General features: G+C 45.9%; 4 protein-coding genes across 8 annotated transcripts in view; 2 read left to right on the top strand and 2 right to left on the bottom strand.

The window, feature by feature from the left end:
- The window catches only part of LOC137538216 (transmembrane protein 272-like), a 35,495-nt gene extending 23,325 nt beyond the window's left edge, over window positions 1-12,170 (bottom strand). The window contains exon 1 of one of the 2 annotated variants that reach the window (XM_068260258.1): window positions 12,143-12,170. The gene's annotated coding sequence lies outside the window, so the exon portion shown is untranslated. Of the gene's footprint in view, window positions 1-9,903; window positions 9,946-12,142 lie in introns of those variants that run through there. The other variant, XM_068260259.1, reaches the window with a different exon arrangement.
- A 28,481-nt stretch (window positions 12,171-40,651) lies between these two features.
- Window positions 40,652-83,297, top strand: SART1 (spliceosome associated factor 1, recruiter of U4/U6.U5 tri-snRNP). 2 transcript variants are annotated; one of them, XM_068260253.1, is made up of 21 exons: window positions 40,652-40,700; window positions 52,964-53,203; window positions 56,543-56,597; window positions 57,567-57,622; window positions 59,829-59,955; window positions 60,159-60,264; window positions 60,362-60,436; window positions 61,805-61,901; window positions 63,916-64,061; window positions 64,318-64,524; window positions 65,384-65,502; window positions 70,242-70,366; window positions 72,082-72,203; window positions 73,014-73,184; window positions 73,286-73,396; window positions 74,426-74,513; window positions 75,571-75,661; window positions 78,822-78,957; window positions 79,044-79,133; window positions 80,179-80,300; window positions 82,945-83,297. In XM_068260253.1, exons 2-21 carry the CDS (start codon window positions 52,966-52,968, stop codon window positions 82,961-82,963), a joined length of 2,301 nt encoding a protein of 766 aa, XP_068116354.1. In that variant the 5' UTR covers window positions 40,652-40,700; window positions 52,964-52,965; the 3' UTR covers window positions 82,964-83,297. The 2 variants fall into 2 exon arrangements, with proteins under 2 accessions (XP_068116354.1, XP_068116355.1); XM_068260254.1 differs by having other exon boundaries at window positions 40,685-40,774.
- Window positions 83,298-92,189: 8,892 nt separating this feature from the next.
- EIF1AD (eukaryotic translation initiation factor 1A domain containing) lies at window positions 92,190-122,797 on the bottom strand. Of its 3 annotated transcripts, XM_068260256.1 has the most exons (7): window positions 122,559-122,787; window positions 119,900-120,026; window positions 117,093-117,280; window positions 110,863-110,971; window positions 104,635-104,743; window positions 103,567-103,617; window positions 92,190-93,021 (listed from the first exon to the last, which is right to left on the bottom strand). In XM_068260256.1, the coding sequence occupies exons 3-7, from the start codon at window positions 117,177-117,179 to the stop codon at window positions 92,838-92,840; spliced, it is 540 nt and encodes a 179-aa protein (XP_068116357.1). In that variant the 5' UTR covers window positions 117,180-117,280; window positions 119,900-120,026; window positions 122,559-122,787; the 3' UTR covers window positions 92,190-92,837. The 3 variants fall into 3 exon arrangements, with proteins under 3 accessions (XP_068116357.1, XP_068116356.1, XP_068116358.1); XM_068260255.1 differs by lacking the exon at window positions 119,900-120,026 and having other exon boundaries at window positions 122,559-122,786; XM_068260257.1 differs by lacking the exons at window positions 103,567-103,617; window positions 119,900-120,026 and having other exon boundaries at window positions 122,559-122,797.
- LOC137538218 (barrier-to-autointegration factor B-like) lies at window positions 122,686-143,042 on the top strand. Its single transcript, XM_068260260.1, has 3 exons — window positions 122,686-122,800; window positions 131,221-131,366; window positions 142,534-143,042. The coding sequence occupies exons 1-3, from the start codon at window positions 122,701-122,703 to the stop codon at window positions 142,678-142,680; spliced, it is 393 nt and encodes a 130-aa protein (XP_068116361.1). The 5' UTR covers window positions 122,686-122,700; the 3' UTR covers window positions 142,681-143,042.
- Window positions 143,043-144,179: the final 1,137 nt, after the last annotated feature.

Below are 144,179 nucleotides of genomic sequence, written 5' to 3'. Positions count from 1 at the left end.
TCCTCATCCTCCTCCTCTGCCGCCTCATCCTCTCTCCACCCCCGCACCAACTCAGCTGCGCTGTGCTGATCCCCCTCATCAGCAGCAAGGTCAGGGACCTCCACCAAGTCCTCCTCCTCCTCCCCCTCAAGGGTGGACTGTGCAGCTGCTTGCCGCTCCTGCTGGTCCAAGGCTGCCGCTCCCAGTTCCAGCAAAGCATCGAGGGCCCTGTTCAGCAGACAAACCAGGGGCACCCACTCGCAGACCATAGCATGGTCCCTGCTCACCATGTTAGTGGCCTGCAGAAAGGGAGCCAGCACTAAGCACACCTGCTGCATGTGCCTCCAGTCATCATCGGGGACGATGGACGGGATGTTGCTGGTCTTGTCCCTTCTCTGAGCGGCGGAAACAGTGGCCTGGGCAAGGTACTGGTTGACAGTGTGCTTCTATTCAACCAGACGCTCCAACATCGCCAGGGTGGAGTTCCAGCGAGTCGGAACGTCAAGGATCAGCCGATGGCGTGGCAGCTCCAGCTCCTTTTGCACGTCTTCCAGGCTCGCACAGGCTGCAGCCGAGCGCCGGAAGTGACGCACAACGTTCCTTGCCGTTTCCAGCAGTTCGCCCATCCCCTGGTAGGTGCGCAAGAACTTCTGCACCACCAGGTTCAGCACGTGGGCAAGACAGGGGATGTAGGTCAGGTTTCCCCTGTCTATTGCGGCAACCAGATTGGCCCCATTGTCGGCCACCACCTCTCCGACTCTGAGGCCTCTGGGGGTCAGCCAAATCCTCTCCTGCTCCTGGAGTTTGGCCAACACATGGGTTGCCGTCAGCTTGGTCTTCCCAAGGCTGACCAAGTGCAGCAGCGCTTGGCAGTGGCAGGCCTTCACGCTGCTGCTGAGGCGGGGGGTTTGGCCAGGTGTGCTGGAGGATGGCAGAGGATCGGAGGAACCTGCTGCAGTTCCCCCGACCCTGCGGGGTGGCACCACCCACTGTGTTGCTGCTGCTGCTGTGCCCGCTGCTGCTCTCCCATCCTCACCCCCTTCCACCAAGCTGACCCAGTGGACAGTGAAGGACAGGTAGCGGCCTGTCCCGAAGCGGCTGCTCCAGGAGTCCATGGTGACGTGGACCCTTTCACCAACCGCGTGCTCCAGCCCTCGCTCCACATTGGCCATCACAAAGCGGTGCAGTGCAGGAATGGCCTTGCGGGCGAAGAAGTGTCTGCTGGGGAGCTGCCAGTCTGGGGCTGCGCAAGCAAGCAGCGCACGAATGTCGCTCCCCTCCTGCACGAGCGTGTACGGCAGGAGTTGGGAGCACATGGCCCGTGCCAGCAAGCCGTTCAGCTGCCGCACGCGACGGCTGCTGGGAGGCAGAGCCCTAACCACCCCCTGGAAGGACTCGCTCAAAAGGCTCTGGCGTGGCCTTTTGCTGGCACGGGAATCAGCAGACACAGCAGAGGAGGCCACTGAGGACTGGCTGCCAGAACAGGCCTCAGTGTCGGCGGCAGGAGTTGCAGAGGGGGGAGGAGCAGTGCGTTTCCGCACTCCTGCTGGTGCTGCTGGAGGAGCAGGAGGGCGGGTGGCTGCTGTTGCTGCTGCTGCTGCTGCTGCTGCTGCTGCTGAAGGCTGTGCAGTGATGGGTGTGGTGCCACTGCCAGCACCAGATGCCTTCAGCCTCTGGAACTCCTCATGCTGGTGGAAATGTTTCGCAGCAAGGTGGTTGATGAGCGAGCTGGTGCTGAACTTTAAGGGGTCTGCACCTCTGCTCAACTTCCGCTGACAGTGGTTGCAAGTGGCGTACTTACTGTACACTGTGGGCATGGTGAAAAAGCGCCAGATTGGTGACAAAAACAACCCCCTACGGCATGGAACCGCTGCTGCCTGTCTCCCTGTGGTGGTTGGGGGGGGGGGCTTGGGTGCGGCTGGTGGTGGTACTGGCAGATGCTGCTGCTGAGCCTGAGACACCAGCAGGCTGGGGGACCTGCCTACTGCTGCCAATGCTTGCAATGAGGCACCTCCTTGCAAGGCCCACAAGCGCATCCTCCTCCTCCTCCTCAGAGCTGCTGATGACAGAGCTGGTGGCACCCAGTCTCTGTCTGTCACCGTGTCATCATCATCCTCCCCCTCCTGAAACATGTCCTGCTGGGATGATGACCCCCCAAACTCCTCTCCTGATGCATTAATGGGCTGCTTGACTGTCGCCACAGTCTTGCTGTCCAATCCCTCATCCCCCAAAGTGCCCATCAGCATCTCCTCCTCCAAATCGCCAACAACAGCAGACAATTGACTCATCATGCCTGGGGTCAAAAGAGTGCTGAGTGACAGGTCGGCGACTGACGGTGAACTGGCCTCCTCCCCAGGCCCTGCTGGGCGGCTGCTGCGAACAGGGGTGGTGGTGGTGGTGGTGAGGGTGGAGGCCTCGGATGCAGAGCTGATGGCGGGCTGCTCATCCTCCGTCATCAGTTGCACCACAGTGTCTGCATCCTTTTCCTCAATGGGACGTTTCCGACCCGGCTGGAGGAAAATCGGAGCAGGTGCTACACGCTGCTGCTGCTGTGTCTCTGCAGCGTGAGTTGCAGATGCTCCTGCTGGGCGGCGCCCAAGGCGTCCACGGCCAGTGGCTATAGGAGGAATGTTAGCCACTGACGCTGCTGCTGCTGCTGCGGAACTGTGCATGGTGGCGCGGCCGCGCCCGCGGCTTGCCACAATGCTGCTCCCTCTCCTCCTGATTCCCTTGCTGCCCTTCCCCTTGCCCAAACCGCGGTGGCTGCCACTTTCAGACATCTTCGATGTTTTGGGCGTAAACACAAAAGTTTTTTAAAAGGGCGGGTGAAAAGTGGGGTACTTTAATGGAGTGGGTTGGTGGGCGAGGTGACTGAGTGAGTGTCTAGTACAGTAAGTAAGTAGTAACAGAGTCAGTAAGTACAACTAGAAGTTACAATAATCAGTAGTAATAATCACAAGGAAATAGAGTGTGTGTACACAGACAGTGAGTGAGTGCACGCACACGCAGGAGCTAGCCTATGAACAGTGACTGAGTGTCCCTACTAGTACAGTAAGTAGTAACAGTAAGTACAACCAGAAATTACAATAATCAATCAGTAATCAGAAGGAAATAGAGTGTGTGTACAGTACACAGACAGTGAGTGCACGCACACGCAGGAGCTAGTAGCCTATGAACAGTGACAGTGAGTGTCCTAGTACAGTTACACTATATAACTATTTAGAAGGAAATAGAGTGTGTGTACAGTACACAGACAGTGAGTGCACGCACACGCAGGAGCTAGTAGCCTATGAACAGTGACAGTGAGTGTCCTAGTACAGTTACAGTATATAACTATTCAGAAGGAAATAGAGTGTGTGTACACTACAGTACACAGACAGTGAGTGCACGCACACGCAGGAGCTAGTAGCCTATGAACAGTGTCAGTGAGTGAGTGTCCTAGTACAGTTACAGTATATAACTATTCAGAAGGAAATAGAGTGTGTGTACAGTACACAGACAGTGAGTGCACACACACGCAGGAGCTAGTAGCCGATGAACAGTGACAGTGAGTGTCCTAGTACAGTTACAGTATATAACTATTCAGAAGGAAATAGAGTGTGTGTACAGTACACAGACAGTGAGTGCACGCACACGCAGGAGCTAGTAGCCTATGAACAGTGACAGTGAGTGTCCTAGTACAGTTACAGTATATAACTATTCAGAAGGAAATAGAGTGTGTGTACAGTACACAGACAGTGAGTGCACGCACACGCAGGAGCTAGTAGCCTATGAACAGTGACAGTGAGTGTCCTAGTACAGTTACAGTATATAACTATTCAGAAGGAAATAGAGTGTGTGTACACTACAGTACACAGACAGTGAGTGCACGCACACGCAGGAGCTAGTAGCCTATGAACAGTGTCAGTGAGTGAGTGTCCTAGTACAGTTACAGTATATAACTATTCAGAAGGAAATAGAGTGTGTGTACAGTACACAGACAGTGAGTGCACGCACACGCAGGAGCTAGTAGCCTATGAACAGTGTCAGTGAGTGAGTGTCCTAGTACAGTTACAGTATATAACTATTCAGAAGGAAATAGAGTGTGTGTACAGTACACAGACAGTGAGTGCACGCACACGCAGGAGCTAGTAGCCTATGAACAGTGACAGTCAGTGAGTGTCCTAGTACAGTTACAGTATATAACTATTCAGAAGAAAAAAGAGTGTGTGTACAGTACACAGACAGTGAGTGCACGCACACGCAGGAGCTAGTAGCCTATGAACAGTGTCAGTGAGTGAGTGTCCTAGTACAGTTACAGTATATAACTATTCAGAAGGAAATAGAGTGTGTGTACACTACAGTACACAGACAGTGAGTGCACGCACACGCAGGAGCTAGTAGCCTATGAACAGTGTCAGTGAGTGAGTGTCCTAGTACAGTTACAGTATATAACTATTCAGAAGGAAATAGAGTGTGTGTACACTACAGTACACAGACAGTGAGTGCACGCACACGCAGGAGCTAGTAGCCTATGAACAGTGACAGTCAGTGAGTGTCCTAGTACAGTTACAGTATATAACTATTCAGAAGGAAAAAGAGTGTGTGTACAGTACACAGACAGTGAGTGCACGCACACGCAGGAGCTAGTAGCCTATGAACAGTGACTGAGTGAGTGTCCTAGTACAGTTACAGTATATAACTACAATACAAAATACAATCAATCAGTACTAAAGGACAGCAGAAATACTGGTATAGATGAGAAATAAACAGAGGACAGGAGAGAACAGCTGCCCACACAGGCAAGGCCCTGAGGCCTAAAGCTGTAAGCCTGCAGCAGCTGTCTGAGTCTCTCTCTATGTAACACAAAAGCTACTAACTAAAATACAATGTCTATCTAGCTAACAACAATATAGGTGTATATAGGAGGTGTATGTGAGCAAAAACGCTAGGTAAATGACCACAATAAAGCTCTTGCTAAGCCAACGCACAAAGGAGCAGATCTCTCTCTGTGCAAAGTCGGGCAAGGACGGAGAAACGGAACATGGCGGCCGCTATTTATAGGGTAGGGGCTGGCCAGGGTCCCCCTCAGTGATTGGCTGCCGTCAGAGGGCCTGGGAGCCCTCTGATTGGCTCTAAGGACATCAATCTGGGCTATGACGCTATTCGAGCTCGGTATTCGAGCTCGAATAGCGCTGTTAGCTCGAATAGCGCGAATAGTGAATGGGCTATTCGAGTTCACTAGAATAGCCCATTCGAATAGCTCCAGCTATTCGGAGCTCGAATACCGAGCTCGAATAGCTGAAAAAGAGCTCGAATATTCGAGCTACTCGAATATTCGAGCTCTGCTGAGCACCACTGCTAACAATGTACAGATTGTTATAGGAAATCAATGGGACTTGTAAAAAAAAAAATAGCAGTTTAAAAAAATACATAAACGGTTGCCTAAGGGACAATTTTTTTTTTAATATGTATGTCAAGAGGGTATATTATGGTTATTTTAGAAAAATTTAAGTAGGGTAAATATGTGTTATTTTGGTAAATAAGGTCTTGCAATTATTGACTGGACAAAAAAAGGAAAAAACACCTTTATTTTCAAATAATATATTGTCATCATACATTGTATATTTTACCAGCCGGGACTAATGGGCAAATAAAATGACTGGATTTTATTTATAGTAGCATTGCTTATTTTTCCCTATAATGCATAGAAAATAAAGTAATGACTGAAAACAAGTATCGCCCACAAAAAGCCTAATTTGTGTCGAAATAAACCAAAATGTAGATCATTCAGCTGTGAGAAGAAGTTATTAAGTTATGGCCAAATGAATGGGAGGAGCACTTACAGCTGAAAATGGCTCTTGGCCATAAGGGTAAAATGGCCTGCGGGCTGAAGTGGTTAAAGGACAACTGAAGTGAGAAGAATATGGAGGCTGCCATATTTCTTTCCTTTAAAACAATTAGGTAGATTGCCTGACAACCCTGTTGATCAATTTGGCTGCAGTAGTGTCTGAATAACACCAGAAACAAGCATGCAGCTAATCTTGTCAGATCTGACAATAATCTCAGAAACACCTGATCTGCTGCATGCTTGTTCAGTGTCTATAGTTAAAAGTATTAGAGGCAGAGGATCAGCAGGGCTGCCAGGCATAGTGATATTGTATAAAAGGAAATAAATACGGCAGCCTCCACATGCCTCTCGCTACAGTTGTCCTTTAAAGTAGATATTCAATTTTTTTTTTAAGTTTCACTTACCTGGGGCTACTACCGCCCACCTGCAGACGTCCTGTGCCTGCGCTGTTCCTCAACGATCCTCCGGTCCTCCGCCGCGGCTCACGGTCACTTCTGCCGTCTTACAAGTCGATGTCTGCGACTTGTAAGACGGCATGCGCAGGACGCTCCCAGCTACAGGAGTCCGAACGAGGACGCACGGGGCCAGGGCCGCAAAGGCGCAGTTGTCGTTGACTTGTAAGATGGCAGTAACAAAAGTGAGCCGCAGTGGGGGACCGGAGTACTAGCGCAGGCACAGGACGTCTGCAGGGAGGCGGTAGAAGCCCAGGTAAGTGAAACTTTAAAAAAACATTGAAGATCTACTTTAAAGAGAATCTGTATTGTTAAAATCGCACAAAAGTAAACATACCAGTGCGTTAGGGGACATCTCCTATTACCCTCTGTCACAATTTCGCCGCTCCTCGCCACATTAAAAGTGGTTAAAAACAGTTTTAAAAAGTTTGTTTATAAACAAACAAAATGGCCACCAAAACAGGAAGTAGGTTGATGTACAGTATGTCCACACATAGAAAATACATCCATACACAATCAGGCTGTATACACCCTTCCTTTGGAATCTCAAGAGATCATTTGTGTGTTTCTTTCCCCCTGTTCTCATGCACTGAAGTTTCAGGCTGCTTGTTTCTTCCTGCAAACAGCTTTGCCCTTGTCTGTAATTCTTCAGTATGTGAAAGCCCAGCCAGCTCAGAGAACGATTTATCCAGCTTGTAAAAGATAAGAGAGAAGAGAGAAGCTGCTCTAATCCTAAATAACACACAGGCAGTGTGCATAGAGGGGCCTGGAAGGGGGAGTTCATAGCAGAACCACAACACTGAAGAACTTGGCAGCCTTCCAGACACAGGCCGACAAGTCTGACAGGGGAAAGATACATTGATTTATTACAGAGACAGTGATAGTAGACAGTGCTGCAGTAAGCCAGAACACATTAGAATAGCTTTTTGAACTTGTAGGATGATAAAAAACAGGATGCAATTTTTGTTACGGAGTCTCTTTAAAGAGGAACTCCAGTGAAAATAATGTAATAAAATAAGTGCTTCATTTTTACAATAATTATGTATAAATGATTTAGTCAGTGTTTGCTCATTGTAAAATCTTTCCTCTCCCCGATTTACATTCTGACATGTATTACATAGTGACATTTTTACTGTGGGCAGGTTATGTAGCTGCTGCTAGCTGTTTTGGCTGTTAGAGACAGCTGTAAGCAGCTATTTTCTGTCTGTGAACATTGTTACATTGTGGCAGTTTGCCAGGAGCACCGCGGTCCTCAGAGCTTCTTGTGGGAGGGGTTTCACCACAATATCAGTCATACAGCACCCCTTGATGGTCTGTTTGTGAAAAGCAATATATTTCTCATGTAAAAGGGGGTATCAGCTACTGATTGGGATAAAGTTAAATTCTTGGTTGGAGTTCCTCTTTAAGAGGGAAAACTAGACCTGCTAGGAAGAAGTAATGGATTTTATGGCTTCTTTCTGATAAACACTACATTTGCTGTGGAAAACTCTGAATTGTTATACCTGACTACTGACAGAAACATTTATTTATTTTTTTAAGGCAAACTAAAATGTTAATGGGAAATTCCGCAGCATGCCTTTGTGCACATCCTTTCATATGAGGCACACATCTGGCACAGGCAAATCCATCACAAGTACAACAACCTTAATGTATGAACACATTGGGCTCGATTCACAAAGCGGTGCTAACCCAGTTAGAGACTTTAGGCATGATAACCATTGCACCACTCTGGTGAAAAGCCAGTTTAGGTGTGATAAGTTTAGGCATGATAAGTTTAGGTGTGATAAGTTTAGGCATGCTAAGTTTAGATAAGTGTAGATAGCGTGCAAAGTCCTGCACGCAAAGCAGTGCCATTAAACTTTATACGAAGTGCACCAGTCTTTGCTAGCGTAAAACTTTTGATCAGCTGTGCACTACGGTGCTAACCCAGTTGGCGCTTAAACTTATCATGCCTAAACTTATCACACCTAAACTTATCATGCCTAAACTTATCACACCTAAACTTATCATGCCTAAACTGAGTTTAGGCATGATAAAGGGCTTTTCACCAGGGTGCTAACTGTTAGCACCGCTTTGTGAATCAGGCCCATTGCAGTTGTACACCTTCATACCGCGGATTTCTGAACACATCAGAACAGAATATGCTCCTTTAAAACTCTTCAACACAAACTGCAATAATCAAATCTTGAGGTTGTGAGTTTCTGTTTCACAAAAGTTTCACAATAAGATTCACAAAACTCATCTCACAAACTAACCCTAATATTTTTCACCTAATCCATAAAATAACTTCTCTGCACTGTCCATGCAAAACAAATTACCCATAATAAGTTATTGCTCAGTAACCTAACTTTAATATGTCTTTTCTTCTTACTTTTAAGGTGGCCATAAACAGATGACTTGGTAGCCAATCAACCATCTGATTCGATAAGTATAATTGAACTGGATAAAAATCAGTGCTGCCAAAAGCATGCCCGATCGACAATACGACCAATTTCGGCCCAAAATTGGTAGCAGGTACCGATCAGAAATTTTGGAAAATCTCTAGACGACATGCCCGATCGGGTGCGTGGCGGTGATGGCGTGTGATAATCATGAACGATAGAAGCACCCGGCCGCTGTCCCCCTAATGAACATGTACACCCCCCCATTAAAGGAAACCGAAAGACTGGTTAAAAAAAGTGAAGGTGCAGTGGGTAGGGGGGTATAAGCAAATACTTACCGCACCTCCCGTTCCCCTCCGTCACTCGTTGCTCTCCTAGACTCAGTCCCATTATCCTCAGCGACTCCAAACCCGGACATTCTGCGCATGCGCTGCGTTCTGCTCCCGTGGCGGCAGTAATGCCACAAGGACAGGTACGCGCTAGTTCCTGCGTCCCGGCGTGCACGCTCCACTACAGTGAGCTAAATATGCCGAGTTGAGGCGCGGGGGGAACAAGCGCGCTCCTGTCCTGTGACATCACTCTGTGCGGCCATAGGGGTCTTTTAGCTCTGGTATCCTTTAATACTTTACCTGTCACCCACCGATGTGTCTGCTGACTCCTCTTCCGGATTCACGCCCCATATGTTTGCCGGCGCAATGCACGCAGGGCACGTGTGTGATGTCACGCACGTGCCCCACATGCAGTATGCTGCAACAGCAGTGACACCAAAGAGATAAAGTGTTAATGCAGGGGGCCCTGGGGGGTGTATATACACTAAACTGTGGCCAGGGGCAGCTAGGCGACTAGATGAGTCACAAGGCCGATTGCCAAAAGATTACATGCTGAAATTGATTGGCAATCAGCCTGCAGTTTATGGTGGCCAACAGATCTCTCTCCGATCAGATTCAATCAGAAAGAGATCTCTCTATTACCGCTCTATCTGTGGTTACCTTTATGTCTTTTTCTGCTTGATGGATGCCTGAAAAGATTTATATTGATAGGAGAAAAACAAATGAGAGATAATTAAAAGGAATCTGAAGAGATAATGATTTATATGTGTAGTACAGCTAAGAAATAAAACATTAGTAGCGCAGATATGAGTCTCGTATTGTTTCCAGTACAGGAAGAGTTAAGAAACTTCAGTTGTTATCTATGCAAAAGAGGTTCTCTGAGCTCCGACCCAACTTGGGTCAGCTACAGTGCTGTTTTCTGAAGCACTTACCTCAACCAGTCTCTCACTGTATCTTGATTGTTTAAGGTTTTACTGCCTGGAAGTTCAAAGAGTCATTAGCTCTTCTCTGTTTCATGGTTTTAAATACAGAGTGTAGTTTGTAAACTGCAAATATTAGAGAATCATGCAATGTTATAAAAAAAAAGCAAAAAAAAAAAAAAAAAGCTATATAACTGAAAATAAATAAATGAGACTAATTTATTTGCTACTAATGTTCTATTAATTATCCATCCTACACATACAATTCATTATATCATAAGTTGTTGTTTTTTTTACTTCAGTGTCACTTTACAGGAAACTTAGTGTAGAAAAAGAGAAAAAGTTATAAAGTCACTTCAGCAGAGGGAAGCCTTTGGATGATCCAGATCTGGATCCTCTTGCATCCCACCGCTGCTTGCTGGGAGCCTCATCTGCGCTCCTGTCCATGTATATGCGTGGATGCACTGTGCAAGCACAAGTACAGCCCATGTCTCTGCAGTAGCACAAAGCCAATTGTCCACGCGCAGGAGAACATAGTCAATAAAGCTTGTCAAATGGTACAGCGCGAGGTTTAGGGGGATGGAGGAAGCCTATGGACTAATCAGGGGTTCGCTTTTACTGAGGTAAGTATCTACCTCGCTACCTACTTTTTTCTCACCACAAGTACACTTAAAGGACCCCTATGGCAAAATTGTAGGCAGTTAAAATCTGACAGAACCAACAGGTTTTGGGCAAATCCATCTCCTCATGGGGGATTCTCAGGGTTTTCTTTGTTTTCAACAGCATTTCATGAACAGCAGTTGCAAAGTCTAACTGACAAAATAGTGCGCAAGTGATGAGGGAGGCTGGCTGGTATCTTACTATTTTGGAAGTTAAACTGCTGTTCAGGAAATGCTGTTGAAAACAAACTAACAGTCCTATAACACATATTTGTAAGTTATACACAGAAAAACAGAGGACATATGTTCCCTTCAGTGCTCATTTGTGCGCAGGGAGAAGCGGAGGGACAGCTCCCCACGTTCTAGGTAATGTAGGGGACTATAACAAATTTATTCTCCTACTGATTACCTATTTTACCCCTTTGGTTGCGTAATTCGTGGTCTGGCTTTTGCTGCCACACGAGTGACACTGTTTTTTGTGAAGTTCCCTCCAGCGCCACTATAGCCATAATTAACATTATGATCTAAGGCAGCACCCAAAGCAGGCACTACGTGACGCCAAACAGGAACTGAAACAACCTTTTGTCTCTGCTGTGAAAAAAGGTCACATTTCTGCCATTACTTTAAAGGACAACTGAAGTGAGAGGAATATGGAGGCTACCATATTCATTTCCTTTTAATCAGTACCAGTTGCCTGTCAGCCCTGTTGATCTATTTGGCTGCAGTAGTGTCTGAATAACACTAGAAACCGGCATGCAGCTAAACCTGTCAGATCTGACAATAATGTCAGAAACACCTGATCTGCATATGCTTGTTCAGGGTCTATGGCAGCACGGTGACGTAGTGATTAGCGCTCTCACCTTGCTGGGCTGGGTCCCCGGTTCGAATCCCAGGCAGGTCAAAATCTGCAAGGAGTATATATGACCTCCCCGTGTCTGCGTGGGTTTCCTCCGGGTACCCCGGTTTCCTCCCACATCCCAAAAACATACAGATAAGTTAATTGGCTTCTCCCTAAATTGTCCCTAGACTATAATACATGCACTACACGATAGATATAGACATATGACTATGGTAGGGACTAGATTGTGAGCTCCTCTGAGGGACAGTTAGTGACAAGACAAAATACTCTGTACAGCGCTGGGTAATATGTCGGCGCTATATAAATACTTAAATAAATAAATAAATAAATAAATAAATATGGTGAAAAAGTATTAGAGGCAAAGGATCAACAGGACTGCCAGGCAACTGGTATTGGTTAGGAAATAAATATGGCAGCCTCCATATCACTCTCGCTTCAGTTGTCTTTTAAACACACAAAGTACAGTAATAAACGGATGGAAATCTCTATCTGCAATATAATATACAGTAGAAATATTGTCATGGTTATGCAATAAATGCAGTATAAGAATTGGTGTGGAAAAAATAATCTCCAAATAGTTCTCTAATGAAAAATAATGCACTTTTAAAGAAAGACACAAAACAAGCATAAGCTAAGATTTAACCGAAACAGACCTAAGAGATTTGTTACAACACTTGCTGCACCACAGACTTTCCCAATAGCATGTAAGAGAAGTGGTAAGATCGGCACTAACCTCTCCCAGGCAGCTGCTCCGAAGTGTGACTTTGGTCAGGGATCTCGTATTTTACTGAACGAAAACTAGACAGGATATGATGAAATAAGTGTGGCAGGTGCTGCGCTTACTGATTTGATACTGACTTGCTTTACAGACTTAGGGCTCGTTCACATCTAGGGCAGTTTCGGCCTTTCAAGCGCAGGCAATTTTCTAAATCGCTCACAAAACGCTTGTGCAATCAATCTCTATGAAAAGGTTCATATCAGCGTGTTTTGTCCGCTTTGCGCTCCGCAAACCGGTGCCTGTACCACTTTTGAGGCGATTTTGCCTCAATGGAACGAGTGTGGAAAAACGCAAAACGCTCACAAAATTGATTTGTGCAGCGATTGCGTTTGCATTTTTTAAGAATAAATACATTGTAGTCTTCTCTTCCGGGTCAAAGAGTTCACTTCCTGACTTGCGTCAGGGAGTGAATTAAAAAAATCGCTCTGAAAAAGCGATTAGAATAACGCTTTAAAAAAACTGTGGCGCGCAGTGGAGCGCCAGGAGGTGCTTAAAAAAATCGCCCACAAAATCGCAAAACGCTTGTGATTTTGATTTTAGATGTGAACAAGGCCTCAAACCACACCTGAAAGAAAACCTGTAACAGAAAAAAGTGACCCTGGGGTAACTTAGGGACGGGACGGAGGAGGACTGAGGGAAGCCTCTGGATCTGAACGAGTCTTTCCCCGTCCTCCTCCGTCAAACGGGGGCAGCGCTGGGCCCCTCCAAACGGCGGCCATTTAAATATTTACCTTTCCGGTTCGACTTGCGCCTGCGCAGTAAAGCAGACCCAACTGGGATCGGATATTTCCGCCTGATCGCAAGCCGAGAGCGGCTACTGCACCTGCGCTGGAGCTGGGGAAGGTAAATATTGCAGGCGCTACTACGCATGCGCCACGGCTTGACAAATTGTCGGCTGTGGGACGGAGGAGTTCGGGGGAAGCCTCGATAGGATCCAGAGGCATCCCCCTCCTGAGGTAAGTACCCCCAGGAGTGCTTTGTTTTGTTACAGAGTCTATTGAAGTCAGAGGGATATGGAGGCTGCCATATGTATTTCCTTTTAAACAATACCAGTTGCCTGGCTATCCTGCTAATCTATTTGGTTGCAGAAGTATCAGTTTCAGGAGTGTGATTTAAGCATGTGGCTAATCCAGTCAGAAACATCTGATCTGCATGCTTGTTCAAGGCTTATGGCTAAAAGTATTAAAGGCAGAGGATCAGCAGGACAGCCTGGCAATCTGCATTGTTGAAAGTGTACCTGAGACAAAAACATAAAAGGTTTAATTCCCTGGGGCTTCTTCCAGCCCCCTGTAGTCTGTCTGCTCTGTTGCTGTCTTCTCAGTCCCCTCAGTAAGCCCTGTAGAGCCCACGACTCGGCCACACACCACCCAATCATGTAAGCATTCTGCGCATGCACAGCTCATAACAGTGACACTGAAGAGAAAAAAACGTATGATCTAATAAATTGTATGTGTACTACAGATAATTAATAGAAAAATAGTAGCAATGAAAAGAGTCTCATGTTTTTATTTTCTGGTATATAACTTTTTTCATAGCATTGCATCATTGCAATTTACAAACCACACTCTGTATTTTAAACTATGGAACAGAGCAGAGCTAATGACCCTTTGAACTTCCCTGCAGAAAAAACTTTTCTGAAGTTGTCTTTCACTGTTTCTTTAACCACTTAAGTACCAGCGGTCTCTGCCCCTTTAAAAGACTCACGAGGTGACATGTGACATAATGAGAGACGTGGGTATGTACAGTGCCTAGCACACAAATAACTAGGTTGTGTTCCTTTTTTTCTTTCTCTGCCTGAAAGAGGTATGTAAGTTGCAGTTCCTGTCCGGGTCAGGACCGGGTCAGACTATAGCATAACCCTCACTGATAAGGAATTGCAGCCATAAAACACTTCCGTGGCAGTAAATGGCTTCTAAGAGCAGGAAAGAGATAACAAGGGTCAATAATTCATTTATTTTAGCCCTGGCACACTTCAATTAATTTGTCATTGAGAAAAGGCCATGAAACCACAAAAGCTTAAAAAGTTGATTTAAATATAAAATAAAACTGTGGGATGACTTTAAAAGTCATTTTTAGAAGTAGGAGGACAGATACAATTGTTTATCTCAGTTTTTTTTTTTCGCCTCGGATGTCCTTTAAGGACCAGAGACTGCTGGCACAGGAATGTGGAATCCCAACGAAATACAGACAATCGCCGCACAGATCCGCCGCAACTGCTTTCATCGCCGTTCGCTGGTACCCCCAGGACATAGACTCTGCCGTCTCTATGACGGCAGAGCCATGTGAGCCGGTCAGGAGCCGCTTTCATTGGCTCCTGACCGTGTCTAACAATGTGAGCCAATGGGAGCGGCTTACATTGATAGACACGGCCAGGAGCCAATGAAATCGGCTTCTGACCAGCTCACTTGGCTCTGCCGTCATGGAGACAGGCAGAGCCTGTGAGATGCAGAGAGACTCGTCAGGTTTGAGGAGCGGCGGAAACAGCAGATGCGCGCAGCGGTGGCTAATTGAAATCTACGCCCTGCCAGCCAGGAGCCCACAAAAACAGGGTGTAGATTTCAATTAGCGCGGTCCTTAACCACCCTGGCGTTCTGATTAAATCGCCAGGGTGGCTGCGGGAGGGTTTTTTTTAAATAAAAAAAAAACTATTTCATGCAGCCAACTGAAAGTTGGCTGCATGAAAGCCCACTAGAGGGCGCTCCGGAGGCGTTCTTCCGATCGCCTCCGGCGCCCAGAATAAACAAGGAAGGCCGCAATGAGCGGCCTTCCTTGTTTTGCTTAGATCGTCGCCATAGCGACGAGCGGAGTGACGTCATCGACGTCAGCCGACGTCCTGACGTCAGCCGCCTCCGATCCAGCCCTTAGCGCTGGCCGGAACTTTTTGTTCCGGCTACGCTGGGCTCAGGCGGCTGGGGGGACCCTCTTTCGCCGCAGAGCGGCGGCGATCAGGCAGCACACGCGGCTGGCAAAGTGCCGGCTGCGTGTGCTGCTTTTTATTTTACGAAAATCGGCCCAGCAGGGCCTGAGCGGCAGCCTCTGGCGGTGTTGGACGAGCTGAGCTCGTCCAGACCGCTCAGCAGGTTAAATGGTTAATGTATAAGTGCATCGGAAAATAGCACTCTAGTAGACCAAGTTTGGTCGGAGAGCTCAGAGAAGTTTCTTAACTCTTCCTGGTCTGGTCTGGAAACAATTTGAGACTTGTTTCTGTGCTACTAATGTTCTATTTCTTAGCTGTACTACACATACTGTACAATTAATTATCTCATAAGTTTATTTTCACTTCAGACTGTAACTGCACCTGCACAGAACGCTCCCAGGTACGGCAGCCTGATTGAATATTGCACACGGCTGGGGCCAACCATGCACAGTAGCGCGAAACCGACCTGGATCAAGGGGCCTCACAAAGCCACAACGGAGAGGATTGGAAGGACATTGCGGGAATTGAAGGACTACAGGGGGTTGTAGTCCCGCCTTCTGATCTCAGGTTTCCTTTCATCTCAGGTTTCCTTTCAAATGAAATAATATGTCAGCTTTCATATACCTCTCAGTTCAGGTGTGCTTAAAGTGAACCTCCAGACTAAAAATCTACTCAGTAGATTTGAAAAGGCTTAGTGTTTCTTTAACAGTTTCACAGCATAAAAACCTTGTTTTTCTTACCCAAACCTCATTTTTAGCTGCACAGAGGAAAACTGCCCGGGCATTTTTCCCCTGATGCTGTGCAAAGCCGCAGTAAGGCCGACTCCAGCGGTCAGCTTGAATACCTATCACAGAGACAGGGACAGCGGCGGGGAGCGGAGTGGTTGGCGTTGGACAGACGGCTGCAAGGGGCTGGAGAAAGCCCCAGGTGAGTAAAGCTGGTTTTTCCCCTTTTTTGCCTGAAAACTCCTTTAATGACAGTATGTTTGTTTAGGCTGAAGTTCCCCTTTAAACATAAACTACATGAGTCCAGTTTGAAAGCATACACTGAAAATGAACTGCCAGCCATCATATAGAGGCCTTTCCCCATATTTTGATGCAAATATGTAAAAATGTCTGCATATTATGTTGTTTCTGAACTGGTTCCCATATTACTGTTGTCTATCAAACTGTCATGTCTCATAATGATGGACCAACCCTGGTGAGGTCGGAATCTCCAACAGAGGGGACCCCGGGACACCAGAGCTTGGAATTGGACTAATTGAAATCATTATCCACTGCATTTGACTGGTTCACTGTCAAGCTGCATATACGTATTTGCATAAAATTAGTATAAAATGTGCACAAACTCAAAAAAGCCTGGAAGCAGACTTTCCTGGGGTCATCTGCAGGGCCAGAGGCCCCAAATCTCGTGGTTTATGGTGAGTTTGAGCGGAGCTCTCTCTCACTTAAATGTTGCTATTTTTAAAGGGACCCTGAGCAGAGCTTTAAAATGAAAATCTGCACTTTCCTGGGGCTTCCTCTAGCCCCCCGTAGCTCGCAAAGTCCCTCGGTGTCTTCTAGATCCCCACCATGGTCCCGCTGGTGGCCATGTTAGTGCGGCAACATCGGACAAAGTCGTGTGCAACTGCACATGTGGGGCCCATCCGTGTACCTAGTCTGATAATGCGCGTGTCACTTTGAGACTTCTGCACATGCCCGGTTCTCGAAAGACTGAACTGCGCATGTGCAGAAGGCTTAAGGGCGGAGCACGCATGATCGAGCTGGGTGGGCCGAGCATTCGCAGTTGCCCATGACTTCGGCCAAAGTCGCCACACTTTCCAAACAAATACTGCTCTCTCATGTATTTCCTCCGCTCTCCGAGACAGTGTCACTCAAAAAAACATAGCATAATACTGTTTGACACAACTGTCTCTAATGCATAACACCCCAGTGCTAGAGAACCAGTCATGTGTCCAACCACCAAAATTCAGGGTATCACAGGTCCTCATCATGTTTTTGCTGCCAGGTCACAGACAGCAATAAAAGCCTTCCAACAAACACCGCTTTTGCCCATACTCAGGACGTGCACAGGGACACCTTTCAGTGCATGCGCCAGGGACAGGGTCTTATAGATTCTCACCGTATTTTCTGGCTTATTGATTGCTGTCCAGATGATAAGACAGCAACCACGCTTATGTTTATCCCAGGCAGTCTCTACAGCAGCACCTCAGCAGAATGAATCATTGAAAACAACTCTTCACAGATTCATATCTCATGCTTCAATCCTAGTGAATAAAGGAGCGCCTCATAGTGTAAAAACGTGCCGATTTTCATTTTTTTCCCCCTGCTGAGGGTCCCTTTAACGAGCAGATGGTTTTCTTGTTTATGCTGTAAAAGCTACAATTCTTTTCTACAAAACCTTTTTTATGAATAATTCATTTCAAAATGATGTTGTATTAAATGTGTTTAAAAAAACACTGTATAAAAAAACTGCCAAAACTCTAGCTAGGGTAGGAAACAGCATCTGTCTCGGGATCTAACAGTAAATTCATATGCATGGATCCACTATAGCAGGGGTGCCCACACTTTTTCGGCTCGTGAGCTACTTTAAAATTTGCCGAGGCCAGGAGATCTACCAACGTCTAAGCACGCCCCCCCCCCCCCCCCCCCCCCGTGTAGGTTAGCCAGGTGTATGTGCCTGCAGCATAGGTTACGTGCCCTCAGTGTAGGGTAGCCAGGTATATGGGCCCTCAGTGTAGGTTAGCCAGGTATATGGGCCCCCAGTGTAGGTTAGCCAGGTATATGGGCCCCCAGTGTAGGTTAGCCAGGTATATGGGCCCTCAGTGTAGGTTAGCCAGGTATATGGGCCCCCAGTGTAGGTTAGCCAGGTATATGGGCCCCCAGTGTAGGTTAGCCAGGTATATGGGCCCCCAGTGTAGGTTAGCCAGGTATATGGGCCCCCAGTGTAGGTTAGCCAGGTATATGGGCCCCCAGTGTAGGTTAGCCAGGTATATGGGCCCTCAGTGTAGGTTAGCCAGGTATATGGGCCCCCAGTGTAGGTTAGCCAGGTATATGGGCCCCCAGTGTAGGTTAGCCAGGTATATGGGCCCCCAGTGTAGGTTAGCCAGGTATATGGGCCCTCAGTGTAGGTTAGCCAGGTATATGGGCCCCCAGTGTAGGTTAGCCAGGTATATGGGCCCTCAGTGTAGGTTAGCCAGGTATATGGGCCCCCAGTGTAGGTTAGCCAGGTATATGGGCCCCCAGTGTAGGTTAGCCAGGTATATGGGCCCTCAGTGTAGGTTAGCCAGGTATATGGGCCCCCAGTGTAGGTTAGCCAGGTATATGGGCCCCCAGTGTAGGTTAGCCAGGTATATGGGCCCCCAGTGTAGGTTAGCCAGGTATATGGGCCCCCAGTGTAGGTTAGCCAGGTGTATGGGCCCCCAGTGTAGTTAGCCGGGTGTATGGGCCCTCAGTGTAGTTAGCCGGGTGTATGGGCCCTCAGTGTAGTTAGCCGGGTGTATGGGCCCTCAGTGTAGTTAGCCGGGTGTATGGGCCCTCAGTGTAGTTAGCCGGGTGTATGGGCCCCCAGTGTAGGCTAGCCAGGTATATGTACCTGCAGACAGTCAGAGGAGAAGAGGCGGCGAGGAGAGACTCTGGCAGGCCAATGGGATGCAGGGGAGAAGCAGCGGCGAAGAGAGAGGCGGCGCGGCCGCTACGTCATGGCTGGGGGCGGCGCCGGGTACGTTACAAGCACGCACGTTGCAGGCTGCCTGTCGCCGCCCCCAGCCATGACGTAGCGGCCGCGCCGCCACTCTCTCCTCCCTCTCTCCTCGCATGCATCCTTATTGGCCAGCAGCTAAACACGAGCTGCTGGCCGCAACAAATTTTACGAGGCGCGGCCCAGAGGCCGCAATCTACCAAGAAGGCGGTCGCGATCTACCGGTAGATCGCGATCGACCTATTGGGCAGCCCTGCACTATAGGGTAGGGCAGAATGGTGGTATAGTGCATAGTACTCTAGCACTGTTGCCCTGGCTAGAATTTCCCAGTTCGAATCCCAGCCAGGGCAACATCTGCATGGAGTTTGTATGTTCTCCCTGTGTCTGTGTGAGTTTCCTCCAGGCACTCCAGTTTCCTCCAACATCACAAAAACATACAGATTATTATTATTTTTCTTCCCCTAAGTTGGCCCTAGACTACGAAACATACACTACATGGTATAGATATATGAATATGGTAGGAATTAGATTGTGAGCCCCTCTCAGTGACAATTAAGTGGCAAGACAATATACTCTGTACTGCGAAGAGATGTTGACCCTATATTAATAGTAAATAAAATCATCATAATAGGTTAATAAACTATACACACATAGGAATCGGGTGGCCAACGATTGTTTGAAGCACCACTCAAAACTGAGGAGAGATCAAGGTGAAAACCGTACTCAAGTGACCACAAAAAAAACTTTAACTCTTCATGTGCTTATACCAAAAATTCTTTATTTAGCTGCATACAAAAAATCCCAGCAAGTGTGATGCTGAACCCTCCCCTTTAAAACCACTAAAAACAACTCTGGTCGGTACATAGACATATGTGGTAACTCATATATATTTCTCCTCACTGTCGCCGTGACGGTTACTGCCCAATAATGATTGCCCAGCGTAGCCTATGCAATCACATTGGTCCACCCATCACAGTCTGACATTTGTGGGCCCACCACCGACGCACACCATGAGGCCTCCTCTCACACTCTCCTAGATGGCCATCCACCCTGTAACCCGCCGCCCCGCTGATATCGGTAGTTCCTCAGCAACCACAACTGTTTTCTTATGGCTTGTATGCTATCAAAACAAAGTCCCAGCTATCCACAATGGGTGATATTTCAAGTAAATCTTCACCGGTTATAACAACCTTCGTGCTGGATACTCAATTCAGACCTGCACAATCAATAGGGGCTAAGTCCCACCGCTAACAGCAAAGCGGCAATCCAGTTATGCAGCCTATGGAGTGTGCGGCTGTATGGGGAACAGTCTCTCACTTACGCTACCGTTACCGGGATTCACCACTTATCTTCGCGGTTAGTGGTTTTAAAAGGGAGGGTTCAGCATCACACTTGCTGGGATTTTTTGTATGCAGCTAAATAAAGAATTTTTGGTATAAGCACATGAAGAGTGAAAGGTTTTTTTGTGGTCACTTGAGGTTAATAAACTAGTTTCATGCAAAACAAGGTGGTCACAAAAAATTTTGATACTTGTATGTCCTACGGCACTGTTGGGCTTAATCTCCTCTGTGGAACCTGGTAGTCCAGGGATGTCAAATTCAAAAAACAAATTGGGCTCAAATTGAACTCTGGTACCAAGTTGTGGGCCAACCTTAATGTCTAGTGGCCACCTTCCTCCCTTATAAAGTTCCCTGGTTTCCAATGGCCCTCCATCTCTCCTCTATACAGTTCCCTGGTGTCTAGTGCTTTCAACATCCCTCCCCCATATGGCTTCCCTGGTGATCTAGGGCTTCACCTCTAATATAGCTTCCCTGGTGGTCTAGTGGGCCAAACAATGTAAGTGGGGAAATCACTTGGGGGCTGTCACGGACGATTGCGGGGACGCAGGCGCGTCCTGGAACCGCCCGTGAAGAAAAGAACGATCGCACTCGATTCCTGCATCGATTGCGCTTCAGATCAATAGAACCAAGATTTGATGTGTAGTATCTCTCTGCCTAGGAACAGCTGGGGGATCTGTCTTAGCTGAAGTGACAGCCTGGGGGGAAGGTGTTAATTAGCTTGGACATATTCCCTGTGGAAGGCACAATTCCCCTTTTGGTTCTGGGAACCAGGTGACACTTAGCTGATCTCATGGAGATGTTAATTAACCAAAGGATGCCTAGGTACAGCCAGGCAGGCTACGAATCCACGGGAGGTCTTGACACTTTGCTCCCTAGTAAAGATCAAAAGAAAGTCAGCTGTTAGCAGCTAGAACACACCCTGAATAAACCTGAAGTCTCATGGCATAATCCATAACTTCCCAGATCTGTAATATTTCTGGGGTTCCTGAGATGGCAGCTTCACCAAACGTGGGGGAAGTGTAGCATGAGCCCCGGTGCTGGTTCTGAGGAAGTTTCAGAACATTCTGAGGTAAGGACTGCCAGTTAGGCAGTTTGAAAATGCCCTGATGATACCACAGGGGTCCCACCCCTCATGTCTGGTATCAGGGCGCTGGGTAAATCGAGACAGACCTGAAAATGTTAATAAATCTGCCCTGACCTGTACGGTTCTGTGAGATAGAGCCCATATATGGGTAGATATGATTTCTAGCCCCAGGATAAGGGGAGGGCTCATCTCATCTTCTAAGGGGGTGTATGGCTCCCCGCCCTCACTCCCTCCTACTGAAGCAGGGGCATAAGAATGGCAGAGGACCCAAACTCAGTGTCCTCCACACTGAAACATCTTGAATTCATCAGATGCCAGCTTGAGGATATGCTGGCATCCACCTGGTCTGAACTCTGAACTCAAATTGAAACCCAGAACTCTGTTTTCCCACAAAAAGGACATCTTTCCAGGAACTAAGTATTTTTCTCCCTTCTTTTATTTTTTATACTGGCTATTACTGTTTTAATAATTGTTGATTTTAATAATTGTCTGTATATATTAATTATTTATATTGCGTGAATAAACAACTTTCTCCAAGTCATTCACTGTCTGCTACCCTGCTTATCAGCACACACAGAACTGATCCCGGGTCTCTGAAGATACGCTACTGTTTGTTTGTGGTTGGCTAGACAGAATATCGTGTGTTTAACCGTTTTATTCGCAGGATTAGTCAGTTAATGGGCTCCACGGTCCCATGGTAACCGCGGTGGTGGCAGTACCCTGAACCAGTGGGTGAAGTTGTAATCACCCGTGTCTCACAGGCTCCCTTCTGAGTTGTCTGCGGCTAATTCTTAACGGTTCCTGCGCATTGACTGCGACCAGAGTCCGCACGATCTGTGCGCTGGCACCGTTTAGAAGGCTAAGTGCGGTCAGCCACTAGGGCTCCTGTGACAGGGGCCAAAGTCAATAGCCCTGCAGACCAGATTTGGCTCGCGGGCAAGAGTTTGGCATGTATTTGGCAGGTTATAGAAAGCTTAGAATAGATTAATAACAAAAGAGAGGAGCTCATATAAAGATCTCCACCCTATGGCCTCATTTCCAAAGATGGCTGAACTGCTTGTTTGTCAAGCTGCCTAGCTGCCGGTTACAAGTGTCATTCAGCTGCAATTGCACGCAGCTGGATGTCAGTGTTTGGTAACAAACAAATTTGACATAAAAAACCTTCTCATGTCACATCTGAACACCACAACTGTGTTGCTCAGAAGCAAATACATTGAGGAGGGGCGGGGGGGCATCTGCCCATCATTTGAAGGATGGGAGCAGCTGACGGGTGGTGAATTTGCTACCTTTAGCTGCTCATGAAAAAAAAAGCTCTTGCAGTATGGATCAGCCTTAATGTGTCACTGTGGCTAGGGCTTCCATTTGGACCTGAGGACCTCATATAGGATGAAGAACTTACTTTGTAAGCCTAAATGCTGTGCTGGTGCCCAATTCCAAAATTGCAGCTACAGCACTTTTTCTGCATTCATTCCAGTGATAGTGTAGACATGTTCTCACACTACAACAACCTTAGCTATAGTGGCCAAATTGATGTAAAATGTATCTAGCGATTTTGGAGGCTGATTGACCAATAGACAGATCTCCCTCTGATCTTTGCCATAAACTGCCGGACGATCCCTGACTGATATAAGCATGAAATCTTTTGACAATCAGCCTTGTGACGTCGCCTAATCACCCCCAGCCGCTGTCCCCCCCAAGGTGCATGTGACCACGCCCTCATACACCCCGTGACATGTGCAATTTTACTTTATTTGCCACTATCCGCTGCTGTGTCCACACTACTCTTCCCAAATTTGGGCCCCACATGGTTCGTGGCGCATTGCGCGCTGGCCGCATATGTGAAATCACACAAACGGACACGGAAGCGGATAGTGGCAAATAAAGTATAATTGCAGGAGGCATCGGGGAGAGGGGGGGGGGGGCAACGGCTGGGGGTCTCCGCTGTGTTCATCGTATGCGATTTTTGCACTACATTACCGCTGCACACCCGATAGAGCATGTTTACCTGAGATTTTCCAACATGTCCGATATATGCGACCAATTTCAGCTCTAAATTGGTCGCATCGTCGATCAGGCAAGCTTTTGGCGTCAACGATTTTTATCCAGTTCGATGATAATTATCGAATTGGATGGTCAATCGGCCACTAAATCTATAGATATATGGCCAACTTAAGTCTGTCAGGACACATGCCAAATGGTGTTAAGATTCATACGTAATCATGAACCCAGGGTTTCTGTTCAAACCTTTGTTTAGAGTGTGAAACATTTTCATGAACTTGTAATCAAATGACCGGCTTTCTTTCCCAGACTTGAAATTTCCCTTAAGAATGGTAAATTCCAGGTTCTTTACGCTGTGGGCACGTGTCCTAAAATGTAGTCCTATTAGGGTGTCCTTCCTTGTTTTACTGTGTGCTACACAACTTTGCCGAATTTTGCATGCGCACGCTTGCCTGCTGCGGAAGAACACGCATGCACTCACCTGCGAGTGTGAGCACACCTGTTTTAACCCCTCAATGGAGAGGTTTAAAGTGGTTAAAGTGCACCTGAACTGAAGTGGGGTCTGATGCACAACAGTGCGATAATGTTGCCGTGTGCAGCCAGGGAGTGCATAGCAATTTTACTAATTACTTATTACTAATGCTGGTGGGAGCACCACACGTTAACACTTTAGCACCATGGGCATTATTGCAGTAACCTGCATGTTGCTGTAGTAAGGTGTGTTACCATAGCAACGCATGCGTTAACCCGATGACGCCCATGGTGCTAAAGGGCAGTGCGGTGCTCCCCCCACATTAGTAATGGTAAAATTGTTGTGCGCTCCCTGCATATGGGAGTCTCAGGCCCATGTACTGCCCTTGTGGGACATGGTCTTGGGCTGTCCCCAATCCTGCTCTCCCTGTACATAAACAGCTGTACCTCATCTGCTGACTCTGTCAAGGTCATTACATTTGCAGATGATACCACCTTCCTTTGCCTCAAAAGCAAAAACTGCATACCGCAGTGAGATGGAGCGGATCTGCAAGAGGTGCAGATAATAAGCTTGTCCTAAACGCGGCTAAAACTGTTGAACTGACCATGGACTTTGTAGGGGTCGCTCATCCACACTCGATCTGGTCTCCATTAAAGGTCTCCAGCATTTGGTTCCTAGGCACTACCATTGCTAACCCTTTAGGATGGGGTACGAACACCATCATAACCCAAAAGAGTTGCTGACCAGTTTCTATACTGCCACCCTTGATTCTGTCCTTTGCTCCTCCATCATCGTCTGATACATAAGGGTAAATGCAAGGGTACAGGCACAAACTCCAGAGAGCAATCAGCGTTGATAAGAAAATCATTGGGTCACCGATTCCATCTCTAGACCCAATGATTTTCCAACATGTGAACGCACGACAGGTGAACGCACGACCCCAGGGCCAACAGGTGAACGCACGACCCCTCTCACCTCGGCAGTCCTTTCTTCAACCTCCTCACCTCAGGCCCACACTACAGGACCTGGATTCTCTTGCATCCCACCGCTGCTTGCTGGGAGCCTCATCTGCGCTCCTGTTAAAGTCAGGGCCGGTTTAAGCAACAATGGGGCCCCAGGGCAAAATAAACCTGGGGGGGCCCCCAACATATACCTCGGAACAAAAATCGGCATTAGGGGACCTTTTTTGCAGCTGGTATAGTCAGGGTGTGAAGCCCCAATCGGTCAGAGCTCCACATTCTGGCTATCCCAGCCTGCATGGGGGACAAGGGGTTAAAAAGTTTCAGGAGGGGGGACCCCACATATTTTTTTTTAATTCTCACACTCTAAACATAAAAAAATTTTGGGAAAATAGGAAAAAATGCCAGGGGTCTTCATACAGCCATATTGCGGCTGTATAGCGATCCCTGGCCAAAGCGCTGCGGCTGCGTATAGACCCCCTGGAAACTCCGTCAGGAAATGTATTGCTCTTTCTTTTGAAACATGTAAAATTACACTACCGTTGGGTTTGCTACTAAAAGTGACATTTACCGCATTTAAAAGTATACTTTTTTCCTTCTAAACTTTAAAATCGATTTTCTCAAAAACTATAGGGTCTTTTTGAAAAATTGTTTTTTCCTCTTATTCCCAATGATCTCCTTAACATATCCTGCAAATTTAGGGTTTCTAGCATTTAAGGTGGATTTGCTATTAACCGACAGGTTTTTAAATGTGTTTTTTTTTCTTTGAAACTTTAAAATCGATTTTCTCAAAAACTATAAGGCCGATTTGAAAAAAATTTTTTTCCTCTTGTAGCCACTGGGGGCCCCTACAAGCTCTGTGGCCCTGGGGCAGCTGCCTCCTTTGCCTTAATGGTAGCACCGGCCCTGGTTAATGTATATGCGTGGATGCACTGTGCAAGCGCACAAGTACAAGTGCAAGATAAGGTAAAGCACTACTTTGAAAATGGAGCCAAAGCTACATTGCATACACCCTCAGTGTGCGGTGGGGGTCACGCAGCACTACCAAATCAGAGGTGGTCCAGAGCTCAATTCTGATGTCATTACCAGCCTAAACAACTCAATTTAAAACTAAACTTAATTAAATAATATATTATGCAAGGAGAGAGAGGAACAAACAAATACCTCTGTATTTTCATTATATGCTAGAATATTTATAATGCATTCCCCTGCCTACTATCGGAGCCTATACGGGCAGAGAGTTCTCCCACAAAGACCTCTTCCTAATAAAATACGAGACAGGTATTCTCTAAGTAGTCTTTTCAGATATAACAGAAGAAGAAGCTTTCTTCTATTTAGAAGGTAGAAGTTTCCACTGCGTCAAAGCTGCATGTGAAATATCAGGCAGTCTTGGCACCCAATCTGGGACTTGAACTAATGGTATCTCCAGTGAAGTACAGAAGTCCTCCAACTCTTCTGGAAAACACAAGTGAACCTGTTTTCTATTTGTAATAATCATCAGTGCAAATGGTTAACTCAATCTAAAAGAGATATGTTAGGGTCTCTAGCAGAGGTTTCAAACAGCACCTCTGCGGCAATGTCTCTAGGGCCAGATCAGGAAAAATTGCTAACTTAGGTCTTAGCCCCATCAAATTCTAGGTCTGGAAGAGGTTGTGCTTTTGTAAATATTTCCTCCTGAAAATAATGCAACCTCATGGTCACATCACGCGATCTCGACTTTCTCCTATTCCGGGGCCCAAGGGAGCTCTATGCACCCTGTCCATGTTAATCAGCACGATTTCAGAGTAGTCCAAGATCCTATTAAAGATAACCTGTACCATTAAGGGCAGATCTGAATCGGCTGTAGATTCAGGGAGGTCTTTTAAATGGATATTATTCCTTTGGTTACAGTTCTCTTGGTCCTCTTTTTTGTATAAGACCTGCCTTATCTGTGCACCCCGAATCTGTATGGCAGTATTAATGTCTGTAATAACTTTATTATGAGCCAGCAGACCCTCCTCCATATGTTTAACGCTTTACACCAAGTGACTGATGTCAGACCTTAAAGGGACACTTAAGTCAAACAAAAAAAATGAGTTTTACTCACCTAGGGCTTCCAATAGCCCCCTGCAGCTGTCCGGTGCCCTCGCCGTCTCCCTTCGATCCTCCTGGCTCCGCCGGCAGCCACTTCCTGTTTCGGTGACAGGAGCTGACAGGCTGGGGACGCGAGTGATTCTTCGCGTTCCCAGACACATTAGCACCCTCTATGCTGCTATATGGCATATGATATATGCTATAGTAGCATAGATGGCGCTATTGTGGCCAGGAACGCGAAGAATCACTCGCGTCCCCAGCCTGTCAGCTCCTGTCACCGAAACAGGAAGTGACTGCCGGCGGGGCCAGGAGGATCGGAGGGAGACGGCGAGGGCACCGGACAGCTGCAGGGGGCTATTGTAAGCCCCAGGTGAGTAAAACTCATTTTTTTTGTTTGACTTAAGTGTCCCTTTAAGCCGAAAACTTCTGACCTTATAATAGACTCCATCCATCCTAGGAGCAATTCAGAGTCTATCTTTGTGGTTTGAACCCGCGGCCTTGATACTCTGAGTCCCGATCCTCCGAGTGAGGAGATGAAGATCCTGAGGCTGCTGATGAACTCAGCCAAAGCGTGGCTCACTCCCTGCCCCGCCATATTGGAGCTCATAATGGGCCTGTATCCCTTTTCGCTTGCCTATCCTGAAGGAACTGCTTCAGAATCTGAGTCTTTGGATCTGCTTTTTTTGTTGCTCCTCTTTTGGATATACTGGGCATAATTACTCGGCCTGCTCTCGTGCAGTCTCCTTCGTGGTCCTCGGTGCGTCTCACATAAACTCCCTGCTCAGGACTGTAGCATGGTTGGAGTTAGGTCTTGGTTAAGCGCTGCCCCAAACCCCTATATACACACACAAATTGGCAACCAATTGTGTGTGTATATAGTTAATGTTGTTATTGTTAATGTTATTGTAGCTAATAAATATATGGTTTTATGGAAAGCAAATAACCTTCTTTAACTCTTATGATAAATGAGCCCACATTAAAGTTCTATTAATCCGCCCTATTTTTTTCCACTCTGTTTAGTTATTTGAAAAATTAGCCTGTCAAACAGCTAATCCAACTGCAGTCCACTATTCTTTAAAAGTAAATAGAAAGAAAAACACTTTTACCTGGCTGCGAAAACACGCATGATAACCTACTAGTGCCAAAAAATTCAAAGAGTCATTGCTTCTGATTGATGTAAAATCTGCTTCATTCAGTTGCAAAACAGACTTGTCTTGGCTGCTGTATACAACAACAAAGACAAGTAACATTTATATAGCGCTTTTCTCCTGGCGGACTCAAAGCGCCAGAGCTGCATCCACTAGGATGCACTCTATAGGCAGTAGCAGTGTTAGGGAGTCTTGCCCAAGGTCCCTACTGCATAGGGAGCTGATATCCAAACCAGGTCTCCTGTGTCAGAGGCAGAGCCCTTAAAGGAATCATTAGGCTGCAATGACTTCCCCCCGATCTACTTACCATTGGCTTCCTCCAGCTCCTGCCCAGGAACATGTCCAATGACGCAGCTCCGCTCGCAGCCTGCGGGCCGGTATCCCCACCGGTACTGAAGCCGACCTCAGGGTCGGCCCCTTACTGCGCCTGCGCACGGCTACGTTGTCTGTACTGTGCAGGCACAGTAGTTCTGCACCTGCACAGTACAGTACGGACAACGTGGCCTTGATTGACAACACCGCTCGCGCAGGCGCAGTACGGGGCCAACCCTGAGGTCAGCCTCAGTACCGGCGGGGATACTGGCCCGCGGGCTGCGGGCAGAGCTGCGTCGTGGGGCATGTTGCCGGGCAGGAGCTGGAGGAAGTCAATGGTAAGTAGATTGGGGGGAAGTCGTTGCAGCCCAATGATTCCTTCAACTAGTACACTATCCAGCCATGACAACAAAACATTTGTACAGTGCTTTTCTCCCAGAGGACCCAAAGCGCATAAACTAATCTCACATCAGTACATAAAGATGTGTACAGGGGAAAAAGTTAAGTGATCCTAAATTCCAGACTAAACAGGTCGCTTTCAGTTTTGATTTAAACATCTCCATGGTAGGAGCTGTCTCGATTAAGTTTGGCAAGGCATTCCAGAGGGTAGGGACAGCATGACAGAAAGCTCTGGCTCCAAAGGTTTTTAGTTGGAATCTGGGTGTTGTCAAGTTATTGGATCCTTTTGATCTGAGGTTGTGGATGGTGTGATGCAGTTGCAACAGATCCTTCAGGTTTCTGGGGCCTAGTTTGTGTAGGGATTTAAATGTTAGTATGCCAATTTTTAAAAGGATTCTCCATTTTATGGGTAGCCAGTGTCGTGAGCAAAGGATTGGTGTTATGTGGCAGTGGCGGGGGTAGGCTTGTTAACAGTCTTGCAGCAGCATTCTGTACTAGCTGCAAGCGGTATAGGTCTTTGAAAGACCTGCATAGAGGGCATTGCAGCAGTCCAGCCATGATGTGATGAAGGCATGAACTAGGGCTGGAAGAATCCTCTGAAGGAATGAGGTGCTTAATTTTTGCAATATTCTTTAGATCAAAAAAGGAATGTTTCACAACAGCTGAAATTTGATTCCTGAAGTTTAATTCCCGATATAAAAGTCTGAATAATGCACCCCTTAAAGCAATAATGAAGTGAACCTGCAGAAAAAAAACTGCAGAAACTCTCGTGTCACCATACAACTAATGAATGCTACAGCAAAATTCACTTCCCATTTCTAAAATATGACGTTTTTGTGTTTCCTATGCAAGTCTTAACTATTGTGAAATAAGGGTTATTTTACTGTTTACAACATTACAATGTGTTAATCTGTCCTATTTTTAGGGAAATGAAACCAGAGCTAGTCAAGTAAAGACGGCATTTGTCCAAATTCACACAACATTAACACATTGCTTTTATTCATAATAAAGATATAATGTCACCCCTCATCTATAAACTGTATATTTACTATGGGTGGGTTTACATTATGTGCATTGCGTAACACCCATGCTACAACGTAGGTATAGTGCAATGCACATTAAAAAGTACAAGTCATTTTCGTAGTGTGAAGAATTGCTGTGCAAAGTGTGCATTATATGCATTATATAACGCATCATCTATAGACACACTACAGAAAGAGTGTTAGAATAACATTGTCCATTACAATGTAAAGATGTAAACATGCCCATACCATTTACAGCTAGTGTGTTTACACGTGGCAATGCATTGTAAAGCATTTTTTATGATGTAAAGCTTTGCTGTAAAGCTTTTTGTATGATGACTTAGGCCTGGGCCACACTAGCTCCGGGTGCGGGACGCATCCGCGGTCCGGGCTCCGATTTTCAAAACCCGGAACGCAAACGGATCCGTGCTGCCTTTTTTGCAGCACACGTTTTGGATCCGCTTGCGTTTTTTGTTTTTTTTTTGCTAGAGGGGGTAGCAGCCAGGACAGGGGGCTGCGGGCAAAGCGGCGGCCAGGGGGGTCACATCCCCCCCCCCCTTGCTCACCTGGGTGCCCCCCTCCCCGCTCCCCCTCCAGCTCGCATATAATGTAATAATTTGTACCTAATGAAGTTCGGTGAGCCGGGCACTTCCGCCCACACCGCTCGCCGTCACTTCCTGCAATGTCGCCCTCTGTATTTCAGTGGGTGGCATCGCAGGAAGTGACGGCGAACGGTGTGGGCGGAAGTGCCCGGCTCGCCGAACTTCATTAGGTACAAATTATTACATTATATGCGAGCTGGAGGGGGAGCGGGGAGGGGGGCACCCAGGTGAGCAAGGGGGGGGGGTGGATGTGACCCCCCCTGGCCGCCGCTTTGCCCGCAGCCCCCCGTCCTGGCTGCTACCCCCTTCAGCATGGCGGCCCCCTCCTTCACCATGGGACACTGGAAACTGATCCGTTTCCAGTGTCCGAAAATGTCAGTGAAGAGGGAGGCCCGTTTCCCCATTGATTTTCACTACCCGTACGTGTATACGGGTCCGTGAAAAATGCTGCAAGTCCGGACTCAGCGTTCCGGGTTTAAAAACGTATTCCGCGGATCGCACGCGGATACGTTTTTAACTTGAGTGTGTACTGTTCCTATTTTTAACATTGGTATCCGTGGCTACGTTTTTCGTCCGGGACAAAAAACGTAGCTACGGATACGTTTTTAAATTAAGTGTGAACTAGCCCTTAAGGTTTTCTTTAATATCAAGGTCAATACTCATTAGTATTATTATTTTTTTGTATTCATATAGCGCCGACTTCTTCCGCATCACTGTACAGAGTATATTGTCTTGTCACTTAAAGGACTTCGGAGGCGACAACAACAATCTATGTTTACTCACCTGGGGCTTCTTCCAGCCCATAGCAGCCTTTCAGTCCCACGCCGTAGCCCCGGTCCTCCTCGGTGTCCCGCTGGCTGCCTGTAATGATCAGCGACCTGCCGGCGGCTCGTCTCTTCTGCATCTGGAGGAGGACCGGGGCTACAGCGTGGGACTGAAACAGCTGCTAGGGGGTGGAAGAAGCCCCAGGTGAGTAAACATAGATTGTTGTCATTGCCTCGGAAGTCCTTAACTGTCCCTCAGAGGGGCTCACATTCTAATCCCTACCACAGTCATTTGTCTAAGTTTTTGTGAAAGTTCCAAGTACTCCCCTACTAATTTAATTTAACCAGTGAGACAGTAAATGAAGATGAAGAAAACAGAAAGCTTTAAAGGGAACCTAAACTGAGAAGGATATGGATTTTACCTTTTAAAAAAAATACCAGTTGCCTGTCTCTCCTGCTGATCCTGTGTCTCTAATACTTTTAGCCACAGCCCCTCAACAAACATGCAGATCAGGTGCTCTGACTGAAGTCAGACTGGATTAGCTGCATGCTTGTTTCAGGTGTGTGATTCAGCCACTGCTGCAGCCAAAGAGAGCAGCAGGACTGCAGGGCAACTGGTATTGTTTAGAAGGAAACATCCACATCCCTCTCAGTTTAGGTTCCCTTTAAAGAGGAACTGTAGTGAAAATAACATAATGAATACAATTGCTTATTTATTTTACAATATTCATCTACAGATTATTTGTCAGTGTTTGCCAGTTTTAAAATCTTTCCTCTCCCTGATTTACATTCTGAGATTTATCACTGGTGGTGACTTCTTTAGTTCTACCAGGTGATCTGTATGGAATGTTTGTTAATGAGAGTTCTATAGAGTTGGGCCGAACCTCCGATTTTAGGTTCGCGAACCGGGTTCGCAAACTTCCGCGGAAGGTTCGGTTCGCGTTAAAGTTCACGAACCGCAATAGACTTCAATGGGGATGCGAACTTTGAAAAAAAAAATGTATGCTGGCCACAAAAGTGATGGAAAAGATGTTTCAAGGGGTCTAACAGTGGAGGGGGGCATGGCGGAGTGGGATACACGCCAAAAGTCCCCGGGAAAAATCTGGATTTGACGCAAAGCAGCGTTTTAAGGGCAGAAATCATATTGAATGCTAAATGACAGGCCTAAAGTGCTTTAAAACATCTTGCATGTGTATACATCAATCAGGTAGTGTAATTAAGGTACTGCTTCACACTGACACACCAAACTGTTCACTGAACAGAACAGGTATGCAGTGGCGGGTTCACTGAACAGAACAGGTATGCAGTGGCGGGTTCACTGAACAGAACAGGTATGCAGTGGCGGGTTCACTGAACAGAACAGGTATGCAGTGGCGGGTTCACTGAACAGAACAGGTATGCAGTGGCGGGTTCACTGAACAGAACAGGTATACAGTGGCGGGTTCACTGAACAGAACAGGTATGCAGTGGCGGGTTCACTGAACAGAACAGGTATACAGTGGCGGGTTCACTGAACAGAACAGGTATGCAGTGGCGGGTTCACTGAACAGAACAGGTATACAGTGGCGGGTTCACTGAACAGTACAGATATGCAGTGGCAGGTTCACTGAACAGGTATGCAGTGGTGGGTTCACAGTACAGGTATGCAGTGGTGGGTTCACAGAACAGGTATGCAGTGGTGGGTTCACAGTACAGGTATGCAGTGGTGGGTTCACAGAACAGGTATGCAGTGGTGGGTTCACAGTACAGGTATGCAGTGGTGGGTTCACAGAACAGGTATGCAGTGGTGGGTTCACAGAACAGGTATGAAGTGGTGGGTTCACAGAACAGGTATGCAGTGGTGGGTTCACAGAACAGGTATGCAGTGGTGGGTTCACAGAACAGGTATGCAGTGGTGGGTTCACAGTACAGGTATGCAGTGGTGGGTTCACAGAACAGGTATGCAGTGGTGGGTTCACAGTACAGGTATGCAGTGGTGGGTTCACAGTACAGGTATGCAGTGGTGGGTTCACAGAACAGGTATGCAGTGGTGGGTTCACAGTACAGGTATGCAGTGGTGGGTTCACAGTACAGGTATGCAGTGGTGGGTTCACAGAACAGGTATGCAGTGATGGGTTCACAGAACAGGTATGCAGTGGTGGGTTCACAGAACAGGTATGCAGTAGTGGGTTCACAGTACAGGTATGCAGTGGTGGGTTCACAGAACAGGTATGCAGTGGTGGGTTCACAGAACAGGTATGCAGTGGTGGGTTCACAGAACAGGTATGCAGTGGCGGGTTCACTGAACAGGTATGCAGTGGTGGGTTCACAGAACAGATATGCAGTGGTGGGTTCACAGAACAGGTATGCAGTGGTGGGTTCACAGAACAGGTATGCAGCCAGGGACAAGCTAATCCTAACTAATCTTTCCCTATGAGAGAGAGTGTGCTGCAGCTCGCCCTACTCTCACTAATGCAGGCACACGAGTGACCGTAATGGTCGCCGCTGCCTGCCTTTTAGTAGGGGGGGAGTGGCTCCAGGGGCTAGTGTAGCCTAATTGGCTACACTGGGCCTGCTGACTGTGATGTAGAGGGTCAAAGTTGACCCTCCATGGTGCATTATGGGGCGAACCGAACTTCCGCAAAGGTTCGCCTGCGGAACGCGAACCACGGAAGTTCGCATGGAACCGTTCGCAGGCGAACCGTTCGGCCCAACTCTAGAGTTCTATGCATATGCAGGAGATAGTGCTTGCTTGGCAGTTGGAAAAAGCTGTTCTTTCCCACAATGCAACAAGGTTCACAGACAGCAAACTGTCAGGACCATGGTCATGACATCACACTGTGGGGGGGGGGGGGTTCACCACAATATCAGCCATACAGACGCCCCTGATGATCTATTTGAGATAAGGTAAAGATTGCTCATGGGAGGGGTGGTATCAGCCACTGATTGGGATGAAGTTTAATCCTGGGTTAAAGTTCCTCTTTAACTGGTTTAATGGATGCTAGAGATATGAAGTGAAATTTAAAAAAGGGAGGCTTTTTGCTCTACTCATTTCAGCTGAACCGGATTTTTGCAGAGCACTAATCAGATTCAGAAGCTTAAAGAGGCAATATTATGTTAATTATCCTGACTTCAGCGTCACAAACCCTTCCTATATCTAGGCATATATTGGTCTGTAACAATGCCTTCCCAGTGATGTTTAGTCTCAGCTTCTGCTTTCTTCAGAACATACAGCAAACATTCCACAGTGATGCAACGTGCCAGCACTATAGATGTGAAGAAAGTGAGGAAAGATTTCACGGTGTGCAAACACTGACTTACTATTACTAAATACAGCAAAAACAAAACAAAACTGTTTTATTCATTAAGTTATAATCAGTAATGTTCCCTTTTTACATCTTCATTTGAACATAACCACATTTTTACCAAAAAAGAAATGCCCCTTACTAAACTATTAGATGGTAAACGGTACTCCCTTACTCTGCTAACTTTTAGTGCTCTAACGTAAGTTACAAAAAAAACCAAAAACATACAGAAACCCCATTCAGGTTAGAATTTCCCCCGACTTAGTCTAGTTTTTCTAGAGAAAGGATGGCAGACATGTTGGAATCACAGAATGTTTATCCATGCCCCAGTGAGCAGGGTTATGGACATCAAATAATTCCTTGACCAAAGTTTCTGGCAGCGCCAAACAGGGCTGTGGAATCGGATTTGAGGAGTCAGAGCAATTTATGGGTACCTGGAGTCGGTAGTTTCATAAACTGACGAGTCGCTGGTTTTTGCACCGATTCCATGGCCCTGCCCCTGCTAGGGTTGTGGAGTCAGAGGCAGAGCAATTTTTGGGTACCTGGAGTCAATGGTTTCAAAAACCGAGGAGATAGAGTTGGAGTTGGATGATTTTTGTACCGACTCCACAGCATTGGTGCCTGTTGAAAGACATATAGGCTCCATGGGCGTCCGCACATATGGCAAATTCGGGCCCGTGCGGCCAGCAGGAGTGGAGCAGCGCAGAGAAGAGGGAGAGCTGTGGGTTCAGCGGTGGGGAAGGGCGGACGTCTCCCTCCCCTTCCTTCACCTTGGGGTTCTCCCTCCCTCGCTCTCCCCTCCAGAACTAAGTCTTGTGCGGTAAGTGGCAGCGGGTGGAACTTACCTCCGTCTCGCTCCAAGTGCCGGAAGTTCTGGTGCCACTGCTCTGGTCTGGACCAGACCAGACTAGCGGCAAATCCATCCGGCACCTGCAACAAGACAGTGGTTAGTTCCACCCACTGCCAGCCACCCGCACAAGACTTAGTTCTGGAGGGAGAAGAGCGAGGGAGGGAGAGCACTAAGGTGAGGGAAGGAGGGGGGTGATGGCCCCTCTTCCCCGCTGTCCCCACAGCTCTCTTTCTCTGCGCTTCTCCCCTCCTGCTAGGGGCACACCTGGCTACTTATTCTGGGGACATATACCCCTGACTACATATACTGGGGACTTATACCCCCGACTACATATACTGGGCACAAATACACCTGCCTACATATACTGGGCACATATACCCCTGCCTACATATACTGGGGGCACATATACCCCTGGCTACATATACTGGGTACATATACCTCTGGCTACATATACTGGGGACATATACCCCTGGCTACATATACTGGGTACATATACCTCTGGCTACATATACTGGGGACATATACCCCTGCCTGGCTACATATACTGGGCACATATACACCTGCCTACATATACTGGGCACATATAACCCTGACTACATATACTGGGCACATATAACCCTGACTACATATACTGGGAACATATACCCCTGACTATATATACTGGGGACATATACCCCTGACTACATATATTGGGGTCATCTATACCTTTGGCTACATATACTGGGGACATATACCCCTGACTACATATACTGGGGTCATCTATACCTCTGGCTACATATACTGGGGACATATACCAATGACTACATATACTGGGCACATATACCTCTGACTACATATACTGGGGTCATCTATACCCCTGCCTACATATACTGGGGACATACCCCTTTCTACATATACTGGGAACATATACCCCTGCCTACATATACTGGGCACATATACCCCTGCCTACATACACTGGGCACATATAACCCTGACTACATATACTGGGCACATATAACCCTGACTACATATACTGGGAACATATACCCCTGACTACATATACTGGGGACATATACCCCTGCCTACATATACTGGGCACATATACCCCTGCCTACATACACTGGGCACATATAACCCTGACTACATATACTGGGCACATATAACCCTGACTACATATACTGGGAACATATACCCCTGACTACATATACTGGGGACATATACCCCTGACTACATATACTGGGGTCATCTATACCTCTGGCTACATATACTGGGGACATATACCAATGACTACATATACTGGGCACATATACCTCTGACTACATATACTGGGGTCATCTATACCCCTGCCTACATATACTGGGGACCTACCCCTGCCTACATATACTGGGAATATATACCCCTGCCTACATATACTGGGCACATATACCCCTGCCTACATATACTGGGCACATATACACCTGCCTACATATACTGGGCACATATACACCTACCTACATATACTGGGCACATATACACCTGTCTACATATACTGAGCACATATAACCCTGACTACATATACTGGGGTCAGCTACACCTCTGGCTACATATACTGGGGACATATACCCCTGACTACATATACTGGGGTCATCTATACCTCTGGCTACATATACTGGGGACATATACCCCTGACTACATATACTAGGGTCATCTATACCTCTGGCTACATATACTGGGGACCTACCCCTGCCTACATATACTGGGAATATATACCCCTGCCTACATATACTGGGCACATATACCCCTGCCTACATATACTGGGCACATATACACCTGCCTACATATACTGGGCACATATACACCTACCTACATATACTGGGCACATATACACCTGCCTACATATACTGAGCACATATAACCCTGACTACATATACTGGGGTCAGCTACACCTCTGGCTACATATACTGGGGACATATACCCCTGACTACATATACTGGGGTCATCTATACCTCTGGCTACATATACTGGGGACATATACCCCTGACTACATATACTGGGGACATATACCCCTGACTACATATACCCCTGGCTACATATACTAGGCAAATATACCTCTAGCTACATGTACTGGGGACATATACCCCTGCCTACATATACTGGGCACATATACCCCTGGCTACCTGTTCTGGGGACATCTCTACCCCCTGGCTACCTGTTCTGGGGACATCTATACCACTGGCCACCTATTCTGGGGACACCTATAGACCTGGGGCTACCTATTTTTGGAACCACTGCTGTCAGATTTAATGTATTTTGGGGAACTGCTGCCAGGTGAGAGGTGTCTACCATATTAAGGGGGCATTCTGCCTATTTATGTGAAATGCTGTCTATTTATGTGCCTCATGACTGCTGAATTTGTTTTGTTGGGGGCCTCATGATTGCTGAATTTGTCTTGTTGGGGGCCTCATGATTGCTGAGTTGGTCATGTTGGGGGCCTCATCATTGCTGAATTTGTCTTGATGGGGGGGCCTCATGATTGCTGAATTTGTCTTGTTGGGGGTCACATGATTGCTAACTGCGAGACTATGGGAAAAGCTGAATCATCAGCATATAAGACAATAGCATTAAACCTACTTTTTCAGCTTTTTAAAACAGAAAATGAAACTGGGAGGTTCTAAAAAAATGAATACATTTTTCAGAAGTAGGATGGATGAAATTGTTTATCTTCACAGTTTATTTTCAACTTGGATTTTCCATAATGTTCATGTATGAGTTAAAACGTTTGTATTTAGTTTAAATTGCTGTTACCACTTTGCGATAGATAAGTGACTTTTGGGTTGCAGTTTGGGCACTCGGCCTCCAAAAGTTTCACCACCACTGTCCTAATCTAATGTCCCACCATTGCTAAGTTCATGTAAACTTGTCTCCACCCACGACCACACCCACATTCTGGTCCATGACCACACCCATTTTCGTTGTGGCCCCATTTTTTGGCACCACACAACGTCGCCCCACTCCCCCCCCCCCCCCCCCCCCTTGGAAAATTTTCTGCGGATGCCCATGATAGGCTCATATGCAATTAACTTTTTCTCCTGAGTTTTCTCCTAGGAGATAATTTTTCGTTTTCTGTTTAACTGCTTGCCGACCGCTCCACGCCGGTTGGCGTGAACGCGTCGGCAGCCCCAGGACCACTCCACACTGATTAGTGTGAATGGATTTCTATGGGGCTTGCAGGAGCGTGTGCGCTGATGTGTGTGCATCTCCGCTTGGAGCTCCTCTGAGCCTTCAGTCTCCCAGCGGCGATCACCGATTGGAGACTGTTAGATGGCGAAACCGCCATCTAATAACCCTGTACAGCGCTGCAATCTATGGCAGCGCTGTACTGGGGACAGTGTGACACGGCTGTCCCCTCAGTAGGCAGGGAAGTGATCAGCTGTCATAGGCTGAAATGTTAACTCTGATAAGGCATGCCATTGTCTTAGTGAATCAAGCCCTTTATCAATAAAATGCTTTTTAAACCACCATCAAGCAAGAACATACTGAAAATAATTTTGATAATATGTTTTCACCTGCTTTTTGATACTTTTTCAAATTCAAACTACTGAAAAGTTATCAGAGAAGATGGAAAAATTCTCTACTACCTAGGAAATAACTAGGGAGCTAAAGTGACTTGCATATGGGCCATAAACTCTTCTCTTTTGCTAGTTTGTATTGTTGTGACATCTAGTGGCCATTTTTATATTTTTTAATTTGCTGAATGTCATTATTATGTATACAGATGTTTCTGTATTTTTGTGTAAAGTTGTTTTTTTTAATTATTATTACTTAAGAAGATCTATATTTTTAAGGTTCTGAATCATTTCCATTAATGATTTTAGCTGTATTCTCACCACTTCTAGACTGTGCTACTGGAAATCTACTTCATGTTTGTGGATTTCCAATAGAATGATCCTGAAGTAAACACTGGCATGACATTCACATTGTTTGTATGAACAAATGTCTCAATATTCATATATTTCATGCTGAAAATTTCTAAACACAGTTCCCAATCACAAGTAAATTGCTAGTGCAAGGGCAGGATGTTCTTTTTTCAGCAGCTAAGGTATAAATATGGGAGTCTCGGCTGGCAAGCTCAGTCCTGGGCTTATTGCAATAGAACGGTATATTGTGATTGCACTGCACTGATGTATTCTAGCGCCTTACTTTTCCCCCCGATGAAGCCCCATTTGGAGCGAAACACGTAGGTGGAAATGTAGTTTGTATGTGCCATTAGGGATTTGATTTAGTTGCAAAGCTTCATAGTGGACACTACTGGCTTAACACAACCTAACATATAGCAGTAGCACTTTTGGTATATAGGACACTTTAGTCCCTTATGTATACACACCAAGCAGTATACAGTTTATCCCTACTGTATGTAGTTCACACATTGCTTTTTGACTTACTAGTATCCAAATAAAAGTTAAGTTTAGGGCTTTCCAATTGGGAACGTGTTCATGTTCACATGTTTAAAGTACCCCTGAATCAGGGAAAAAACAATGAAGTCAATGGAGGGCTTGATAGCCTCCTCCTGAGGGTCCAAATGCTGCTTGCTGTCCTCGGAGTCCCTACCAAGCCTTTCCAGAAGTTCCTCCGATTGGTTCTGTACTGCGCACATACAAGTTTTGAACTGCTTATGCGCAGTGAAAGAAAGCAAGACATGGATAAGGGATTATAATTTGACTGGAGGACTCATGGGACCAGGGAAGGGTGCAGGAGGGGCTCAAGAGGACAATGAGCAGCATCTGGACACTCAGGAGGAGGAAATCTAGTCCCTCCTGGGCTTCATTCATTCAAGTATAGCCCTCCCAGGTGCTCTGAGCTCCCTGCTGTAGATTTGCATACAGAGACCTGTATGAATCCTTTCAAGCCCTGTATAATTTAAGCCACACTTATACATCCTTATACGCCTCTCATATGCCTTCAGGGGGATACAGCAACATCATTAGGGTCTGCTGAGGTTCATGTGTTCCCCGTTTTAGTGTAAATGTATAAGTGTGGCTTAAAGGGGAACTGAAGTAAGAGGTATATATGGAGGCTGCCATACTTTTTCCTTTTAATCAATACCAGTTGCCCTACAGTCCTGCTGGTCTATTTCTCTGCAGTAATATCTAAAACACAAGAAACAAGCATGCAGCTAGTCTTGTCTGCTGCATGCTTGTTCAGGGGCTATGGCTTATAGTATTAGAGCCAGAGGATCAGCAGGGCTGTCAGGCAACTGGTATTGCTTTAAAAGAAATAAACATGGCAGCCACCATATACCTCTCTCTTCAGTTCCCCTTTAAATTATACAGGGCTTGAGAGGATTCATACAGGTCTCTGCATGCAAATCTACAGCAAGGAGCACAGAGCACATGGGAGGGCTATACTTGAATGAATGAAGCCCAGTCTCCTGCCCTGGATGAACAGTGTTCGCCCCTCAAGTGCTCCAGGCACACGATCAGCACATGGCAGCTACAAGCCACAAACTACTAAGAAGCTGTAGCTCAATTCAGCGATCCTTCCACACACAACTTCCGGATCTGGCTATTTCCGGTGACGTAGGCAATCTGCGACTATTGTGGAAGACATCTTGCGGAACGAACACAGGACGCTGGTGAGAGTTATTAATATCTGTTTCCGTGTGACATTTCTAAGTGAGAGGTTCACGGCCGCACCGTATATTGATAGGTATGTCCGCTTACAGTTGTGCTGCTCACAGCGTGAATCTCTGCGGGCAGAGGGGTGTGTGTAATATATGACACAGCTCATAGAGATCCACTGAGAGCTGCACAAATACGTACCTGGTCAGGCCAGAGAAGGGTTCAGATAAAATGCGGTACAAGACGAGGTGGTAGTTGAGCCTCTCCGGGATAGCCTTTCTCGGAAGAGTCAGAGCAGAGTTTATCTGTGCCCTGTGTGGTGAACGATTTTGCAACCAGTTTTAATAATATATAGGTACTGCTATTATAAAGTGCAACCTAACTATTGACTTTAAGGACTAATGTAGAAGGGTAGGGGGAAAAAGTTAAACTTACCTGGGGCTTCTAATGGTCCCCCGCAGATGTCCTGTGCTCGCGCAGCCACTCACCATCGCTCCTGTCCCCGTCTCCGGTTCACATTTGAAATTTACAACTTTAAAGTCGGAAAAACCAGTGCACCTGCGCAGCTTCGCCCTCGCTCCCGCTGATGTCACCAGGAGTGTATTGTGGAGGCCCATTACAGTCTGCGCAGGCGCAGTGGTTTTCCAACTTTTAAAGAGAACCCGAGGTGGGTTTGAAGAATATTATCTGCATACAGAGGATGGATCTGCCTATACAGCCCAGCCTCTGTTGCTATCCCAAACCCCACTAAGGTCCCCCTGCACTCTGCGCAGGCACAAGATGTCTGCAAGGGACCATTACAAGCCCCAGGTAAGTTCAACTCCCCCCCCCCCCCCCCACAGTAGTCATTTAAAGCTATTAGTATGAGAAAAACCTAACCCTATTCTCACACAGAACCCTTCCCTACTGTTCAGTGGCATACCTACCAGGGCTGTGGAGTCGGTGCAAAAATCATCTGACGCCAACTCCGACTCGGTCTCCTCAGTTTATGAAACCACCGACAGTGTTCTCCCCAGAATTATTTTCCAGCCGGGTGGCATGAAAAAGCAGGCGGGTGGGGAGAGATGAAAATGCAGGGCAATTTTGCTTACAGCATAGGAGGTGGTGAGCCAATGACAGCCGGGTGGTCACCAAATCTAGCCGGGTGGAGCACCCGGCTAAAAGAGCCTGGGGAGAACACTGACCGACTCCAACTCCAGGTACCCAGAATAGTTTGACTCCGACCCCTTAGTCTAATACTTACCAGAGTTGTGGATTTTGTACAAAAGTCATTTGACTCCTCAGTTTATGAAACCTCTGACTTCAGGTACCCAAAATTGCTCTGACTCCAACTCCACAGCCCTGGGTGTAGCCATGGCTAGGGTGCTGTTGTGGTGCTCCGCCACTGTTCCTGGGACTTTTTTTTTCCATAGTTTGGGCAACATTCAGGAAAATAGCAGCAGGTGGTGCAGGGGACTGTACTACTTCCTGCACTAGAAGTGGCTGGATGGTGTAATGGTTAAGGGCTCTGCCTCTGACGCAGGAGACCAAGTTCGAATCTCGGCTCCTCCTGTTCAGTAAGCCAGCACCTATTCAGTAGGAGACCTTAGGCAAGTCTCCCTAACACTGCTACTGCCTATAGAGCGCGTCCTAGTGGCTGCAGCTCTGGAGCTTTGAGTCCACCAGGAGAAAAGCGCGATATAAGTGTTATTTGTCTTGTCTAGAAGTAGCACCCCTCCTGCCCCATGGGCTTTGTATTTCTGTGCTCTCTACACACAGCCTGCAGTGAGTGAATGTGCAGAGCAGCAGGGTGAGTAGAGAGAAGGATTGCTGTGCTGCAGCTGGGACATTAGCAGCACTGGCGCACGGAAGGGGGTGTTCCGGGTGTCTGGAATCACCCCCTCGCACTGAGACCGGAAGTGCCTCCTGAATCTGAGCAGCGGCAGCTACGGACGTTGTAGCGCAGCTGCCACCTGCTCATGTGTGTGCTGGGGATGCAACTAGGCTGACCAGATGTCCTCTTTTCCCCGGACAGGTCCTCCCAGGTTTTTGAAATGTCTCGGGTGAAGAGAGCCGTGAGTCAGAAGAGCCGATTGAAGAGAGCCGAACAGCCAAGACTCAGTCCAGTGGTTTGAGTCGAATCATCCAGTGATGAGTCAGTCCAGTGATGAGTCGAATCATCCGGATCATTACAATGAACAGAATGATCCGGATGAATCAACTCACAAAAAAAGATCTGGATCAAAGATCTGAATCATTCATGATCCGGACAACACTACTGCCCAGCTGATAGGCTCTGGGGAAAACACTGGACTGAGTCCTGGCTGTTCGGCTCTCTGTCTGTTCAATCGGCTCTTCTGACTCGCTCTGTGTTCGGCTCTCTTCACCAGAGACATTTCAAAAACCCGTGAGGACCTGTCCAGTGAGTGATTTGTTTTTTTTTACACAGGTACATTTTTTTTTCTGGTGCCTGCTGCCCACATTGCAATTTTCTGGTAACTGCTGCCCACATTGCAATTTTCTGGTGTCTGCTGCCCACATTACAATTTTCTGGTGACTGCTGCCCACATTACGATTTTCTGGTGACTGCTGCCCACATTGCAATTTTCTGGTAACTGCTGCCCACATTGCAATTTTCTGGTAACTGCTGCCCACATTGCAATTTTCTGGTAACTGCTGCCCACATTGCAATTTTCTGGTAACTGCTGCCCACATTGTGATTTTCTGGTAACTGCTGCCCACATTACAATTTTCTGGTGACTGCTGCCCACATTGAGATTTTCTGGTGACTACTGCCCACTTTACGATTATTTTCTGGTGACTCCTGCCCACATTATGATTATTTTCTGATGGCTGCTGCCCACATTATGATTATTTTCTGATGGCTGCTGCCCACATTACGATTATTTTCTGATGGCTGCTGCCCACATTACGATTATTTTCTGATGACTGCTGCCCACATTACGATTATTTTCTGGTGACTGCTGCCCACATTGTGATTTTCTGGTAACTGCTGCCCACATTACAATTTTCTGGTGACTGCTGCCCACATTGAGATTTTCTGGTGACTACTGCCCACTTTACGATTATTTTCTGGTCACTACTGCCCACTTTACGATTATTTTCTGGTGACTCCTGCCCACATTATGATTATTTTCTGATGGCTGCTGCCCACATTATGATTATTTTCTGATGGCTGCTGCCCACATTACGATTATTTTCTGATGGCTGCTGCCCACATTACGATTATTTTCTGATGGCTGCTGCCCACATTACGATTATTTTCTGATGACTGCTGCCCACATTACGATTATTTTCTGGTGACTGCTGCCCACTTTACGATTATTTTATGGTGACTGCTGCCCACTTTACGATTATTTTATGGTGAAATGCTGCCCACTTTACGATTATTTTATGGTGAAATGCTGCCCACTTTACGATCATTTTATGGTGAAATGCTGCCCATTTTACAATTCATTTCTGGTGAAACATTGCTGCATTAGGATTATTTTCTAGTGAAACATTGCTGCATTAGGATTATTTTCTAGTGAAACATTGCTGCATTAGGATTATTTTCTAGTGAAACATTGCTGCATTAGGATTATTTTCTAGTGAAACATTGCTGCATTAGGATTATTTTCTAGTGAAACATTGCTGCATTAGGATTATTTTATAGTGAAACATTGCTGCATTAGGATTATTTTATAGTGAAACATTGCTGCATTAGGATTATTTTATAGTGAAACATTGCTGCATTAGGATTATTTTCTAGTGAAACATTGCTGCATTAGGATTATTTTCTAGTGAAACATTGCTGCATTAGGATTATTTTATAGTGAAACATTGCTGCGTTAGGATTATTTTATAGTGAAATGCTGACCCATTACGATTATTTGGTGCCTTTGGGGAGGGCCCCATCCTCTTCGCAGGGGGACCCAAGTGATTTCTAGTTACGCCCCTGGGGGAGGGTCTCGCTGACTGGCGGTATGAGAGCGGGGGTACTAGGGGGGCGGCGCAGAGATACATTACCTTTCTCGGCTGCGGTAATGGCGTCCTAGGTCTCCATGGCTAGTTGGCTACCTTTCATCCTGGCTCTAACGTGACGTCACCACGCCATCCAGCCGCAGCGGCCGCGCTCCTCCCCCTGAAGGCCATTGGACATCAGGGTATGCATCCATGGAGAGAGAAGTACTGCTGCTGGACGAGCTGGAGTCTGGATAAGGCAAGTGCAGCCAGGGCTCACTGAGAGGCAGGGCGGGGGGATGTTTGGAAGCCAGCCAGCCATTCCATGATCCACCATATGTGAGAGGGGGGGTTCATCTGGCTATATATACAGGGGGGATCTGGCTATATACACTGGCTATATGTAGGGGGATCTGACTATATACACTGGCTATATGCAGGGGGATCTGGCTATATGCAGGGGGGTCTGGCTATATACACTGGCTATATGCAGGGGGATCTGGCTATATACACTGGCTATATGCAGGGGGAGGCATCTGGCTACATACAGTGGGTATATGGGTATATACAGGGGGGGGATCGCTGGCTATATATACAGGGGATCTGACTATATACACTGGCTATATATACAAGGGTGATCTGGCAAAATACAAGGGGGAATGTACTGAACGGGGAGTCATCTGGCTATATACTATAAATGGGGATCATGTGGTTACTTATCCTAACTGGGGGGGGGGGCTCATCTGGCTACCTGTGTGATAAATGGGGGTCATCTGGTCACCTATACTAAAGAGGGGTGGGGTAATTTCGTTATCCATAATAAAGGGGGGTTATCTGGCTACTTATTCACTGCCACATTATATATATTTTGGCGAAACACTACTGCATCATGTGTATTTTGTAGGGAAACACTGCGCATTGTGTGTATTTTGTGGAGAAATGCTGTGCATCATGTGGATTTTGTGGGCAAACGCATGCGCGGTAGTGTGCGGCTTGCCAAAAGAGACCTATCAGGAATCCCCCCTTGAAAATCCTGGATTTGCCCCTGAGCAGGGAGAGGTGGTAGGATGTGTTTATTGCTTCAGAAGTTCCCTGTTAGTAGCCATGTGCACTGGCTGCTGTAAAACCAGAGTGCCCTGGACTATTGATTATTATTATTATTATTGATTGATATTATTATTAATTGATTATCCTGATCAGAGTAATCAATAATGCAGGACAGTCTGCTGTTGCAGAAGCCAGTGATACAGGTGCTGACAGCAGACTGCTGTGGTGAGCAGAACCTCCTCCCCCGGTCGATGCATAGCCCTAACTACCCCCCTGCCGTTGCATTACCCGAACCCCCCCCCCCCCCCCTTTCCGTTGTTTAAACTAACCTTAACTGCTCCCCTTCAGCTGCAATCCTGGCAATAAAAGAAAAAACAGTTACAGCAGATTAAAGATAAGCCGATAACAAAAGCAATAAACAAGGATAGGGTGGTAGCACAATAACCATGACAATATTTGTGGTGGGAGAGCAAGGTGCAACAGCAGTGGCTGTGGCTTAATGGGTAAAAGGAGCGGGTGACCACAGAGGGGTGGGGGGCATGGAGTTAGTGCCCTTTACATTTTTCTTTTCTCCTCCAATCGCTGAGTCACCTCAGCCTTGCTTGTAAACACAAGTGATCACGGGATCATGTTTCAAATAAGCAGCTAAACAGGGAAATAAATGGAAGAGGAGGAATATATTATACATAAAAAGAGCCTCCAGCATGCAACTGTTTGGCACTGACTATTAAAGGGCCAGTGCTCCTTAAGTATGTGATAACTCCAAATCATAACAGCAGAAAAAGTTTTGAATGCAGGATTAGCATCTTTATCACTTAATATACTCAGACCAGTTGCTGTTGAAATTTTGATTTTTATGGTGACAATCCCGCTTTAATGGCATGCTCTCTGAAGTCAATAACCAGTTCAACGATTTTGGTTGTGTTCAGGACGAGCTTGTTCTCTTTACATGGAAGGTTCTGTCAACCTACTGATGGTAGCCCTGCTAGTCGTTCTTACTTACAAGGCGAACAATGGTGGTGTCATCAGCAAATTTGATGATTTTGACAGAGCTTTCTGTGAATGTTCAATTATTTGTGTAAAAAGAGAGAACAGGATCAGTATCAGGACGCAGCCTTGTGGAGCTACAGTTTTGGTCTGGAGGAGATGTTGCCCAGCTTAACAACTTGGGGCCTGTTTGTGAGGAAGTCCAATATCCATGTGAGGAGGGTGGGATGGAAGTCTATCTCAGCTGCATAGTCATTCAGTAACCGGGGACAAATGGAATTGAAGGCCAAGCTGAAGTCCAGAAGATGAGTCCTGGCATGAGTCGTGTTTGTCTAGGTGGTCAGTGATAAACTCCAACGCAAATATTGATGGCGTCATCGGTGGACCTGTTTGCTCTTTGTGCGAACTGGAATGGGTCTAGAGAGCTTAAAGGAAGGATCCATGGAGAGAGAAAAAAATACTAATCCACTTACCTGGGGCTTCTTCCAGCACGTGGCAGGCATGTCCTGCCTGCCACGGCGAGTACAGCCTGGAGGACGTCCGATGACGTCAGCGCGACTGCGTGAGATGCATGTTGGAGCGCACAAGAGCCTGACCTGGAAGCCGGCCTGGCCAGGTCAGTTGAGCCACCGGAGAAGACCAGGAGCCTCCGGAGCGGCGTCGAGGGCACGTCCTGCCTGCCACGGGCTGGAGGAAGCCCCAGGTAATTGGATTAGTATTTTTATTTTCCGTGAACCCTCCCTTTAAGATTGGACGAAACACTTTTTTAAAGGTCTTTTTGACTACTGGTGTGTGGGCCACATGCCTGAAGTTATGGATGCCTGAGACTCCTTGCTTTTTTGGGTCTTTTTTTGGTGGACCTCTTGAAGCATGTGGGGACCTTGCCTTTACACATGGACTTGGCATAGATGGCAGTAAGGACAAAGGCCAGTTGCCCATGAGCTTGGCTTTTCTGCAAGCTGAGGACATGTCATCAGGGCTTGAGGCTTTCCAAGTGTTCATTGTGGACCAGTGATGCAGAAAGTCGGCTTTGCACACTGCCGGAGGGGGTAAGCTCGGGCTTGGGTCAATACTAATGGAGGCTGAGGTGCTTGGCAATGGGTGCCCACCTGAGGCTGCCATGTCTTCAAACCTGTGGTAGAAATTGATTTCCTCGGCTAGCTTAATACTTGGCAGCTGTGTTGGTAGAACAGTCAAAGAGGTTGGCATCTAGGCCCCTTGACACCCGCTAGGCCGCAGGCATCTGCCTTGGTTGCCTTGTAGATGATTTGGCGCTATTCTGCACTGTTGCACCCATACAACCGGGGGAGAGTCCTCTTGTTGGATATGTTCAGCAGGTCTGTGCGTAGTAACAGTGGGGCAGAGATGGGGCAAGCAGATGGTTTCGCCCCCAGGCTTTGAGCACCTGAGCTGGGCGCAGCTATAGCAGTAATGCCATAGTGCATACACCGGGTTCCGGCAATCGCCAGGCCTACGACTATAATTAGTATTTAATGCCAGCGGGAATTTGTGCGGCAGCAGAGTGAACCATCATTCAGCTCACCCTGCGCCTAACTCGGCGGCGTACTAATACATACGTGAGATGGGGAAGCCTCGGGACCATTCAGTGGATTCTTTCAACCTACGCAAGTATCTTACTTTTTTTTTTATACCCACCCCCGCCACCACCCCACCCCACCCCCAATCTCTGGTTCATGTTAACGCTCTCATTACTTCCTAGCTTAGTCAGTTGCTATGGTATGTGCTCATTTTTATTTCCAGAAATGCATTGTAGAAAGTGTTGGGATAACACAGTGGATTACAATGCAGAGCTGTGAATATTCCCTTACATAGGAAATGGGTTAGCGCATTGCATTATTGTTCTGCTGATCCTCTGCCTCTAATACTTTCTGCCATAGACCCAGAACAAGAACGCAGCAGATCAGGTGTTTCTGACATTATTGTCAGAATTGACAAGATTAGCTGCATGCTTTTTTTTCTGGTGTCATTCAGGCACTACTGCAGCCAAATAGATCAGGGGCTGCCAGGCAACTAGTATTTTTTAAAAGGAAATAAACATGGCAATAGTCCTGCGCGATTTTGGGAAAAAATTGAATTGTGATTTTTATTTTTCAAAAATTGCGATTTCGATCTTTTTTTTCCACGATTTTCTTCAAATCAAGCTTTACTGTTGCTGAATTTCTTGGAGATTAAATCAAATCTGGTTCTGATACTGCTGAAGCCATTTCACAACCAAAAGCACGAGGAGCTGGAGCAGCTAATTGGAGAGAGAGTGCCACAACAGATCCTGGGCAGTAAGTGGGCACTGATGGTGATCCGAATTGCTAAGATTTTGCTCGGCAAGATAGTGGACTGGAGTGGCGACAGAGAGAATACCACAGCTGCAGCAGATCCTGGGCAGTAGCCACTTTACTGGGCAGTGGGTGTTGTTTGCTCGACAGGATAGTGGAGAGATTACAGATCCTGGGTGGGCAGTGGGCAAATGTACAGCTGCAGCACAGTGTGACCACGGGAGCCAGGGTTTAAGTGCAGAACATGAGTGCCTGTGTGCAGATCCTCCTCTTCCACATGCTGGTCGCGTTACACTACTCAGTACTAGGGTTGCCGCGATTTACCGGTATTACGGTATATCACGGTTTTACAATGCACGGTAATCACGGTAAGCACTTTTAGGAAATACCGGTTTTTGCTGTATTTCCGCATCCCCGCCACTGCTCCGGCATTGCCCTGCTCTGTGTCTCCCTTCCTAACAAAGACAAGCTCCCAAAGCTTGTTCTTGATTGCGGGAGGCTTGCCGATATGAGTGCAGGAGCTGGGCGGTGATGCGCGTCCTGTAATGACGCGGCCACGGCTGGAGCGCACACGGCGAATGATTTTCCCGGCAATGTATCTGCTTGTGTTTTTTTTTTGTATTGTGGACTGTACCACAAAGGCAGAGGGGGAGTCACCAGGTCATTCCTGCAAAATAAATAGGCAAATGAGAAAAGGCTACAGCCCGTTCTCCCTTCTGCTAGATGCATGCAGCCCCCTGCCTCCCCTGACTGCAGAGCTGACATAAACACTGATACAGATCAGTGTTCAAAGGAATGTCCAGCGCTCCTCCCCCATGAAAATGATGAGTATGCCGCCCGCCTGGGAGAAGGAGCGAGAGACACACTGCACGTGGGGAGCTGAAGCTTGCGACACCAGATAAGCAGTGCTACTGTGTGAGAGGTGCTGTGTTTGTATGAATGCAGCCAGTGTGTATACGTACTATGGCATGTAGGTGTGAAGTGTGTGTGTGTGTGTGTGTGTATGTGTCCTCATGCCCAACGCTCCCCCCTGTTCTACTGTCCCCCTACTTTTTAATGAAATCGCCCGCAGTGGCTTAGCACAGGACTTCACCTAATTCATGTCCGCTCCACCCATTTGCATTTTATTTTTCAGCTCTGGTATCCTTTAAAGGAAACCAGAGACGCAGCATAGTGAAAGTTTTATACATAACTGCGGCTTCCTCCAACCCATTATGCGCACAGATCCCTCCCTCGCTGCCATCCTCAGCCTCTTCTATCGCTGTTACTGAGTCCCGTAACTTTGGCCAGTCGCGGCCAGTTTTACGCATGCGCAGTGCGCTCCCTCTGTCTCTGGCAGAAAATATTACTATGCCTGCGTAGTATTATTCTCTGCTGTAGAGAACGCACTACGCATGCTCAGACTTGCCGCGACTGGCTCAAGTTACCGGACTCAATACCAGCGATAGAAAAGGCTGAGTATGGCGGCGTGGGAGGGATCTGTGCGCATGATGGGTTGGAGGAAGCCGCAGTTATGTATAAAACTTTCACTATGCTTCACCAACATTTTTGAAGTGGACCTGAATTCAAAACGTCCTCTCTGCTCAAAGATATGCAACAGCAATTTCTTTCTTTGCTACAGCTGATACAAATCCTAAAATAAATCTGCACAGTTTCTACTTCCTGTTTCATGGAAGCAGCCATATTAACCTACTGTGCTTTCCAATGGCCTTATTATCTGCCCTTTCTGCCATAGGCAGTCATGTGACACGAGAGATTGAGATTTACTTTTGGTATTGTTTTTTTGACATGTAGAAGAGTAAATATTTCAAGCATGACAGGAGGACCCTAACCATTAAGAGTTTAATAAAGAAGAGTTTGTTCAACTTTGACATTTTCTCATTTTTATAAGGGTAATTGTAATGAGAATAATTGTGCAATACCGTATACCGTAATACCGTCATACCGTGGTATTTTTTTTGACGGTTATCATACCGTGAATTTTCATACCGTTGCAACCCTACTCAGTACCGCTCTGCCCCCTTTGGCCGGAAGCAGGTGGTACGCCGCACGGCTAACACAAATAATTCTACGCATTAGACGCATACATTAATACGCGTAAAAAGCTCGCAGCAAGGTGCAACACGTAAAATTGTACATGTGAAAAAATCGCCACTATGACGATTAGGAAATCGACTTGCCGCAAATCGCAATAACTATTTTTAAAACGATTAATCGTGCAGCCCTACATGGCAACCTCCATATCACTCTCACCTCAGGATCATTTTAAGTCTAGATTTGAATAGCTCCAGGGATGAGGCTGTCTTTACTGGGTTTGGCGGAGTTCCAAAGAGTAGGGGCAGCATGACAGAAAGCTCTAGCTCCAAAGGTTTTGATGTGCACTCTGGGAGTGACCACGTTTATGGATCCTGCTGATCTGAGGTTGTGGGAAGTGTGGTGCCGTTTCAGCAGGTTCTTCATGTATCCAGGGCACAAATTATGTAGGGATTTAAATGCCAACAGTCCAGTCTTGAAGAGTATTCTCCATTTAACAGGTAGCCAGAGCAGTGAGTGAAGAATCAGTGTAATGTGACAGTGGTGAGGTTGGTTTGTTATCAATCTGACAGCAGCATTTTGTACTAATTGCAGTTGATACATGTCCTTGTTTGGAAGGTCTGTATAGAGGGCACTGCAGTAGTCCAGCTGTGATGTGAGGAAGATGTGAACTAGGGTTGGAAAATTCTCTGGGGGATGAGATGTTTAATTTTTGCAATGTTCTTCAGATGAAAGTAGGAAGATTTGACTACAGCTGAGATTTGGTTTCTGAAGCTCATTTCCTCCATCAATTACCAAGGTACATGGTCAGAGCTATTTGTCTCAATTCCCTATCCTCATTGGTGCTAATTTAGAGTAGAGCTGTTTTGATGCCACACGCTGGCCTTGGGCAACAAGAACCTCAGTTTTGTCAGCATTCACTTTCAACCAGTTGTCATTCATCCACTCCTGTAGCTCATCTACGTAATTATTTAGTAGGGTCTGTTCCACCAGGATGGAAGGACAAGTATAGCTGAGTGTCATCAGCATAGCAGTGGTACATCCGGCCATGTTGTTGGATAAGTGGTAGCATGTAGATTGCAAATAGCAGAGAAGGTAGGATTGAGTCTTGTGGCATGCCAAATTTTAGTGATGCAGGGTTAGACATGACAGGTCCTAGGGATATTCTCTGTGTCAGTCAAGTAAGGTCTGAACCCCTGGAGGGCTAAACCGCTAATGCCACAGTACTCCTGCAATCTGTTGAGCAAGATTTCATGGTCAACTTTATTAAAAGCTGTTGAGAGATCCAACAGGATTAGGATGGAGCATTCCCCTCTGTCCCTTGCCATGAGCAGACCGTTACAGACCTGGATGGGGGCTGTTTCACAGCTGTGGTGTTTCTTGAAGCCAGATTATAGAGGGCCCAAGATTTTGTTTTCTGAGAGCCAGACTTCAAAGTTGTAGATAGAAAGCCTTTTCAATAACTTTGCCTAAAAAGGGGAGGTTGGAGACAGTAGCTGCTCATTGCATCCAGATCTATGGAAGTATTTTTTTTTTATTTTTTTTGGACCAGCAGCCTCTGGCCCCTAAAGGACCAGAGACTTTTTGGCCAGAAAACGGGGCTCACCAACGTCGTCCATCCCGCCACTGCAGCCCGATCGGCAGCAGAGCTCCGTGAGCCGGTCAGGAGCCAATGAAATTGGCTTGACTCCTCAGTTTATGAAACCACTGGTACCAGGTACCCAAAATTGCTCCTTCTCCACAGCCCTGGATTTCAGTTAGCAAGGTCCAGAAGCAGTTAAGCATCAGATTTTTTTTTTTATTTTTTTTTTATTTTTTTAGAGCTCTACCATGATTATCAAGTGGAGAGGGAAATAGACTAGTAAACTGGTTAACTATCCATATATACTGTATGTTAAGTTTGAAGACATTTTAGTATATTGCTGTTCGTCCCACAGTTGTTAGTGTGCATTCTTATGTTTTTACTGTCTTCATAGCAATGGGGTCCTCTAAGAAGCATAAGGAGAAGGAACGCGATCGAGATACTTCGCTGGCTGGAGGGGAGGATCGTCACAGAGAACACAAGAAGCACAAACATAAAGAGCGAGAGAGAGAAAGACGGAAGAGGTCTCGGGAGAGAGACAGGCCTCGGGAAAAGGATGGAAGGTCCCGCTCAAATAAAGATACCGAATCTCGTAAGGCCAAAAAGGAGAAGCTGGAATCTCCCTTTGAGCAAAGTGAGTGATGACACCACTGGTGTAGTTCTTGGATCTTCTTAATTCTAATTACAGGGCTGGTGCTTTTCATGGGGGAAACTTGGCAGTTTCCCATGGCCTTCAGCTCATTAGGGGTCAAGTCAACAATAGCGTGCCATTATATAAAGTGAGAATCTCCTATATTGTGGACTAATGCATTAACCCTCTGCATTCTGTCCTTCACTGTACATTACTGTTTTTGTTTGAATACATGGATACCTCATTAGATTTGTTGCAATTACAACACATCATATGGGCAGTCCCTAACACTTTACACCGGTAGGGAGAAACTTATATATGAGTTCTTTGCTGCTTTGTAAAGGGATTTGTGATGCCTAAGGGCCAAGCAGTGTCTGGGAGGAGCAGCAAACTCAAGTATGGTCCCATTTAGGCCCCTTTCACAAATATCGTGTTGCAGTACACCTCCACCCCCTGCTCTCCTGTTGCAGTGGTCAATTGTCTCTATAAGACTTACCCCACTACCCTTGGTAAGACACAATACAACAGAAGTACTTCAGACGATGCAGAGGTGACCGGAGACTCTGCAGCACATTTCCAAGCAGTACCACTTGACACACAATTCCATTGGGTTAACGGTGCAAGGCGCACATGCCAATCATTCAAATTTCAGTAACGTACTTCCTGTCCAGCAGGGAGCACGTCACTAACTGGGGTCGGAGCTATGCAGATCACTGCTGTCTGCTGCAGGGTGTGTGAAATAGATAATGGTGTGGCGCAGTTGTCCTGCAGGGGGATCTCCTGCTGCAGGACAATCGCAACGCACCATCTGTGAAATTAGTCTTTAATTACGAAGATTCATGCAAATTTCCATTGACTTAAAACAGCTGGATGCAGATGAATGAACCACCAGCTTTTAGGCTTAACGCGTACATATTGTTATGGCTCTTATAATCAGAAGACAGCAATGGCAGGCCGCTGTTTAGGGCCTAAGAGCCCTTTTTCAAATTGCATAAGCAGTCACTGCTTATGCAATTTGAAAAAGGGCTCTTAGGCCCGAAACAGCGGCCTGCCATTGCTGCATTCTGATTAAAAGAGCTATAATCTTATTGGTGGTGTCGACCGATCTTTGGAGTGATCTATATACCCCTTGAGGTACAGGTGTTGGGGTATTGGCACGCCACCTGGTCCATTGAGTGCTCCTCCAGCTTCTGTGTACATTACATATTGTTGTGCTGCTGGTCAGTTGGGTGCAGGGCAAGCCGAATGACCGCTCACCCTGCTGGTGCTGAAATTCTTGGTGGGTGTTAAATACCATTCCTCCTCTGAGTTGTAGCAAGTTGGAGGAGACACGTTATTCGGGGTTCCGCTATTGCCGGCACCCTGAATTACCAGTACACAGCCGTGGGCTAAAGCTTTGCAGCTATAGCCCCGCGCTGATTCCAGGCACTGCACAGCCAAGTTTAGCCGGTCCGGGGCTTAACTGGCCTAGATTCAAGTAATCAGAATCAACTGTGTTTGCAAGTGCAACAGGCTCCGCAAATTATTTGTGGTACACACGGCAATTAACATAGTGCAAATAACAACGATATAATGCAAAACAACATAACATATGATTATAGTGCGACAGGTGAGAGTCAAACATACAGACATGTTTGCATACGTTAGGGCTGAGGGTATAATTGGGTAGGGGACTTAAGTTAACCGTTTCCGGACCAACGCAGTTGAAATCTACATCCTGCATGTGGCAGCGCGGATCTGACAGGGTGTAGATTTCAACAATCATCGCCGCATAGTCACGCAGATCACGCCGCTCTCTCACCGCCGCAATACACTTGCTCTGCCTGTCTCTATGATGGCAGAGCTCTGTGAGCCGGTCAGGAGCCGTTTTCATTGGCTCCTGACCCTGTCATGACTGTAAGCAAATCCAATTGGCTTACATTGATTGGATAGGGTCAAGAGCCAATGAAAGCGGCTCCTGACCGGCGCACAGCACTCTGCCGTCATCGAGATGGCAGAGAGAAAAAGGCGATATGAGAGCAGCGGGACTGTGCGGAGATTCGTCAGTACCCGGCAGTCTCTGGTCCTCAAAGAGAACCAGAGACGAAGCTCCCTCATGTATTTTACCATATATATATCTATGGGAACATGACAGTAAACACCTACTCTGCTATTTCATTCTTCACTGCTCATTCTGCCTGTTATCAGCTCTGATAACAATCCCCGACTGAGCATTCAGTCAAGCTTTGCCCTGTATGATTATAGCTGAGCCCGTCTTCTCTGATGTCTTTTCACGCCCAAGTCTGCCCCCTTTTGGCTCTGCTTTCCTGCTATTTATTCTCCTAGCAGGAAAGCAAAGCCACAAGGGGGCAGACTTCGGCTTAAAAGGAACCTAAGCTGAGAAGAATATGGATTTTTCCTTTTAAAATAATACCAGTTGCCTGACTCTCCTGCGGATTCTGTGTCTCTAATACTTACAGCCACAGACCCTGAACAAGCATGCAGATCATGTGCTCTGACTGAAGTCAGACTGGATTAGCTGCATGCTTGTTTCACGTGTGTGATTCAGCCACTACTGCAGCTAAAGAGATCAACAGGACTGACAAGCAACTGGTATTGTTTAAAGGAAACCTCCATATCACTGTCAGTTAAGGTTCCCTTTAAAAAGACATCACAGAAGACTGATTCAGCTGTAATAATTACAGGGCAAAGCTAGACTGAATGCTCAGTCTGGGATCCTTATCAAAGCTGATAACAGGCAGAATGAGCAGTGAAGACTGAAACAGCAGAGTAGGTGTTTACTGTCATGTTCCCATTAATACATATGGTAAAATACATGAGGGTGCTTTGTCTTGGGTTCTCTTTAAGGGGCCAGAGACAGCTGGTACAGAACAAGTTAAGGAGGAGTAATTGAAAATATGCACAGAAAATGTGATTTGAAGCACATGAATAGGAGGCACCCAAAAGAAAACCGTTTGTAAAGAGCGCATCTCATACATGCATGCAGGTTGCTTCCAAGGTCATTTAACTTCTGTATTCTTCTGCGGGGGTGAAGAATGCCAAAAGCCGATCCTTTATTTGTCAAAACTGAAGAGGAACTGAATTAAAAAATAAATAAATAAAATCTTTCAACATATTGCACCCACAGCATTATGAATAGAAAAGGCAACAATTTTACCACCGTCTTGACTTTTTTTTTTGGGGGGGGGGGGGGGGGCTGTGTATAAAGTGTAATGTTGAGCATTATGCAAGTTAGGCGCCCTCTATCATTTTGCAGGAGCTCTTGCTTCCCACGTTAATATTCGGCAATCTAGTGCACTTGGATTGTATTTATTATCAAAATGTGTATTTCTTGTATTCCAGGCAGCTCCTCCAAATCTGCAGCTGGGGATTCATCATTAAGCATTGAGGAGACAAAGTAGGTACAATTTTCTGTTCTGCTATATTGAATAACCTCCCTGGCGGTTTAATTATTTTGCCAGGGAGGCTGCAATGTGGTTTTTTTTTAATAAAAAAAAAAATATTTCATGCAGCCAACTGAAAGTTGGCTGCATGAAAGCCCACTAGAGGGCGCTCCGGAAGCGTACTTTCGATCGCCTCCGGCAATCGAAAGTAACAAGATTGTTTCGCTTTCCTCGTCGCCATGGCGACGAGCGGAGTGACGTCATGGACGTCAGTCGACGTCCTGACGTCAGAGCCGCCCGATCCAGCCCCTAGCGCCGGCCGGAACTGTTTGTTCCGGCTGCGCTGGGCTCGGGCGGCTGGGGGGACCCTCTTTCGCCGCTGCACGCGGCGGATCGCCGCGGAGCGGCGGCGATCGGACAGCACACGCGGCTGGCAAAGTGCCGGCTGCGTGTGCTGCTTTTTACAGAATGTAAATCGGCCCAGCAGGGCCTGAGCGGCGACCTCCGGCGGCATACCCCGAGCTCAGCTTGGGATTACCGCCAAGGAGGTTAAGTAAAAATAGGATGTGAATGCGTTAGAACTGCCATCTGTGACCCTGTTGGGGAGAATTGTGCTGACTTTCCCTGTGTGGTAGTTAGTGTAGGGATAAAAATTGAGTGGAATTCCAGAATTACACAACAGCGGTAGATATCCCCGTCTCCAATGATGACATCTGTTCTGGCGGCAAATGGAAATACAAAGGAGGGCAAAATGATTACCCCCTCCCCCCTATTCAGTCGAAGTCTTTGGGCAAGACTCCCTGCTACTGCCTATAGAGCGTGCCCGAGTGGCTGCAGCTCTGGCGCTTTGAGTCCGCCAGGAGAAAAGCACGATATCAATGTTCTGTGTCACTAGGATGAATATATCCAGTATGAGTAAAGTCCACTTTGAGGACACTGGATTTGTTTATTTAATGCTACATATTGTTTTCTCCCTTCTCTAGCAAACTTCGTGCAAAACTTGGACTAAAACCTCTGGAAACAAACCCAGTCAAAACAGGTAAGTTATTTTCTGTTTAAATAAAAACTATAGGTTATTTTCCCAAACAAGTGATGTAATCAGACATTTTCATCATGTGTATAAGTGTCAGTAAGGCTGCAGTAACGGTTTCAAAACTATCACAGGTTGCCACCCCTTGCTGGATGCCTTATTCATTATCGCGATTTATCTCACATGTGAGCCAAAACTTTGTCACTGAACACATTGAGTTGCCTAGTGCGACCACCTGAGTCTACCTGCTCAGTTACTGCTGCACATGTTCAGCTCTGAGCTAACTGCAAAAACATGGGAGCTCCCTGCTGAAGCTATAGTAGGCTTTGCCTTCCAACAATACTGGCTAGCCACAAAGTAAGATGTGGCAGGCTTGTGGGTTTCTCTTTACTCGATTTATCATTTTGCTACACCCATCATCTGTGTAGAGTGCCCTATTACAGGGTAGGAGTTGGTAAGGTCTTTCTCACAACAAAGCATATGTCCAGAGCTCTTCAGACGCCACCTGGACCAGTAATGAGGCAAGGATTTATGGTACCATCCAGTTGCCTTAAAATGGATCCAAGATGAACTTTTACTCATTGCATAATTGTGTTTCTTTCCTATAGTTTATAAGGCATTCCTTAAGCCAAATACGTTTTTGTTTTAATACTCTAATTCCCTATAAACTAAATAAGCCCCACCCACAGTTTTCAGAGAGCCTTGGCAGTAGCAAGGGCTCATGGGAGCTCAGTCGGGGCAGGAGGAGGGGGAGGTATTACTAGCCAGAGATTTCAGAGGCAGAGGGGAGGAGGGAGGAGGAGGGGGGGGATTAGGTTTTTTTCAGTCTGAGTGCAGATGGTGCAGATAAGCCTGCCTCTGTGTAATGTTTAGAAACAACATGGCTGCTGTCATTGTATCACAGGAAGAAATAATATTCTATTAAAGCAGTATGCAGACAGTTTTGCTGTTTAAACCATGTAAACTGTACATAAGATATATAGACAAGTTACTTGTTATAGTTAGTTTTTCATCTCGGATCCGCTTTAATGATGAAGCAATTCTATAATGGACCCTCATCTTAATTGGTTCCGCTTCTTGAATGCGAAGTAGCACCCCTCTGATATTGCTACTAGTCTTCACGTGGCTTGCTCTGGAGATTCTTGTCATGTTGATTGAAGCTGCTGTCTTCAGGCATCTTGTCAGCTTGATTGACTTATTTGACTGAAGAGACTCTGCCTCCTGTGTTTTTCCTTTGGAGCCCAGCTAAATTAATCCCAGCCCTATCAATGTTTATAGATATGGCAGGATGATGCAGCTGGGTACGTCAGTGTTGGCAGGAAATTCAAATGAGCCCACCAGAGCTGGTTTCCTAAACTAGCTGCATAGCTGAGAGGCGGCTCAGCACATTGCTTTATTTGTAAGCTGTAATGCTTTTGTAATTCAAATTCTGCATGGTTCAAGCAGGGTTAAAAGGCTGCATTACTTTGTACAGCTAAGAAAAACTCAATTGTACCTTTTCCTCTTTCAGACTGCTGTTTTTTCCATTGGTAAATGTAATTCTGTACAGAAGTGTACTAATATGTTGCTTGCAGCACAGCTAACAAGTGGTAACAAAGCCATATTAGCAACCAAGCAGTCCGAAGGGGCCACAGCACAGGGCTCTACGAGGCCTGCAGTGGGGCCCCTTTGACACCCCCACCCCCCATTGGGCCTAAATCAATTTCTTGGGCCGCTTGGCCGGTAATCCAGCACTGGTTGGGGTGAAATTGTGGCTCCACCTTTGTAGTAAGTTATGGTGGCCACACTTTTTATACGACCACAGGCAGTTGAGATTGGGGGCACCACAGAGGGAGTAGGAGGGGGGTATTAATGTTTTGTTGAGGGACCTTGTGATTTGTAGTTACTTCCCCGTTAGACATATTTTCATGTTATTTATGTCAGTTCCCCAAACCTGTCCTCAAGTACCACCAACAGTGCATGTTTTGCAGGAAACCACAAACATTCACAGGTGAGGTAATTAGTGTCTCAGCAGCAGTGCTGGTGTGCCTTGAGGACTAGGTAGTGAACACTGATTAATGTCATAATTTAGAGCAATGACATTTTCATGGAGATCTTTATTTTTTGACAATATTTCATCTTTGTTTTTATTTATTTTTTCACTTCAGCATTTGATTGAAATTGGTATTTTAGAGCATTTGCTGTAGATTATGCCGTTTCCCTTGTTTCTTTGCAGAAAGCGGCACCAAAGAAGACCCGGTTGCAGCTGCTGTCATTAACCCACTGGTGCTGAAACAGCAGCAGGAGCTCAGAGAAAAGCTAGCGGCCGCTAAAGAGAAGCGGTTACTGAACCAGAAATTGGGGTAAGCACTCGCTCATTTGAGGCCAAGTACAATATTCAGGGGGTATTGGATAATCATTCTAAAACTCTTTTCAACTAAATTACTGCCAGACAGGACACAAAGGAGAGAACCCAAAAGTTCCTTGTACTGAGTTTTACAATGACGTGAAGATTAGTGTCTGCTCTGCCCTGACTCCTCCATGCCTCTCTCCCTTCCACCTACAGTAAAATAAAATCCTTGGGGGAGGATGAACTGTGGTTGGACGACACGGCTGCTTGGATTGAGCGAAGCCGAAAACTTCAAGTGGAAAAGGATAAAGCCGAGAAGAGGGTGAGTGTTGCTTATATTGTTAGTGGTTGCATTGGTGAGAAAAGTTCATTCCGGAAAGCTCTGACACTTGACAGTTTCCCTTTTTCTTTTTATACAGGCAAAGCTACTGGCGGAAATGGATGAAGAGTTTGGAGTTTCCAACCTTGTGGAGGAGGAGTTTGGACAGAAGAAGGTTAGTGTGGCTTTTTTTTTTTTTTTATAAAAATGGAACAACACAGTGAAAGCAATTAGTGCTCTCAACTGGCAGCACTCTAGTGCCAGGTGTGATTCCCATAATATGTGGTTTTCCTGTGGGCACTCGACCTTCCTTCCACATCAAAAACACATACCAAGTTAACTGGCTTCCTCATAAATTGCCTGAGGCCAGTTTTACACTGGCGTTCGTGGTGCGGCCCGGGGGCTGCACTGAACCGTCAAAATCAGGCCTTCAGGGAATAACTACATTAGTACGCAGTAATCCCCATCTGGCAGCCTGCCAAGCAGGAAGTGGTTACGTATTGCTAAAAATCCGCGCAGGTGAAACGTGTAAAACCGTAGACTTACATGACTTCCGGTGCGCTACAGGCCGCCACAGAACCGCGGGGTAACATAGTTTTCTCAGAGGGTCGAGGATCCGGTGAAAACATGACTTCTGTCGCATTGCGCCGTTCCTCATCGGTATCGGTTTCTGCATGCTGCGTTTTTCTGCGTTTTTATTGTTAATAGCATTCAGGGAAAATGGGGATCGCAAATCGGATTTTCAGTGTGCAGGGAGCCTCAGACTACATCCATGAAGGGGGGTGACTTTAGGTTGAGCATCTTTGAGAGCCTGTTACTTACTTCAAATGGCCAAAATCCCTTTAGGATCTCTAACACACACACACACACACACACACACACACACACACACACACACACACACACACACACACACACACACACACACACACACACACACACACACACACACACACACACACACACACACACACACACACACACACACACACACACACACACACACTCACACACACACTTTGGCTTCTGCTCCCGGGCACTGTAGACATTTTGCTGTGGGACCCTTTCATTGGTTGTTGGACTTTGCAGCCGATGCCTTTTACAGATCATTCGTTTTTGTATCATGCTTGAAACTTTTGGTTGGTTAGCGTCCTTTGTCATAGGAAAGTGTATTATTGCACATTGCTCTAGATGGTAGCTTGTAGAGGAAGAAAGACGGAGCACCAACTCTGCTTATAGGATTTATTGTTCCAATATAGGCATACCAGGGATAGTACAGGCAAAGATACCGGCCTTACAGCCGTTTCACGGTAGCCACTGCTTCTTCAGAGACCACAAAAGGTATCGGTAACTCCATCAGGTGTGACATACAGGCTCTCCTATAGCCAGCATCTGGTGCTAACCATTCTACAATCTACCTATTTGATTACTCTAGGTGGTGTAGCTTGCATAACTATGTGTTGCTGTGAAGTTTTGTAGGGCTGACATGCCGGAACAAGAGAAAGGTTTCATGTGCCATTATGTTGCCCGTTTTATTTTACAGACTTACTCCTCTACAGATTTGCAGGGACTGACTGTAGAGCATCATATGGACTCCTTTCTTGAAGGACAGTCTGTCATTTTAACTCTCAAGGATAAAGGTATGTTTATGTTTACGACATCTCTACATTTTAGTAAATGTCCTTGAGGTGACCCTGTAGTGGATCACTGCTGTTCTGTCCAGCTTTCTAGAATGGCTACTTAGCAGTAGGGATGGTCTGTGATATGTTAAGAATTCTGGCTTGCATGCTAATTTACGTAAAGCTTGGAATTGGGCCAATCGGATGCACTTACTGCTGCATTTCATTTGCCAATTTCTAGCTTCTAACCCACCATCTCTACTCTGCAGTGCTGGCTGCTAAGCCTTAAAGTGGAACTAAACTCCAAAATTCCTCTCTGCTGTAATAGATTAGCCATAGCATGATGACCTTTATGGACAAAAAAACCTCTTTCATTACAGTTTATGTAAAACCTAAAAAAAAAATTAACCCTGAAGTTTGACCTTGGTTTCACTTTGCACTGAGCACTGAAGGGCTAAAAGTATAGGTGAGTCGGTGTTGCGCCACTTAATAAATCAGCTGCTATATTGGCATAGGGTTTCCCTAAATCCCCTGGATGGGTTAAGCCTCTGTGTTTACTGTATGGGGAGAGCTGCCTTGGCAGAGCTTCTACTGTCTTTTCACAGCTGCTGATAAGAACTAATTGGACACTGATCTGACTAAACATGCACAGAGCAGTTCATTTCTTTAAAGCGGGACTGTCACCATAAAAATCAAATTTCAACAGCAACGGGTCTGAGTGTATTAAGTGATAAAGATGCTAATCCTGCATTCAAAACTTTCAAAACTTTTTCCACTGTTATGATTTGGAGTTATCACATACTTAAGGAGCACTGGCCCTTTAGTAGTCAGTGCCAAGCAGTTGCATACTGGGAGTTTTTTTATCTATAATATATTGCTCCTCTTCCATTTATGTCCCTGCCTAGCTGCTTATCTGAAACACAATCCCCTTCTCACTTGTGTTTGCAAGCACAGCTGGGGTGACTCAGCTATTGGAGGAGAAAAGAAAAGAAAAAAAAACTGTATTTTTAACTATAAGACTCACTTTTTCTCTCCCAAAAGTGGGTAAAAAAAGTCATAGTTCTAGTCCAAATGCAGGAAGTTCCTGACTTGTGTGTGCCTGCTAATGTGAACCTCCAACCTGCCACAATGTCGGGGACTCCCTGTACTGTGCTCATGCAGGGGAGGACACGGGGACAAATGGAGGACACAAAGGAGCATAGAAGAGAACATAAGGAGGACAGAGCCAGACACAGGAGCACACAAGGGGGACAGCGGAGGACACAGGGAGACACTAGTGGTAGAAGGGGGCATGAGGTACAAAGGGGGCATAAATCCACAAGATGCCCCTTCACCATGGTTTAGCATATATATTTTCCCCTGGTTTTTGTCCTCTAAACCTATGTGCATCTTATGGTCAGGAGCGTCTTGTAGTCTGAAAAATACGGTAAAAGGCAGAAATTTCATCAGGTTTTAGCCTAAACTGTGGGCAAAAGACATGGTTCCCACCAGGAACAGAATTCTCTTAATTTACTATATACAATTGACTGAAATCAAAACGTGGACAGTACAATACATGTGTTATGTAAGTAGCTCAAATATTTTTCTATTTATATATGTGTTTTTTTTTTCCCTGGCATAGTATGGCTAATCCTACTGCTTTCAACAACTATATGTGGAATAAAGACTTTTCATGATGTGCTGTGCAAGAGCTTGGGTCCACTTTAGCTGGGCTTTCTGGTTCGAATTTCCATGCCAGCTCCTGCCCATGTCAAGCTTCCATCCACTTATTGCCTGTTCCTTTTGTGCTGATCGCTCCCACCTCTAGTGATGTACAAACATGGAAGCCAGTGATCACATGGGGGGGGGGGGGGGGTGACACAGCAGTCAAGTCATAGATTGTGGTAGTTTGCATGGGTTCAGTAGACCCTCATTAGTAAGAGCAGCCAGTTGTTCCAAAGTAGTACTAGCATTTAGGGAAGCAGTGATCCACTACATTGGAAACCATCTGTAAAGCCAGTTTTTTTTATATAGCAATACTGTTTTTCCTCTTCAGGAGTACTCGAAGAAGATGATGCTGATGTTCTCGTTAATGTGAACATGATAGACAGAGAAAAGGCAAATAAGAACGTTGAGCTTAAAAAGAAAAGACCTGATTACAAACCCTATGAGGAGGAAGAGTCAGTGGATGACATGGTGGTGGTGAGTAAGCATTTCATTGCATTCTTTTGTCTTTTTTTTTTTTTTTAAGAAATATTTACATTTGTTTTTATTCCGTATGATGTAAATAGATGCAGCTTAAAAATTGACCAATTCATTTAAACCTTAGTGGGCCTCGATTGGTTCATTTTTTAAGCTGAATACATTTGCATACAAAACTTACACAATTCTGTATGAGCTCACAATTATTTGCATCGCATTGATCATCCCTGGAACTGCTTCTTTTTCTTCTTTTCAGTTCCGCCAGAGATCTGTCCTCTCCAAATATGATGAGGAGATAGAAGGGGAAAAGAAGAAGTCCTTCCGACTGGAGACCGGGGGAACAGTGGACGGCTCCTGGGAGAAGGAGCTTCAGAATATTCGGCAGTCGTTGCACAATCAAGCACAGACCTTAGAACTGCCGGGCCTGAAGATCGCGTCTGAATATTATACACCAGAGGAGATGGTAAGTCTTTCTGTTGACTTTCTTCCGTTTCTGTATCTTCATTGTAAAATGTTAGCATCATGGTTTAACAAATACTAAACTCATAGTTTCTATACCTAGCGGTTTCCATAATAAGAGCTCCTGTACAATTCATTCACTGGTTAGCTTGATGTCACAGGAGCTGTGCATGGGCTCATTTGGAGCTTGTAGATCAGAGACCAGCAAGCCCTGATAGCCAGCCTATATCTGTAGACTAGACCATAGACACTGCAGAGCCTAACTGCCTTGCTCAGACAACACATTTCAGTATTTGTTGGCAGTGTAATGTACTGCTATCTAATGTATGCTATCTATCCTGATGCTCAGCCAAATAGATTCCATTCAGATTGGGTGATGAGCAGAGAAAATACTTTTTTGTTCTTATACATACACATATTGATTGCCATTGGCAATACACGCATAGATTGCCGCCCAATGTGGAAAACGGATCATTCCCTCTCTGATCTGAATATAATCAGACTGCATGCAGAAATCTATTGAACCTCAATGTTGCACGGACCAACATAGTGCAGTGCTATTGGCTGTAGATCTACCAACGCTTCCCCACCATGTACAATCGACCAAAATCTTCCATCTGATCATAATTTTAATCAAATGTTTATTTTACAAAAATTACACATAATTTGAATAGTTTAAGCAAAGGGTCACATTCTAACCCAAAGTAATTTGGAACAAAACTGGTGAAAAGGTGGAACAGATTCCCAGATCGAGCATTCTGATTGGTCTCTCTACACATATGCTCCAGGTTTCGCATTAATTTTCCTTACGCTGGTTTCATAAATATGCCTCATTGTTCCCTTTATGTTCTATATTCAAAAAGGTGTCCTTCAAGAAAACCAAGCGAAGAGTTAAGAAAATTCGCAAGAAGGAAAAGCCTGCTCGATTGGATGATCTCTTACTGATGAAGGCTGATACGCGAGAGAGCGATTTTGGTTCCAGGTGAATGCAGACAATTTTTTTGTATTTATGATGTAAAAAAGAGATTGGTGCAACTTGGGTCAGTTATTTTGTTGCTTTTAAAACTCTTTTCATTTTACAGACAGCACAACTTTACAGAATGTTTCTTCTTTCTGATAATACAGACAGATGGGCACACACACACACACACCTACACACACACACCTACACACACACCTACACACACACCTACACACACACCTACACACACACCTACACACACACACACACACCACCCACACACACACACCACCCACCCACACACACCACCCACACACACCACCCACACACACACCACCCACACACACACACACCACACACACACCACACACACACACACACCACACACACACACACCACACACACGTACACATGCACACCACACACCTACACACACACACCTACACACACACACCACACACATACACACACACACACTGTACATCACACACACCACACACACACACACCACACACACACACACACCACACACACACACACACCACACACACACACACACCACACACACACACACACCACACACACCACACACCACACACCACACACACACACCACACCCACACACCACACCACACACACACACACCACACACACACCTACACACGCACACCACACACCACACACCTACACACACCTACACACACACACCACACACACACCACACACACACACCACACACACACACCACACACACACACACCACACACACACACCACACACACACCACACACACACACACCACACACACACACACACACACCACACACACCTACACACACACACACACCTACACACACCTACACACGCACACCACACACCACACACACACACCACACACACACCACACACCTACACACACACCACACACACCACACACACACACACACCACACACACACCACACACACACCACACACACACCACACACACACACCACACACACCACACACACACACACCACACACACACACACCACACACACTGTACACACACACACACACACTACACACACACACACACTGTACACACACACACACTGTACACACACTGTACACACACTGTACACACACACACACACTGTACACACACTGTACACACACACACACACACACACACACACACACACACACACACACACACACACACACACACTGTACACACACACACACACACACACACTGTACACACACACACACACACTGTACACACACACACACACACTGTACACACACACACACACACACACACACACACACACTGTACACACACACACACACTTTCCTCCTGATAATGTGGACACACACACTGTTGTTCCCTTAGGAGAAAGTTTGGGGACCGAACATTGTGCAGATGCCTCGCTGTGCTATAGCAGAGGGATGTGTCTGTTGCTATGGTGGGAGGAAGGATGGTGCACAACAAAGCATCTTTTAGCAGGCCTGGTAAAGATCACTTAGGAGTCGCTGTCATTTAAAGGGACCCTGAGCAGACATTAAAACAAGCAAATGAACAAGCAACTACGAGGGGCTGGAGAAACCCCCAGGTAAGTTAATTTAACTGTTTTAATTGAGCGCAGTAAAAACAGCACAGTAGATTTGGGTGCACCTGGCGCCACCATAGGCCGTAATATAAATTACGGCTATAGCTGCGCTCATTGCATGATTTGGGCTCCGTCAGAAGACAGAACCCGAATTACTATGAAAAAGCTGTAATTCGGCTGCCAGCAATAGCTGGAAGCCAAATTACGTCTTTCCCCCACTATCCCTGGCGACCTGCAGGGGGAATAGTAATTAACACCACCGGGAGTTGTGCAAGAGCAGAGTGAGACATTTACTGGCTTTACTCTGCACCCAAATCTCCCAGCGGCCAAATCATATGTACTCCGTTTTAATGTCTGTTAAGGGTCCCTTTAAAGATCAGGCATTCTGGATCGTTAAACAAGCTTGAGGAACACCTCTATACACAATCGATTTCTCAGATGAGTCGGCCTCAAAGGCCCAGCTCAGCCGAGTTAACGTGGGTTTAAACCTCCCATACAGATGATAAAATCAAAGCAGTGCACTTAATGATATGTATGACTATGGTAGGGATGTGAGCCCCTCTGAGGGACAGTTAGTGACAGGACAATATATACTCTGTACAGCGCTGCGTAATATGTCAGCGCTATATAAATAAATAAATGTATCAGTATTTTACAGCAAATAAATCATCTGGTCAGTGTCATATTGACCTGGTCTATCCTCCAGCTGCTTATGTTCTGAAGCCGAGGAGGAGGAAGTCTCTCCTTTGCCGTGTATTTGGGGTTCTGAAGTCTCGCTAGACTTCCTCTGTCAAGTTTCATTTATCTTCTGCAGTTGTCTCTGATGTCACAGCTGTCAGAGTGCAGCCAGAGACTGCAAATGCAGAAGATAAATTAACCCCGATAGAGGAAGTCTCGCGAGACTTTGGCACCTCTCCTGACTTCAGGGAAGAAAAAATGCACTGACCAGATGATTTATTTACTGTGCAAGGCTATGCAGGGGTGAGGAGGAGCATCACAGAGTGGGCTGGGTTTACGAGGAGAATAATGCCCTTGGCCAAGGGAAGTGTGAAGCCACTGTACACACACTAGATTCTCGGCAGAGGCGACCTCATCCAAGAACAGTCTGGCTTGTGTACATCACAGGCACAAGAAATGAGGAGCAAAGTCTATTAGTAATATAATGGACATCTGAATCTTGGGAGGTGGGGGTGGAGTCACTTGTTTTGTTTTGAATTTACAGAAGTAATAAATTGTAGGTCAGTTGAAGGTCAGTTAAGAGAACAGGAAACACTTGTGTGAGTAGAAGGCGGTTAAAATGGATATAATGAAAACCTCTACCAGCGTAGCTTTAACCACTTGATGACCCACCCTTTACCCCCCCTTAAGGACCAGCGCTGTTTTGAGTGATCTGTGCTGGGTGGGCTGTGCAGCCCCCAGCACAGATCAGGGTGCAGGCAGAGTGACCAGATCGGTCCCCTTTCCCCCTCCCCTATGGGTATGATGTGCAGGGGGGGGTCTGATCTCTCCTGCCTGCGTGTTGCGGGGGGGGGGGGCACCTCAAAGCCCCCCTCCGCGCGAAATTCCCCCCTCCCTCTCCTACCTGCTCCCCCCCTCCCCCCCCCGGCGATCGAGGCTGCACAGGACGCTATCCGTCCTGTGCAGCCAGTGACAGGACGTCCCCTGTCACATGGCGGCGATCCCCGGCCGCTGATTGGCCGGGGATCGCCGATCTGCCTTACGGCGCTGCTGCGCAGCAGCGCCGTACAATGTAAACAAAGCGGATTATTTCAGCCTGCGGCCCGCAGGCTATTCACGGAGCCCCCCGCCGTGATTTGACAGGAAGCAGCCGCTCGCGCGAGCGGCTGCTTCCTAATTAATCAGCCTGCAGCTGGCGACGCAATACTGCGTCGCTGGTCCTGCAGCTGCCACTTTGCCGACGCACGGTATAAGCGTGCGGTCGGCAAGTGGTTAAGTGGTCTGTTTAAAGGTATATTTCTAAAAAAAAAAAAAACTGAAAAAAAAGTTGATAGATATGTTTATTGCTGCACTAATGAATTGGTTGACTTGGAAATGACCGGCTTGTATGAGGCTACACCGAACAAAAATACGTTAAAACTGCTTTACTCGATACACTTTTGTTTAGCTGAAAAACTAAGAGATTATATGCATGCAAGGGGCACAGTGGAAAAAAAGGGCTTGGCTTGATAACGAAATGGCGCCGGTGGATAACGAAATCTGATAATGATAAACATTGTTGTCAAACTTGGTAAACGATAAATACCATTGTAACTACAGATGGGAAATAATAATGAAAAGATATTATAATGTTAAAAATTGTTGCGTAAATCAACAATACAGCTTAACCCAACCCTACTTTCACACTACCTAAAACTAACCACTCCCCTGGTGGCGCCTAACCCTAATTACCCCCCCCCCCCCAGTGGTGTCTAACCGTAACACCCCCAGTGGTCCCTAACCACCACCCCCTGGTGTTGCCTAAAACCAACCACTGCCCGGGTGTTGCCTAACCCTAACCACCCCTTCTGCAGAAACACTCTTTTACACATAGAAGTGATAATATCTTTAATAACGTCAAATCTGTACATATAAAGGAAATGTGACAAAAACCATAACTTTGCAAGCTTCTAAAACGATAACTACTTCATAAATTATAATGTTCTAATATTGTTAATGATATTTTTTGCAGTGCCCTTTTTTCTGCTTTTTTTGCTGTATTAAAGGGAAGGTCCAAGCAAAATAAAAAAATGAGTTTCACTTACCTGGGGTTTCTACCAGCCCCATGCAGCCATCCTGTGCCCTCGTAGTCACTCACTGCTGCTCCAGTCCCCCGCTGGCAGCATGCCGACCTCGGAGGTCGGCGGGCCGTATTGCGTACATTTTTACGCATTCCCGCAAATGTACGCAATGCATCCCGCCGACCTCCGAGGTCGGCAAGCTGCCAGCGGGGGACTGGAGCAGCAGTGAGTGACTACGAGGGCACAGGATGGCTGCATGGGGCTGGTAGAAGCCCCAGGTAAGTGAAACTCATTTTTTTATTTTGCTTGGACCTTCCCTTTAACGATAATTGCATTAAAGTCTATGGCGGCGCCTTTTTTATCCACCCTCGTCCTGTGCCCTTTTTTCCTGCTACCGATTACATGTTGTTGTTCATTTCTGTTTAGAGCTCGAGGGCGTGGCCGTCGCCGTGTCCAGGATTCTGAGGATGAAGAACAAGAGGTGGAATTCAGGGAATCTCGGCCACAATCCGATGATGTCAGAGTAGAGCGCATGGACATCAGCGATCAAGGTGAGTCCACACTAAGCCGTTACTAATCTTGTGGAATCTTCATATAACTGTAAGATGAGAACAATGGGGGTTGATTAATTAAGCGGCACTGCTGGTAACATCTGCAATACTGGGTAAGAAGTACGGGATACTAATGACTCATTATGTAAAGATTGGCAGTAACAGGCTTGTATTGTACGCATTATGTGTATTACTGGGGTCACCTTTAGTGTAGTAGCAGACATAGGTGTTTATTTTATATATTACAAGGAGAGGGATATTCAGCATTGGGGGGACCAGAAGGGGGAATCCATATTGGCAATGGAACCAGCCAGGAGGCAAAACTGTGTCATAAGTGATCCTGTAGACTTGGGGCTTGATTCACAAAAGAGTGCTAACTGTTAGCACGGCCGTTTTCGCGCGAATTTTCGCATTGCGTGCGATCGTGAATTTTCGAGCGAAACGATAACGTTTTCGTGCGCAAACGCGAATTTTACCGCGAAATCGATAACGTTTTCGTGCGAAAATTCGCGTTTGTGCGCGTAAATTTGCGAACGCGCGCAATGCGAAAATTCGCGCGAAAACGGCCGTGCTAACAGTTAGCACTCTTTTGTGAATCAAGCCCCTGGTCTGTATTTAAAGGGAACCTGAGTTGAGCTGGAGAGAAAAAAAAATTATACATGCCTGGGGCTTCTTCCAGCCCCCTCCCGGCTGATCGCTCCCTCGCTGTCCTCCTGCATTTTCTGGATCCTCCGTAATTCATCTTAGAAAGTCCTCAGGTCGGGGACGTACTGCGCAAGCATGGCCTGGTCGCACAAGGGGAATTACGTATGGCCAGACTGGGCCTGCGCCATCTGGATGACTTTCTGGGGCGAATTTGGCAGGATCCAGGTGGCGCAGGAGGATGCAGAGGGAGTGATCAGCCTGGAGGAGGCTGGGGGAAGCCCCAGGTATGTATCTTTAAGTTGTCTTAGGTACACTTTAAAGGGAACCTAAACTGAGAAGGATATGGATTTTTCCTTTTAAAATAATACCAGTTGCCTGACTCTCCAGCTGATCCTGTTTCTCTAATACTTTTAGCCACAGACCCACAACAAGCATGCAGATCAGGTGCTCTGACTGAAGTCAGACTGGATTAGCTGCATGTTTGTTTCAGGTGTGGGATTCAGGGACAGCAGCTAGAGATCAGCAGGACTGCCAGGCAACTGGTATTGTTTAAAAGGAAACATCCATATCTCTGTTAAGGTTCCCTTTAACAACTCTAGCCACAGATTTAATGCTTCAAAATTTCCAATGATGTTTTTTTTTAGTGTTTCCACCTAATTAACCAAAATGTGTAACCCCACCCTCCAAACCTTCCTCTGCATACTCTTCTCAGAGGACCTCACCCCTCACAGCCCCTGCGGCTCGTATCACCAACTCCTGCCCCTCACCCTATACCCTACACTGTACCCTAGAATCAAGCACATGGCTCTCACAAGTCCACCCAATCCCCAAAGCCACTCAAACCAGTGTGCTGGGGGGGGGGGGGCAGTCAGTGGCGGTTCTATTTACATAGATGTCGTGGTCCAACTCTAAAAGATAAGACGCCTGGCCAGAAGCCACAGTTTTGCGTCGTTGCTAGATGATCTAGCATCCATGTAAGCAGGGTGGAGGGCTTTGTAGGCATGGTTCTTTTCTTGAGTGGTTCTCTACCATTCACTGTATTGTCTTTTTAACATATGTTGTTTTTGCAGAAGAGATTCCAGATTCACCGGTGGCTCTGGAGGAAGATGAGTTGGAGAATGCATTACAGGAGCAGCTGGAGAAGAGCAGACGTTTAAAGCAGCTCCAGCAGCAAAAAGATGGAGGTGAAAAAGTAAGAGAACCTGAGTTAGGGCTTCATGGTAGAACACAGCTATTGTTATAGCGACAACCACCCCTTCACCTTCTTACTCATAACAGATACTTCTAGAGCTGCTAGATATTAAAGGTACCGCACTGTAAGGAAATCGTGAAAGGAAACATTTTATTTACTGGCAGTTGTGGCAGTAGGAAGAGAGCTTCTGCTACAAACACTGAATTCATCGAGCACATTAACAGTCACATCAAAAGTGGGTGATTTCATGTCATATCGACCAGCTTAGTCGATCAAGCAAGATATCGGTCAATCGCACAGGAATCGGCTACTGCTCACATGACATTCGATCGACTCTGAAACGATTTTTGCATTCAGAGCATGGAGACACAAGATTGGTCAGATTGATTAGTGAAGTGAATCGCATCGATCAACCATACTGAAGTGAATTTCTTAATAAAGTCGTTTGCTTTGTCGATTGAATCAGAATCGCTAGATGTATGGCTACCTTAAGACCTTTTATCTCTGCTAACAGGAAATGGGCTCTAGAGGTGTAAGGTCTATTTACAACTCCACACCGGCAACATGCAGAGCTACACAAATGATATTTAAGTTTAAAAAAGGCAGCACACCAAGCAACAAGATCGGTTTCAGAATTTGCCTTGTTCTATTTGGGGTTTATCTAGGCTTTAATTACTGTTAGTGATCTGTATAAACCTTCCTAGCCAACACATAAATAAACCTGAACCCTTTTTGCATATTTTATTTATTAATTTATTTTTACATCACTCATCATAATTACTCTTTTGAATATATTTTATTTCCCCCAAGCTTGTCTCCATAATAAAAAAGCTAAATACACAAAAGAGTCAAGATGAGGAGGAGGACGATGACAAGAAAGGGTCCATCGTATTCAACGCCACCTCTGAATTCTGCAGAACACTTGGGGAGATTCCAACATATGGTTTAGCGGGAAACCGAGAAGATCAGGAGGATCTAATGGTAAGTGGTTGCACCTTCATCTCCTGACTGCCACATGTTGCCCTCAGAATGTTCCTGCACTAAAGGTGGGGATTCATGGACCTGTATTCTTTGTTTCTTAGGACTTTGACAAAGAGAACGACGACTCTGAGAAGGAAGGTGGCGACTCCGATGGAGAGGAAAACGTTGGGTGGAGCATGGTGAATCTTGATGAAGAGAAGAACCAACAAGAGGTCTGTTGGGGTGAAATGGCTTTATTTCCCATTTACCATTATAATGTGGTATATGTGGGATCTGTTACAGCTGAAAAGCAAAGCTAACTAAAAAATGAGGAGAACAAATACATGACTTGCTAATCCTCTTCAGGGCCCAGAGCTAAACCCCGCCTGAGAGGGATATGGAGGCTACAATATTTATATTATTTTAAACAATACCAGTTGTCTGGCAGTCTTGTTGATCTATTTGGATGTAGTAGTGTCTGAATCACACCAGAAACAAGCATGCAGCTCATCCAGTCACAATTCAGTCAGAAACAACTGATCTGCATGCTTGTTCAGGGGCTGTGGCTAGACGTATTAGGAGGCAGAAGATCAGCAGGACTGCCAGGCAATCTGCATAGTAATATAAATATGGCAGCCTCCATATCCCTCTCAATTCAGATGTCCTTTCATTGGGCACAGGCCGTGTTCTACACAGATAAAACTCTAGAAACATGTAATGCAGGGTGTGGATGAAAAATGGCTCTTGAGTATTGATGGTCAATGAGATGGTGATCATTCCAGTTTGCATGCAAATTGTATGTAGCGCGGAACGGGGCCAGTCCAAGAAGAAGTGGACAAGTTCCAAGCTGCATACACACAGCTAATTCCCTGGCCTCTCTGTATCCCTCATCATGGGGCAATATAGCCATACAATTATAGAAGAAAATGAATTATCCAGACCAGAACTGATGGATCACTTCTGTTACATAGCTTTGCAGAACTGTGGGAAATCCATCTGTTATGTGTGAACTGATGTACAGGCACCTCCCCTTCCCCAAGAGTGTGTTTCTATATGGATCCATTTCCAAACCTTCAAGCTTATGCTCATTGCTGCTGATGGCTGGCTAAATGGTCGCTGTGCGCAAAATGGTTTGCATGGTTTTCTGTGTAACCATACAGCAAGATGAGGAATAGTAAGACCCAATTGCTTCTATGAGCATAACTGGCATCCTGTGTATTCCATCTAAAAAAATTACTAAATTATAACATTTCTCTTTTCAGTTTTTAGCTGGATCAACAACTATTTTGGATGAAGAGCCGATTGTAAACCGAGGTCTGGCTGCTGCTTTGCATCTCTGTCAGAACAAAGGTAAAAACTGGAACTGAATATTAAAAAAAAAACTTACCTGGAGCTTCTGCCAGCCCCTTGCAGCCTTCCTGTCCCACACCGGTCCTCCACGATGCTCCGTTCTCCCGCCGCCAGCCACTTTCAGTATTGCAGACGCTGCAACTGCACTGCCGTCGTTGCAGACGCTGCAACACGCCCTCAGCCATGCGTATCTTTCACCACAATAGTGTCCTGCACTGTTAGCGCAGGACACTATTGCTGGCTGGAACGCGTAGAAAGATGTGTGTGGCTGCCGTTGACTAGTAAGCCGACGGTAGGATAGTACCGGAAGCTGCTGGTGCGAACTGAGAATCGTGGAAGACCGTCACGGGACAGGACGGCTGCAAGGGGTTGTTTTTGATTTCTCCAAAGACCCAGTCATATGTGGCCAAAGTTTTAATAGTAGTATCAAGCCGTCAAGTGACCACTCTGGCCTTATTTCTTTAAGTACTGTGTAGTTAGATACTTTGGCAGTGCAGTGAACTCTCTATACTCACAGTTCAGAAGCATCAGTTTTTACGCATGACCTTATTTATAGTCCAACTTTCACAACCTTATGTTACTACTAGGAAGACCATAGCTCTAACTATCCTGATGTTTGTTGGTAAAGAGACCTCTCTATCCTTTTGTATCTTGGCCAAATTGGCCATAGCTTTCCTTCCAAGCAACAAGCGCCTCTTAATCTCAAGGTAGATGCGATGGGGGACCCTCGGCTTGCCTTCCAATGAGATGATCCAGGAAGCTGAATCTATCGCTGTTACATTGGAGCCACTATAGACACGCCAGTAATAAGCCCTGCTATCATTAGGCTGTTCAGAGGTACCTTTTGGACTTGGAGCTGAGTCTTAAGATGTTTAAAGAAAAAATAGGATGAAAGCACAGTGATGCATTAACCTTCTTGCACATTCTAGAAGAGTTCTAGAGTAGTTTTTTTTTAGTTTTGTTGCATGCACTGAAATATTGAAGCACTGAATGTATTTTGTACAGAAAGTATCCTATTGATATAATGAACTAATGTGATATCGTTGTTCTCTCACAGGTATGCTGGAGACAACAGTACAGAAGATTGCACGCATGAAAAGTTTCAACAAATCCCTGCCATCAGCTGTATACTGCATAGAGGACAAAATGTATGCAAAGTTATACTAATACTGATTTGTACAAACTAAGTTAACGTCTTTATCATCTGCTCGTTTACAGGGATCGGCCCTTAGTGTACCAGAGCTGAACAATTAGATTTTATACATACCTGGGGCTTCCTCCAGCCCCATCCGCTTTGATCGCTCCAACGCCGCCATCCTTCAGCTGCCTGCAGCTTCGGCAACCGGGTGCCCGCACTTCCGTCAGAGCCAGTCTAACGTAAGAGAACTGCACTGTTTGCGTATCTCTCCAACAGCCGCAGGAGAGATACGTAGAGGGTGCACTTCTCCTGCGTAGCTGGCTGCAACTGACATCAGTGACGGGGCCCGGTTCCTGAAGATGCGGGCAGCTAAAGGACGGCGGTGTGGGAGCGATCGGCGCGGATGGGGCTGGAGGAAGCCCCAGGTATGTATAAAATCTTTAACATTTTTCAGCTCTGAGTCCCTTTAAAGCCCTGGTTCAGTCTCCTATTTTAGTTAAATGCATAGAATAGTACAGTTGCATTAATTAGCAGTGCACAAAGTGTTGTACATCACGTCTGTTCTTTTTGCTGGAAACATTGAAAGTGCATATGTGGCTTCTGACAGGCTGCATCAAGCTGCTCCTTATTGCCAGGGGAGTGGGAGTTCCCTTTCTTAGCACAGAGCAGGTCACATGACCCCGCCCACCTCCTCCCACCGCACTCATTGTTAGCACATTATCTACAGTTCCTCCTGGTTAAGTGTTTAATAAATCATTTAACCCTTCAGACACCCTCTCCAGAGTAGGGATGAGAATTCTAATTTGTACCACTGTTCCATATGCCTTGGAAAAGAACTCAAATTTGAACTGGTGCACACTGTGGTGGGGAATTAATTCACCCTTGTCGCTGCCTCAGTACGCTGCCCTCCACAATGCATTCCAGCTCTCATATGCTTCCTCTTTCATAGCCAGAAGGAAGAAGTTTCTGGAGAGCAGAAATGCATTCTGGGATGGGGAGGAGTTTGGACAGCACACAGACTGCTGGTCAGTCTAGCTAAGCTGCATCTGACATTCACACAGGAAGTCCACATTGGGTACCCATCAAGACATAAAGAATGCAAAAATGTTTGCAAGTTATTATTCAATCTATCTAGTATGCATTAAAAAAATATGAGCCAGAACTTAAGTCTTTACAATTGTTTCGCATTGTTACTGATGCGCGGACACTGCAATATGTGCAAATCAAGTCCATACTGCATTTTTAGATCCATCAGTGATGTAGGTTTACGGTAACATAAGATATTAAGGACCGGTTCAAGTGGCCTTATGGAAAAAGATTGCCCCTTTTGTACTCCAATTTTTAAAACCAAACATCATATTTGTAAAGGAGCTGTTAAGTTTTGTTCCTGCATATAAATCAGGTCCTGTAATTAAAGTGCAAATCTATTCTCTTGAATGGGGCTAATTGCCGGCTGTTACAATCATCCTTGCCAGAAAGTGTGGTGATATACAGCCCACTGACTTTCACCTCGGCTTCTTGAAGTGGTGATCTGTGGCTTAATGGTGTACAGCATAGGTGTCAAACCAGTGGCGTAGCAATATGGGGGGGCCCTGTAGGGCCCTCTCTGAATCACAATATTAGCTCCTTGTTGGTCCTGTGCTTGTAATAATCATTTGTATAGAAGCTTTGAATGGTAGTAATCATTGACAAACTGTACCCCATCCCCTTCTTGCACCTCTGACACTGTAGTTGTCCTTGGCAGGTTTTGGTGCACCGTATCATTTGTCATGTATAGTGCTTTTGGGGCCCAATGTGAAACTTGCACCGGGGCCCATAGCTCTTTGGCTACGCCACTGTGGCTGAATGCAGCACTCATTGCCATCTTGTATGGTCCTTGAGAGCTTCCAATATCCAGTATTGTTAGCAGCAAAAGAAAGACATCGCACTTCATCCCTGTCCGGAGGACCACACCAGTGTTTCTGATTAAAACATTGAAAGTGTGAGCGGGGATGCAGCAATCACCCCCCCCCCCCCCCAAACAAGATTAGCACGGGGCGCCCTCTCTGGAACCAAACCTGGCCCACCCCCCAAACATCGTCGGTGTGAGCCGGGTGCAGCAATAACTCCAAAACGGACAAGATTAGCATGGGGCCTTCTCTTTGCCTCCAAACCCAGCCCACGCGCGGTAGACTTGCCACCACTTTGCTTTTATTTACTCTTATTCTATATACTCTCTCTATCTCTCTATCTCTCTCTATCTCTCTCTCTCTCTCTCTCTCTCTCTCTCTCTCAGTTTTGGATTTAGTGTATTTTCAAAAAGTAATCTAGAGTAAGGTATAAAATGACATATTTTGGCAAAGTGGGGACCTTGAGGAGATGGCCAAGAATGAAAAAGTCTCCAATCGCCACATACCCTGAACAAGCAAGCAGATCAGGTGTTTCTGACAAAAATATGACAAGATGAGCTGCATGCTTGTTTCTGGTGTTTGATTCACACACCACTGACCAGAAAGATGAACGGGACTGCCAGGTAACTGGTATTCTTTCAAAGGAAATAAATATGGAAGCCTCCATAGGTCTCTTACCACTGGTTTCTTTTAAAGTAGACCTGAACTAAGAACTTCCTCTCTGCTCTAAAAGATAAGCAACATCATACTAACCTTTAAAGGAAAACATATCTTTTTATTACATCTGATACAGATCCTGCAATAAATCTGCAGTGTCTACTTCCTGCTTTCATGGAAGCAGGCAAAGGGTTAACATCCTGTGTTTACAAATGAAATGCTCTGCCACAGCCAGCTGACACAGTTGTGAGATCAATTTACACTTGTGTTTAGTCACATATGAGGTGGGATTAGACAGGCTAAACTCTCTAAATACGTACAGGATGCAATTCTCTGTTTTCCTTCTCTCCTGTGCAAGAGTTCTGGTCCACTAGCAGCAAGGTTCCAGCCAGTACAGATATGTATGTTAGCAGCGGCTGTTTTGAGCATCCAAGTGCCATTTATCTGCCATTATTGCTGGATTTTCTTGATAAATACCTTACTAGGCTGCAATATTTCTTCACGTTACAAGTTCTTCAAGTTTCCAATATTGATTAAATGAGTTTTTATTTTTCTACCATTGAACACAACCTTGGTCAGTTTGATTTGTACGTTCCTTTTGCTGATCAGTATTCTGTGTTGTAGGGCAATAGATGACAAGTACAGCAGGAGAGAGGAGTACAGGGGCTTCACACAAGAATTTAAAGAAAAAGACGGCTACAAGCCAGATGTGAAGATTGAGTATGTGGATGAGACGGGAAGGAAGCTCTGTCCAAAAGAGGTGAGGGTCCCTTCCCAGCTTCCTCTTCCTTCTTGTCTGTTGTTTCCTGGCAGATGGTCACCTGTTCTGTGCTTCTCTTGCTGCAGGCCTTCAGGCAATTGTCCCATCGCTTCCATGGCAAAGGCTCAGGAAAGATGAAGACCGAGAGGAGGATGAAGAAACTGGACGAGGAAGCGGTGAGTGCCAACCTATTATTAAAGAGACTCTGTAACAAAATGTTCAGCCTTGTTTCTTCTATCCTATAAGTTCCTATACCTGTTCTAATGTGGTCTGTCTTACTGCAGCCTTTCCTAGTTGCACAGTGGATGTATTATCTCTGTTATATAATCTAATCTTCTTTCCTCTGATGGCTTTGTCGAGCTCAGGCACTCAGGCTGGAATGTGCAGCTCTGCTTGTTCTAGGCAGAAGCTATACACACCCTCTCCACGCCCCTGCAGGCTCTGTATGAGCCACAGACTGAGCTCCTCTCAGCCTATCACTTGCCATGTCTTTTGTTTGTAAACACTGCCTAAAACTGGCAATTACAAGCCAGGATTGCAGCAGGGAGTGGCAGAAACAGCACAGAGGGGCCCAGGAGAACATAATGAATAGAATGGTATGCTTTTTATTGTAAGAATTTGAGTACAGATTCTATTTAACTACTTAAAGACTGCCTCACACCAATAAGCGTGAACGCGGCGGCAGCCCCAGGACCGCCTAACGCCAATTGGCGCCAAGTCCTGGGGCTGCAGTTTCCCAGGGAACGGCCGCGCACATGCTCGATCGTTCTCTGCCGCTTTACGGAACGGAGTTCCGTGAATAGCCTGCTAGCCGCCGATCGCGGGGAGCCGGGGAGCACCGTCCTCTCATAGCCTGATGCCTATGAGAGGCGGAACAAGACGGATCGCCGTCCTGTTCCAATTCTATGCACCGAGGGGAGGAGGGAGAGAGAGCCTCATAGAGGCAGGGGAGAAAAAAATACACTGCCGCAGCGATCGGACCCCTCCGTCGGCATGTCCCCTTAGGGACAAAAAAAGGAGGCAAGTCCGATCACTGGGCTCTTAAGCTGGGCTGTGCAGGAGGCTGAAAAGTGTTTTTCTGAGGCAAGAAGTGGACATGCGACACAAATAGTTCTGAGGTTATGCAGGGTTGTGTAAATTCTGTACACAGCTTGTTACCTTGTCCAGATTTGATTGTGGCTCATTTTCAATAAAATAATTCAACCTTCTATTCCTCCCCAGCTTCTGAAGAAGATGAGCTCCAGTGACACCCCTCTTGGCACAGTGGCACTTCTCCAGGAAAAACAGAAAGCACAGAAGACTCCTTACATTGTTCTCAGTGGGAGTGGCAAGAGTATGACAGCGTAAGTAACGGCAATAACAAATAAGTGGGAGGAGCACACTGAACATATGCCATAGTCGTCCTCCAATCAGTGGCTCCCTGCATATTTAAGTGGTGCTCAGGATGCCTCCATTTGCTTACATAAACAAGGGGAAAAAGCAGATCTCAAGTCTTCCTGGAAGATTTAGACAGTAGGCCACATTACTTGCAGCCTTACATTCCAATAAGTGTTATCTCTGAATCACGGCAGTACCTTTTTATTTCCTGTATTTGGCAGTGGTGGAATTGCAGCTTCTCTGCCTTTGATGGAATTTTTTTCTGGCCTCTGCAACAGTGCAGAGGTTGGAGCTTGCCCACGTGGAGGAAGGTGCTCAGGCCTAGCTCACCTTTGAGCTAATCAGGGTGTCCACCAGGGCTCAGAGAGGAAGAATTTAACTGAGAGCAGCAGGTAGCACTGACCGCTGATGTCTTGAGGATCAGGTTACAGGGCTACTGCAGTAAGTGTTACCCCAAGTCCTTGTTTTCATGCAGAGGCAGAAGCCAACCACTTTTATAGGGTACACAAAGCCCTCTTACTAAAATACTATGCAAAACAGAAGTTTCCCTTAGGTTGGAGTGAGTTCTGAGGTTTCCCACAATGCATCACTGCAGAATATGCAAATCATCCATTTGTTGTCCCTTATAGCTAAACACACCTTCAGAACTGCTGGAATACAATGTTGTGTAGCATTACAAAGCACTTTAGTACAGAGGCTTTTTGGTCTCTTTCAGCCCTTTACACACTCTTAAGGGGCCCATACACTTATACTATTTCCCCCCAATATACAGCAGATTCGATCACTGTGAACGAATCTGCTGTGAAATCGTTGCGCAAATGCAGACCAAATGATCGATTTCCGTCTGAAATCGATCATTCCCATTGATCTGTCCGTGCGGAAGATTTCGCTCGATCGCTGGCAGGTCGGGAGTGCGCCGATAGCGGCATTCGAATGTCCGATGACCGACGCTAGCAGCAATGCATTACCTGATACGCCGGCGCGTATCTCCGCTGTTCCTTCTCCGCTGGGCTCCGGCAGGCTTCACTTCTTCCTGTCCCGACAGGAAGTTTAAACAGAGCGCCCTCTACTGTTTAAACTTCCCCGGACAGGAAGTAAAGTGAAGCTGGAGCCCAGAGCAGAGACAGCAGAGACCGGGGGACTCGCACCGGCCGGATCAGGTAATGTATGCAGGTGGGGCGGCGGCTCTACAGATTGTGAATCGGTTTCATAGTGAAATCGATTCAAAACCTGTTTGCAGTGTAGGCAGCCAATAGATCCCTCTTTGATCAGATTCGATCACAGAGGGATCTATCTGGTGGCAATCGACCAGTGTATGGCAGCCTTTAGGAGTTCTGGTTCACCATGAGCTTGCTGGGCAATCTGTAACTTCAATTCCATCCTTATGGTTTTGTTTTTTTTACAAGTGTGTTATATGGCGGCGGAGGGTTAATGGGAACCAGGGATGTGTTTCCGAGTAGCTTCAGAGTTCCTAGCTACTTGGATTTTAAAAGCTAATTTATCAATTAATCTTAACGAATGCAGGTGTGACCAGTGGGAGGGGGGAGTGTAAGTCTGAATTCCCATGCATATCATTCCCCTCACATGCCATGTATGTGACGCGTTCCACTACTTGCAGCAGCATTTCCTCCTTCAAGCCGGAAGAAGAAAGTGACGTAGTGAGTGGTGGAATCCGTCACATGGGATCCACAGAATTCTGGGCAGGGCTGAGTCGTCGGAGCAATTTTTGGTACCTGGAGTCAGTGGTTTCAATAAACTAAGTCATCGGATGATTTTTGCACCGACTTCACAGCCCTGTTTCTAGGTAAGTTAACCCCCATGTCTCCCACCTGCATTAATTAAGATTATGAATTAGAGTAGCCATAAACTTGTAACTAATCGGAAGCCCATCTATGAGGGGATCATTATAAGTATAGGGAATTTATTTAATAATATGAGATTTTCTTTATTTTTTTTACCACTACACCAGACTCCTGTCTACTTAGGATGTGTTCTGAATAGAAAGAAATTAAAGTGTCTAACGGTCAAGATCGCTGTTTCTGGCTGGAACAGTGATCATTCATTCACTAGCCACTTTGGCTTAGGTTTCATTTGTAGATACTCGTCCCATCGGAGGGGAACTGGTTGAAGTGTACCTGAAGCTGGGAAAAAAATGAAAATACCTCAGTAGAGGAATAGTCCAGAGGCTTCCCTGATCCTCCTGTTGCTCACCATTCTAGGGCAGGGCCCCTCAGAGCATGTCTGACAAGGGTTTGTTGCATATGCTGTCGTGGTCACGCTCCTATTCGTATACAAGCGCAACTGAAAAGGGCTTGCCCAGTACAAGCAGCTTGTTCCTACATGCATGAGTAGCTTTGTATGCTTGTACACAAATGGGAGCTTGGCCACCGTGGTCAAGAGGTTTTCCGGCCATCAGCGGTGGGATCTCAGATCTTGAAAGCCACTACTTGGGATTCTAACAAAGGTTTTCTTTAATGGGTTTCTTTGGCACATGCAAAGAGGAAAAGGTGGCTTCACCACCACTGGTGTATTTTGGGCACAGAAGGCTTTAAATGAAAACTTGTTTAGATGGAATTGCCTTATTTGGTGACTGTTTTTTCTGTATTTTAGGAACACGCTTATCAAGTGAAGTGCTGGCGAACTCTCCAGAACCCACAGAAGAAAAAACATGGCAGGAGCAGAAGATGACATTCTCATCCTCATGTGCACCATACATACAAACGCAAATTATGGAATATTTCTAATAACTGAAAGTCCTTCAGACTGGTGCGAGCAGAAGGCTGCTGGTGTTTCGCGGGATCTTGTAAATGACACGTAGGAATGCTTTGGTCGTCTTTGCGTCACTAGTGAGGAGGTGTTTGTTTTTGTTTGGACGCTGCTCCGGAATCCAGAAATGCTACATCTCTGCTCAGTTACAAAAACAAAACTGTAAAATCTGTATTAAAAATGTAAAGTCTGAGAATTCTCTGCATTTTGTTTCAGGTCTCTGATGTCCATAAATTCCCATAGTGCCGCTGGTATGTTTATTTTTCTCAGCATAGGATTAATTGACATTTGTTTGTAGAAGAACTCTATGAACTCTCACTGTGTTAGGCCACGATTTAAAAATATGATCAGTAATTTATACTTTTTTTTTTAACAAATAAAAATTGTTGCCCTTCAAAAATAAGTGGTTGCAAAATTTTTTTTAAAGTGGTTTCATTTTATTTGGTTCAGTCCTGAAATTGAATAATGTATGTTTTTTTTATCATCAGGAAGACACTTAGTTCTGGAAAATAGTATTCAACAGAATATAGAAAAGCAGGGATGGGCTCAAATTCGGAATGCTAATGAATGTAATTAATGCACCTGTGACCGCAGGATTGGGGGGGGGGGGGGGGGGTTTAACTTACCCAGAAGTCCGGGGTTCCTGTGTGTCACTGCTGTAATACGCGTCCTATGGGGCGCGTTCCACCACTCACTACCGCATGTCCACATCCTCCTGGCAGAAGGAGGAAGTGTGGTCGTGAGTGGTTTAACGTGCCCCATAGGATGTGTATTACAGCAGTGACACGCATAGGATCCCCGGACTTCTGGGTAAGTTAACCCCCCCCCCCCCCCCATCCTGCGGTCACAGGTGCATTAATCAACCTTCATTAGCATTCCAAATTCAAGTACTTCCGTACTCGAAAGCCCATCCCTGCACAGAAGTTTTAATATGATCGCATTAGTTAAAGGGACTCCGAGCAGTGCCTTCAGGCATACCCACAATTAATTAATTATATCCTCACACCTACCAGCATGATGATTGTAATTATAGCCCCCTGGGTTCCTTGTATTTCATTGCATTGTGCTGAATGGAGCTGCCAACACTGGGGAAAGTGTCGTCCTGTATAATACAAAGCTGAATAAGGAATCCAAGATGGCGGCCGCGATTTTGATCGCGAAGACTAAAAGGCGTAGGGTGGCGGTTTATATATCATTGGTAAGTAGAGAAAGAGAGCTTCAAAATGATATGCATCTTTCCATAGTTACTGCACTGCTCAGAGTCCCTTTAAGTGCAAGAAGTGAGTAGCAAATTAAGGTTTATGGCCACTTCCTGTGCGCATGAAATTTATCCAGGGTGAACTGATGTCTCCTTGGTAAAAAGCTATCGCTTTTGTGTGACTTCACTGTTGTCAGGTGACAAGTTGAATTGACTGTACACAGCAGGTAAGTAGCACTGGCAAGATAGCTGCTCCCAGAGAGAACAAACAGGTAGTAGAAATTTATTATGGCAAAAAAGTAACAGCGTAAGCATACTGCGACAACCATGATGCAGGCAATGTCCAATTTGATTAAAGTCTGTTTATTTGAATTGCTTTAAATGTTGCAAATCTTATTTGCATCGAGCTATAAAAAATTGCCTGTAATAGCCTCCAAGCGTTCTCACACTGGGAGGTAATCTTATCCTGTCAAAGGCTTGGCTGTCAGTTTCAGACCATCTGTTGGTTTCAGCGTAGAAGAGAGTAGTTTGATTATAGAAACGCCAGGTTCTTCCTGAAGAGATGAGTAAAGCCTTTTTCAGATGGGAGACTGAACTGCATGCTTGCTGAGCAGCTCAGCATCCCGTCTGCTGCAGGCCAGTTAAATTCAGAAGCAGCGGTTGTAACCCCACACGTGTCAAGAAGTGCAGCTAATGTAACATCTGAGCATGGCTGTGGCCACACTCAGCTCTGACTCTATGGGGCAAGCTACCTGTCTAGAGCCGGTACTGAGCACTAACAAGCGCTCTGCCCGTGCAGGGGAGCTGCTGACCACCTGTCAGTTTGCTGTGTGAAAGAGGCCTTACTGTTGTAACTAGAGAGTAGAAAGGCCCAGCCTGGTCTCTGGAGAAGATAAGAGACTAGTGAGAAACTGAGGATTTCTTTTACAAAAATGTAGCTTCATAACCCATTCAAAAGTATTAGAGAAGCACTGTAAAGAGGATGGATGACCACCCTAAGAGGGTTCTTTGAAGGTGCTGAGCAGAAACCTCCTCACACTACAGTGTGGGGACAGTAGCAATACAGGTGGTAGAGACACCTGTATGTATAAAGCTGTGAAAATAAGAGACGCAGGAGATAAGTAGTTTTCTTTTTGTTCTTGCTTAATCAGCACAGCATTACCACAGGTTATTTAGTCCTGCCTATAGGAAGCTGCACACACAAAAAAGCTCTGCTCATTACACTATACTTCCCAAAGCCTAGTGCACTAAGCTTTGGTTTCATCTTAAAATACACCTGAAATGAGAGGGATAAGGAGGCAGAAATATATTCTTTTTTTAAAATGGAAATTGCTTGCTGATCCTTTCCCTGAGCTTTTAAGCCTAAGGCCACATACACACATCAGACCATAGTCTTTTGAAAATGAAAGATCACAGACCAATTTTACCCCCTTCCCTGTAGTATGAGAGCCATACCTACACAGTGTTTTCTATGGAGCTGAACTCCACATCAGAAAAAAATATTTGCAAGATGCTGCACACACAGATGCTGTACAGACACAAAAAGATCAGTATCTGCAAAAGATCTGTTCCTGCCAAAAATCCATTCCTGCAAAATGCAATGATAGTCTATGGGATCTGCAGATCCTCATACACACGATTTAACTGACATTCATCTGCAGATCAGATCCACCAGGATGGATTTTCAGATCTGCTGATGATTGCTTGATCGGCAGATGAATGTCAGTTAAATCATGTGTGTATGATGATCTGCAGATCCCATAGACTATCATTGCATTTTGCAGGAATGGATTTTTGGGAGGAACAGATCTTTTGCAGATACTGATCTTTTGTGTCAGTACAGCATCTGTGTGTGCAGCATCTTGCAAAGATTTTTTTCTGATGTGGAGTTCAGCTCCATAGAAAAGACTGTGTAGAGTATGGCTCTCATACTACATGGAAGGGGGTAAGATTGGTCTGTGATCTTTCATTTTCCAAAGACTATAGTCTGATGTGTGTATGCACCTTTAGACTTGCACGAGCATACAGAACAGATGTTTGAGTGGATTTGCTGCATGCTTGTTTCAGAGACTACTGAAGCCATGAATATCAGCAAGACTGGCAGGCAGGTTCACAGTAAGCATTGTGTACCCTGTAACTGCAGAAACATGAGTAAGTGGTGCTTTACGATGCCGCATGCGGCTAAGCAACGTACCTGACCCACACTGTAGCATGGCAATGTACCACCTATGCATTGTTCAAAGTGGCTGTTATACCGCACCAATGTGAACATAGTCTAAAAGGAAATAAATATGCCAGCCTCCATATCCCTTCAGTTGTCCTTTAAGGAGCGGTGTCATGTGATAATGCTGATTGATTATTTAACTCGTCATTGGAAAGTAAACTCAAAAGCTGAACTTTCCATGCATGTTCAAGTGTGCTGCTTCTGCTCAAATCCAAAATCATCCTGATTCAGTTTAAAGCCCTCGGATGCGACAACTTTCACAGCCTAAGCTGCATTGCCCAGTCTTCTCCTCCCTGTGAGCATTAAACTGACAGGATATTGCATTGGAAATTCCCTTCAGCCTTGCTTTCTCTGCACTCAACTTAATTGATGTTGCTCACAGAAATATGAGCTGTCCTACACGTTAAAATGGAGTTGTTGCAGGGTGTAGGTTTAATTTAAAGTGAACCAGAAGTGCCTACATCTCCCCCACCAACCCCCCCCCCCCCCCCCCCCAAAAAAAAGAAAAATTAGTTCTGTACCTAGGTAGTGCTTTATACAAAGTACTGAAGAAGAAAGGCCAAGAACGTTTTTTTAAACAGATGAAGCATCGGGGTCACAGCAAAACATGCACTTGGAAGGTCTCACTTGATGCTTGCGCCTCCTTTTTCTGGACTGTACTGTCAAAGATCCAAGAACACAGATGAAAACAATTTGCAGCAATGAGAAAGACTCCGATTAGACCTACCGGTAATGGAGTTTCTGATTGTCATCCGGGACAACCCGAGATCCGGTCCCGCCCAGGATCTGGGGAAACACCAAATCAAGAAGTTTAAAAGCCCCCGCCCTCCCTCAATCCTCAGTGCGTCTGAAAGTAAGTAGCCTAGAAACACCAAGGTGAAGGAAGAACTAGACACCCCTAGTGCCTAAAGATTCCCTATGCTCCTAAATAGCAGAAAGGTGCCGGATAGGAAAGGGAAGGGTTATAGATGTTTGTCCCGGATGACAATCAGAAACTCCATTACCGGTAGGTCTAATCGGAGTCTTTCTCTAATTGTCATCCGGGACAACCCGAGAGATAGACAAGAAGTCTTTACTAAAGACTCACCTTAGGGAGGGACCACCGCCTGAAGCACCTTTCTGCCAAACGACTGGTCTTGTTGTGATAAAACATCCACTCTGTAATGCTTGATAAAGGTAGATGCATTTGACCATGTTGCCGCTTGACAAATCTGGTGAATGGTGGCTCCTGCCCTCTCCGCCCATGATGTGGATAAAGAGCGAGTTGAGTGAGCTTTAATGTTACTAGGAACGGGACTATCACTACTCTCATATGCTAAGGTAATGGTTTGTCTGATCCATCTGGCGATTGTTTGTCTGGACGCCTGCTGACCTGTATTCTTCCCTGAAAATAGGACCAATAGACTACTGGATTTCCTAAAGTCTCTAGATCTAGAAAGATAAACTAATAAAGATCTCCTAACGTCCAGACAGTGAAAAGATTCCTCTTTAACCCCCGCTGGCCTATCACAAAATGAGGGAAGAATGATCTCCTGAGACCTATGGAATTCCGATGTTACCTTAGGCAAATAAGAAGGGTCTAACCTGAGTCTTACACTATCAGGACAAATAATGAGGAATGGATCCTTGATGGATAATGCCTGAAGATCACCTAAACGTCTTGCCGACGTTATAGCAATCAAAAAAGCCAATTTCAGTGTTAGAAATTTTATATCAATCTTCTCTATGGGTTCAAAAGGATCTACTGTCAGTCTGTTCAGTACTAAAGACAGATCCCATTGAGGAAAATTTTTTTGACTTGGCTGGAGTTGACCTCTGTAAAGCTTTGAAAAAGTTCTTTACTAACTCCTCCTGCGCCAAATGTCTATCTAACAATATGGATAGGGCCGAGCACTGGACCTTGAGAGTGCTGGGAGCTAACTTCATTTCAAAACCGTCCTGGAGAAACTCCAGTACTGAACTGGTTAAATGCTGATGCCTCGCTTTAGCTTCACACCATGCTAAATAGACCCTCCAGACTTTGCGATAAATGCTTTGAGTTACAGGCTTCCTACATTTCATTAGAGTCTCGATAACTTTTTCTGACAGGCCCTTCTGTCTTAAGATTACCCTCTCAGGATCCAGGCTGCCAGTTTGAACAAATTTGGATTGGGATGGATTAGAGGTCCCTGGATCAATAGATCCGGACGGAGTGGGAGGGGCCATGGAGGTTGTGTTGTCATTTTCAATAATGTCGCATACCAAGGCCTTTTTGGCCATTGGGGTGCTATCAGAATTAGGCTCCCCCCTTCTCTTTGAAGTTTTAGAAGAGCTTGAGGAATTAAGACTGTGGGAGGGAAGGCATACCCCAGAACAAACCCCCAAGGAAGATTCAGCGCATCCAATCCCAGAGACTTGCTGCTTCTGTGAACGGAGAAAAAACTTTCCACCTTCGCATTCTTTGGGGATGCGAAAAGATCTATCTCTGGTACACCGAATTTCTCCACCAGACTCTGAAAAACTTCTGGATGGAGTTCCCATTCGGCCTGGTTTACTTGCTGGCGGCTTAAAAAGTCCGCCTCCACATTGAGAGACCCCTTTATGTGGATCGCTGATAAGGACAGAACGCGAGGTTCTGCCCAGGTCAGAATCTCTGAACAGAGAGCCATGAGATCGACTGACCTCGTTCCCCCCTGTTTTGCCAGATAAGCCACAGTTGTGACGTTGTCTGAAAATACTAGGACATGATTCCCCTGTATAAGCGACTGGAATGAAAGAAGGGCCTTCTGAACTGCCATCAACTCTCTGAAATTGGATGATTTTCTGCTGACCGCCTGAGGCCAACTCCCCTGAGCATGATTCCCCCTGGCTGTTGCGCCCCAACCCCAAGAACTTGCATCCGTAAAGATCTTTACTGGATCTATCTGTCTCCAGAATCGACCCTCGGTGAGATTGTGATTGTCCAACCACCAGAGTAGGCTGGATTTCACTGAGTCGGGAATAGGAATGAGTAGATCCAGGGAATCCTCTGATTTGTCCCAATTGGAAAGTAACAGGGATTGTAGCACTCTGCCGTGAGACTGAGCCCACGTCACTGCAGGGATCGACGCTGAAAATAGACCGAGGACTCTCATGATGTGGCGAAGAGAAGATCTCTCCTGAACCATCAGAGAATTTACCTCCGATTGGATTTTCAGGACTTTCTCTGGAGGGAGAAAGATCTTTCTTTCGATCGAATCTATTTTGTAGCCCAGAAACGTAATCTGCTGAACCGGCTGGAGCGCCGACTTGTCGAAATTGACAATCCATCCAGCCTGAGTCAGAGTCCTGATAACAATGTCCCGGTGTGAACACACCAGATCTATTGTCTCCGCAAAAACCAAAAGATCGTCTAGATATGGGACTATCGAGATTCCCTGGATCCTTAATTCCTTCATAATCTCTGCCAGGACCTTTGTGAATACTCGAGGGGCTGATGCTATCTCCGCGGGGGTTCGACTGAAAACTGAAGACGGTAGCCTTCTTTTATAATACGAAAAACAAAAGGATTGGGATTTAGCTTCTCCCATTCTAACCGAAAATAAATCAGCCTTCCCCCTACTGGTAAAACGTCATTTATTCTGCTTGGGAGGATTTGTCCTACCAAGGACAAACCCTCCTTTTCCCTTTCCTTTAGGAAAGGACCATTTCCTCTGCACATTCCTATTTCTTACCTGCTCCTCTCCCTGTTTCTTAGGAACAAAAGGTCTTTTAGGCCTGAGATTCCTCTTTTTATTAGGGAATTGTTTCCCTTTCTCTGCCGAACGGGCTAAAATATCCTCCAGACCTGATCCAAATAAAAGATTACCCTCGAAAGGTATAGAACAGAGTCTATTTCTGGATGTCTGGTCCCCCTCCCAGGTTTTCAGCCATATTGCCCGCCGAGCCGAGTTAATTAATGCTGTGGTACGCGCAGAAACTCGAATGAGTTCCGTGACTGCGTCGGCCAAAAAGGCCACCGCCTTAAGCACCACCGGCAAAGAGGCTGCATAATCTTTAAGAGGAACCCCCTTAGAGATTTGCTCAATGAGGTTATCCATCCAAATTTTCAAATTGCGCGAAATGCAAGTGGCTGAAATACCTGGAATGAAGCCAAAGGCTGCTGATTCCCAGGCCTTTTTAAGTAGGGAATCTACCTTCTTGTCCATTACATCCTTGAGGACACCCGAATCCTCAAACGATAAATCGGAATCTTTGGAGTATTTAGATAAGGAGGCATCTAGCTTAGGACATTTCGTCCATTTATCAATCTCTGATTGAGAAAAAGGAAACTTTCTTTTAGATGATTTGGGTATAAATAAAGGTTTTTCTGGGTTCTGCCATTGGGAGATAATAATTTCCTGCAGAGTTCTATGAATGGGGAATACTCTCCCTGTAGCCTGGCCCAGACCTGAGTATACCTGATCCTGAGGTGTAATCTCTGGAACCGCCTCTTTGATCTGTTCCGTGGAGTATACAGCCTTTAATAGTTCGGAAGATTCCTCAGGAGAAAAGAGAAATCTAGGAGCTCTTACTAAATCCTCTTTCCCCGAATCCCCGGAACCGGGTTGCTCCCCCTCCTCTAAAGAGACTGACCCCGAACCATCCTCCCCCTCCTCCTCTTCTTCTTCCTCCTCAGCCCCCAAAATATCCACTACGGATGTGGGCTGTAACCCAACCCCAGAGGGTATAGTAGAAGGGCCTGGCAGGGGATCAGAGGGGGGAGGAACAAAGGATTCCTTAAATTTATCTAAGGTTTCCTGCATATTCTTATTGACTACCTCCATGACTCCCTTCAACAAGTTAGAGGTCTCTGATGCCACAATAGAGTCTGTGCACGCCTGGCAAACATTTCTAGGGGCATCCGGAGGGATCTTAGTGTTACACAACCCACATCTTTTATACTTGGGCGGAACATTAGATTTAGGATCAGTCTTTGCCTGAAATAAAACATACAAAGAAACAGGCATATAACTGAAAAGTCATCCAAGGTGATATAGATATGCATACGAAACACATCACCCTCCACTGGAGGACTTACCACCCCTGACCCGGATGGCTGCGTCTGTGAGGAGGACTTGGCTGCCGGTACTGCCACCTCCGATTGCTGCTGCTGTTGTGGCGGCTGCGGCTGCTGATGCGACATGCTTCCTCTCCTACAGAACGCTCGGGGAGACGCCAGGAACACGCTGTTTTTCCCTTCCTGGTTCCCCGTGATCCTCCCCTCTAGTGGTCACCTGACGTCAGTGCGCGCTCCGCCTCCCTTGCGCCTGACGTCATCGCGGAAGTTGCCGAAGCCCGACGCCGGATACGCCTTGCAGAGCCGGCGTCAGGCGAGGAGAGGAAAGGCACGCCGACCTCCAAACACCACTCGGTCGCTGCCTTCTATGCGCAGAAGGGATTGCAGTTGAGCACCCACCTCCGCAAGCGCTTTCCACTGCCCGTCCCTCTGCTTCCAATAAAACACCCTCTGGTGAGTAATACAAAAATAACAAACTAACGGAGCTTGCTTCCAACAGGTGTTTCCGCTGCGGAAACACAGATGAACTGAGGATTGAGGGAGGGCGGGGGCTTTTAAACTTCTTGATTTGGTGTTTCCCCAGATCCTGGGCGGGACCGGATCTCGGGTTGTCCCGGATGACAATTAGAGAAAAGCAGATCCAGGCACAGTCAGTGATACCAACCGGTTTAATATAGAAAAGATTCCATGTACAGCATCCAAATTATAATCGTGCAAAGACGGGAAACATATTCAATAAAGATGGGGCAAGAGGAGAGCAGACAGGACATAGTTAGTGTTAAGGCTCCCCATCTCCTCGCCCCTACCATTGCCACGCAGGGATCCTCTGAACATATCCCACAAGAGCTTGTCAGATATGTTTTTGTGTACAAGTGCGCCGATACTGAACCTGTGCAGTAAGCTAAAGCTGCTCTCAATACCGTCCACACTCATTCACAAAGAGGAGCGTAGCTGTGAACTTTCAGAGGGTCCCAGGCAGCGGTGGTGGTCTCAGGGAGGATGTGGGAAGCCATTGGAAGATCCATATACTTCCCTCTTCTTTAGTATCAAACCAACTCTGGTAGAAGCGCTTTGAGTTGTAAAGTTTATCGGATATTTCAAACATCGCTTCTATCAACATATTGTGGAATGTATAAAACAGAGCAAAAACAAACTTCAGGATTAAGAGAAAGCAGATTTTAAGATAATCTGGTTTCACTGAAAGTTGAGTGATTTGATTTCAATAAATCATCCAAGTTTGCTCAATAAGAGTCCAAAACAAGTTAGTCTTTTAGAGCCAAGAGGGCATCAGAGCAAGTTCAGCTATTCCCAGCCGATAAGTGACATTGTTGTTCCTCCTCCTCACTTTCTTCCTCGCTTTCTGATTCCTCCTCACTGTCCTCATACTGGACACGATTGGTGTTGACAAACAGATCACTGTCATCTTCTGAATCCTCTTCTGACTTCTCTCCAGCTGGACGTTCTGCAGCTGCTTCTTTGTGACTGCAGGAGAAGAAGTTTGATAAAATGATTTTTTTTTTGTACGATAGTAACCAGACAGTAGTGGAATACAAAAAGAAATCACAACTTGACCAGCAAACAAGTTCATATTTGCTGTGTGACACTATATTCAGGCCCGGCCCTAGACTTTTTGCCACCTGAGGCAATCTTCAAAAAAAAAAAAAAAAAAAAAAAAAAAAAAAAAAAAAAAAAAAAAATCGCCAGCCCGAGTCTGCACTCCACTGACGTCACTTCCTGCTACACCACAGGAAGTGACGTCAGTGGAGCGCACGCTGGAACGAGGAAGAGGTGAGTGATCCCCGCCTGTTGCCTCTTACAATATAGCTGCAGCCAGCGACGTCACTTTTAAAGCTGGAGGGGAGCGGAGGACGGGGGACCCAGGCAAGGGAGGGGGGAGTCCAACCCCCCCTCCCCGCCGCTAGGCCCAATACCCCCTTCCTGCCCACTATCCCCTCCAGCTCGGGCGGCCCCCCCACACACACACGGATGGGTGGGTGCCGCCCCCCCCCAGAAGTGCCACCTGAGGCAAAAGTTTCACCCCGCCTCATGGGCGGGCCGGCCCTGACTATATTTAAAGTGAATGAGAACCCCTATTAAAAAAAAAAAGTCAGATAATTACTGTACGTAAGTAGAGGGAGGCTCTGGGTCCCATAGCATCTCCTCTCCCAGTCCCCGCTGTTGTCCTAGCTTCCCATAGCGGTATTCGACTGTTTCAGTCAAATACCATTGTCTCCCGGCCGAAGGGAGGCTTCGGAAATACTTCGGGAGCCCGAGTGCTCCCGAAGATGGGCCGCTCTACACTGCGCACGCGCCCTCTAACGCACTCGCGTGTGCGCCGCCTGTCTTCGGGAGGATTCGGCTCCCGAAGTCCCCTCGGCTGGGGATGTGAACGGAGGAGCCAGCGCAGCCCCGAGAGCACCGTGAGAGGAGAGGGAAGGCTCATTAGGGCCGACCCTTCCCTCTCCGTGAGTATCTGACTTTTTTTTTTATTTAAATAAGGGTTCCCATTAGCTTTAAAGTGGAACCAAACTCTTACACAGCACACAATGAAAGGTCTTTATTCCACATACAGTTGCTGGAGACATCCACTGCTCTGTGTTCATTTAGCCAGATCAAATTGTAGAATTAGGTCTTGGCAGAGCTTCTGCGGTCTATTCATAGCTGCTAAGGCAGCTTTACACGTACAGAAACACTGAGGATCAACCCCCTTCAGTGCACCCTGCAAAGTGAAACCATATTCTAAATTTCAGGGGGGTGGGGGCGGGTGTTAGGATTTTCATAAATAATATTTTTTTTTTTGTCCCAAAAGGTTATCATGCTGTGGCTAATTTAGAGCAGAAAGGAAATTCTGAGTTTAGTTCCACTTTACCCCCAGCCGTACGGATTTCTCCATCCCTTTTTCCATCCTTTTACCACCAGGGACGGAGAAATCCGTACTTCCCACGCTCCCATGCGCGCACTCCCGCTCTTATGCACGCTGCCGCCCGCCTGGAGATCAATGAACAGGAAAAAACATTCCCGTTCGTTGATCTAAACCCCGCAATGATCCGGAGCCTCTATGAGAAGCAGCGCGATCATTGTGAAGGGGAAAAAAAAAACAAATAAAAAAAACAGCCTCATAGCACTTCCTGCAAGCGTTCGCATAAACAAAATGTTACTGTGGCCATCTTGTGGCCAAATAGTATAACTACACCCTAAAGCATTTTTCACATAATAATAATAATAATTTGTATTATTTAGTATTTATATAGCGCCGACATATTACGCAGCGCTGTACAGTGTATATATATATATATCTTGTCACTAACTGTCCCTCAAAGGAGCTCACAATCTAATCCCTACCATTGCCATATGTCTATATTATGTAGTGTAAGTACTGTAGTCTAGGGCCAATTTTTTAGGGGTAGCCAATTAACTTATCCGTATGTTTTTGGAATGTGGGAGGAAACCGGAGTGCCCGGAGGAAACCCACGCAGACACGGAGAGAACATACAAACTCTTTGCAGATAGTGCCCTGGCTGGGATTCGAACCAGGGACCCAGCGCTGCAAGGCGAGAGAGCTAACCACTACGCCACCGTTTTATACACAAAAATTACTCATTACCTCCCACACTCCCCAATTTTTTTTTTTTTTTGTAATTAAAAAAAAAAAAAAAAAATTACAATAAAAAAAAAAAAAAAAGCCATAAATAAATAGTTACCTTAGGGACTGAACTCTTTAAATATTTATATCAAGAGGGTATAACACTGTTACATTATAAACTACAGGCTTGTAATTAGGGATGGACGCAAAACTGAAAATGCACCTTTATTTCCAAATAAAATATTGGCGCCAAACGTGATAGGGACATAATTTAAACGGTTTTATAACCGGGACAAATGGGCAAATACATTTCATGGGTTTTAATTACAGTAGCATGCATTATTTAAAAACTATAAAGGCCGAAAACTGAAAAATAATGAATTTTCCCACATTTTCCCATTAAAACATATTTAGAATAAAATCATTCTTGGCATAATGTCCCACCTAAAGAAAGCCTAATTGGTGGTGGAAAAAACAAGATATAGTTCATTTCATTGTGATAAGTAATGCTAAAGTTATAGACGAATGAATGGAAGGAGCGCTGAAAGGTGAAAATTGCTCTGGTGCTCAAGGGGTAAAACCCCTCAGTGGTGAAGTGGTTAACCACTTGCCGACCATGCACTCATAACGCGCGCCTGCAAAGTGGTAGCGGCGGCAGGCTAATTAATCAGGAAACAGCGGCTGCTTCCTGTCAATTCACGGCGGGGGGCTCCGTGAATAGCCTGCGGGCCGCCGATCGCGGCTCGCAGGCTAAATGTAAACACAAGCGGAAATAATCCGCTTTGTTTACATTTGTACAACGCTGCTAACAGTAGCAGCGTTGTACCAGATCAGCGATCCCTGGCCAATCAGCGGCCGGGGATCGCTGTCACATGACAGGCAGGAGCCTGTTAGAGGCTGCACAGGACAGATCCGTTCCTGTGCAGCCTCCGATCTCCGGGGAAGGGAGGGAGGAGAGGGAGAGGGGGAATCCTGCGGGGGAGGGGGCTTTGAGGTGCCCCCCCCGCCAGCCACACGCAGGCAGGAGCGATCAGACCCCCCCCCCCAGCACATAATCCCCCTAGTGGGGAAAAAAGGGGGGGCGATCTGGTCGCTCTGCCTGGTATTTGATCTGTGCTGGGGGCTGTAGAGCCCACCCAGCACAGATCAGCGAAATCAGCGCTGGTCCTTAAGGGGGGGGGGGGGTAAAGGCTGAGTCCTGAAGTGGTTAAAGGGAACCTGAAGCAAGAGGAATATGGAGGCTGACATTTAATTTTAAACTATACCAGTTTCCTGGCAGTCCTGCTGATGCTCTACCCCTAATACTTTTAGCTACAGACCGTAAACAAGCATATGCAGATCAGATGTTTCTGACATAAATCTGAATGAATTAGCCACATGCTTGCTTTGTGTGATTCAGACACTATTGCAACCAAATAAGACCAGTATAATGCCAGGCAACTGGTATTATTTAAAAAGAAATGAATATGTGAGCTTCCATATTCCTCTTACGTCATGTTCCCTTTATCAAGTCAGCCTTTAAAGCAAACATTATTAGAGTGTAGGACACCTAAAGTGCTTCCTTCTTTAGAGAAACAGTGATTGTCCCAAACATGTCACACTAGTAAAGCCCAACAAAAACCGAAACTGAACCAGGGATATCTGGATAGTCATGTTAAATAGCGTAAATTATTAGTACTACTGGAACTGAAATTCTTAAACTGATACATTCTTTGTGTAGCTGTGCAGAAGAGCAGGTTATTTCCTCGCGTAGACAGGGCTCATTCACATTAGAGGCGTTCTCTGCCTTTTTTCTACCGCAGGCGATTTCTAAAATTGCCCACAAAAACGCTTGTGCAATGAATATGAGAAAGTGCATATCAGCGCGGTTCATGCGCTGTGCGTTCAGCAAAGCAGTGCCTGTACCATTTTTGGGGCGTTTTTTACTATATGGAAAGTATAGGAAGAGTGGTAAACACTCACAAAACCGCTTTATGCGATGATTGCGTTCGTGTTTTTGAGAATAAATACATTGTATTGTTTTCCAGCTGGAAGAGTTCACTTCCTGACTTACGTCAGGGAGCGAATTACAAAACCGCTCTGGAAAAGCGCTTACCAGAAACGCAGTGCTCAGTGGAGCACCAGGTTTGCGATTTCAATTTTAGGTGTGAATGAGGCCTTATACTGTAATTAGTGTTGGGCGAACACCTGGATGTTCGGGTTCACGAACGTTCGCCGAACATGGCCGCGATGTTCGGGTGTTCGCGCCGAACTCCGAACATAATGGAAGTCAATAGGGACCCGAACTTTCGTGCTTTGTAAAGCCTCCTTACATGCTACATACCCCAAATTTACAGGGTATGTGCACCTTGGGAGTGGGTACAAGAGGGAAAAAAATTTAGCAAAAAGAGCTTATAGTTTTTGAGAAAATCGATTTTAAAGTTTCAAAGGGAAAACTGTCTTTTAAATGCAGGAAATGTCGGTTTTCTTTGCACAGGTAGCATGCTTTTTGCCGCCATGCAGTCATAAATGTAATAAAGATAAGAGGTTCCATAAACAGGGACCGGCAACGCTACACCAGCAGCAGCACACGTGATGGAACAGAAGGAGGCGCAGGAGGAGAAGGCCACGCTTTGAGACACAACAACCCAGGCCTTGCATGAGGACAAGAAGAAGCGTGCGGATAGCATGCTTTTTGCCGCCATGCAGTCATAAATGTAATAAAGATAAGAGGTTCAATAAACAGGGCCCGGAAACGCTAACCCATCACAGATGGTCATTGTTCATGTTACTTGGTTGGGGTCCAGGAGTGTAGCATAGTCGTTTCCAATCCAGGATTGATTCATTTTAATTTGAGTCAGACGGTCTGCATTTTCTGTGGAGAGGCGGATACGCCGATCTGTGACGATGCCTCCGGCAGCACTGAAACAGCGTTCCGACATAACGCTGGCTGCCGGGCAAGCCAGCACCTCTATTGCGTACATTGCCAGTTCGTGCCAGGTGTCTAGCTTCGATACCCAATAGTTGAAGGGTGCAGATGGATTGTTCAACACAGCTACGCCATCTGACATGTAGTCCTTGACCATCTTCTCCAGGCGATCGGTGTTGGAGGTGGATCTGCACGCTTGCTGTTCTGTGGGCTGCTGCATGAGTGTCAGAAAATTTTCCCACTCCAAGCACACTGCCGATACCATTCCCTTTGGGGCACTAGCTGCGGCTTGTGTTGTTTGCTGCCCTCCTGGTCGTCCTGTGTTTGCGGAAGTCAGTCTGTCGGCGTACAACTGGCTAGAGGAGGGGGAGGATGTCAATCTCCTCTCAAAAGTCTCCACAAGGGCCTGCTGGTATTCTTCCATTTTGACCTGTCTGACTCTTTTTTCAAGCAGTTTTGGAACATTGTGTTTGTACCGTGGATCCAGAAGGGTATAAACCCAGTAATTGGTGTTGTCCAGAATGCGCACAATGCGTGGGTCGCGTTCAATGCAGTCTAGCATGAATTGAGCCATGTGTGCCAGAGTCCTGCCAGAATCCTCCTCATCCTCTTGTGAGCGTTGTGATAGTTGTTGTGATGCATCATAGTCGCCACCTTCTTCCTGGTCTGCTTCTGCTGACCATTCTCGCTGAATTGTGGAAGTCCAACGTGCACCGCTCTGGCCCTCATCAGTGGTGGCATGAAATTCCTGCTCCAACTCCAGCTGTTCCTCCTCCTCTTCTTCGTCATAGCTGCTGGGGCCAGCGTTTCCTGAGGCGGATGGCCTGATGTTGGTACCATCACGCTGATTGATTGATTGTTTTCTCCTTCAGATTCCCCCAGTTGCATCATGACAGCTGTTTCCTTGATTTTCCACATTGACTTCTTCAGTAAACACAGCAGTGGTATGGTAATGCTGACTGAAGAGTTGTCACTGCTCACAAGCAACGTGGATTGCTCAAAATTTTGGAGGACTTGGCAGAGGTCCAACATGTTGGCCCAATCGGATCCACAGAAGCTTGGCAGCTGTCTGGATGCGCCTCGGTACTGCACCGTCATGTACTGGACCACTGCACTCTTCTGCTCGCAAAAGCGGGCTAGCATGTGCAGCGTAGAATACCAGCGCGTAGGGAAATCACACAGCAAACGATGGTGGGGGAGATTGAAGCGCTCCTGCATCTTGGCGAGTGCCCCCGAAGCAGTACTGGAATTTCTGCAATGTTTGGCCACTCGTCGCACCTTCAACAGAAGATCAGCCACGCCTGGGTATGTCCTCAGGAACCGCAGAACTACTAGGTTCATCACGTGCGCCAGGCAAGGGATGTGTGTCAGCTTAGCCAACCTTAAAGCGCGAATGAGATTACTCCCATTATTACACACAACCATGCCCGGTTTCAGGTCCAGCGGTGCCAGCCACAAATCCGTCTGTTCCTTTATTCCCCTCCAAATTTCCTCCCCTGTGTGCTGCTTATCCCCAAGGCAGATCAGCTTCAGCAACGCTTGCTGACGCATGCCAACAGCTGTGCTGCACTGCTTCCACGATCCTACTGCTGCTGGGTTAGCGTGTCCGGATGAGGTACAGCTTTGAGATGCGTTGGAGGAGAAGGAGTCAGAGAGGTAGGTGCTGCTGTTGTTATCCAGTGGGAGGGACGGCGGTGCAGCTGTTTGCGGCGTGGGCAACACCCGCGCCGTAGCAGGTGAGGAATCGCTGCCAGGCTCCACAGGGTTCACCCAGTGCGCGGTAAGGGAGATGTATCGACCCTGGCCGAACGCACTCGTCCAGGTGTTAGTGGTGAGGTGAACCTTGCAGGCAACGGCATTCTTCAAGCTTCGGGTTATTTTGCTGACCACGTGCTCATGCAACTCAGGCACTGCAGAGCGTGCAAAGTGGTAGCGGCTGGGAACCACGTAACGTGGGATGGCCACTGACATCATGCCCTTGAAGCTGTTTGTCTCCACCACTCGATATGGCAGCATTTCGCAGGCCAGAAGCTTGGCTATGCTGGCTGTTAGTGCCACGGCCCGGGGGTCATTTGCTGGCAATTTCCTCTTGCGCTCAAGCATCTCCGAGACAGACAACTGAACCGTAGGGCTGCACACTGAACGGCTGTTGGTTGTTGTGTTTGATGACTGGGAGACCTCAAGAGCACTATTCCGGAAAGTGACAGTGTCAGCGTCGTCTGAGGTTTGTGAATGTTGTTGTGAACCACGCAATGGCTGGGCTACTGCTGCTGCTGAGGAGGGTCTGGTGGTGAGTCTGGTGACCCCAAGGGAGGCAGTGTTGCTGCTGGTACCCTGTCCTTGCGGCCACAGAGTGGGATGTTTGGATACCATGTGGCGGGTAATGCTGGTGGTGGAGAGGTTGTTAATATGTTTCCCCCTGCTCAGGCGGGTCTTGCACACCTTGCAAATCACCATGGTACCATCCTCACTGCAGACTTCAAAGAAAGGCCAGACTTTGGAGCACCTGCCTTGCTGGCGATTTCTGTTTGCGCCTCTTTTTTGTCTCACGTGAACTACCACGCTTGTGGTGCCTGAAATTTCGCGCCGCCTACCTTGTGGCACAAGTCGAACTCGTGCAGCAGTGGGTTCTTCAACAGACTCATCTGTGCTGCTGCTACGACGGCGATGTTCTCCTTCACATACAAAATCTGGGTCTCTGTCAACATTGTCCATACCCTCCTCCTCCTCTTCCATCTCCTCAAACTCGTCATATGTGATTGTGGGCCGCCGCCGTGGAGTAGAGCTCCCCACAACAACCTCTGCGCAGCACACTCCAACGTCGTCTTCAAGATCTTCTCGGCCGACCTCCTGCAATTGAAACCCTTCCTGCCCAACTTGCTCTGGGATTTGGGTTTCCGAGTCCTCCTCGGACTCGCCTTGCATTTCAGTGCGCGGTACATTTCCCACAGTCAATGGTTGTGAATCCGGGCACAAAATTTCTGGCAGTTCCATTGACCTTTGAAAGGTGGAAGTTTGTTGGGCTGGGAATAGCTCCTGCGAATACCCCATTGTGTCCTGAGGAAATTCTTCGGACTGGTTATTTGGCAGTTGTGTGCGTGGTGTCGCTGCCGGTTGTGTCTGCTTTGTCCCCACTGGCTCCTTGTAACTGGCTGAGGACTCGGACCTCGTGCGTGATGTGCTGGTGCTGCTTAACCCACTGCTGGATGCTTGAGAGGTCATCCAATTAATTATCTGGTCCTGTTCTTTAAGATTTGTGAGGGTTGATTTCCTGGACAACATGGGCGGTATTGAGTGGGTTTTCTTCGGTGCTCCACTGTGGCCTGTACGTGAACCGTCAGGGGGAACACCTCTTCCCTTGCCCCCCCTCTTTCACAGGATTTCTTCTTTATTTCACTTATCCGTAAAAGTACACGCTGACTGGCAGCAGTACAGTGGCAGTACAGAAATGCTATACAGTGGCGGGTGAGCGGTGTACTACTATTCCCAGCAGCGACACAGAGCACAATGCTATACAGTGGTGGGTGAGCGATGTACTACTGTTCCCAGCAGAGACACAGAGTGGCAATAAACACAATGCTATATAGTGTGGCTGAGCGGTGTACTACTATTCCCAGCAGCGACACAGAGCACAATGCTATACAGGGTGAGCGGTGTACTACTGTTCCCAGCAGAGACACAGAGTGGCAGTAAACAATGCTATATAGTGTGGGTGAGCGGTGTACTACTATTCCCAGCAGCGACACAGAGCACAATGCTATACAGGGTGAGCGGTGTACTACTGTTCCCAGCAGACACACAGAGTGGCAGTAAACACAATGCTATATAGTGTGGCTGAGCGGTGTACTACTATTCCCAGCAGCGACACAATGACCGGGGGACCCTGGCTAGCCTGGCTGGAGAGAGAACTACCCTGCCTGCCTACCCAAAGCTAAACCCACAGACAAATGGCGGAGAAATGACGTGGATCGGGTATTTATTTACCCGAACCACGTGACCCGTTCGGCCAATCAGAGCGCGTTCGGGTCCGAACCACGTGACCCGTTCGGCCAATCAGAGCGTTAGCCGAACGTTCGGGTAACGGTCGGCCATGCTCTCTTAGTTCGGCCATATGGCCGAACAGTTTGGCCAAATAACTTCGAACATCACCCGAACAGGGTGATGTTCTGCAGAACCCGAACAGTGGCGAACACTGTTCGCCCAACACTAACTGTAATGCAGGGATTCTGGAAAATATAGTCAGGTCTGTTTTGTGTGTCACATGACCTGTCAGCAAATACTTTATAGAGGAAAGCAAGATGTACTTGAGCTCTAAGCACACTTGGCCCATAAAATAGGCTTTGTCCACCACTTTGTTTCTCTACACTGTTTATATTCAAATAACCATAGTTTAATATAATGAACATAGATTTCCCATATATAGGGAACAATAAGAAAGAGGCACCCGGAGATCTGGTGTTGGAAAAAATCCCTAGAGTAGATGATATGGTTACAAATCTTAGGGTTGCCATAGAGAGAAACTACTTTAGAGCTTCGGGGGAAAAGTGTACACTGGAATGAAATGCCATACAGCAAAAGTGGACAGACAATGAAAATAGAAAATACATTCTCTTGATAATCCAGAGTAACATCCTTAAAGGGGCACTATGGAGAAATGACTGCTTATAATATTTAATATAAAATTGTATTGTGGTTGAAAAAAAGTCAGTTTCAGTATTACTTAACCCTTAAATCAGTGATTGAGTCATGTCGGCAGAGAAACATAAATATAAATATATTATATATATATATATATATATATATATATATATATATATATATATATATATATATATATATATATATATATATATATATATATATATATATATATATATATATATATATATATATATTATTGCTGATCTCAAGCGGCCTTCCTAGGACTTCAACTGCTCATTTCCCTGTGCCCATATTGCACCCTGAGCCTACTCCTGACATGCAACACTTGGGACCTTCAAGCAACCCCTATTCCACTGAACTACCCCCTCCCATATCCATGTGTCACCTCTGACTCCAGTAGTGCTCAGAGGAGTGATTAGCCCATCATCCCTACTTGACCTCCTTATTTTACTTCCAGCTTGCCTAGTGAGCCATGCAGTTGCTGGATTTAATACCATTTGGTGTAGGTAAAGTAACAGATTTTCTTTTTTCACTTTCCCTGGAGCATGGTCACATGATTATGCCTCCAAACGCTGCTGAGTGCTGGGAGGAGTCCAGTATAAACAGAAGGACAACTTCTCACCCAGCATGCATCTCAGTCAGCAGCTTTCTATAGGCATAATCATGTGACCACAGTCCAGAGGAAATTGAGGCATTCTCACTTCCAAATAACTGTCACACAACTTGAACGGACACATTTTATGGTATATAAAGAGTAAGGGCATTCAGTCTAGACACCGCAGAGACTGCAGTTCCACTGTAAATTGGTGACTGGTTCACTTCAAGTTTGTATGCATATATAATAATAATAATAATAATAATAATAATGTCTTACCAGGCCTTTTCCTTAGTAACATTTTCTATCTCTTTTATGAACACTGCTGGCCTGATATAAAAGAATAAAAAATATATACATAAGAGTGAAAGCAGACACATTAAAAAAAAACCAAAAAAAAAAAAACATGTAAGATCTGCAGCTTAAAGGACAACTGTAGTGAGTTATGCGGAGGCTGCCATAATTATTTCCTTTTAAAGGGAACCTAAGCTGAGAATGATATGTATTTTTCCTTTTAAAATAATACCAGTTGCATAGGAGTATCAGCGCCAAGGAAACAAAGCGGCCGCTGCTGAGAGAAGAACAATGTCCAGAGTTCACAAACAGGTAAATTATATATGATCAGCGCAGAGTCCAAAAACAGAAGACGAGTCTTCAACAAAGAATAAGAGAAGGCAAATCTCCACCACAATAAATATTGGGGTCACAGCACAGCTCTGCAATCATGGATACTCAAAAAAAGGAAAGAGGCTTACCAGCTGGTGACGACCCACATTATAAGGTTGTATCAACGATTTGGTAGGACATCAGGAGGCAACAGTCTGTCCAGGATCCACCAATTCAGCAATGATTCCTCTCACGAATGGATATCAGTAAACATCATAAAAAACAAACAAACGGCAACTCTAAGTGTAAACCGTTTACTATAGCGCTTTCTTAGTAAAAACAGCATTAAAACAAAACTTACATACGGGGCCCATGCAATGGGAACCCCGAGAAAGTTGCACACGTGTATGGGTCAGCAGTAAAGGACAGTATAAAGGCGGCACTGTTTTTATGGTGGATCCTGGACAGACCGTTGCTTCCTGATGTCCTACCAAATCGTTGATACAATCTTATAATGTGGGTTGTCACCAGCTGGTAAGCCTCTTTCCTTTTTGGGGGGGTATCCATGAATGCAGAGCTGTGCTGTGACCCCAATATTTATTGTGGTGGAGATTTGCCTTCTCTTATTCTTTGTTGAAGACTCGTCTTCTGTTTTTGGACTCTGCGCTGATCATACATAATAAGATCTTTAGCATAAGGTTCAATGCCGCCTCCAGTGATTATACAAGATAATAATGTTACCAGAGCCCTTCTTTCTGTAAAAGCCGTTGATGATCTTTATAGATGATGAAGGCGATCTCCGCTTTCACCTTTTCGCCTTCAATAATGGGATCAACAATGACAAAATCACCTATGAGAGAAAAATACAGTGTGAAGATTATGTGGTTACAAAGTAATGAGCTAAAGCAATCAATTCTCCAAGCATTACTCACTCCATGGGCTTTCAAAATATCTGACAGATCCACAGGAAAGGTACAGAACACACATGCCTGTCCTTACACTGCAAGGGATTATTGGCATTCAGGGCTGGTGCACACCGAGCGGCTTTTTCAGCGTTTCTGCAGCCGCTTGCGGCTGCGGATCCGCTTGGTCAATGTATCTCAATGGGGTGGTGCACTCCAGAGTGGGAGGCATTTTGCAGAAACGAAAAAATGCCTGGGTGAGGCATTTTTTGGATTTCGGATGCGTTTCTGCCTCAATGTTAAGTATAGGAAAAACGCAAACCGCTCTGAAAAACGCCTGTTCAGAGCGGTTTTGCCTGCGTTTTTGTTACAGAAGCTGTTCAGTAACAGCTTTACTGTAACAATATATGAAATCTACTATACTGAAAACCGCAGCAGCAATCCGCAAAACGCCCTAGAAAAATAAAAAAAAAGCGTTTCAAAATCTGCTAGGATTTTGCGGATCTGCTAGCGGTTTTTGGTGTGCACCGGCCCTCAGTGACACAAAAAAATGAAATCTTAGGATTGTACAAAGTCCACTGTTCCCACTGAGGACACTTCATACTACAAGCCTGTCACTGGTTGGATTTGTGAAAACCCTGAGCAGCATTTTGTGGTGCCAAATAGTGATATCACCTTCATAGGGGTCAATGGGAAATATACTGTCAGCACCAATGACATCATTAACCGCTTCAATACCACGGTAATTAACATCCATGCCCCGTTTAGGACCTGTTATCCCTGCCAGGGCTTAGATTTCAATTAGAGCACCGCACACTACTGCTGCTTTCCTGTCGCTGCAGCCCACTCGCTCTGCTGTCAGTATGACAGCAGAGTTCAACGAGCCGGTCAGGAGCAGATTTCATTGGCTCTTGACCCTGTGATCGGCTGTGATTGGCTCACAGTGATCACAGGGTCAGGAGCCAATGAAGTCGCCTCCTGACGGGCTCCCAGAGCTCTGCAGCGACAGGAGAGCGGTGTGAATAACAAGAGAGATGGGTCTATGCAGCGTGAAGTCAATGAGTCCTGTGTCCTTAAGGGCCCTTTTCCACTAGCAGTCACTAGCGTTCGCGCTGAACGCTAGCGATTGCTGAATCGCAATTCCGCCGTTTTCCCGACGTTTGCGGCCGCAATTTTGCTATGCTATGCACTGCATACCAAAATCGCGGCAAAAGTCGCTCCGCGGCGCGATCGCGATCAAGTAAAAAACGAATCGCGGTAGTGGAAATGACCTACCGCGATTCCTATGTTAAAAAGCAAACCGTAGCGATTGTAAAATCGCTAGCGGTTTGCGGTTTTGCGATTCAGCTAGCGCAAACGCGCTAGTGGAAAAGGGCCCTAAAGGACTTACGAGCTGAAATAAAAAAAAAAAGTTAATTACCTTAGTGCACTATTAGAGCTCTGTGCCTCCCTTGTACTTTCCAGACCCTCTGTTATCTTAATCCTCTTATCATTACAGGCCCCGACCCAGCCCAGGGTCGCCTTATCTCTGGGCACTACAATTGCCGCTTTAAAATCCCTCTGCCTGCTTAGCTCAAAGCAACGTTGCTGCTTAGGATTGCAGCCCATCGTCACTCCGTACACTGAGTCATAAATCATGTGGGCGTCACCACATGACCGCCCACATGATTTATGACTCAGTGTACGGAGTGACGATGGGCTGCGATCCTACGCAGCAACGTCGCTTTGAGCTAACTCAGCTAAGCAGGCAGAGGGATTTTAAAGCAGCAATTGTAGTGCACAGAGATAAGGCGACCCTGGGCTGGGTCGGGGCCTGTAATGATAAGAGGATTTAGATAACAGAGGGTCTGGAAAGTACAAGGGAGGCACAGATCGTCTACACAGAGCTCTAATAGTGCACTAAAGGTGGCCATACACTGGTCGATGTGCCATTAGATCGACCAGCTGACAGATCCCTATCTGATCGAATCTGATCAGATAGGGATCGTATGGCTGCCTTTACTGCAAACAGATTGTGAATCGATTTCAGCCTGAAACCGATCACAATCTGTTCAGCTGCTCCTGCCGCCTGTCCCCCCCCCCCGTATACATTACCTGAGGCTGGCTCCCGGGCGTCTTCTCTGCACTGCACCGCACTGCTGTTCTTGCTCCATCCCGGCGCTTCCTGTGTTACTCCGTGACCAGGAAGTTCAAATAGAGCGCCCTCTATTTCAACTTCCTGGTCACCGGAGTGACACAGGAAGTATAAGCGTACACTGGGAGATGCGGAAATGCGGTGCAGCGAGGAGAAGAGGACCCCGGAGCCAGCTTCAGGTAATGTATACATGCTCGGATCGGGCCCGAATCGTACGCCGCAAGCGACGCGCTCCTACCGCCGGGCGATCGAGGGTAATTTCCCGCACGGCGCGATCGACGGTCCGATCCGATTTCGGGAGGGAATCGGATCGGCGGGTGCGTTTAGCGCAAGCGATTGGCAGCAGATCCGATCCCAGGATCGGATCTGCTGTCGAAACGGCCGTGAATCGAGCCAGTGTATGGCCTGCTTAAGGTAATTAACTTTTTTTTTTCATTTCAGCTCGTAAGTCCTTTAAGGGGCCAGAGACTTCTGGTACTTAAGTGTTTAATAAGTGCCCTTCAGCACCAAGCAACTCCTGTCAATGCAAGCATGTTTTCTGTGCTTCCAACGTGAATGTGCCCTTAATTTATACTGTATACATCTAAATGAAGGTTAGTTTCACACTGGGGTGTTGCACATCCTGGAAAAACAATATCGCAATACAGCAGAGAGGAAGTTACATCGTGTGTCCTGCATGTGATGCGATGCATACAGTGAAGCATGCACTACAAACAAGTCTGCTTACACCGTAACTACAACGGCTTGTAGCACGCAGCATGCCTCGTGTTATACTTATAACTAAATCCACTGTGCCACTCGTGCGGAGGAGTGACTGTATAATAACAATATAATCACATTTCTTATGCAATTATATTGTCTGCTGCAATGCAACGTGTCAGTGAGACAGAAACCACCCGCAATACAAATTAAAAAATACATTTAAAAAAACTGAACAAAAAACGAATAAGATAAATAAACAACCCAGTACAGCAACCAGAGCCCACCAACAGAAAGCTCTGTTGGTGGGCAGAAGAGAGGGGGGGGGGGGAGATTAATTTGTGTGCTTGTTTGTATGGCTCGCCATAAAAGCCATTAAAGCTGTAGAGCCCTAATTTGTAAAAAATAGCCTGATCACTACGTGGGGTAAAGCCTGTGGCCCTTAAGTGGTTAAGCCAGGTACACACATCCAATTTTGATTGGACAATGATTGAACAATTTTACCACTTCCATGTAGTATGAAAGCTTATCTACACAATCTAACAGATGGGAGGGAGAAGTTGCCCCAAAAATAGGTGGTAGTGGGTGACAGGTACAGTATATCTATATTATTTTGCTAACAATAATAAAAAACAATAAAAATGGCTTACCTTTAAAAGAAGGGGCCATTCCAATTTCAAACAAAAAGCTTAATCAGATAATATAAACAATGTTTATGATGAATATAACATATTTTGTTTGAAATTGGAATTGCCCCTTTTAGAGGTAAGCCATTTTTAGTCACATAATATAGATATACTGGTCATCCACTATCACCTATTTTTGGGGTGCCTTCTCCCTCCCAGTTGTTAGGTCACAGCCGCCCGCTGTTTTGGGAAGTTAGTCTAGTGTTCACTTCTGAACTATTGCTTTTTTCTGGAGAGCAATCCACATACTGGACGACATAAAGCACCTGAGTGAGGACGGGATTTCCTCACCCGCCTTCATGCTGTGGTTGCTAGTCATGCAACACACACTTGCGAGTAGTTCTGCGAGTAGTTCTGAGCCTGCGCAGTACAACCCGGAGGACGTCCGATGACGTCAGCGCGCCGGCGTGGAACGCACCATGGAGCGCAGAAGAGGCCCGACCTGGCTGCCGGGAGCCTGCGGAGCGGCGCCGAGGGCACCTCCTGCCTGCCACGGGCTGGAGGAAGCCCCAGGTAAGTGGAAATGGATTTTTATTTTTTTTAGCTAGTCCCTGAACCTTCCCTTTAAGCTCATAAAGAGTGTTGGGTCTCTCACCTTTCTCTTCACAATATCCCACAGATTCTCTATGGGGTTCAGGTCAGGAGAGTTGGCAGGCCAATTGAGCACAGTAATACCATGGTCAGTAAACCATTTACCAGTGGTTTTTGGCATTGTGAGCAGGTGCCAGGTTGTGCTGAAAAATGAAATCTTCATCTCCATAAAGCTTTTCAGCAGATGGAAGCATGAAGTGCTCCAAAATCTCCTGATAGCTAGCTGCATTGACCCTGCCCTTGATAAAACACAGTGGACCAACACCAGCAGCTGACATGGCACCCCAGACTATCACTGACTGTGGGTACTTGACACTGGACTTCAGGCATTTTGGCATTTCCCTCTCCCCAGTCTTCCTCCAGACTCTGGCCCTTGATTTCCGAATGACATGCAAAAGTTGCTTTCATCCGTAAAAAGTACTTTGGACCACTGAGCAACAGTCCAGTGCTGCTTCTCTGTAGCCCAGGTCAGGCGCTTCTGCTGCTGTTTCTGTTCAAAAGTGGCTTGACCTGGGGAATGCGGCACTTGTAGCCCATTTCCTGCACACGCCTGTACACGGTGGCTCTGGATGTTTCTACTCCAGACTCAGTCCACTGCTTCTGCAGGTCCCCCAAGGTCTGGAATCGGTCCTTCTCCACAATCTTCCTCAGGATCCGGTCACCTCTTCTCATTGTGCAGCGTTTTCTGCCACACTTTTCCCTTCCCACAGACTCCCACTGAGGTGCCTTAATACAGCACTCTGAGAACAGCCTATTCGTTCAGAAATTTCTTTCTGTGTCTTACCCTCTTGGTTGAGGGTGTCAATGATGGCCTTCTGGACAGCAGTCAGGTCGGCAGTCTTACCCATGATTGTGGTTTTGAGTAATGAACTAGGCTGGGAGTTTTTATAAGCCTCAGGCATCTTTTGCAGGTGTTTAGAGTTAATTAGTTGATTCAGATGATTAGGTTAATAGCTCGTTTAGAGAACCTTTTCATGATATGCTAATTTTTTTAGATAGGAATTTTGGGTTTTCATGAGCTGTATGCCAAAATCATCAATATTAAAGCAATAAAAGCCTTGAACTACTTCAGTTGTGTGTAATGAATCTAAAATATATGAAAGTCTAATGTTTATCAGTACATTACAGAAAATAATGAACGTTATCACAATATGCTAATTTTTTTGAGAAGGACCTGTAGTGTTTGATTGTGTCACACCCCTCTAGTGCTCCCTATTCTATTGAAGTACCCCCCCCCCCCCAAAAAAAAAAAATAAATCACTGCGTCTTATAGTCCAAATGCAGGGAGTTCCTGACTTGTGAATGCCTGCCAATACGAACCTCCAACCCGCCACAATGTCGGGGACTCCCTGTACTGTGCCCATGCAGAGGAGGACACAGGGGGACAAACTGAGGACACAAAGGGGCATAGAGGAGGACACAAGGGGGACAGAGGAGGATGCAGGGAGACAAGAGATACAAGGGGGGGCATGAGGTAAAAAGGGGGCATAATCCACAAGATGCCCTTCACCATGGATGCACCAGGTTTGGTATAATTTTGCCCCCTGGGTTTTGTCCTCTAACCCTAGGTGCGTCTTAATAGTCCAAAAAATACAGTAAATACTAAATAATAATAATAATAATAATAAGTAACTGCTGCTAGTATTAAAGTATGTCCAAAGTTAAAGTAGAAAATATAAATAAATCAGCGCAGGTCTCATCGGTCGTAGGATGATTCAACATACATCTGCTTCACTGTGTGATATCCCCAGGCCATAAACATGTGATCACCATATAAAGGAGATAAGGCTTACCAGCCAGAAACAGCCCACATTGTAAGGTTGTGTGTATAGCTTGTGTAACTCCAAAAGGCAGAGCAATCCTCCAAGCTGTGTACCAACCCTCCAATATGGAATCAGCAGACCGTGTCCCAGAGAATAAACACAAAAGGCATAAGGCAGCTCTAATTGTTCATTACCTCTTTTAATCCAAATGTTCTTCCTGAATTTAGTGGGCATGCTGGCTAGAAACTTCTCACCCTCTGCGGTCTCCACTTCATGAAGATTGTTTCCAGGACAACCTAAAACCTATCAATAAAAAGGGAGATCAGTAAGGGGTCAGTAAACATTGATAGTTATGCAGGCCATATACACATTGATTTTCCTGCTACATTCAATCACATCGAGAGGAGGAAATCTATAGCACATCATGCTATGGATTTCATGGATACATGATAGATGGAAAATATCGATCAGAGGTGGGGGAGGACTGGCATTAGATTGATGGCCCATAGCGTTGCACCGCAATGAACAGCACAACACTGCAGGTCTTCATGCTCTCTGTACACATTCAGAACAGAGAGGGGTGGATTGGTTTGCCACATTGGGGGCCAATCTTTACGTATATGGCCACCTTTACAGGAGAAAGCAGCTTTATCATTTGTCTGCTGTTATCAGTGGACAGTATGGGACATTCAGCTGACTAAAACTGAAGGTCCAGTATCCCTAGGAACAACTACAGGCTCGTACACACACTCCACTTAAGTCAGCTGAGGCACCCAGATAACTACCCCCCCAGCCGATAATCAGGTGTGTGTGTGCGCGCAATGGCTCGCAAACACCGACCTGCAAGAGATCTGCCCGGCAGATCAACTCATCCCCCACAATGGCTGATGCCATTGTCTAAGCCCCTCCCCCGCCCACCATGTGACATCACACGTGCTGCTCTGTTGTCCCTCCGCCTCCCTGCATAGCAACACAGCACGTTTTCAGTTATACAGCTGACTCGCTTCTGTATAGCCCGGGCCAACAATGTCTCCCAAGGCAATCCGGTCCTAATCTCCGACAGGCGACATCCATTAAGGTGCATCTTACCAGGGATATGTATGTGTCTCGAGCACATATCACACCACAGGCACAGCAGTGGTGTACAATACAGACTGTAGATTAGCTGATCCTCAGAGAATGCCCGTTCCCTTGTACACATCTTTGTCACTTCTGCTTCCTCCCTGTCAGCAAATATTTATTCTTCTATAACAAAAAAAATACAGCTCCCAAGGGTGCTCCCTGGCACCAATAGCACTTCTGCTCATTTATCAGAAACCTAGATGAGAGCTGTGGAGCCAAGTCTAATGTAAGGAGGAATGAATCAGTGTTTGGCTTGGTAAATCTTTTCAAGCACTTCCTCTAAATAAAACAGAACTGAAACCAAACAAAGAAAGCAGCCCATCGTATGACAGGGTACCGGTAATGTCTTATACAGGGGCTGGAGTCAGGACATCACACTAGCACAGTGTGCAGTCACTGACTCCTATATTAGAGCTAAGTATATAAGAGGCATACCAGCATCGCTAGTAGCCTACCTGCCTCAGGCCGGATGGGCACTAGATTTTAACGATTGCACCGCAGATGCTTCATATGACCATGCGCCATGGTGCGATGACAGGGTCATCGGCTTGGCCCTCCTAATCCCCCCGGCTAGAGACGTACTCCCTTTCGCTGGGATTTGTATTAGTCCACGAATACACTGCACTCACGTCGTGCCCACTGCCTGCTTCGCCCATACGGATCATGCGGTAATGCACTGTAGCCTTTGCAACGATTTGGATACTTCCGGCACACTGTGTGAACTGGGCAAGTCTCCATAGATTTTTATGGCCCTTGTGATCGGCTGCAGCGGGGAACATAACCGAGGTGCGGCACAGCAGGTCCAGTGTGCAAGGGGCCGCAATGTTGGTAGCTGTAGATACAGTGGGATGCGAAAGTTTGGGCAACTTTGTTAATCATCATGATTTTCCTGTATAAATCGTTGGTTGCTACGATAAAAAATGTCAGTTAAATATATCATATAGGAGTCGCACACAGTGATATTTGAGAAGTGAAATGAAGTTTATTAGATTTACAGAAAGTATGTCATAATTGTTTAAACAACATTAGGCCAGTGCAAAAATTTGGGCACCACAAAAAAGAAATGAAATCAATATTTAGTAAATCGTCCTTTTGCAGAAATTACAGCCTCTAAACGCTTCCTGTAGGCTCCAATGAGAGTCCGGATTCTGGTTGAAGGTATTCTGGACCATTCCTCTTTACAAAACCTCTCTAGTTCATTCAGGTTTGATGGCTTCCGAGCATGGACAGCTCTCTTTAACTCACACCACAGATTTTCAGTTATATTCAGGTCTGGGGACTGAGATGGCCATTCCAGAACGTTGTACTTGTTCCTCTGCATGAATGTCTTAGTGGATTTTGAGCAGTGTTTAGGGTTATTGTCTTACTGAAAGATCTAGTCCCAGCGCAGCTTCAGCTTAGTCACGGTTTCCTGGACATTGGTCTCCAGAATCTGCTGATACTGAGTGCAATCCATGCATCCCTTAAAGTGAACATCCAGACTAAAAATCGACTCAGCAGCACTGAAAAGGCCTGGTGTTTCTTTAACAGTTTCACAGCATCAGAACTTTGTTTCTCTTATACAAGCCTCATTTTTAGCTGCACAGAAGAAAACTGCCCGGGCATTTTTCCTCTGATGCTGTGCAAAGCATGATGGGATTTCTGATGTTGTTGTCCTCGTTCTGCTGTTTTGGTGCAATTTTTATTTTTTACATTTTGAATTTGACATTTGAAGCCTAGTGTGTGCAGCTGGGAGGGGTTATCAGGACAAAGGACACTTGGAACTGTGTCTTATGCTCCTTGTCACCTCCTTTCAACCAAAAAGATGGCTGCCCCCATGACAAAGATGGCAGCCCCCATGAATCACAAACATTTGCCTGTTCTTTTAAAACAGGGTGGGTAAAAAATGATATTGCCTATATATTCTATTTAACATAACTAATGTAACTTAATGACAGTATGTTTGTTTAGGCTGAAGTTCCCCTTTAACTTTGACAAGATTCCCAGTCCCTGCACTGGCCACACAGCCCCACAGCATGATGGAACCACCACCATATTTTACTGTAGGTAGCAGGTGTTTTACTTGGAATGCTGTGTTGTTTTTCCTCCATGCATAACGCTCCTTGTTATACCTAAATAACTCAATTTTAGTTTCATCAGTCCACAGCACCTTATTCCAAAATGAAGCTGGCTTGTCCAAATGTGCTTTATCATACCTCAAGTGCCTCTGTTTGTGCTGTGGGCGGAGAAAAGGCTTCCTCTGCATCACTCTCGCATACAGCATCTCCTTGTGTAAAGTGCGCTGAATAATTAAATGATGCACAGTGACTCCATCTGCAGCAAGGTGATGTTGTAAGTCTTTGCTGCTGGTCTGTTAGAAGCGATGAATGGTGAAAACAGTCAGTCAGCTGTCTATCCAAGATTTTTCTTGGTCTGCCACTTCGAGCCTTAAAGGGAACCAGAGACAAAGCATCCTCATGTATTTTACCATATATATCAGTGGGAACATTAGAGAAAACACCTACCCTGCTCTCTGTTTCATTATTTACTGTTCAGATTGCTTCTTATCAGCCCAGATAAAATCCCCGACTGAGCATTCAGTCTGGCTTTGTTCAGGAATCTTTATAGCCGAGTCTGTCTTCTGTGCTTTTTTTCAAGCCCAAGCCTGCCCCCTTGTGGCTCTGCTCAGGAATCATTATAGCCGAGTCATTATAGCAAAGCCAGACTGAATGCTCAGTCGGGGATTTTATCTGGGCTGATAAGAAGCAATCTGAACAGTAAATAATGAAACAGAGAGCAGGGTAGGTGTTTTCTCTAATGTTCCCACTGATATATATGGTAAAATACATGAGGATGCTTCGTCTCTGGTTCACTTTAACTTTAACTGAGCCTGTGGTCTTCCATTTCCTCAATATGTTCCTAACTGTGGAAACAGACAGCTGAAATCTCTGAGAAAACTTTCTGTGTCCTTCCCCCTAAACCATGATGGTGAACAATCATCGTCTTCAGGTCACTTGAGAGTTGTTTTGAGACCCCATGTTACTACTCTTCAAAAAATTAAAGGAGGAGGGGAACTTACAAATCACACCCCTTAAATACTCTTTCTTATAATTGGATTCACTTGTGTATGTAGGTCAGGGGTCACTGAGCTTACCAAGCCAATTAGAGTTCCAATAATTAGTTCTAAAGGTTTTGGAATCAATAAAATGACAAATTTATGCACCTGCCTAATTTTATTTAAACAATTATTGTGCACTTTCTGTAAATGCAATAAACTTCATTTCACTTCTCAAATATCACTGTGCGTCTCTCCTATATGATATATTCAACTGACATTTTTTTATCATAACACGCAACGATTTATGCAGAAAAATCATGATGATTAAAAAGGAGTCATCAGGCAATCTCATAAATTTAAAACACGCATGCTTGCGTGTAACTAACCTTTTTTGCGGCCGGATCGCGCCCTCCATTCTCCGTCCAAATGTAGCATTTTCCTTCTGTAGGCCCCGGTTGGGGACCCGACCTCGGGCTCCCCAGCGACCCGGAACTACTGTGGCAACGCAGGCGCAATATGCTGCTGGACGCTGGCGCAGTGACTTCTAAAGCGTGCAGCCGTATGTTCACGTACGGCTGCGCACGCGTACTGGAACTGCCGGAGGAGGGTTTGAGCTTGCTACGTCACTCGCAAGCCAAACCCTCCGCTTCTGCCGCTGCCCGTCAGGCACGCCCACTCCTCCCAGTCCACTCCGACAGCCGCCGCTTTGCGTTTATGCGTGCTCCCAGCATACAGGCAAGGCGGCAGCTGTCGGAGTGGGCTGGGAGGAGGAGTAGGCGTGCCTGACGAGCGGTGGCAGAAGCGGAGGGCTTGGCTTGCGAGTGACGTTCAAGCTCAAACCCTCCTCCGGCGCTCTACTACACGTGCGCAGCCGTACTGAACTGTACGGAAGCACGCAATGCAAAGTAACTTCCCCCTGCGTTCCAAGCACAGGAACAGGGAAGTTTCATATTACTCTTCATTATCTACTTCCGGGGCACGAAATACAAACGGCCCGAATTGCGGAGCCGGTGAAGCCCGGAGGGGGGGGGAAACATGCGACCCAACTGAGATTGGCCTACTGAACAGCGGCAGGTAGGCCATTTATAATGTAAAATCTTTGCCTGATAACTCCTTTAACAATGTTGCAAAAACTTTTGCATCCCACTGTAGATAACTGAACATGAGTTAGCAAAAGAAAACGAACTATACAAGGGAAAAAAAAAAAAAAAAAAAAAAGGATTACCGTATTTTTCCGGCTATAAGACGCACTTTTTCTCCCCCAAAATTGTGTGTGTGTGTGTGTGTGTGTGGGGGGGGGGGGGAGAAGAGTCAGTGCGTCTTATAGTCCGAATGTGCCACCAGCGCCTATGTTTTTCCTCTGTCCCCCTGTGTCTGACAGTGACCATCATCCCTGTGCGTGGTTTCCCACCCATGTGTGCAGTGTCCCACGTCCCCCTGTGTAAATTGCCCCGTTTCCCTTGTCCTTGCGTCTGATGTGCCTGCATCTGATGTCCCCATGTCCGGTGTGTCCCCGCATCTGAGTTCCCCCTGTGTCCGATGTCCCCAATCGGATGTCCCCTTGTCCGGTGTGTCCCCGTATCTGAGTTCCCCGTGTACGGTGTCCCCAATCTGATGTCCCCGTATCTGAGTTCCCCGTGTACGGTGTCCCCAATCTGGTCAGTAGCCGATTTCATTGGCTCCTGGCCGTGTCTATCAATGTAAGACATAAGTCATAGAGAAGGCAGAGTAGATGTCAGGAGGATCCCGGCGTGTGGCAGTGATAGCGGTTGCCACGAAAAGGCCACAGCGCTGCATGACATTGAACAGTTCAATCGATTTTCAGTAGATTCCATGCTGGAATCTATTAAAAATAGATGTTCTGGTGGTTCCATGTGCTGTGAACATGGAAACTATAGGGCACGTTCCTGATCCCCAGAAGGAATGCCTAGTATTAGAAGTCCTCTCCACCCATCTTCCTCCAAGAAGATAAAATAACACTATTCTGAATCAATTTGTTAGAGTATGGAAATGCATTCAAAGAGAGTTCTCTACTGATGGATATGAATATCACACACACCTTTGAGGAATAACCCTTCCTTACCTGAATTCACTACTGTCCCAGACCACAGTTTTTGGCAGTGTCATGGCATTGTCTTTTTAGGACACATCCTTGCACATGGCCAAATCCTCTCTTTTCATCTGCATACCTCATCATAAATGAACCAAGGCCGGAATCCCCTGAAAACTACAGAGCAATACGGTAGAGAAACAAAGCACACTAACCTTTACAATCTGCTGGTTCTCTGTAGGCCGCACATAATCAAGCAGGACCTCTTTCACCACATGTTTTCTCTTGGTTGCTTTTGACATTTTTTATATTTAGAAGCAAAGATAGCAATATGAAGATGCTCACAGTGTTTTCTTGGCATGTAAAAAAAAGAGGCAGTCTTCAAAACTCCAACAGGCTCAACCTAAAGCAAAAGAAGATTTATTACTCAGACAATCTGCACTCAACCAAGTTCACCAATTTGCATGTAGTATGCATGCAGACCCAGCTACAATTGTGTTTCAAGGGAACCGGAGATGGGGAATTAGCAATAAAATATACACACCTGGGGTTTCCTCCTGCCTCCTCTGGCCTGATCGCTCCCAAGGCATCCTCTTGCACAACTCCAGCCTACTCCCTCACATATCCCTGTTGACCCAGAGGAAGGCAAAAAACCCTTACAAGGCATGGTCCAATTAGCCCCAAAAAGGGAAAAAAATCCTTCCCGACTCCAGATGGCAATCCACTGGGCATTCGCTAGTAATTGTAGCCATGGATGTCTTTTAACGCAAGGAAAGCATCTAAGCTCCCTTTAAATGCAGATACAGAATTTGCAGATATAAATACTTCCCGTGGCAATGCATTCCACATCTTAATCACTCTTACTGTAAAGAACTAATTCCTAAATAAATGTCTAAAACGTTTTTCCTCCATGCGCAGAGCATGTCCTCTAGTCCTTTGTGAAAGCCTAGGGACAAAAAGCTCATCCGCCAAGCTTTTATATTGCCCTCAGATGTATTTATACGTTAATTAGATCATATGTAAACCGTGTGTACACACGCACTACCAGTATGCGCGTGTGTACGCACTGTCGGTGGACTGATAAGGCTGTCTCTGAACGGTCCGCTGAGCGGATCATTCAGAAACAGCCTTATCAGTCCGCCGACAGCGCGTACACACGCGCATACTGTTGGCTAAAGACCGCCCAGCGGGAGGGTCCAGCAGACCAGTCGTTGCATTCGGTAGTGACGTGTGTGTACGCACCTTTAGGTGTCTTTTCTCCAGACTAAATACACCCAGTTTATCTTACCTTTCTACAGCTGCTAGTGAGTGGCTATTACTACTGGTGGTATAGTGGCAGCTTCTAGTGACATAGCAACGGCTGCTAGTGAGTGGCTGGGACTGCTGCTGTATAGTGGTGGCTGTTAATCAAGGACTACTACTGCTGGCATGGTATTGGCTGTTGATAATCGGTGGTTCTTGCTGCTGCTGCCAGAGTGGTGGTAACTCCTGCTGCTGCCAGACAGCTGGAAACTGCTGCTGCTACCGGCAGAGTGGTGCTAACTGCTGCTGCTACCGGCAGAGTGGTGCTAACTGCTGCTGCTACCGGCAGAGTGGTGCTAACTGCTGCTGCTACCGGCAGAGTGGTGCTAACTGCTGCTGCTACCGGCAGAGTGGTGCTAACTGCTGCTGCTGCCGGCAGAGTGGTGCTAACTGCTGCTGCCGCCGCCAGAGTGGTGCTAACTGCTGCTGCCGCCGCCAGAGTGGTGCTAACTGCTGCTGCCGCCGCCAGAGTGGTGCTAACTGCTGCTGCCGCCGCCGCCAGAGTGGTGCTAACTGCTGCTGCCGCCGCCGCCAGAGTGGTGCTAACTGCTGCTGCCGCCGCCAGAGTGGTGCTAACTGCTGCTGCCGCCGCCAGAGTGGTGCTAACTGCTGCTGCCGCCGCCAGAGTGGTGCTAACTGCTGCTGCCGCCGCCAGAGTGGTGCTAACTGCTGCTGCCGCCGCCAGAGTGGTGGTAGCTCCTGCCGCCGCCAGAGTGGTGGTAGCTCCTGCCGCCGCCAGAGTGGTGGTAGCTCCTGCCGCCGGCAAAGTGGTGGTAGCTCCTGCCGCCGGCAGAGTGGTGGTAGCTCCTGCCGCCGGCAGAGTGGTGGTAGCTCCTGCCGCCGGCAGAGTGGTGGTAGCTCCTGCCGCCGGCAGAGTGGTGGTAGCTCCTGCCGCCGGCAGAGTGGTGGTAGCTCCTGCCGCCGGCAGAGTGGTGGTAGCTCCTGCCGCCGGCAGAGTGGTGGTAGCTCCTGCCGCCGGCAGAGTGGTGGTAGCTCCTGCCGCCGGCAGAGTGGTGGTAGCTCCTGCCGCCGGCAGAGTGGTGGTAGCTCCTGCCGCCGGCAGAGTGGTGGTAGCTCCTGCTGCTGGCAGAGTGGTGGTAGCTCCTGCCGCTGCTGGCAGAGGGGTGGTAACTGCTGCCGCTGCTGGCAGAGGGGTGGTAACTGCTGCCGCTGCTGGCAGAGTGGTGGTAACTGGACAGATCCAAAATTATTGTCTAAACAGAGTTTAGGTGGACCCAATATTTTCTCAAATTTTTGTTTCATATTTCCTTATAAGAATATGATACAAGTATGAAAGACATTAGAATTTGCTTGAGGTGTAGTTTTCAGGCACACTTTGCTGAACCCAGATTCTGCAGGATGACTCAGTGACTTAGTGATTCCCCACAAAGCTTGGCTGACCTATATTCATACACAGAATAGGGACACCAAGAGCCCGATATAGTGTAGTATGTACTTGTAATTTAATGAGAATGCTAGAGTAATAAGGTTATACTCACAAAGCAGGGTTGCTTGCAAACAACAAATGTATAAGCAGGTGGGGAGATTAGACCTGTTCCCACTCAGGATTAAGTCGTCGCTCTCCATAGATAAGGAAAAAAAGGGGTGACACACCTCCAGCAAAGGTGGACTAATATAGCGTAAGCTGAGTACAGAGGCGCCAACAGGGTAAAAGTAACTAAAATGTTAAAAACATGGGAGATGGCAGTGGTGGACTTACCTCCTCTAAGTAGACACAAATATTGCCAATGTATTAATCAAAGATGTCCGTTTATGTACATACTCCAGAGGGAAATGCAATGCGTTTTGTGGCCCCGCTTCTTCAGGCAATAGAGAAGGAGTACAAGCTGTGGGTAAGAGACAATTGGCTATGTAAGACTCGCATGTAGATCATAACAAGAGAAATCATCATTGGTGTCAATAACCAAGGTGCTAGGTACTTATAAATTGAAAAATCATTTTGACCCTTAGTGGGGTGGGGGGAGATAAGGGGGGAGGGGAAGGGAATTAAGGGAAGAAGAGGGGGGGGGGGGGGAGGAAAAAGAGGGGGCAGCTAGAGGAATTGAGGCAAAGAAACTGCAATCATTCAATAATAGAAAGCGGCATGGGAAAAGCAGGAGTATATGGTAAACAAAAAAATACACCTGGTTTACCAGTTTTATTTTTTTGTATTCACCATATACTCCTGCTTTTCCCATGCCACTCTATTGATTTAATCTAATGATCGCACTTTCTTTGCCTCAATCCCTCTACCTGCCCCCTTTTATTCCTTCCCCTAAATCCCCCCTCCCCCTTATGTTGACACCCCTCCCCCATCAGTAAATGTTAAAATTATTTTCCAATGTATACGTACCTAGCACCTTCGTTATTGACAGCAACGATGATTACTATCTCTTGTTATGGTCTAGATGCGAGTCTTACAAAGCCAACTGTCCCTTACCCACAGTTTGTACTCCTTATCCATTGCCTGAAGAAGCGGGGCCACACCCACGAAACATGTTGCATTTCCCTTTGTAGTATGTAAATAAACGTATATCTTTGATTAATACATTGCCAATATTTGTGTCTGCTTGGTGGAGGCAAGTCCACCACTGCTTCCTCAAATTTTAAACATTTTAGATACTTTTATCCTGTTGGCACCTCTGTATCCCGCTTACACTATATTCATGCACAATACATGACTTCCCTGTTATCCATACACTTTGAGACCCAATTAAACTCAAAACTGAATAAGGCAAACTCTAATAGCAAACAGGACGCTGTGTGAATATAAATAGACTAGTACTAGTGCTGGTTAAGGTGCATAAACACCTGTAATTGATGTTACCCATCAGGGATTGGTATCTGATTCGCTTAGGCGGTATTGCTGGGCCCGCCAGTACAGATGTTTGTTAGTTGTGTAGCTAATGATGTGTACTGTAGCTATGCTGGGGGAGGGATGACAGAGCGTCATGCAAGTGATGTCATGTGGCGGGTGGCGGAGTGTAATTCACAGGTAGTAGATGGTGAGCAATTAGACACAGGTAGTAGGTGGTGCCTTTTGACCCAGACATACTTCTCTGTACATGTGCAGTATGTCAGGTCAGCAGCCTTGTTCTCCCTACTCGTCTCCTATGTGCACTGACCTAGCAGACTCACAGGACCAAACAGGTGCTTTTACGATTAACCGGAGAGGGGCGCTAGCACATGGGAAGTGCAGTAAAAACTGGCACACATCCCCACACACAACATCTATATTACATTTAAAGCTCAGCTCAGCTATCCTTTAAAGGAAACCTGAGATCTTGTTACTAGGGGTATTTATACTTACCTGGGGCTTCCTTCAGCCCTGTGAGGTGCGTGGTCTTCCTCACCGTCCTCCCCATTGCTTTGTAATTTCTATCAGTAATCTGGCCAGCTACACTCTTAAAGGCGGCTTGAATGCGCACCCCCTGCCGTATGCGGGAACGTTCTGCATCTGCGCAGTAGTACTCCGCAAAATGCTCGCAGGCATGGGAGCGCAGAGGAGGAACACGCGCAGCCAGGCTTGCGCAGAAGCACACGGCTGGTAAGATTACAGGGCAACAGAGCAGACGGGGAGGCTGTAGGAAGCCCAAGGTAAGTGTCAATACCCCTTCAGGTACACTTTAAATCTGGTTGAATTAGCCACGTGCTTGATTCAGGTGTGTCAATCAGACACTACTGTAGCCAAAAAAAAAAAAAAATCAGAACTTCCAAGGAACTGGTTAACATTAAAGGGGAACTGAAGAGAGAGGTATATGGAGGATGCCATGTTTATTTCCTTTTAAGCAATACCGGTTGCCTGGCAGCCCTGCTGGTCTATTTCTCTGCAGTAGTATCTGAATAACACCAGAAACAAGCATGCAGCTAGTCTTGTCAGATCTGACTTTAAAGTCTGAAACACCTGATCTGCTGCATGCTTGTTCAGGGGCTATGGCTAATAGTATTAGAGGCAGAGGATCAGCAGGGCTGCCAGGCAACTGGTATTGCTTAAAAGGAAATAAACATGGCAGCCTCCATATACCTCTCTCTTCAGTTCCCCTTTAAATAAATAAGGCAGCCTCCATAATCCTCTCAGTTTAGAGGTACTTATAGAAGCCCTGGGTGGGTACCTGGGATTTGTTCAACCCTGAGATATCCTGACTCTTTACCCCATATCCATTAACTATAAGGGTTAACTTTGTATCCATGTGCATTACAGGATAGGCATTCCATATGCGAAGTCATCTATGGCCATTCATGCACTTTCAAACGTGCACTCACTTCATATTTTAAGATCCATAAAACATACTCTTTAAGAATACAGATTTCCCTAAGCGTGCCACAAACAACAGTGTAGACAGAAGCAGTCACGCATAAACAGCAGCGAAAACTCTCACCAGAGCCCCAGTCACGCCGCTAGATGGTACTTCTGGAGAGTAGAAAGATGGCGCAGAGCAGCGCGCAATGGGCGATGGGAGTCTTCCGGCGGCTTCACCTGGGTCTCCTCAGTCAGCATGGCGGCGCAGGATATCTACACACATGCTGCTCGCCAGTTTCCGCCCAGCTTCCTCATCTCTTCCGGAAACAGTTCACAACTCAGTGCAGCAGCTTGGCGGGAAGGGGTCTCTCGGGCGGATAGGTAAGAGGGTATCATGCGGGTGTAGAGTGGTGGGGTGACTCCTGAAGCTGCAGCTATTACTGCCCGGGGAAGGGAGGGGCATGGCTGCAGTGCATGGATGCCTGACTGCTGGATTAAGTATAGGGGAGGCTCGCTGCTCCTCCCAGCAGCCTGTAGAGAACTATTAGAACTATTCTGTGTACAGATCAACTACAGGCAATACCATACCTGGATGTATAGTGTTGTTTTTTTTTTTGTTGTGTAATTTCATAATATAGTTCAACTGGCCACTTTTGCACTCTACAATAATAACCAGAATTAGCTGGTGCTGATTTATAACTATGTGCACTGTAATCTGATTTAAAAACATATGCCCGATACACACAGTGAGATTTCCTGGCAGATTTACTACCAGATTTATTATTTCCAACATGTCTAATCTGATTTCCGAACGATTTTCACTTTTATGGCAAATCGGTATTGATCAGAAATCAGATTGGACTAGTTGGAAATAATCGAACTGGCAGTAAAACTGCCAGAAAATCTCAATGTGTGTACCACACATCAAGCGATATTTGCAGCTGATTGACCAAGAGACAGAGTTCTCTCTCATCAAATCTGGTCAGAGAGAGACCTGTTAGTGCTAGTCTACTTTAGGGGACCCAGCAGGAAACCTCATAGGGAGCAATTCTCCAATTACAGCACAAAGTGATGTGATTGGCCAAATAGTGTGGGCGCAGTTTACTACAACCTATTGGAAACCTAGCAGTTCGAGAAGGTGCCATCCACCCAATCACGATAGCTGAATTTCTTTGAGGTTTCTTGTTGGGTCCCCTTAAAGTAGACTAGCATCAGTCTGTTGGCTGCCTTTAGGACGATTCCTGATCGCTTTCAGCATGAACTCTCTCGGGAATCGGCCACATGACTCTGGTAAGCCGCATCTCCCCAAATGTTTTATACTGTGTGCCTGTGCATTAAGATACTTTACCTGATCACCGTACTTCTGAATTGGCACCCCATGTGGCTGCTAGCATCGTAGCACATGAGGCGCATGTGTAACGTCATATACGCATCCCATGTGCTATGCGGAAGTACAGCGGACATTAGGGGTGGCGTGACAGGTAAGTTATTTTAATGTATGGGCACGGGTGTATAAATAACATTTTGGAGGAGTTTTGTCGCTTGTGATATTGCAGGCTGTTACTGCTGCGCATCTGAATGACCATGTAGGCCGGATATTTCTCCGCATGTTTGATCAATACAGGGAGTGCAGAATTATTAGGCAAATGAGTATTTTGACCACATCATCCCCTTTATGCATGTTGTCTTACTCCAAGCTGTATAGGCTCGAAAGTCTACTACCAATTAAGCATATTAGGTGATGTGCATCTCTGTAATGAGAAGGGGTTTGGTCTAATGACATCAACACCCTATATCAGGTGTGCATAATAATTAGGCAACTTCCTTTCCTTTGGCAAAATGGGTCAAAAGAAGGACTTGACAGGCTCAGAAAAGTCAAAAATAGTGAGATATCTTGCAAAGGGATGCAGCACTCTTAAAATTGCAAAGCTTCTGAAGCGTGATCATCGAACGTGAGAGTGGGTCTTGATGGGTCAGATGGATGGGCCCGTGGCTGGATTGGTAAAGGGCAGAGAGCTCCAGTCCGACTCAGACGCCAGCAAGGTGAAGGTGGAGTACTGGTTTGGGCTGGTATCATCAAAGATGAGCTTGTGGGGGCCTTTTTGGGTTGAGGATGGAGTCAAGCTCAACTCCCAGTCCTACTGCCAGTTTCTGGAAGACACCTTCTCCAAGCAGTGATACAGGAAGAAGTCTGCATCCTTCAAGAAAAACATGATTTTCATGCAGGACAATGCTCCATCACACGCGTTCAAGTACTCCACAGCGTGGCTGGCAAGAAAGGGTATAAAAAAAGAAAAACTAATGACATGGCCTCCTTGTTCACCTGATCTGAACCCCATTGAGAACCTGTGGTCCATCATAAAATGTGAGATTTACAAGGAGGGAAAACAGTACACCTCTCTGAACAGTGTCTGGGAGGCAGTGGTTGCTGCTGCACGCAATGTTGATGGTGAACAGATCAAAACACTGACAGAATCCATGGATGGCAGGCTTTTGAGTGTCCTTGCAAAGAAAGGTGGCTATATTGGTCACTGATTTGTTTTTGAATGTCAGAAATGTACATTTGTGAATGTTGAGATGTTATATTGGTTTCACTGGTAAAAATAAATAAATTGAAATGGGTATATATTTATTTTTTTTTGTTAAGTTGCCTAACAATTATGCACAGTAATAGTCACCTGCACACACAGATATCCCCCTAAAATAGCTAAAACTAAAAACTACTTTCAAAAAATATTCAGCTTTGATATTGAGTTTTTTTTTGGGTTCAGTGAGAACATGGTTGTTCAATAATAAAATTATTCCTCAAAAATACCACTTGCCTAATAATTCGGCACTCCCTGTACATTCAACCAATCTTGGGTCGATGTTGAATTGTGGATCGGGCATGCTTGTGGTGGCACCGATGGTCGATTGGCCAAATTCCGCTACCGGGAACGGGTGGACAGCACCATCTGGAACTTTTATGTTTCGGATAGATTGTGGTAAACTTCATCTATGCTATTTGGCCAATCACAATAATTTGCATTGTAGAGGGTGCTGTGACTGGAGAACTTTTTCCTTCTTTGAGGTTCCTTGCTGGGTCCACTCAAGTAGCACCGCTCAACATTACTCATTAGGGTTTGTCAGGTGCAAATACATTTTAAATGTTTGAGAATTATGCTAAATATTATGAAAATGTAAATGGACTACCATAGTCAAATCTTGCAGTGTAAGTGTTTGGTCCATTTTCATGCTGCCTAGATTTGCAGTAAAGGCCCTTTCACACCAGCTGCGTTCTGTTTTTAAAAAGGCATGCGCTTTTCCAAACGCAACTACAGTAAAGTTACAATTGGAATTGTGGGAATGCCGTTATACTGAATGCGTTTCAGATTTTCTAAAAAAGGCAGTCGTAATTCTGCTGCATTTTTCCTGCGTTTCAATTGAGACCAACATAGTGAAAACTGGGTGGTTGCGATTTGTGGTGTGAAGGAAACCTGTCTCTGCATCAACTTACAATTTTTTAGTAATTTTTTTTTTTTTTTTTGCGCATATGTCATGTCAAGTAGAAAGTTGGCATTGAGCCAAAACTTTGTACTAAAATGCCTTTTTAGGTGTGGCAATCCGGGAAAACGAAACTGCCTGCAGATGTACGCGAAAGTATTTTGTACTAAAACGCCTTTTAAATGTCTGGTGTATGGATGCAGAAATGCCTATAGATGTCTGTGGCAGTCTAAAGACCAGTACACACTCACAATCAATGTTGCCTGATGGGGATCAGAACCCAATTCCTTAGGTGACATTGCAGGGTGAAGGCTGTGCAGACACGCTGCTCTGAGGTGGGCGGAGCCCGAGTGACATCACGCCACGGGTAGGGTAAATGGGGAGAAAAATGTCATTGCCCATCACTCTGCCAAAATGATCAACCAGGATGGATTGCTGGTCAAGGGACATCGGGGGCTGCCATACACAAACTGGATTCTCAGAGGTGGTCCTTATTGGTCGAGTTCCATCTGGCGACGTGTGTATGAGCCTTATGGTTTGATTCCGATCTTCCACCGCCATACATTTACTTTACTAGGCTGCAATATCTGTTTTTCACTGGTATGAATCTGATCTACATCTATTTCCTCTGAACTCTTTCCCTATTCTGCTCACCATTCCTTGCCGTACTGTAATATTCCAGTCTCGCATGATTGCAAATTACACTACTAGTTAAATCAAGTATGTGCATGGCAGCGCCCAACCCTCAACTTGCAAGTGATCCGCCCTCCTCAATATTTACCTTTGCTGGCTCCAGCGAGGGCACTGTGGCTGCTTTCGGCTCCGAAGTAGACGGAAATACCCAATCTCAGTCGGGTCCGCTCTGCTGCGCAGGCGCTGGAGACTTACGCCTGCGCAGTAGAGCAGACCCGACGGCGATCGGGTATTTCCGCCTACTTCGGAGCCGTCAGAGCGCCTGCACAGGAGCCGGGAAGGTAAATATTGACTTCACCGCTGTACGGAGGGCTACAGCGAGACCCCTGAGGGACGGAGGACGGCGTGGGAAACCTCATTAGGATCCTGACGCTTTCTCCACCCGAGGTGAGTACCCCCCAGGGGAGGTTTTGACTTTACAGATTCTCTTTAAGTTTGGCTGACAGTTGGGACATTTTGTTTGATTTGCATATGTTATTAGTCTCCCCTGCTGTGTTAATTTCCTTAAAGAGACTCTAACAACATTTTCAGCCTTATTTCTTCTATCCTATGAGTTCCTATACCTGTTCTAATGTGGTCTGTCTTACTAAATCCTTTCCTAGTTGCAGTGGCTGTATTATCTCTGTTATATAATCTAATATTCTTTCCTCTGACGGCTTTGTTAGACTCAGGCAGGCATCTGCTGTGATAGGATAGAAGCTATACACACCCTCTCCACGCCCCCTACAGGCTCTGTGTGAGTCGCACACTGAGCTCCACTCAGCCTATCGCAAGCTTTTAACAGCCATGTCTTTGGTTTGTAAATATTGCCTAAAACTGGCATTTACAAGCCAGGATTGCAGCAGGGAGTGGCAGAAACAGCAAAGAGGGGCCCAGGAGAACATAATGAATAGAATGGTATGCTTTTTATTGTAAGAATTGTAGAGTACAGATTCTCTTTAACAAGCCACACCTGATAGAACTGTGCTGATCAACTCAGGTCAGACCACATTTAAAGGGGAACTTCAGCCTAAACAAACATACTGTCATCAAGTTACATTAATTATGTGAATTAGAATAGATAGGTAATATTATCTCTTATCCACCTTGTTTTAAAAGAACAGGCAAATGTTTGTGATTCATGGGGGCTGCCATCTTTGTCATGGGGGCAGCCATCTTTTTGGTTGAAAGGAGGTGACAAGGAGCAGGAGACACAGTTCCAACTGTCCTGTGTCCTGATTACCCCTCCCAGCTGTACACGCTAGGCTTTAAATGTCAAATTCAAAATGTGGAAAAAAAAAATTGCACCAAAACAGCAGAACGAGAACAACATCATCAGAAATCCCATCATGCTTTGCACAGCATCAGGGGAAAAAAGCCCGGGCAGTTTTCTTCTGTGCAGCTAAAAATGAGGCTTGTATAAGAGAAACAAAGTTCTGATGCTGTGAAACTTTTAAAGAAACACCAGGCCTTTTCAGTGCTGCTGAGTCAATTTTTAGTCCGGAGGTTCACTTTAAGAACACACAGTCGGGTTACTGACGTGTCAGGCCTGCACGTCGACTTCAAAGTGTCATAAAAACAAAATTGACCAGAATTCTCTGGCAACAACACTGACAGCTTACACCCAAGGTAGGAATAAACACCATCATGTTTACCCTGCTCTTTTCCATGATCTGCCTGCCACTGAAAGCAACATAGGTACATTTACCCCCCCCCCCCCCCCACCCCAAATGTAGCACACACCACACTCATTTCACCCTCCTTGCTCTCCTCCCCTTTCTTGGCCTCTCGTGAACCCCTTTCTCTCAGGAAAACTTTCTCCCCCCCCCTGCAGCTCCAAACATTCCCAGGCAACATTTAACTCACACTCTCATCTGCTGACACTTTCTCTTCTCCCCCCTACTTGCAGCTGGTGATATATCACTTACCCCTGGGCGACAGCCTTTCCACAGACAAGCCTCTCCGGCTCTGTCTACTTTGTGATTTAGTCCATCACCTCACCACTAATTCTCTGTTTGACCTCCAATCTATTCTCATCCTCCTTGCTTTTGACACAGTGGACCACCAATCTCCTTTTCCAAATCCTCTCATCCATGGGTATTCAGGGTCTTCCTCTCTCCTGGCTTTCCTTTTATCTTACAATCTCACAGATAGGACTTCTAAGCCCCATCTACACGATACGATTCTTTGTACGATTCAATTACGATTCTATTTACGATCCGATTAAATCCGACATATCCGATCAGGATTCGATTCAATTTGATTTGCTATTGCAAAACAATGGCAAATCAAATTGAATTGACTTGAATCGAATCCCGATCGGACATGTCGGATTTAATCGGATCGTAAATAGAATCGTAATCGAATCGTACAAAGAATCGTATCGTGTAGATGGGGCTTTAGAGTCACTCACTACGGCACCACCTACCTTCTCTCCATGAACCATCACTGTTGGAGTTCCCCAAGGCTCAGTCCTTGGACCTCTCCTTTTCTCTATCTACACTTATGGTCTTGGTCAGCTCATCAGTTGCTTTGGCTTCCAATATCATCTATATGCTAATGATATCCAAATCTACCTCTCCGCTAATGTCTTGAATACAGCTTGAGTCCCTGACTGTCCCAATGCAGCCTCCTCCTTGTGCCCTCCCATTTTTCTCAAATTCAATATGGACAAAACTGAAATGGTAATCTTCCCACCTCACAATTCAACACCCCTTTCTGACATCATGATTTCTGTTGATGGCACTTCAATAACACCTGTCCCCCAGGCTCGCTGCCTAGATGTAATACTGGACTCGAGTCTTTCTTTCAAACCACACATTGCCAAACTATCCTCCTCTTGTTGCCTCCGCCTAAAAAAAAAAAAAACTCCTCCATCCGTCCTTTTCTCACACAGGAGACTACAAAACTTCTGATGTGCCATGCCCTGATAATTTTGCGACTAGAGTAGACTATTGTAACTCTCTGCTCTGCGGCCTCCCCGCTAACTGTTTGCCTCATCCACCTCTCCTCCAGCCCTAATCCCACTCTCAGTCCCTTCACTGCCTGCTGCCAGTTACACAAGTTACAATTTTTAAAATCCTGACTCTCGCTTACAAAGCGCTTTTCAACCTCGATCTCTGCTTTTTCCACGCGAGCTGGTCAGTGCTACTGCGCATGCACAAGTTGTGGACAAGTATTTTTTCAGGTGTCCCAGTGCTGGAAAATGCTAGTGGAGGAGGATGGGGAAAGCCTCAGGAGGATCTAAAGGCTTCCACTAGGGATGGACTTTTGAGTAGATTACTACTCAATTCCGAATTCAAATGAAGTCTAATGCTTGGGGATACACGGTACGTTTCTGTACAGTGGATCGAGCTGCTGATCCGGCCAGCTGATAATATTCAGCTTGTCCGATTGCTGCTCGACCCCCGCCCATTCATTGATCTAAGTCCCCCTATGAAAGAGACGCCGTCTACGAGACAGCTCCGTCTTTCACAAAGCCCTACTGTCCCGCCCACGCCTTGCTTCCATTTTGCGTACTAATACCATGCATACGGAAGTGAGCTGCGTGGACATCTTGTGGCCACATAGTAAAATTACATCTGGAAATAAAAATTTCCAGATAATTTTTAATTTTTTTTAAATTAGCCCCTTATTTCCCACACTCCCCAATAGCTACACTTTTTTTTTTTTTTTTTTAATTTTTTTTTTTTTTTTTTGTAAAAATAAAAAAATACAAAAAAAAAAAAATAGTTATCTTAGGGGCTGAATTTTTTTTTTTATATGTATGTAGTAAGGTATATTACTGTTATTTAAATTATGACCTTTATTTCCAAATAGAATATCTTCACCATACGTTGTGATAGGGACATAATTTAAACTGTAGTAACCGGGACAAATGGGCAAATAAAATACATGGGTTTTAATTAGAGTAGCATGTATTCTTTGCAAACTATAATGGATGAAAACTGAGAAATAATTAAATTTTTCCATTTTTTTTCTTAATCTTCCTGTTAAAATTGATTTATAATAAAATAATTCTTAGCAAAATGTACCACCCAAACAAAGCCTAAATGTTGGTGGGAAAAACAAGATATAGATCATTTCATTGTGATAAGCAGTGATAAAGTTATTGGCGAATTAATGGGAGGTGAAAGTTGCTCGGATGCATAAGGTGAAACGCTGAAGGCTGAAGTGGTTAAAGAAAAAATGTGTGCAAATCCCCTATGCTGGATTGCAGTTTGTAATGGACATTGCAGCAGAATGGTATTACAAGCATGAGGGCATTGTGAAATCTGATCCATGGGGCTTTGTATATCAGACTGTTAAGAAAAACAAAAATTTGCTTTCCTAAAACAGAAAGAATTTGCGATAATTCAGGTTGGAGTGAGCTCGAGATGTCTCCCAGAGCACCACTGCTGAATATATGCAAATTAACCATTGTACCCTATATCAGACTGTGAGTGTAGCAGTCTACAGACTGGCGAAAGGAATGTGTAATATGTGAAAGTTCACACTTAATGTTGTCATCCTGCTCAGCCCTTGTTTCACAGTTATTGGATTCAGTTTTACTTTACTAGTAATATTTTATATTCTGTATGACACGATAAGATTCAATTTATTTTTGAAACCTGTATGTTTATATGTAACCTCTTTGCGTCTGTCAGGTTTACACAAGCCAGTCAAGATGTCTTCCACCTCACAGAAGCATAGGGACTTTGTGGCTGAGCCCATGGGAGAAAAGTCTATTCAGTGTGTTGCTGGGATCGGTGATGTTCTTGGGCAGAGGCTTAGTGATCAAGGCTTTGACAAGGTAAACAAAACAGTCCCTCTATATTCAAATCAAATAACGTAACACCAACCTGTCGAGTTTACAACATGAGTAATTCAACACTGCTGCACAAGTGCTGCTACCGGAAGATGCCTGGAATAAGCTGTCTTATAGTCCACATTCTGTATTATGTGCCTGGAATATTAGCTGAACGGGTGTTTCCACCCTGTCCCTATCTGCCACCTACAAACCAGAGACCAACGTTACTGGCAGCTGCGGTGTTTCCCCTGATTTGCAAGCAGGAAAGAGGCACAGTGCAGTCAGAGGTGAACATCTCTGTTTAATGTGTGCTTCAGGTTGTAGTGTTGCCAGAAAAATAATAGATGTGAGTCCAGATTCAAGCAGCATTTATACAGGATAGATTTCATGGCAGTAGGTGTGAATGGGGTGAGTGCAATATTGTCGCTTAACCCCCTGCACACCAACTATCTCTCATTTGTCTTTTGTGTATGAATAGAAAGGAATCAATCACTTTTTTTTCTTTTTCTTCCCCCCCCCCCCCCCCCCCCCCCCCTCACTCCCTCCAGATACCCCCAGCCATACTTACTCTCCTGACCAAAACTGATTAATTTAGTGCATTTGGTCACCTTAAAGGGACTCCGAGCAGTACATTTGGTCACCTTAAAGGGCCGACGCGATTTCGATCGTGAAAATGGCAAACTAAAAAGCGTAGGGCGGCGGTTTATATATCGTTGGAAAGAGGAGAAAGAGAGCTTCAAAATGGTATGCACTTTCCATAGTTTCTGCACTGTTTGGAGTCCCTTTTAAAGGAAAGGTGAACAAAACAAATGCAGTTTTACTTACCTGGGTCTTCTTCCAGCCCCAGAAGTCACATGTGTCCCTCAGTGCAGCTGCGGTCCTCTCCTGGGTCCCGCTGGCAGCCTCTGAAGGATCTCTGACCCCCAATGGGTCAGCGTCTTCTGCGCGGGCGTGCGTCCGCATCACCAGTAGTATACTGTGCAGTATGTTCTCAGTGATGTCAGTGTGTTTTCGCACAGGAGCTCACATGTGCAGAAGGGTCAGCGGTTTCTGCGTGGACATGTGCAAACACTCCTGATAACGTGGGCGCATTCTCGCAAGGGGCGGGAGCGCATCTGTGCAGAAGACAGTGACCCGCCAGGGGTTGGCGAGCCTTCAGAGGCTGCCAGTGGGATCCAGATTCTGTATATTAGATTGAAGGGCTAACTGAAAACTAAACTATGCTAGGTTAGCCAAAAGTCACGTTTTTCAAGGAGTGATTACGGGGAACAGCTGCTAGTTAACCGATAAGCAGCTACTGGGTTTGTTTGGCTAAGTTTGAAATCAGTGGAAATTTCCATTTTAGTTTTAGTGTACCTGAAGTGACGTGAGATAAACATGTGTATATATTACTAGCCCTAATGAGAAATTATCCAAAGTACCTTTGTTTTCCAGTACAGCAAAAGTAAAAAAAAAAACAAAAAAGCTTATCTATGCAAAATAGCTTGTTAAATTTAGTCGCGTTTCCTGAAAAGTAAATAGAAGCTAAAAGGCTGTTATCTGTCAGGGAGAAGGCAGATGAGGTTTTGGTGAAGGAAAGTTCTAAACGGCATTCATTTTATTATTTTTTTTTTGGGGGGGGGGGGGGGGGGGTGTTCAACTGTACAAAGCAAAGCATGGGTTCTAAACAGCAAATGTGACAGTGATGCAATTTTAAAAATTAATCCATTAAACCATAAAATAAAAATGGGAATCTTTATTCTATTTAGCATCCATACTACACATACAATTCTCTCATAAGCTGTTTCATTATTAAAATAAACTTTCATTTTACCTTGTATTTTACATTCAAAGCAGATTAATTAGCCTGTTTCAGCAGGGCTGCCCGGCCGTCCCCGGCCGCAGAGCTTTCAGGATCCTAATTGTTTTATTGGGCTAATTACCAAGAGGTAAACAATGCTATTAGACAACAAAGGGGGTTAGTAATTAGGACTGTTTCTTCAAAGACCTAGTGTGTGTCAATGTGTCAAGATAGCATCTCTGACTTCTGTAAATAAGGAATGTGAGAAGGGGAGGGGGGAACATGGCAGCTTCTATGCCAGGAGAGATTCCATTGAAACAGAATGTGCTCAGTTCCCTTTAATGGAAACCTTATGTGAGAGGGGATATGGAGGCTGCCATATTCATTTATTTAAACAATATTTGCCTGGCACCCTGCTGAACTCTTTGGCTACAGTTGTGTCTGAATCACACACCTGAAACGAGCATTGCAGCTAACCCAGTCACACTTCAGTCAGAAAAATCAGCTGCGTGCTGGTTCAGGGTCTATATATCAAAGTATTACAGATAGAGGGACAGCCAGGAAATTTGCATTGTTTATAAGGAAATATGTCAGCCTCCATATTTCTTTCCCTTGATGACAGCACAAGCAAAGGCTTACCAATTATTTTTTTTACCTAGGTAACCTATAAACAGTTCATAGTGTAGCAACCAACAATGTGATAATGGGGTCTGAAGCACCATTATACAGGCTCCACGATGTCAGAAAGGGAATTTTTCTCTTTTTTGCCTGTGGCTGCAACTGTTCTAGGTCAGAATGCAGAACTAGATATGCCTGTTACAAGTCTACTAATTTTTTTTACATCCCTTTTGAGCAGAAAGGCATATTAACATTTCAAGTGTTATCAAGAAATGTGAAAAGTGATTTTTTTTTTTTTTTTTTTTTTTTAATATCAGCAAAGCAGAGAGCTGATGAATGATCCAGATATTACAATTAAACCTGCCGATAAAGGCGGGGCCATTGTGGTCATGGACACTAAAGACTATCGGAAGGAGGTCTTAAGACAACTTGCTGATGTTACAACTTATCGACCGATACCAAATGATCCAACAGCTGAGATTCAGGGAAAGATATTGGAGGCTGTGACCACAGCCAAGGCCCGTAATGTCATTGATGACAAGCTAGCTGAATATTTGATACAGCCACATCCAGTTGTTCCTGTTATATATATTTGTCCGAAAATTCACAAGAGACTGGACAATCCTCCCGGTCGACCAATAGTCGCCGGGATAGATTCCGTTCTAGCCCCTATTTCTAAGTATTTAGATCAAGTTCTTCGACCATATGTATTTTCTTTAAAATCATCATATTTGAAAGATACTCAAATGTTTCTGAACATTCTAAAAAATGTACCTCCCATTGAGGATGGGTGGCTGCTAGTCACGATGGATGTTGAAAGTTTATATACTGCTATACCGCATGAGAGCGGTCTTGAGGCAGTTAGCTATATGTTAGAAACAGAGTCTGATTATTCCAAAGAGCAGATACAGTTTATTTGTTCTTTGTTGGAAATGGTACTTAAATTTAATTATTTCAGATACGAGGAACAGTTCTTTATGCAGGTTAGGGGCACAGCCATGGGGTCGAATGTGGCCCCGTCCTACACAAATATCTTTATGGGAGTTTATGAGGAAATGTTTGTCTATTCAAGTGAACGTTTTCAGAAATATGCAGTTCAATGGTTTCGTTATATAGATGTTTTCTGCGTGTGGGCGGGACCACATTTGACCCTAGTGGAGTTTGTTGATCAATTGATAAGATGTCCGGACATCAGGCTTACTGTACACAGCTCTGATAAACAGTTTTTTTTGGACACACTGGTCATGTGTAAAGGTCCGTACACACGCCGGACTGGAGGCAACGACGGGTCTGTCGTCGCCTCCCGCTGGGTGGGCGTTCCAGCGACAGTCCGGCGTGTGTACAGTCTGTCTGCAGACTGATACGGCTGTTTCTGAGTGATCCGCCCGGCAGATCGCTCAGAAACAGCCGTATCAGTCCGCCGACAGACTGTACACACGCCGGACTGTCGCTGGAACGCCCACCCAGCCGGAGGTGACGACGGACCCGTCGTTGCTACGGACCATTAGGGCCAGAGATTGGTTACGGATCTCTGTTAAGCCCACGGATGTGAACTCCCTGCTACATTTTGGGAGTTTCCATCCGTGGGCTACTAGGAGGTCCGTCCCGGTCGGACAATTCCAGAGTACATAGGATTGTGGGTGATGAGGTCAGGACACAGAGGATGGATCAAATGCAACAAAAGTTTATTAGTAGAAGTTATCCTGGGGATTTGGTCCAGGGGGCCAGATCTAGGGTGACAGATGGCAGTCTGGGAGTCAGAAGACAGAGGGGGGATGTCCGGGAGCAGATACCATTTGTCACTAGATATAATACATAAAGTGATTGCATAGCAAAAATAATTAAGAGGCATTGGTATCTGCTCTCGAACAGTTTTCCCGATATACGATTAAAAATTCTCCACTTATCTCCTATAAGAGGGCCCCTAACCTGCGTGATCGTTTAGTTCATGCTGATGCAATTTTGAGAGGTCAGTCAAAGTCTAATCGCAGAGGTACGTTTCCGTGTATGAACTGTGTTCATTATAATTCAGTGATTAAGGGTGACCATATTGTACACCCACATAAAGGTACAAAATTTAAAATAAATGATTGTTTCACGTGCGATTCTAGCTATGTGATATATGCGCTAAAGTGCCCATGTGGATTATTATATGTTGGGCAGACTACACAGAAAATAAAAAAAACTGCTGTCTTCGCATAAACATGCGATTAGAGAATCTTTGACTGACCAAGCGGGCCCAACATCATGTTAGTCAACTCAGATACATGATTATTGAGCAGGTTGGCCCACTTAGGAGAGGGGGTGATAGGGTTAAAAAATTGCTATATAGAGAGGCATTTTGGATTAAAAAGCTGGACACAATGGAACCGAGGGGCCTTAATAGAGAATTTGATTTATTACCTTTTTATTTGAATATTCTTTAATTGATTTAGCCCATGTTCCATTGTGCCCAGCTTTGAGCTTGATGTAGACTATTTTATGTTTAACATTTTGTTCACTCCATAATATATGCTATGTACTATATGAGATGTTAGGATTTAATGTACTGACTCCTGACACTGCCTTTATATATACAATATATGCTGGCTGCTTGTGTATGTGATGGCTGACGCTGCATGCATGATCCATGCGCCCAGCGCTAGCCTTTATATGGCGATATATGTTAGCATTGAATGTATGCATTGTCTCCTCTTGTGCTCTTTTTGCAGCCCTCTGCGCCATGTCTATAGAGTATTGTGGTGTGGGAAAAATGTACGCTGCAGGGTCCTTCCTTAATAAAGTAATGGATACTTTTTGGTTGGGTCTCTTCCCATTGGCCGCTTCGGCCGACGCCCTCCCTAGTTACATCTAACAGCGCAGAGCGGTGTTAGCAACGCCGCCTGCATCTGTTGTTGCTGGGTGATGCGATAGGCGGAGTTATCTCCGCACTTCGCGCCACGTTAGCCAGTTCCCCATCAGGTCCGCCGGAGCAGCGGCCTTGTGGTCCCAGCGCAGGGCGTGCGCCGGAATAGAGGTGTCCGTTGGTGAGGTGGGGAGAACATAGTTTGAATCCTCCAATAGTAGAACCAGGAGAATAGTCACCCATCAGGTCTGCACAAGGAGAGACCAGAAGGATTGGCTTGTTAGGTTGTGGGATTGTATGATTGGCTGTTCTGGCAGGCTGCTGGGGTATATATAAGTGATGGGATTTATTGTCAGATTGTTTCTTGCACAGCATAGCTTGATAAAGGGGCGGTTGCCCTGAAACGTCGCTTTTGACTGCTGTTATGCCTTTGAGGAGCTAATAAAAGAGCTTTACTGGATACTGAATGGATGGTGCCGGTTTCCTTGTCTTCTACAACTGAATCACTGGAGTGCAGTTGGTCAAACCGTGGCACATCCGCTTTGCATTTGAGGAGTGCTCCACAACTACTTTCATAGGGGGCTTTTGCAGGGCATAAAATACTTATCAAGCCCCCTGGCAGCGTCCTCTTCCTGTTGCTCCTAGCAGCTTTCCACGGCTCCTGGCGGGTCAGGTGCTGCGCCTGGAACTGTTCATGGAGGACGCTGCTAGGATCTACAGGATGGGTAGGAGACACTGCTGGGGGAGGGGGCACTTGAGCTTTTTTTCAGACAGTTGCTGAAATAATGGGCAAGCACATGTATTCAGCATCAGGCGATCCCTGCCGGTGCTGGATATCGGTGTCTTGCTGTATAGTAAAGAGAAGGCTCTGGTTCCTAATGAGCCTTCCTGTACTCCTCCGGGTGTCTTCGAGCTTCAGCAGGCTCTTCTGTTTGTATCTCCCGCCGTGGGAGACTTCAGCAATCTTCTGAAGCACTCGGGCTTCTGGAGACCGGCGGCTCTGTACTGCACACATGCTCAAGAGTGGGTGCTCCTGCGTGAGCAGTAGGGATCGGCCCTTCTTCTGAAGTCTCCCCATCCCGGAAGATGGCAGCCAAATTGCCCGTGTACTGCTAACGGGGGAACGTGGAGACTGGGAGGAGAACGGGGAGGCTCATTAGGACCCAGAGCCTTCCCTCTCCTTAGGTAAGTATCATAATTTTATTTTTTTTTATTTTTTTTGTCTTTAGACTATTGAAAGTGGAGCTGAACTCTTGCACAGGACAAAAGGAAAACCTAGAGAATTGCACCCTCAATGTGTTTAGAGAGTGTAGCCTATTTAACCCTTTCGCGTTCCACGGTTTTTACAACTTAATGTTCCTGACATTTTTGACACTAAAGCTGTGTCGTTTTGATACAGCTGTAACTTTTTCATTATCTATGCCATCTTAGTGATACATATCTTGTTTTTTTCAGTACAATCTAGGCTTTCTTTGGTAATCTTTTTCTCCCAAAACTATTTTGTTTATAGTCCATTTATGTGGAAAAATTAGGCGTAAATGCAGAAAACATTTTTTTTTTCATTTTCACCCTTCCTAATTTTCACATCACAAGTCCCACAGTTATAAATTATTTACAAACAAATTATTTGGCCTTTCCCGATTAAAATGATACCCTATATGCCACATTTTACTTCTAGCTGAGCATGTGGCGGACCGTTATCCCCAGCCTGTACATCTGTGGCGATCTAATGCATTCTCTATGGTGACAGTTCAGGGGGCATAGAGCTGTACAGATGCATCACTAGGCAATGGCAGAGCGTTACATCTGTAGCGCATTGGGGCCCGAAATTTTCACCCTAGCAATCGCATCCGATCACTACTGGCAGCAGTCATTAAATGTTTGTAAACAGGCATAGGTATTGCAGGGGTTAATAATGGGTTGGTCGGCAATTTTGGGGTTAAAAATGAATGCGGATTTTATAAAATATACTTATTTTTTTTCTTTCTAACTTTTATTGAATGATTGAACAAGTTCATGAACGCTCCACCCCCATGATGACACATACCAGTTGGTGCAGGATCTAGAGAGCCAGTCCTTTAGCACATACCATGGAAAAAGGATCCGCAAACCAGACTTGGCTTAGTGAAAAATTGTCCATTCTTTATTAGAAAAATCCACATGACAGAGTTGTGCAATAAAATCACAGGATCGACTGACGCGTGTCGGGCTTACAATCTGCCCTTAGTCATAGTCTATGACTATGACTAAGGGCAGATTGTAAGCCCGACACGCGTCAGTCGATCCTGTGATTTTATTGCACAACTCTGTCATGTGGATTTTTCTAATAAAGAATGGACAATTTTTCACTAAGCCAAGTCTGGTTTGCGGATCCTTTTTCCATGGTTTATTGAATGATTGTTGCTAGCTAACAGCAACAATCATTCACCAGACCATTCATGTGACAGTGCACAAGCGTGACACATGCACGCGCGGCCACAAGCACGGGGGGGGGGGAGCGCGCACGCGGCGGCAGACGGCAGGATTTAATGCAGGAGGTAGATTCTACATCCTGGAACACACAGGGGGACTAATTAGGACGTAGAATCTACGTCCTGAAACTTAAAGAGGAGCTGTTAGGTATAGGGTCTCAGAGAAAATAAACACATATATCAGTAGCTAAAGATTGGCTGTACTTACATTACATAAGCATTTCACTGTCCATGTTTATATTTCACAGAATTTTTATATAGTATTTGCAGAGAATGATGCTCCTGACAGCTCATGGCAGGTTCCATGTTTGTCTGTCTCCTATGAAGCCAATTGTGTTGTCATGTCCTCCCTGCTTCCTGATGATTGGACTCAGAAAAAAGACAACACTACTGTGCAGTGAATATTAATTAGCCATGTGGCTAGGAACAATAGCGGCCTCATGCAGTATACTCTGCCCGGAGATTTTTCAGTGCTGTGAGCTGGACTGCGTGACAAGCTGTTGTAACATGAGCCTGTAACTTCTCACTAGCAGCAGAGGGGAGGACCCAAGGTGGGAAGAAGCAGCCCCAGAATGCTTTGCAGTATGTTTTGCGGCCTCTCGGCCCTCTTAAGAGCTTGGGAATAACAGCCTTGCTGTTCAGCACACATCAAAAGTAAGAGAGATTTTTAAGTTTAGTATTGATTTTTTGGCTTCCTTCTAAACTGTTTAACACAGGAGAATAGAGGTTTAAATTAGCTTTTGCAGCCTGACAGTTACTCTTTAAAGCCGTTAACCTCCCTGGCGTTCAGTCTCTGCTGGATTTCTGTGCAAAAAGTGATCCAATTAATTTTCATAACCTTTTTTTCCTGTAACCTAACAATATGTCAAGCAGGGGTCTAGTGTACATTTTGAGACCAATAAAAGCTTGAAACACAATCTAAATTAAATTTCAAAATTACTCCCTAAAATCTCTGATCATTTATACTTCCAAGCTGCAGCTGCTCAACCTGCACTAATACAATAGAGATGATGGGCAGATTCGGCCAAGAGACAGATCTTTATCTAGTTCAAATCTGATTAGAGAGAGATCGGTCGGCTGCCCATACTGATTCCCGATAAATTTAATCATGAAACCGCTCGGAAAATCGGCCATGCCCGTTGCCTCGTCGCTGTCCCCTCCCCCCAATGTATAAATGTACTCCCGTGTGTGCATTTATACATAACCTGTCCTGTGCCACCCACCGCGTTGTGCCAATCTGTCTTCAGAATCCCCCCGCAGATTATTGTAGGTAGTTAGCCAGGTCTCGGTTGCCCCCGCGATAGGCTAGTTAGGTGCAGGTGTCCCCGCGATAGGCTAGTTAGGTGCAGGTGTCCCCCCGCGATAGGCTAGTTAGGTGCAGGTGTCCCCAGGGATAGAGGCTAGTTAGGTGCAGGTGTCCCCCAGGGATAGGCTAGGTAGGTGCAGGTGTCCCCCAGGATAGACTAGGTAGGTGCAGGTGTCCCCCAGGATAGGCTAGGTAGGTGCAGGTGTCCCCCCAGGATAGGCTAGGTAGGTGCAGGTGTCCCCCAGGATAGGCTAGGTAGGTGCAGGTGTCCCCCCAGGATCGGCTGGTTAGGTGCCCCCCCCACTATAGGCTAGATAGGTGCCCCCCCCACTATAGGCTAGATAGGTGCCCCCCCCCACTATAGGCTAGATAGGTGCCCCCCCTCCACTATAGGCTAGATAGGTGTCCCCAGTATAGGCTAGCTAGGTACAGGTGCGCCTCAGGATAAGTTAGCTAGGTGCAGGAGCTCCTGTACGCTATCTGCAGCATTAGTGATGTAAGGCATAGTTGCCCCCCCCCCCCCCCCCCCCCCCCCCACCCCCCCCCATGCTGCTGTGCTAGATGCATACCGAGCCTGGTTCCAGCGAGCGACCCATCTGTCTTCACAGCTCCGCATATGTTCCAGTATGCGGAGGATGGATACTGTCAGACGTCACATGACTTCAGTGATCCTCCGCATACCGGACGATATGCTGCGCTGTGAAGAGACAGATGGGGCGCTCGGTGGAACGAGGCTCGGTATGTATCTAGCAAGGCAGCGGCTGTATTGGGGGGGCACTATGCCTTCCATCACTAATGCTGCAGATAGTGTACAGGAGCTCCTGCACTTAGTTAACTTATACTGTGGGGCTCCTATAGCTAGGGAAAACCCCCTGTGTTGGGCATACCTCTTTCAGCAAGTTTTCCTTGCCCGACACCGTGTCTGGCATACCGTTTAGGAGGTTAATTCCCCCCTCACTTGTGTGTAATCACAAATTGTAATTTTATCTCTCCCCAATGAGATTGGCTCACAGTGATCACGGGGTTAGGAGTCAATAAATCGGCTCGTCTGGAAGCAGTTAGAGGAAATTCCAGTGAAAATAACATAATGAACAAAAGTGCTTAATTTTGACAATACTTATGTATAAATGATTTAATCTGTGTTTTGCCCATTGTAAAATATTTCCTCTCCTAGATTTACATTCTGACATTTATCACATGGTGACATTTTTACTGCTGGCAGGTGATGTCAGTGGAAGTAGCTGCTGCTTGCTTTTTTGGCAGTTGGAAACAGCTGTTATTTCCCACAATGCAACAATGCTCCCACAGTGTGATGTCAGCACTATGGTCCTGACATCACACTGTGGGAGGGGTTTCACCATAATATCATCCATACAGAGCCCCCGATGATCCGTTTTGAGAAGAGGAAAAGATTTCTCATGGGAAAGGGGATATCAGCTACTGATTGGGATGAAGTTCAGTTCTTGGTTACGGTGTCTCTTTAAAGGATACCACAACTGACGTGGCATAATGAGATAGACAATGGTATGTACAGTGCCTAGCACACAAATAACTATGCTGTGTTCCTTTTTTTTCTTTCTCTGCCTGAAAAGAGGTAAATATCAGGTATGTAAGTGGCTGACTCAGTCCTGACTCAGACAGGAAGTGACTACAGTGTGACCTTCACTGATAAGAAATTCCAACTATAAAACACTTTCCTAGAAGAAAATTGCTTCTGATAGCAAGAAAGAGATTAAAAAAAGGGGGAATTTCTTATCAGTGAAGGTCATACTGTAGTCACTTCCTGTCTGAGTTAGGATTGAGTCAGCCACTTACATACCCTGATATTTACCTCTTTCAGGCAGAGAAAGGAAAAAAGGAACACAGCACAGTTATTTGTGTGCTAGGCACTGTACATACACATGTCTATCTCATTATGCCACATGTCAGTTGTGGTATCCTTTAAGACACTACTGATACATGAAGCATCAGCCGGACAGACAACTGGTATTGTTAAAGAAAATTAAATATTGCAGCCTCCATTTCCTTCTCTGGTCAATTGTCCTTTTATGTGCAAGAGGGGATCCTAAATGATTTGCTTCAAGTCACTGCATTGCCTCTTTATAGTAGTTTTAGCCATGGTTAACGTGTTTCATTTTGTTTGTTTCCAGGCTTATGTTCTCTTAGGTCAGTTTCCTAATACTAAAGAAGGACGAAGAACTCTTTCGGATTGGCTAAAGGAAACCTGTGGGGCCAACGCCAAGCAGTCCCGGGATTCTTACGGCTGCCTTAAAGAATGGTGTGACGCCTTCTTGTAAGAATGTCTCTCTCGGTGTCCTGAACACATTTTATGAAGTGACGATCCTCCACTGACAGTATAAGATGGTCTGCTTTCTCATTCTGGACATTCTGACATTGGATTGTTACTACCGGAAAAAAAAAAAAGTTTGATACTAGATTACCCAGCCCATAGTTCTCAATTCGTTTAAAATAATCTGTTCTTGTTGCTTGGATTGGCATGCAGGCATACTAGACAGATGTTTCTATCTAAAGAGAAATGTTTTACCTAATATTATATTGATATTCTGCTGTAAACATGTTGTTGTATTTTAACTCAGAATGACATTGGGCATAAATGCATTATTACGTAAGATAAATAAAATGTCACTGGATTTTATAATTTCATTGTCGGTGTTCCTGTTTTTCTATTTACTGCCATGCATTGTGTAATTTAAAACTTGAGGGTTCACTACTGTATCTCTAAAAGGATGTGTAATATGTTGGTGCTTTATAAATACAATAAATAAATAATAAATAAGGATGACTGAACAGGTAGTCCCCTGACTTACAAACGACCTGCCAATACAAAATGGGAACAAGTAGAAAACTTTTTTTTTTAAAGGCCCTTATTGTAGAGAAAATACATTTTTAAAATTGTAAGAAAAAATGTTTTTAGACTTGGTGAAATGTTTTGCTGTGGTACACTTTACTGTATAGCAAGTTCCGAGTTCTGCGTACACATCTTGAAATATTTGAAAGTAAACCTATTATCCAGCGCTGGGACCCTCTGAAAGTTTGCATGGATTTCAAAATTGTAAATAGATATTTGTAATTGCAAAATGTTAAGCAAAATTTTCATGTAAACGAAAATGGTACTTAAGATATTACTAGATCAGGAGGTGGCACAAAGAGAGACAGGAGGCACGTAGAGGGGGACAGAGGTGACAATGGGTGGGGCAGAGGTGGCAGGGAAGACACCAAAGGCACAGGGTGACAGGTGGCACAGTGGGGGGGGGGGGGGGGCACAGGACAGAGATGGCTTAGTGTTCCTAGTTAAAGGGGTTCTGTGGGCTATAAAAGGTCGCCATCGGTGACCTGCTACATTATTCGTCTAACTAGACAAATGGCACTGCGCGGCCATGTGCATCATCAGGAGTTTACTACGCAGGCACAGTACAGGGGTTTTATTTCTTGTACTGCGCCTGCGCAGTAATCTGATGATGCATGCAGCCGCAGTGCTATTCATCTAGTTAGACTAATAATTAGCAGGTCACCGGCGGTGACGAACGGAGGGGGTTTCAGTGACGGTGTGGGGCGGTAGCTGCAGGGGGCTGGTAGAAGCCCCAGGTAAGTGACACTTACCTCCAGCTCCTATCTCGTTCGTTAACCACAGACTACCTGTATATTTTTATTAGCGTGTTTGTACACGTGGGTTTCATAACATTGTTTTTTAATACTGTATTTACTGTCGGATAAGCCAACATTTTTGGCTTATGAGCAAAAAAAAATTGGGCAGTCAGCTTGTCTGCGAGTGAAG

The sequence above is a fragment of the Hyperolius riggenbachi genome, chromosome 11 (assembly GCF_040937935.1).
Source record: "Hyperolius riggenbachi isolate aHypRig1 chromosome 11, aHypRig1.pri, whole genome shotgun sequence".
Classification (NCBI taxonomy): Eukaryota; Metazoa; Chordata; class Amphibia; order Anura; family Hyperoliidae; genus Hyperolius; species Hyperolius riggenbachi.
This window is presented reverse-complemented; position numbering and strand designations above follow the sequence as displayed.

Coding starts and splice junctions, on each gene's coding strand:
- SART1 (XM_068260253.1), top strand. CDS start 52,966: ATGGGGTCCTCTAAGAAGCATAAGGAGAAGGAACGCGATCGAGATACT. Junction 59,956..60,158: donor TTACTGAACCAGAAATTGGG/GTAAGCACTCGC, acceptor TTCCACCTACAG/TAAAATAAAATCCTTGGGGG. Junction 73,397..74,425: donor AAGAGAAGAACCAACAAGAG/GTCTGTTGGGGT, acceptor TTCTCTTTTCAG/TTTTTAGCTGGATCAACAAC.
- EIF1AD (XM_068260256.1), bottom strand. CDS start 117,179: ATGTCAAAAGCAACCAAGAGAAAACATGTGGTGAAAGAGGTCCTGCTT. Junction 110,972..117,092: donor AGAACCAGCAGATTGTAAAG/GTTAGTGTGCTT, acceptor TTTTATTGATAG/GTTTTAGGTTGTCCTGGAAA. Junction 93,022..103,566: donor GTTACTAAGGAAAAGGCCTG/GTAAGACATTAT, acceptor CTTCTCCTGCAG/TCACAAAGAAGCAGCTGCAG.
- LOC137538218 (XM_068260260.1), top strand. CDS start 122,701: ATGCTGCTCGCCAGTTTCCGCCCAGCTTCCTCATCTCTTCCGGAAACA. Junction 122,801..131,220: donor GGGGTCTCTCGGGCGGATAG/GTAAGAGGGTAT, acceptor TGCGTCTGTCAG/GTTTACACAAGCCAGTCAAG. Junction 131,367..142,533: donor GTGATCAAGGCTTTGACAAG/GTAAACAAAACA, acceptor GTTTGTTTCCAG/GCTTATGTTCTCTTAGGTCA.